We start from the raw sequence: 144,179 nt of genomic DNA, 5'->3' as shown, positions 1-144,179 counted from the left end.
ACACAACATTCTCAGAAGCCTCAACTCGTGACCAATCCAGCCTTGAACTGGCTGAACCGGCTGGTCATCACTCTCTGTACCCAAAGTAGCAAATGTTTCACTGTTCCCATTGTTCAGTTGAAAGTTGTATCAGTTTCATATCAACCAACGTCTGTACTGATGCATGTATGGGTCATTCAGAATGACTACGTAATCTTCAGACAGAGTAGTTAGCCGTGTCTAATCAAGTTGTTCAGGTAATGTAATGTATCTACACCAGAGCTGTAGGAGTTGTCCAGCTATGCTGCTACAGTCTTTATGATGCGCCACCACCAGACCAGACACACTCTCCCCACACATTCCTAAACCAGAAACTCTGATTGTAATTGTCCTACTCTGAGGCCACTGTAGCCTGGTTGAGGCATTAAAGTCTTAGTGACTAGAAACATGGTAAAAGGACAGACAATACTGTATAGTCCACAAGTGGTAACAATTTCATTTCATTCAATAATCCGGTTTACGTTAATACAGCGTTTTAAAGGCCTTATACCCAATCATTCCAATCCTAGCTGTGCTGAAGACATTGTACTGGATACACACAGACTGTGTGTCTGGGGCTGGTGTTTGTAGGGTTATGGAAGAGTGGAAGGACAGGAATGCTGTTTTTGATTCTGTTAGACCCCATTGCAGCACTGCAGAGATCCTAAAATGGTTGAGGATTGTGAATGGTGTAAGTGGGTGGTGACGGAGTGGGTGAGTACACAACAGATAGAGAACAGGCTGAGTATCTCTCTCTGTGTATATCTCCCTCGTTCCCTCTCCCTCCCTTGCTCTCTCTCTCTCCCTCTCTCTCTCCCTCTCTCTCGCCCCCTCTCGCCCTCTCGCCCTCGCCCTTTCTCTCCCTCTCTCCCTCCCCCTCTCCTTCTCCATCTCTCTCTCTCCCTCCCCATATCCCTCTCTCTCTCTCTCTCTCTCTCTCTCTCTCTCTCTCTCTCTCTCTCTCTCTCTCTCTCTCTCTCTCTCTCTCTCTCTCTCTCTCTCTCTCTCTCACATACTGTAATTCATCCTCCAGTATTTATCTACATGTGTGTGCCACACACTGGTACACTCCCTCCTCCTTCCTACATCACATCATCAGACATAATCTCAGTTCCTAGTCTTCATTCATCCCGCCTGAGGTGAGAGGGCGAGGAGAACTGGGTCTGATGTATGTCCATGGGCCTGACATACAGACACCGTCTCCAAACGTTCTGCTTCACACTGATTAGGCTACACAGTGTGAGGGACGACCTTGGATCAACTGCACTTCAAGGATAAAGATCTGTATATGGCTGAAAGCTACACACTCCTCTATGATGAACCATCACTCTACTCTACTCACCCTCCCTAATGGTACATTCACATATAGAAATGACTAGTAGTCTAAGGATTAAAAGCCACCCGTGTTAAGTTTGTTTAAATTATTCTACCTTATCAACAAGTGCAAAGCTTCTATTTATTTTTCCTTATATTTTTGTACTTCCTTAGTAACCTGATTAATATGTCTTCATTGCACCGCTGTCATGTTCCAGCTTAGTTAAACGACTGTGGGTTGACTCTACTCTTGTGGTATGGCAGATAGCACCCCTCTTATCACATACAGAGATTCACATAACATTCATGGGAGTTAGATGATCAAGACAGACTATGGTCTCTAATGCCACCATATTCCCTAGATACAGATGTAGGATCTTATTAATGTGAGCCCGTTTGCTACTCCAGGAAGAGAATCGTGAGCAACAGTTAATTATTATGTGGATTATAATTCATGGACATTTTTGTAGGGGTTGATACATTTTCACAAGGGAAAATGAAGTCTGAAATTTTAAAGTGGAAATTACCATCCTTGAATACACTGAGAGGAGAGGAGAGGAGAGGAGAGGAGAGGAGAGGAGAGGAGAGGAGAGGAGAGGAGAGGAGAGGAGAGGAGAGGAGAGGAGAGGAGAGGAGAGGAGAGGAGAGGAGAGGAGGAGAGGAGAGGGGTAGAAGAGAGGAGGGGGAGAGGAGGAGAGGAGAAGAGAGGAGAGGAGAGGAGAGGAGAGGAGAGGAGAGGAGAGGAGAGGAGAGGAGAGGAGAGGAGAGGAGAGGAGAGGAGAGGAGAGGAGAGGAGAGGAGGAGAGGGGTAGAAGAGAGGTGGAGGAGAGGAGGAGAGGAGAAGAGTGGAAGAGGAGGGGGAAAGGAGAGGAGAAGAGGAGGAGAGGAGAGATAGGGGCATATTAACCAACTATCATTCATTAGGGGTGAAAACTGATCTAAGATCAGCGTTTAGTGGTAGCTTTATTGTACTGCACTTCTGTCAGATGTTGAATAAAATACTTGCGTGATACCATAACCAGTAAATAAGCACTAACCCTTGTATAGTACAACATGGACAGAATAAGTCTATTTAGACCTGCTAATTACACCTGGATGTAAACTGAACGTGCAAATTTTCAGGAGGCATGGTGTTGTGTACTCTGACCAGCATGGATTATTAAGGGATCATCACCTAGTTGGAACTGTGGGGTTAGACTGTGAGAAACTCCCATTGGGTGTTTGTACAGGACAGGTAGGATGGACACAAAGCCATAATCCTAATCCAGACACATCTATGAAGGTTCTGTATAAAATACATGGTCTCTCTGGACTCCAGCATCCAGACACAACCAAGCAGTATGTCAGATGTTGAATAAAATACTAAAACGTAAGTATTCCAGTCTAGGGAGTCTCCACTACTGCATCTAAAGACTCTTCCCTCCAAAGAGTCTCCTCTCCACTGCCAAGAAAGATGAGCTACTTTAGTACTCTCGCCTTAGTTCTTCCTAGGCCTCTCCGTGGGGATGATGAGGATGGATGATCCTTAGTTCTTCCTAGGCCTCTCCGTGGGGATGATGAGGATGGTATGATCCTTAGTTCTTCCTAGGCCTCTCCGTGGGGATGATGAGGATGGGATGATCCTTAGTTCTTCCTAGGCCTCTCCGTGGGGATGACGAGGATGGGATGATCCTTAGTTCTTCCTAGGCCTCTCCGTGGGGATGACGAGGATGGGATGATCCTTAGTTCTTCCTAGGCCTCTCCGTGGGGATGACGAGGATGGGATGATCCTTAGTTCTTCCTAGGCCTCTCCTTGGGGATGACGAGGATGGGATGATCCTTAGTTCTTCCTAGGCCTCTCCGTGGGGATGACGAGGATGGGATGATCCTTAGTTCTTCCTAGGCCTCTCCGTGGGGATGACGAGGATGGGATGATCCTTAGTCCTTAGTTCTTCCTAGGCCTCTCCGTGGTGATGATGAGGATGGGATGATCCTTAGTTCTTCCTAGGCCTCTCCGTGGGGATGACAAGGATGGGATGATCCTTAGTTCTTCCTAGGCCTCTCCGTGGGGATGATGAGGATGGAATGATCCTTAGTTCTTCCTAGGCCTCTCCGTGGGGATGACGAGGATGGGATGATCCTTAGTTCTTCCTAGGCCTCTCTGTGGGGATGACGAGGATGAGATGATCCTTAGTTCTTCCTAGGCCTCTCCGTGGGGATGACGAGGATGGGATGATCCTTAGTTCTTCCTAGGCCTCTCCGTGGGGATGACGAGGATGGGATGATCCTTAGTTCTTCCTAGGCCTCTCCGTGGGGATGACGAGGATGGGATGATCCTTAGTTCTTCCTAGGCCTCTCCGTGGGGATGACGAGGATGGGATGATCCTTAGTTCTTCCTAGGCCTCTCCGTGGGGATGATGAGGATGGGATGATCCTTAGTTCTTCCTAGGCCTCTCCGTGAGGATTACGAGGATGGGATGATCCTTAGTTCTTCCTAGGCCTCTCCGTGGGGATGACGAGGATGGGATGATCCTTAGTTCTTCCTAGGCCTCTCCGTGGGGATGACGAGGATGGGATGATCCTTAGTTCTTCCTAGGCCTCTCCGTGGGGATGACGAGGATGGGATGATCCTTAGTTCTTCCTAGGCCTCTCCGTGGGGATGACGAGGATGGGATGATCCTTAGTTCTTCCTAGGCCTCTCCGTGGGGATGACGAGGATGGGTTGATCCTTAGTTCTTCCTAGGCCTCTCCGTGGGGATGACGAGGATGGGATCAGAGATATGAGTATTAATGCACATCTGATGGGGTTTGTTCAAGTAACAGGGTTGACTAGGGGGTGGTAGTGTGTGTGTGTGGGAGAGTTCATCTTCATGACAGAGTGTGTGTTTGGTACAAAGCACAGACTGTGGTGCTCTGTCTGATGACTGCACACACAGACATAGATCAGGGTATTTGTGTGGGCTGTCCAGGCTCCCACATGCCAGCTCTACACTCTCTGTCTGTATCCCAAATCCCACTAATTTTGACCAGGGTCCATACTGTATGTCTCTGGTCAAACGTAGTGCACTAAGTAGGGAATAGGTGGTCATTTGGGACGCAACCTGTCTCTTACACACACACTCTCTTGTCTGGAAGAGGGGATCACCGCAGAGGAGTGAAATCACAGGGAGAGATAAACTGACTTGACTGAGTTTGCCCTGAAATGTTCACCTTGAAAACAGGAGGCGGAGAGAAAGCTGTGTGAGAACAGTTTGTTTTCATAAGACTCCATGAGCAGAAAATTAACATTTTGTTGAGATATATTATATGGACTTAAATTCAGTTTGAATTATATTTAGATTTGAGTCATTTAGCAACGTTTACCAGAGTAACTTACAATACATCTTAATGTGGTAAGGTTGTTTTAAAGGTGTAGTTGAACTAAAATTATCACATTTTCCCACTAGACTATAAAGTGATTGTTCCCTTGTGACAACCCCCTTAGAGAGTACTGGGCGGTCTATGTTCTCTTGTGGTAGTGAGGGAAGCTTTTTTTATTGTTAAGTAGCACACTGCAAACTGCTCGCACACACACACACACTGTGACGAGGGGCAAACCGCTCGCACACACACACACACTGTGACGAGGGGCAAACCGCTCGCACACACACACACACACTGTGACGAGGGGCAAACCGCTCGCACACACACACACTGTGACGAGGGGCAAACCGGTGACGGGGCAAACCGCTCGCACACACACACTGTGACGAGGGGCAAACCTGCTCGCACACACACACTGTGACGAGGGGCAAACCGCTCACACACACACACACTGTGACGAGGGGCAAACCACACACACACACACACACACACACACACACACACACACACACACACACACACACACACACACACACACACACACACACACACACACACACACACACACACACACACACACACACACACACACACACACACACACACAGTGTGACAAGGGGCAAACCGCTCACACACACACACTGTGACGAGGGCCAAACTGTTCGCGCTCACACACACACACACACACACACACACACACACACACACACACACACACACACACACACACACACACACACACACACACACACACACACACACACACACACACACACACACACACACGCACACACGCACACGCACACACACACACACTTGAATAACATTTGGGCTGTATCATGGCACATAGGTTATGAAGTGTTTGCTGTCATTACGATGTCCACTAAGAGGACAACTTTGCAACAGATGCCAAGACTGTTGACTTATGCTTTAATGTATCTAGCCTATCTAAATAAGTTGATTCAAGAATTATAGAAATGTATTTCTTGTCATGGATCAAGATCCCTACAGTCCTCTGCCAGATAGCCAGCTTGCATCCATCTCAATCCCAAGCAAGCCTAGCAACAAGCAACAAGCCTAGCAACAAGCAACAAGCCCTAACAGCAAAAGGACCTAGTCACACAAGGAACAGTCCTAAACACAGCAACAAGTGTTTTCTTCTTTTAGTTCCCACCGTGTCTCCATGGTCCACTTCCAGACAAACTGTATTTGCTACCACCAGCCAGAATAGAAGGCCTGGCTATCCTCAGAGGGTCAAGGAGGGCTTGGTACCCAGCCAACAGTGCACTGAGCTGGGCCGGGAAGGAAGGAGCATTGGGGGTGCTTGGATGATCTATGATCCATACCCCCGTGGTTGTATTGAGTCATGGCAGACAGACAGACAGGCAGACAGACAGGCAGACAGACAGACAAGTTATGGCATTTTAGTATATAGCTTTCTGGTGGGATAGATAGGTAGAGATTGATAGATAGGTAGAGATTGATAGATAGGTAGAGATTGATAGGTAGGTAGAGATTGATAGATAGGTAGAGATTGATAGATAGGTAGAGATTGATAGATAGGTAGAGATTGATAGATAGGTAGAGATTGATAGGTAGGTAGAGATTGATAGATAGGTAGAGATTGATAGGTAGGTAGAGATTGATAGATAGGTAGAGATTGATAGATAGGTAGAGATTGATAGATAGGTAGAGATTGATAGATAGGTAGAGATTGATAGATGGGTAGAGATTGATAGATAGGTAGAGATTGATAGATAGGTGGAGATTGACAGGATAATTTCATCTTTGTTGGGTTTCCTAAAGCGTTATCTATAGGACAAGTATTGGTCAAAATGTATGCTTCTCTCTAGACAGAATAGCTTTGGCAGAAAAGCAGTAATTTTTTTTGGAAGGCCGACACACGCAAACTTGATAATTGTTTGGTAGAACGATTCACCACTAAATAAGAAGCATATATTTCTGATTCATGTACGACCTTTGCACACACTGATTTCTCCTACACATCTGGCACAAATTACAACCTCTCTGTGGGGTTACGAGGATCTTCACTTGTCCATCAGCGTCTGCTTTAGCTGTGTGCAGGATGAGGTCAGGGATGTAGTGAAGCCATGGATTGCAACAGGTATTCTAGGAATCCATTAAATGATGTGTTTCTATATTATGGGATCACAGAGGGCTATATTGTTTATGAAAACAGGGATTTTCGTAAAGAGTAATTATGTTTAATATAACGTTAAAGCTTAGCTGGATATGCAATCCGGTGCATGGCTACAAAGCTCTTGTTGGCATCCGAACGGTATGTATAGGTCAGACAGGATCGTGGAGGCAGTGTATTAACAGAGTTTATGGGTCATGCACCATGTACAATCCCCCTCTGATATATGATACAGTCATACTGGGACTGGGACGTGTGTGTGTGTGTGTGTGTGTGTGTGTGTGTGTGTGTGTGTGTGTGTGTGTGTGTGTGTGTGTGTGTGTGTGTGTGTGTGTGTGTGTGTGTGTGTGTGTGTGTGTGTGTGTGTGTGTGTGTGTGTGTGTGTGTGTGTGTGTGTGTGTGCGTGTTACACTGGGACCTGTTATACATGACATATGACCATGTGCCATGTGTATGGATTCAGTAGGATGGAACGGCGATGACAGCAGGCATCATTAAATCATTCACATAAAATGTGTCCTGACTGCCTGGGTTTTCAGTGGTCCTTGGTGGCTCCCGTTCTGCTATGGGTGAGAATAGTGTGGTGGGAGGGGTTTAACTGGTCATGTCCGCTGGTCTCATTGGCTTCTATTTGTAAATGATCATAGAAATAAAAGGAAATGTGTTGGCAACATACAGAAACTGTACAATATGTTTAGAAGATTTGATCTTTAAAATGTTCTGCTGTAGGTCCACTAAGGCGTTGCTCACCAGACAGTCAGCGTGCTGCATCATAATACATCATGTATATACAGTATAACAGAATATATTGGCACCTATTCATCCAAAGTAGGCAGATGCTGCATGAAGTGTGTGATGATGTATACCAGGATGAAGAGGGATTCTAGAACCTACAGATGACCGGATAAACAACATTTATCAGTTCACTACCGACATGAAAAAGAGTAGTGAGTACTCAGTGCCCTATGGTTAAGAAGTATCCTGGGTATTAGTACTCAGGCAGTGCCCTATGGTTAAGAAGTATCCTGGGTATTAGTACTCAGGCAGTGCCCTATGGTTAAGAAGTATCCTGGGTATTAGTACTCAGGCAGTGCCCTATGGTTAAGAAGTATCCTGGGTATTAGTACTCAGGCAATGCCCTATGGTTAAGAAGTATCCTGGGTATTAGTACTCAGGCAGTGCCCTATGGTTAAGAAGTATCCTGGGTATTAGTACTCAGGCAGTGCCCTATGGTTAAGAAGTATCCTGGGTATTAGTACTCAGGCAGTGCCCTATGGTTAAGAAGTATCCTGGGTATTAGTACTCAGGCAGTGCCCTATGGTTAAGAAGTATCCTGGGTATTAGTACTCAGGCAGTGCCCTATGGTTAAGAAGTATCCTGGGTATTAGTACTCAGGCAGTGCCCTATGGTTAAGAAGTATCCTGGGTATTAGTACTCAGGCAGTGCCCTATGGTTAAGAAGTATCCTGGGTATTAGTACTCAGGCAGTGCCCTATGGTTAAGAAGTATCCTGGGTATTAGAACTGGCACGTGCAATAAATCAATAGTCGGGCCTTGCCATTGAACCGCATCAGAATAAATGTACCGCGTCAGAACAATAATTCCCTACCAGCTTTTCAGTAAACATAGACTGCAGGGTGAGAGTGGGAGGAGGGGTGAGGGCATGGGGTGCGGAGGGGGTAGGAGGAAGGGTGTGCTCAATGGGGAGGGGAGGGTGAGGAGGAGTGAGGCAGACGGGTGAGGGGTGAGGGGTAAGGGAGGGGAATTCATTCATTAATGACGACATTAAACTCCACAGTCCACCACGCCAACACTGGAACTATCTGGCACTGTCTCTGACAGAAACTCTGCTTATTTACTCTACAAAGTACATCAAGAGGAATAAGGTTTACACAAATAATTACCCAAGACACTTTCCCTCCTCATAAAATATCATTCCTGCACCACTTGCCCAAATAAACTGCATTAAGAGCAACCACATGTAGCCACTTCACTATGGTGTGAGGGGAAAGCTTGGCGTAGACCAGGTCACAAAATGGCAGCTCATGTCCATATGACTGAGCGGTGGTGCATTAAGTGGCGTTCGTGCTTGTAAGACATGTTAGCACATTAAAAGATGTTCATATTTGAACCCAATTGTAAATGGAGTTAGAAAAGACTCTCCTTCCCACGGTGGTTCTTGAAAGGAGCATAGTTTATGAATACCAAGTGCTTCTCAAATAAACCTTTCCATCCAGTGCCACACACATACCCTCAGATCAAAACCGCTAGACTCCAGTATAGGCTACGCTAGAATACAATATCAAACGGTGGAAGTAGGTAAATAAACACATTTAAGAGGCCAGTGTCATGCTGCATTTCCTTATCAGTCAATCTGCCTCCATATTGCTGTTTTTGCTTATAATATACCCTTAAGAGCTGTAACATATACAGTGTAGTGTGTTGTGTTATTACTGTAATATATACAGTGTAGTGTGTCGTGTTATTACTGTAATATATACAGTATAGTGTGTTGTGTTATTACTGTAACATATAGAGTATAGTGTGTTGTGTTATTACTGTAATATATACAGTGTAGTGTGTTATTACTGTAATATATACAGTGTAGTGTGTCGTGTTATTACTGTAACATATACAGTATAGTGTGTTGTGTTATTACTGTAACATATACAGTATAGTGTGTTGTGTTATTACTGTAATATATACAGTATAGTGTGCTGTGTTATTACTGTAACATATACAGTATAGTGTGTTATGTTATTACTGTAAAATATACAGTATAGTGTGTTGTGTTATTACTGTAAAATATACAGTATAGTGTGTTGTGTAATTACTGTAACATATACAGTATAGTGTGTTGTGTTATTACTGTAATATCTACAGTGTAGTGTGTTATTACTGTAACATATACAGGTTACAACTGTCACTCAACTCAGCAGCATGTCCTCCATGTAGACATAACGTGCTTTACAACTGGCTTGAGGAACAACTTTCCCCAAACAGCAGATCTAGGATAAGATGACCTGTTCCTCAACCCTATCCATACCTATAAGGTGGAAAAGAAACATCTAATCCTGGACCAGCATTTAGGGTACAACTTCTAACAACTTCTAACTCCTACAGTGGTTTCATGACAGAAACCCATGTCAATACTCACCTGTAGTGGATTATAAAGTCCAATCTATCCCTCTTTCAAATTCCAAATGGTCCTACAATAAGATATCACAGCCGAGGAGGATGTAGGAAATTATTATTATTGTTTTCACATCCACATTATTTAATTTCCGTTATTGAATATTTACCATGTCATTATTCTGTTTGTGTTTCAGGCAAATTCACCCAATCACACTCAGCACTTATCTAGTGGGCTATGGTTTACAGTAGCCAGTTTGGAGTTTGGTTTCTGTCCAACTGGTCTCGGTCAGGACAGTCAAATAAGCAGCAGTGAGAGTTCACAAGGAAACTATTTCTCCCACGTTCCATTGGCTCATTGCGGAGAGAGGAGCAAGGCACTGATTTCCCATGAGGTGAACAGACCCCCCTATGTCTAGAGAACTGTCCCTCTACACACCCAAGTCCAGTGGGTTCTTTCTCTCTCTCCTCTTCTATCTCTCTCTCTGTGTATCTCTATCCTTCTCCTCTCTTCCCCCTCCTATTTCTGTCTGTATAACTCTTTCTCTCAACCTTTCTCCCTCTCTCTCCTTCCTTCCATCCAGTGGGGTAAAGTCCTTAAATAAAACTACTTTAAAGTACTACTTAAGTAGTATTTTGGGGTATCTGTACTTTACTTTACTATTTATATTTTTGCCAGCTTTTACCTTTACTTCACTATATTCCTAAAGAACATAATATAATTTTTACTCCATACATTTTCCCTGACACCCAGCAAAATGATCCAATTCACACACTTATCAAGAGAACATCTCTGGTCATCCCCACTGTCTCTTATCTGGCAGACTCACTCAACACAAATGCTTTATTTGTAAATTATGTCTGAGTGTTGGAGTGTGCCCCAGGCTATCCATCAATAAAAACATTACAAAATAAATTGTGCCGTCTGGTTTGCTTAATATAAGGAATTTGAAATGGTTTATACTTTAACTTTTGGTACTTAAGTACATTTTAGCAATTACATTCACCTGAGTATATTTAAAACCAAATACTTCTACACTTTTACTCAAGTTGTATTTTACTGGGTACAGTATGTTTACTTTTACTCAAGCTGTATTTTACTGGGTACAGTATGTTTACTTTTACTCAAGTTGTATTTTACTGGGTACAGTATGTTTACTTTTACTCAAGTTGTATTTTACTGGGTACAGTATGTTTACTTTTACTCAAGTATGACAATTGAGTACTTTTTCCACCATTGCTTCCATCCCCCCATGGCTTTAACCAGGATCGTAGCCAGATTCACCACAATTAACTTGTTGGTGGGATGATATGACAATGAAGACAGCCTCAGGAGAACAAGATGAAAAAGTGGAAAGATGTTTACTGAACTTCTACTGGGACAATCTATTAATACACGTCTGGCACGGCATTGAGCGGCCGGGGACTGTGACATTGTCAAGAATGTCCAAAACAGTACTGAAGATGAGCATGGAAATATACGATATCAACAACTATGATGGGATTATTCTAGAAGTGTCAGGGGAGATTGAGATGTTTTCCTATTCACAGATATGGATATTGGACAGTAGGCCTTATGTAGATTTGATATATCCACAAGGGCCCAATGATGACCTATGAACTATAGACATACATATACTAGAAAGTGACAAACCCCAAATAAAATGGTCATAGATCGATGGGAGATGGCATGGTTGAAAGACTCGTTTTTGAATGAATACCGAGGATCCTAATAATGACCTCTATATCCAGGTTGTAGCCATGGTTTCACAATATGGGCTACGCACAGAGAGCAGACAGAGACAAAGAGAGCATTGTATTCCTCTACCAACTCTTCATGCTTAATTTCACACTGGATCGCTACTGCAGATAGCCAGGCTATTACGCAATGTGTTTCAATACAATACAGTGTGTGCTCCCCAAATGGGACCCTATTCCCTATAAAGTGCACTACTTTTGACAAGGGCTCTGGTCAAAAGTAGTGCACTAGTTAGGATAGGGGCCATTTGGGACACAGACAGTGTGTTCCTTGTTTGACAGGATGTGATGAAAAGAAGCTGATACGTGATGTATTGAATTCTGGACTTTTTTCTTATAGAGGCCATATCACAACATATTGTATTATTGGGTTCGTTAACTGAAGCTCAACTGGCTGTGAAACCAATTATAGTGTCAGAACATGAACACAACATATCTTGTCTGTACTAAAGTGGGTGGCGGTGTGAGGGAAAAGTTGGTGCTGTTCAACCCAAGAGGCCTAAAGTACTGTAGCTCCCTGTTAATGTATTGGGGCACCACTCAGAACCTGCCATGAGTATTCAGACTGTTACCCATCCACCCTCCACCACTATCCCCCTCTCCCTCTCTCTCACTGTCCCTCAGAGATGGAGAGAATACTGACTCTCACTCCAAGACTGCTTCCAGCACTCTGGGACATGTTTCTCTCTCTCTCTGGGAATCTCTGACTCTCTCACTGTCCCTCAGAGATGGAGAGAGAATACTCCCTTCTCTCACAGTCCCTCAGAGATGGAGAGAATACTCCCTCTCTCTCACAGTCCCTCAGAGATGGAGAGAATACTCCCTCTCCCTCTCTCTCACAGTCCCTCCAGAGATGGAGAGAATACTCCCTCTCCCTCTCTCTCACTGTCCCTCAGAGATGGAGAGAATTCCCTCTCCCTCTCTCTCACTGTCCCTCAGAGATGGAGAGAATAGTCCCTCTCCCTCTCTCACTGTCCCTCAGAGATGGAGAGAATACTCCCTCTCTCACAGTCCCTCAGAGATGGAGAGAATACTCCCTCCCACTCTCTCACAGTCCTCAGAGATGGAGAGAATACTCCCTCTCCCTCTCTCTCACAGTCCCTCAGAGATGGAGAGAATACTCCCTCTCCCTCTCTCTCACTGTCCCTCAGAGATGGAGAGAGACATACTCCCTCTCTCACAGTCCCTCAGAGATGGAGAGAATCTCCCTCTCCCTCTCTCTCACTGTCCCTCAGAGATGGAGAGAATACTCCCTCTCTCTCACAGTCCCTCAGAGATGGAGAGAATACTCCCTCTCCCTCTCCCTCACTGTCCCTCAGAGATGGAGAGAATACTCCCTCTCTCTCACTGTCCCTCAGAGATGGAGAGAATACTCCCTCTCCCTCTCTCTCACAGTCCCTCAGAGATGGAGAGAATACTCCCTCTCTCACAGTCCCTCAGAGATGGAGAGAATACTCCCTCTCTCACAGTCCCTCAGAGATGGAGAGAATACTCCCTCTCTCACTGTCCCTCAGAGATGGAGAGAATACTCCCTCTCCCTCTCTCTCACAGTCCCTCAGAGATGGAGAGAATACTCCCTCTCTCACAGTCCCTCAGAGATGGAGAGAATACTCCCTCTCCCTCTCACTCACTGTCCCTCAGAGATGGAGAGAATACTCCCTCTCTCTCACAGTCCCTCAGAGATGGAGAGAATACTCCCTCTCTCTCACAGTCCCTCAGATATGGAGAGAATACTCCCTCTCCCTCTCTCTCACTGTTCCTCAGAGATGGAGAGAATACTCCCTCTCTCACACAGTCCCTCAGAGATGGAGAGAATACTCCCTCTCTCTCACTGTCCCTCAGAGATGGAGAGAATACTCCCTCCCTCTCTCTCACTGTCCCTCAGATAGATGGAGAGAATACTCCTCTCCCTCTCTCTCACTGTTCCTCAGAGATGGAGAGAATACTCCCTCTCCACAGTCCCTCAGAGATGGAGAGAATACTCCCTCTCTCAAAAGTCCCTCAGAGATGAGGAGAATACTCCTCTCCTGTCCCTCAGAGATGGAGAGAATACTCTCACAGTCCCTCAGAGATGGAGAGAATACTCCCTCTCTCACAGTCCCTCAGAGATGGAGAGAATACTCCCTCTCCCTCTCTCTCACAGTCCCTCAGAGATGGAGAGAATACTCCCTCTCCACTGCCTGTCCCTCAGAGATGGAGAGAATACTCCTCTCTCTCACAGTCCCTCAGAGATGGAGAGAATACTCCCTCTCTCTCACTGTCCCTCAGAGATGGAGAGAATACTCCCTAACTCTCACTCACTGTCCCTCAGAGATGGAGAGAATCATACTCCCTCTCTCTCTTTACTGTCCCTCAGAGATGGAGAGAATACTCCACTTTCTCACTGTCCTCAGAGATGGAGAGAATACTCCCTCTCCCTCTCTCTCACTGTCCCTCAGAGATGGAGAGAATACTCCTCTCCCTCTCTCACTGTCCTCAGAGATGGAGAGAATACTCCCTCTCCCTCTCTCTCACACTGTCCCTCAGAGATGGAGAGAATACTCCCTCTCCCTCTCTCTCACTGTCCCTCAGAGATGGAGAGAATACTCCCTCTCTTATGTACATGTCACTGTCCCTCAGAGATGGAGAGAATACTCCCTCTCCCTCTCTCTTGTTGGTCTCACTGTCCTTCAGAGATGGAGAGAATACTCCTCTCCCTCTCTCTCACAGTCCCTCAGAGATGGAGAGAATGACTCCCTCTCCTCTCTCTCTCACTGTCCCTCAGAGATGGAGAGAATACTTCTCTCACTGTCCCTCAGAGATGGAGAGAATACTCCCTCTCCTCTCTCTCACTGCTTGTCAGTCCCTCAGAGATGGAGAGAATACTCCTTCCTCTCTCTCACTGTCCCTCAGAGATGGAGAGAATACTCCTGTTCACAGTCCCTCAGAGATGGAGAGAATAATCCCTGTCTCTCACTGTCCCTCAGAGATGGAGAGAATACTCCCTCTCCCTCTCACTGTCCCTCAGAGATGGAGAGAATACTCCCTCTCCCTCTCTCTCACTGTCCCTCAGAGATGGAGAGAATACTCCCTCTCTCTCACTGTCCCTCAGAGATGGAGAGAATACTCCCTCTCCTCTCTCTCTCACTGTCCCTCAGAGATGGAGAGAATACTCCCTCTCTCACTGTCCCTCAGAGATGGAGAGAATACTCCCTCTCCCTCTCACTGTCCCTCAGAGATGGAGAGAATACTCCCTCTCCCTCTCTCTCACTGTCCCTCAGAGATGGAGAGAATACTCCCTCTCTCTCACTGTCCCTCAGAGATGGAGAGAATACTCCCTCTCTCTCACTGTCCCTCAGAGATGGAGAGAATAATCCCTCTCCCTCTCTCTCACTGTCCCTCAGAGATGGAGAGAATACTCCCTCTCCCTCTCTCTCACTGTCCCTCAGAGATGGAGAGAATACTCCCTCTCCCTCTCTCTCACTGTCCCTCAGAGATGGAGAGAATACTCCCTCTCCTCTCTCTCACAGTCCCTCAGAGATGGAGAGAATACTCCCTCTCCCTCTCTCTCACTGTCCCTCAGAGATGGAGAGAATACTCCCTCTCCCTCTCTCACAGTCCCTCAGAGATGGAGAGAATACTCCCTCTCCTCTCTCTCACTGTCCCTCAGAGATGGAGAGAATACTCCCTCTCTCTCACTGTCCCTCAGAGATGGAGAGAATACCCTCTCCCTCTCTCTCACTGTCCCTCAGAGATGGAGAGAATACTCCTCTCTCTCACTGTCCCTCAGAGATGGAGAGAATACTCCTCTCTCTCTCTCACTGTCCCTCAGAGATGGAGAGAATACTCCCTCTCTCACAGTCCCTCAGAGATGGAGAGAATACTCCCTCTCTCTCACAGTCCCTCAGAGATGGAGAGAATACTCCCTCTCTCTCACAGTCCCTCAGAGATGGAGAGAATACTCCCTCTCCCTCTCTCTCACTGTCCCTCAGAGATGGAGAGAATACTCCCTCTCCCTCTCTCTCACTGTCCCTCAGAGATGGAGAGAATACTCCCTCTCCCTCTCTCTCACTGTCCCTCAGAGATGGAGAGAATACTCCCTCTCTCACAGTCCCTCAGAGATGGAGAGAATACTCCCTCTCCCTCTCTCTCACTGTCCCTCAGAGATGGAGAGAATACTCCCTCTCCCTCTCTCTCACAGTCCCTCAGAGATGGAGAGAATACTCCCTCCCTCTCTCTCACTGTCCCTCAGAGATGGAGAGAATACTCCCTCTCTCACAGTCCCTCAGAGATGGAGAGAATACTCCCTCTCCCTCTCTCTCACTGTCCCTCAGAGATGGAGAGAATACTCCCTCTCTCTCACAGTCCCTCAGAGATGGAGAGAATACTCCTCTCCCTCTCTCACTGTCCCTCAGAGATGGAGAGAATACTCCCTCTCTCTCTCTGTCCCTCAGAGATGGAGAGAATACTCCCTCTCCTCTCACAGTCCCTCAGAGATGGAGAGAATACTCCCTCTCCCTCTCACAGTCCCTCAGAGATGGAGAGAATACTCCCTCTCTCACAGTCCCTCAGAGATGGAGAGAATACTCCCTCTCTCACTGTCCCTCAGAGATGGAGAGAATACTCCCTCTCCCTCTCTCTCACAGTCCCTCAGAGATGGAGAGAATACTCCCTTCTCTCACACAGTCCCTCAGAGATGGAGAGAATACTCCCTCACTGTCCCTCAGAGATGGAGAGAATACTCCCTCTCTCTCACTGTCCCTCAGAGATGGAGAGAATACTCCCTCTCCTCTCTCTCACTGTCCCTCAGAGATGGAGAGAATACTCCCTCTCCCTCTCTCTCACTGTCCTCAGAGATGGAGAGAATACTCCCCTCTCTCTCACAGTCCCTCAGAGATGGAGAGAATACTCCCTCTCCCTCTCTCTGTCCCTCAGAGATGGAGAGAATACTCCCTCTCCCTCTCTCTCACTGTCCCTCAGAGATGGAGAGAATACTCCCTCTCCCTCTCTCTCTCACTGTCCTTCAGAGATGGAGAGAATACTCCCTCTCCGTCTCTCTCACTGTCCCTCAGAGATGGAGAGAATACTCCCTCTCTCTCACTGTCCCTCAGAGATGGAGAGAATACTCCCTCTCTCACAGTCCCTCAGAGATGGAGAGAATACTCCCTCTCTCACTGTCCCTCAGAGATGGAGAGAATACTCCCTCTCTCTCACAGTCCCTCAGAGATGGAGAGAATAATCCCTCTCCACAGTCCCTCAGAGATGGAGAGAATAATCACTGTCCCTCAGAGATGGAGAGAATACTCCCTCTCCCTCTCTCTCACAGTCCCTCAGAGATGGAGAGAATACTCCCTCTCTCTCACTGTCCCTCAGAGATGGAGAGAATACTCCTCTCTCTCACAGTCCCTCAGAGATGGAGAGAATACTCCCTCTCTCTCACTGTCCCTCAGAGATGGAGAGAATACTCCCTCTCTCACAGTCCCTCAGAGATGGAGAGAATACTCCCTCTCCCTCTCTCTCTGTCCCTCAGAGATGGAGAGAATACTCCCTCTCCTCTCTCTCACTGTCCCTCAGAGATGGAGAGAATACTCCCTCTCCCTCTCTCTCACTGTCCCTCAGAGATGGAGAGAATACTCCTCTCTCCCTCTCTCACTGTCCCTCAGAGATGGAGAGAATACTCCCTCTCTCTCACTGTCCCTCAGAGATGGAGAGAATACTCCCTTCTCTCTCTCACTGTCCCTCAGAGATGGAGAGAATACTCCCTCTCTCTCACTGTCCCTCAGAGATGGAGAGAATACTCCTCTCTCTCACTGTCCCTCAGAGATGGAGAGAATACTCCCTCTCTCTCTCACTGTCCCTCAGAGATGGAGAGAATACTCCCTCTCCCTCTCTCTCACTGTCCCTCAGAGATGGAGAGAATACTCCCTCTCCCTCTCTCTCACTGTCCCTCAGAGATGGAGAGAATACTCCCTCTCCCTCTCTCTCACAGTCCCTCAGAGATGGAGAGAATACTCCCTCTCTCTCACTGTCCCTCAGAGATGGAGAGAATACTCCCTCTCCCTCTCTCTCACAGTCCCTCAGAGATGGAGAGAATACTCCCTCTCTCTCACTGTCCCTCAGAGATGGAGAGAATACTCCCTCTCCCTCTCTCTCACAGTCCCTCAGAGATGGAGAGAATACTCCCTCTCTCTCACTGTCCCTCAGAGATGGAGAGAATACTCCCTCTCTCACAGTCCCTCAGAGATGGAGAGAATAATCCCTCTCTCTCACTGTCCCTCAGAGATGGAGAGAATACTCCCTCTCTCTCACTGTCCCTCAGAGATGGAGAGAATACTCCCTCTCTCTCACTGTCCCTCAGAGATGGAGAGAATACTCCCTCTCTCACAGTCCCTCAGAGATGGAGAGAATACTCCCTCTCCCTCTCTCTCACTGTCCCTCAGAGATGGAGAGAATACTCCCTCTCCCTCTCTCTCACTGTCCCTCAGAGATGGAGAGAATACTCCCTCTCCCTCTCTCTCACTGTCCCTCAGAGATGGAGAGAATACTCCCTCTCCCTCTCTCTCACTGTCCCTCAGAGATGGAGAGAATACTCCCTCTCTCTCACTGTCCCTCAGAGATGGAGAGAATACTCCTTCTCTCTCACAGTCCCTCAGAGATGGAGAGAATACTCCCTCTCTCTCACTGTCCCTCAGAGATGGAGAGAATACTCCCTCTCTCTCTCTCTCACTGTCCCTCAGAGATGGAGAGAATACTCCCTCTCTCTCTCTCACTGTCCCTCAGAGATGGAGAGAATACTCCCTCTCTCTCACTGTCCCTCAGAGATGGAGAGAATACTCCCTCTCCCTCTCTCTCACAGTCCCTCAGAGATGGAGAGAATACTCCCTCTCTCTCACTGTCCCTCAGAGATGGAGAGAATACTCCCTCTCCCTCTCACTGTCCCTCAGAGATGGAGAGAATACTCCCTCTCCCTCTCTCACTGTCCCTCAGAGATGGAGAGAATACTCCCTCTCCCTCTCTCTCACAGTCCCTCAGAGATGGAGAGAATACTCCCTCTCCTCTCTCTCACTGTCCCTCAGAGATGGAGAGAATACTCCCTCTCCCTCTCTCACTGTCCCTCAGAGATGGAGAGAATACTCCCTCTCCCTCTCTCTCACAGTCCCTCAGAGATGGAGAGAATACTCCCTCTCCCTCTCTCACAGTCCCTCAGAGATGGAGAGAATACTCCCTCTCCTCTCTCTCACTGTCCCTCAGAGATGGAGAGAATACTCCCTCTCCCTCTCTCTCACTGTCCCTCAGAGATGGAGAGAATACTCCCTCCCTCTCTCTCACTGTCCCTCAGAGATGGAGAGAATACTCCCTCTCCTCTCTCTCACTGTCCCTCAGAGATGGAGAGAATACTCCCTCTCCCTCTCTCTCACTGTCCCTCAGAGATGGAGAGAATACTCCCTCTCCCTCTCTCTCACTGTCCCTCAGAGATGGAGAGAATACTCCCTCTCCCTCTCTCACTGTCCCTCAGAGATGGAGAGAATACTCCCTCTCTCTCACTGTCCCTCAGAGATGGAGAGAATACTCCCTCTCCTCTCTCTCTCACTGTCCTTCAGAGATGGAGAGAATACTCCCTCTCCCTCTCTCTCACTGTCCCTCAGAGATGGAGAGAATACTCCCTCTCCTCTCTCTCACAGTCCCTCAGAGATGGAGAGAATACTCCCTCTCCTCTCTCACTGTCCCTCAGAGATGGAGAGAATACTCCCTCTCCCTCTCTCTCACTGTCCCTCAGAGATGGAGAGAATACTCCCTCTCTCTCACTGTCCCTCAGAGATGGAGAGAATACTCCCTCTCTCACAGTCCCTCAGAGATGGAGAGAATAATCCCTCTCTCTCACAGTCCCTCAGAGATGGAGAGAATACTCCCTCTCTCTCTCTCACTGTCCCTCAGAGATGGAGAGAATACTCCCTCTCCCTCTCTCACTGTCCCTCAGAGATGGAGAGAATACTCCCTCTCCCTCTCTCACTGTCCCTCAGAGATGGAGAGAATACTCCCTCTCCTCTCTCTCACTGTCCCTCAGAGATGGAGAGAATACTCCCTCTCCCTCTCTCTCACTGTCCCTCAGAGATGGAGAGAATACTCCCTCCCTCTCTCTCACTGTCCCTCAGAGATGGAGAGAATACTCCCTCTCCCTCTCTCTCACTGTCCTTCAGAGATGGAGAGAATACTCCCTCTCCCTCTCTCTCACAGTCCCTCAGAGATGGAGAGAATACTCCCTCTCCCTCTCTCTCACAGTCCCTCAGAGATGGAGAGAATACTCCCTCTCTCTCACTGTCCCTCAGAGATGGAGAGAATACTCCCTCTCCTCTCTCTCTCTTCTGTCCCTCAGAGATGGAGAGAATACTCCCTCTCTCTCACTCACTCCCTCAGAGATGGAGAGAATACTCCCTCTCTCTCACTGTCCCTCAGAGATGGAGAGAATACTCCCTCTCTCTCTCACTGTCCCTCAGAGATGGAGAGAATACTCCCTCTCCCTCTCTCTCACTGTCCCTCAGAGATGGAGAGAATACTCCCTCTCCCTCTCTCTCACTGTCCCTCAGAGATGGAGAGAATACTCCCTCTCCCTCTCTCTCACTGTCCCTCAGAGATGGAGAGAATACTCCCTCTCCCTCTCTCTCACTGTCCTCAGAGATGGAGAGAATACTCCCTCTCCCTCTCTCTCACTGTCCCTCAGAGATGGAGAGAATACTCCCTCTCCCTCTCTCTCACTGTCCCTCAGAGATGGAGAGAATACTCCCTCTCCCTCTCTCTCACTGTCCCTCAGAGATGGAGAGAATACTCCCTCTCCCTCTCTCACAGTCCCTCAGAGATGGAGAGAATACTCCCTCTCTCTCTGTCCCCCTCAGAGATGGAGAGAATACTCCCTCTCTCTCTCACTGTCCCTCAGAGATGGAGAGAATAATCCCTCCCTCTCTCTCACTGTCCCTCAGAGATGGAGAGAATACTCCCTCTCTCTCACTGTCCCTCAGAGATGGAGAGAATACTCCCTCTCTCTCACTGTCCCTCAGAGATGGAGAGAATAATCCCTCTCCCTCTCTCTCACTGTCCCTCAGAGATGGAGAGAATACTCCCTCTCCCTCTCTCTCACTGTCCCTCAGAGATGGAGAGAATACTCCCTCTCTCTCACTGTCCCTCAGAGATGGAGAGAATACTCCCTCTCCCTCTCTCTCACTGTCCCTCAGAGATGGAGAGAATACTCCCTCTCCCTCTCTCTCACTGTCCCTCAGAGATGGAGAGAATACTCCCTCTCCCTCTCTCTCACTGTCCCTCAGAGATGGAGAGAATACTCCCTCTCCCTCTCTCTCACTGTCCCTCAGAGATGAGGAGAATAATCCCTCTCTCTCACTGTTCCTCAAAGATGGAGAGAATACTCCTTCTCTCACTCAGTCCCTCAGAGATGGAGAGAATACTCCCTCTCTCTCTCTCACTGTCCCTCAGAGATGGAGAGAATACTCCCTCTCCCTCTCTCACTGTCCCTCAGAGATGGAGAGAATACTCCCTCTCCCTCTCTCTCACTGTCCCTCAGAGATGGAGAGAATACTCCCTCTCCCTCTCTCACTGTCCTCAGAGATGGAGAGAATACTCCCTCTCCCTCTCTCTCACTGTCCCTCAGAGATGGAGAGAATACTCCCTCTCCCTCTCTCTCACTGTCCCTCAGAGATGGAGAGAATACTCCCTCTCCCTCTCTCTCACTGTCCCTCAGAGATGGAGAGAATACTCCCTCTCCCTCTCTCTCACTGTCCCTCAGAGATGGAGAGAATACTCCCTCTCCCTCTCTCTCACTGTCCCTCAGAGATGGAGAGAATACTCCCTCTCCCTCTCTCTCACTGTCCCTCAGAGATGGAGAGAATAATCCCTCTCCCTCTCTCTCACTGTCCCTCAGAGATGGAGAGAATACTCCCTCTCCCTCTCACTGTCCCTCAGAGATGGAGAGAATACTCCCTCTCCCTCTCTCTCACTGTCCCTCAGAGATGGAGAGAATACTCCCTCTCCCTCTCTCTCACTGTCCCTCAGAGATGGAGAGAATACTCCCTCTCCTCACTCTCACTGTCCCTCAGAGATGGAGAGAATACTCCCTCTCCCTCTCTCTCACTGTCCCTCAGAGATGGAGAGAATACTCCCTCTCCCTCTCTCTCACTGTCCCTCAGAGATGGAGAGAATACTCCCTCTCCCTCTCTCTCACTGTCCCTCAGAGATGGAGAGAATACTCCCTCTCTCTCACTGTCCCTCAGAGATGGAGAGAATACTCCCTCTCTCTCACTGTCCCTCAGAGATGGAGAGAATACTCCCTCTCTCTCTCTCTCTCACTGTCCCTCAGAGATGGAGAGAATACTCCCTCTCCCTCTCTCTCACTGTCCCTCAGAGATGGAGAGAATACTCCCTCTCCCTCTCTCTCACTGTCCCTCAGAGATGGAGAGAATACTCCCTCTCCCTCTCTCTCACTGTCCCTCAGAGATGGAGAGAATACTCCCTCTCCCTCTCTCTCACTGTCCCTCAGAGATGGAGAGAATACTCCCTCTCCCTCTCTCTCACTGTCCCTCAGAGATGGAGAGAATAATCCCTCTCCCTCTCTCTCACTGTCCCTCAGAGATGGAGAGAATACTCCCTCTCCCTCTCTCTCACTGTCCCTCAGAGATGGAGAGAATACTCCCTCTCCCTCTCTCTCACTGTCCCTCAGAGATGGAGAGAATACTCCCTCTCCCTCTCTCTCACTGTCCCTCAGAGATGGAGAGAATAATCCCTCTCCCTCTCTCTCACTGTCCCTCAGAGATGGAGAGAATACTCCCTCTCCCTCTCTCTCACTGTCCCTCAGAGATGGAGAGAATACTCCCTCTCTCTCACTGTCCCTCAGAGATGGAGAGAATACTCCCTCTCCCTCTCTCTCACTGTCCCTCAGAGATGGAGAGAATACTCCCTCTCTCTCACTGTCCCTCAGAGATGGAGAGAATACTCCCTCTCTCTCACTGTCCCTCAGAGATGGAGAGAATACTCCCTCTCTCTCACTGTCCCTCAGAGATGGAGAGAATAATCCCTCTCTCTCACTGTCCCTCAGAGATGGAGAGAATACTCCCTCTCTCTCACTGTCCCTCAGAGATGGAGAGAATACTCCCTCTCTCTCACTGTCCCTCAGAGATGGAGAGAATACTCCCTCTCCCTCTCTCTCACTGTCCCTCAGAGATGGAGAGAATACTCCCTCTCCCTCTCTCTCACTGTCCCTCAGAGATGGAGAGAATACTCCCTCTCCCTCTCTCTCACTGTCCCTCAGAGATGGAGAGAATACTCCCTCTCTCTCACTGTCCCTCAGAGATGGAGAGAATACTCCCTCTCCCTCTCTCTCACTGTCCCTCAGAGATGGAGAGAATACTCCCTCTCCCTCTCTCTCACTGTCCCTCAGAGATGGAGAGAATACTCCCTCTCCCTCTCTCTCACTGTCCCTCAGAGATGGAGAGAATACTCCCTCTCCTCTCTCTCACTGTCCCTCAGAGATGGAGAGAATACTCCCTCTCCCTCTCTCACTGTCCCTCAGAGATGGAGAGAATACTCCCTCTCTCTCTCTGTCCCTCAGAGATGGAGAGAATACTCCCTCTCTCTCACTGTCCCTCAGAGATGGAGAGAATAATCCCTCTCCCTCTCTCTCACTGTCCCTCAGAGATGGAGAGAATACTCCCTCTCCTCTCTCTCACTGTCCCTCAGAGATGGAGAGAATACTCCCTCTCCCTCTCTCTCACTGTCCCTCAGAGATGGAGAGAATACTCCCTCTCCTCTCTCTCACTGTCCCTCAGAGATGGAGAGAATACTCCCTCTCCCTCTCTCTCACTGTCCCTCAGAGATGGAGAGAATACTCCCTCTCCCTCTCTCTCACTGTCCCTCAGAGATGGAGAGAATACTCCCTCTCCCTCTCTCTCACTGTCCCTCAGAGATGGAGAGAATACTCCCTCTCCCTCTCTCTCACTGTCCCTCAGAGATGGAGAGAATACTCCCTCTCCCTCTCTCTCACTGTCCCTCAGAGATGGAGAGAATACTCCCTCTCCCTCTCTCACTGTCCCTCAGAGATGGAGAGAATACTCCCTCTCCCTCTCACTGTCCCTCAGAGATGGAGAGAATACTCCCTCTCCTCTCACTGTCCCTCAGAGATGGAGAGAATACTCCCTCTCCTCTCTCTCACTGTCCTCAGAGATGGAGAGAATACTCCCTCTCCCTCTCTCTCACTGTCCCTCAGAGATGGAGAGAATACTCCCTCTCCCTCTCTCTCACTGTCCCTCAGAGATGGAGAGAATAATCCCTCTCCCTCTCTCTCACTGTCCCTCAGAGATGGAGAGAATACTCCCTCTCCCTCTCTCTCACTGTCCCTCAGAGATGGAGAGAATACTCCCTCTCCCTCTCTCTCACTGTCCCTCAGAGATGGAGAGAATACTCCCTCTCCCTCTCTCTCACTGTCCCTCAGAGATGGAGAGAATACTCCCTCTCCCTCTCTCTCACTGTCCCTCAGAGATGGAGAGAATACTCCCTCTCCCTCTCTCTCACTGTCCCTCAGAGATGGAGAGAATACTCCCTCTCCCTCTCTCTCACTGTCCCTCAGAGATGGAGAGAATACTCCCTCTCCCTCTCTCTCACTGTCCCTCAGAGATGGAGAGAATACTCCCTCTCCCTCTCTCTCACTGTCCCTCAGAGATGGAGAGAATACTCCTCCCTCTCTCTCACTGTCCCTCAGAGATGGAGAGAATACTCCCTCTCCCTCTCTCTCACTGTCCCTCAGAGATGGAGAGAATACTCCCTCTCCCTCTCTCTCACTGTCCCTCAGAGATGGAGAGAATACTCCCTCTCCCTCTCTCTCACTGTCCCTCAGAGATGGAGAGAATACTCCCTCTCCCTCTCTCTCACTGTCCCTCAGAGATGGAGAGAATACTCCCTCTCCCTCTCTCTCACTGTCCCTCAGAGATGGAGAGAATACTCCCTCTCTCTCTCTCTCACTGTCCCTCAGAGATGGAGAGAATACTCCCTCTCTCTCTCTCTCTCACTGTCCCTCAGAGATGGAGAGAATAATCCCTCTCCCTCTCTCTCACTGTCCCTCAGAGATGGAGAGAATACTCCCTCTCCCTCTCTCTCACTGTCCCTCAGAGATGGAGAGAATACTCCCTCTCCCTCTCTCTCACTGTCCCTCAGAGATGGAGAGAATACTCCCTCTCCTCTCTCTCACTGTCCCTCAGAGATGGAGAGAATACTCCCTCTCCCTCTCTCTCACTGTCCCTCAGAGATGGAGAGAATACTCCCTCTCCCTCTCTCTCACTGTCCCTCAGAGATGGAGAGAATACTCCCTCTCCCTCTCTCTCACTGTCCCTCAGAGATGGAGAGAATACTCCCTCTCCCTCTCTCTCACTGTCCCTCAGAGATGGAGAGAATACTCCCTCTCCCTCTCTCTCACTGTCCCTCAGAGATGGAGAGAATACTCCCTCTCCCTCTCTCTCACTGTCCCTCAGAGATGGAGAGAATACTCCCTCTCCCTCTCTCTCACTGTCCCTCAGAGATGGAGAGAATACTCCCTCTCCCTCTCTCACTGTCCCTCAGAGATGGAGAGAATACTCCCTCTCCCTCTCTCTCACTGTCCCTCAGAGATGGAGAGAATACTCCCTCTCCCTCTCTCTCACTGTCCCTCAGAGATGGAGAGAATACTCCCTCTCCCTCTCTCTCACTGTCCCTCAGAGATGGAGAGAATACTCCCTCTCCCTCTCTCTCACTGTCCCTCAGAGATGGAGAGAATACTCCCTCTCCCTCTCTCTCACTGTCCCTCAGAGATGGAGAGAATACTCCCTCTCCCTCTCTCTCACTGTCCCTCAGAGATGGAGAGAATACTCCCTCTCCCTCTCTCTCACTGTCCCTCAGAGATGGAGAGAATACTCCCTCTCCCTCTCTCTCACTGTCCCTCAGAGATGGAGAGAATACTCCCTCTCCCTCTCTCTCACTGTCCCTCAGAGATGGAGAGAATACTCCCTCTCCCTCTCTCTCACTGTCCCTCAGAGATGGAGAGAATAATCCCTCTCCTCTCTCTCTGTCCCTCAGAGATGGAGAGAATAATCCCTCTCCCTCTCTCTCACTGTCCCTCAGAGATGGAGAGAATACTCCCTCTCCCTCTCTCTCACTGTCCCTCAGAGATGGAGAGAATACTCCCTCTCCCTCTCACTGTCCCTCAGAGATGGAGAGAATACTCCCTCTCTCTCTCTCACTGTCCCTCAGAGATGGAGAGAATACTCCCTCTCCCTCTCTCTCACTGTCCCTCAGAGATGGAGAGAATACTCCCTCTCCCTCTCTCTCACTGTCCCTCAGAGATGGAGAGAATACTCCCTCTCCCTCTCTCTCACTGTCCCTCAGAGATGGAGAGAATACTCCCTCTCCCTCTCTCTCACTGTCCCTCAGAGATGGAGAGAATACTCCCTCTCCCTCTCTCTCACTGTCCCTCAGAGATGGAGAGAATACTCCCTCTCCTCTCTCACTGTCCCTCAGAGATGGAGAGAATACTCCCTCTCCCTCTCTCTCACTGTCCCTCAGAGATGGAGAGAATACTCCCTCTCCCTCTCTCTCACTGTCCCTCAGAGATGGAGAGAATAATCCCTCTCCCTCTCTCTCACTGTCCCTCAGAGATGGAGAGAATACTCCCTCTCTCTCACTGTCCCTCAGAGATGGAGAGAATCCCTCTCTCTCTCACTGTCCCTCAGAGATGGAGAGAATAATCCCTCTCCTCTCTCTCACTGTCCCTCAGAGATGGAGAGAATACTCCCTCTCCCTCTCTCTCACTGTCCCTCAGAGATGGAGAGAATACTCCCTCTCCCTCTCTCACTGTCCCTCAGAGATGGAGAGAATACTCCCTCTCCCTCTCTCTCACTGTCCCTCAGAGATGGAGAGAATACTCCCTCTCCCTCTCTCTCACTGTCCCTCAGAGATGGAGAGAATAATCCCTCTCCCTCTCTCACTGTCCCTCAGAGATGGAGAGAATACTCCCTCTCCCTCTCTCTCACTGTCCCTCAGAGATGGAGAGAATACTCCCTCTCCCTCTCTCTCACTGTCCCTCAGAGATGGAGAGAATACTCCCTCTCCCTCTCTCTCACTGTCCCTCAGAGATGGAGAGAATACTCCCTCTCCCTCTCTCTCACTGTCCCTCAGAGATGGAGAGAATACTCCCTCTCCCTCTCTCTCACTGTCCCTCAGAGATGGAGAGAATACTCCCTCTCCCTCTCTCTCACTGTCCCTCAGAGATGGAGAGAATACTCCCTCTCCCTCTCTCTCACTGTCCCTCAGAGATGGAGAGAATACTCCCTCTCCCTCTCTCTCACTGTCCCTCAGAGATGGAGAGAATACTCCCTCTCTCTCTCTCACTGTCCCTCAGAGATGGAGAGAATACTCCCTCTCCCTCTCTCTCACTGTCCCTCAGAGATGGAGAGAATACTCCCTCTCCCTCTCTCACTGTCCCTCAGAGATGGAGAGAATAATCCCTCTCTCTCTCTCACTGTCCCTCAGAGATGGAGAGAATACTCCCTCTCCCTCTCTCTCACTGTCCCTCAGAGATGGAGAGAATACTCCCTCTCCCTCTCTCTCACTGTCCCTCAGAGATGGAGAGAATACTCCCTCTCTCTCACTGTCCCTCAGAGATGGAGAGAATACTCCCTCTCTCTCACTGTCCCTCAGAGATGGAGAGAATACTCCCTCTCCTCTCTCTCACTGTCCCTCAGAGATGGAGAGAATACTCCCTCTCCCTCTCTCTCACTGTCCCTCAGAGATGGAGAGAATACTCCCTCTCCCTCTCTCTCACTGTCCCTCAGAGATGGAGAGAATACTCCCTCTCCCTCTCTCTCACTGTCCCTCAGAGATGGAGAGAATACTCCCTCTCCCTCTCTCTCACTGTCCCTCAGAGATGGAGAGAATACTCCCTCTCCCTCTCACTGTCCCTCAGAGATGGAGAGAATACCCTCTCCCTCTCTCTCACTGTCCCTCAGAGATGGAGAGAATACTCCCTCTCCCTCTCTCTCACTGTCCCTCAGAGATGGAGAGAATACTCCCTCTCCCTCTCTCTCACTGTCCCTCAGAGATGGAGAGAATACTCCCTCTCTCTCTCTCTCACTGTCCCTCAGAGATGGAGAGAATACTCCCTCTCCCTCTCTCTCACTGTCCCTCAGAGATGGAGAGAATACTCCCTCTCTCTCTCTCTCTCACTGTCCCTCAGAGATGGAGAGAATACTCCCTCTCCCTCTCTCTCACTGTCCCTCAGAGATGGAGAGGATACTAATAACATGCAAACTAGGGGTGTATGGAGAGATGGGAGGGGGTAAGAGGGGTACAACAACTAAAAAGGGTGCAGAACAAAGGCTGGGGGGCGCCAAAAGAGGGGCGCCAAGTTTCCACGACAACAGAACAGAGCCAAGAATAGTTGGGGGGGTCACATGGTGTTGAGGGCTTTTAAATCAGCGAGTAGAGCTTGAAGCCTGGGATCAGTCCATGTGGTGGATGCCAATAGCAACAATATGAGTGGGATTGGGACCCACAACCACAGTAGTGTGACGGTGATGGCGTTTGATATGAACAGGACCGCGGCTCTCACCACGGTCGACCAGGATATGAACGCAGCAGTACATGGTAGGTAAGGTCAACTATAGGGCTGCTTTTTGGTACCTATAAACATATTGTAAGAAGGCTTACTGTTGAATCTAGCCTCCTCATTTGTAAGTTGAATTGGGAGTGTTGTTAGTTGAGTGGGACTTTGTGTCTTGAATACGTTTCAGTGTTTGTCTTGAAATGAAGGTGAACCTTAGTCTTCACTTGTTTTCCCCTCTTCTTAGAATATGGTCACCATAGTCACTTGTTCCTGTCCTTCTTCTTCCAGAGTTCAACGTGTTCAACATCATCCTAATGTCTCTAGCCTTGTGTGTTCTCACCATCACTGGCCTGTTCTGCAGCATATCCTGTCACAACCGCAGACGGTAAGACTTGATGTACTACAATACCCATAATGCTTTGTACTACATATGAATCTTTGCAAAGATTGTATATTATATTGACAAGATATTGGATATGTCCTCAAATAAGGAAGGCAGGCCGGAGGAGGTGAGATCAGGTGGAACCATTCTAGCCAATGAGAGGGAAGATAATCGCGTAAACAGGCCATAGAGTTAGATAGAGCACTCATCTTTGTATCTGGGGTATTGTAGCATCTGTTAGAGAGCATTGGCAGCGCCATTGAGGCTAACTCTATTTAAAAGTCTTCATCATTGATTGATTGTTCCTAACTCATAGGAATCCCCACTCAGTTGACTACTTTAAAATGGTGGAGGCCCTCAATGGCAAGGCCCATTCTAAAACAGGTTATATCCAAGATGAGAGTTCTATCTATCTCTATGACGAAAGGCACATCTCCGATATAAAGTCGGTTTTTGGGCAAGTTGCAGAAATTCCACGTGCCCACTTACAGTGGGGCAAAAAAGTATTTAGTCAGCCACCAATTGTGCAAGTTTTCCCACTTAAAAAGATGAGAGGCCTGTAATTGTTTATCATAGGTACACTTCAACTATGACAGACAAAATTAGAAAAAAATCCAGAAAATCACATTGTAGGATTTTTAATGAATTTATTTGCAAATTATGGTGGAAAATAAGTATTTGGTCACCTACAAACAAGCAAGATTTCTGGCTCCCACAGACCGGCTCCTCTGTCCTCCACTCGTTACCTGTATTAATGGCACCTTTCTGAACTTGTTATCCATATAAAAGACACCTGTCCACAACCTCAAACAGTCACACTCCAAACTCCACTATGGGCAAGACCAAAGAGCTGTCAAAGGACACCAGAAACAAAATTGTAGATCTGCACCAGGCTGGGAAGACTGAATCTGCAATACGTAAGCAGCTTGGTTTGAAGAAATCAACTGTGGGAGCAATTATTAGGGAATGGAAGACATACAAGACCATTGATAATCTCCCTCGATCTGGGGCTCCACGCAAGATCTCACCCGTGGGGTCAAAATGATCACAAGAACGGTGAGCAAAAATCCCAGAACCACACGGGGGGACCTAGTGAATGACCTGCAGAGAGCTGGGACCAAAGTAACAAAGCCTACCATCAGTAACACACTACACCGCCAGGGACTCAAATCCTGCAGTGCCAGACGTGTCCCCCTGCTTAAGCCAGTACATGTCCAGGCCCGTCTGAAGTTTGCTAGAGAGCATTTGGATGATCCAGAAGAAGATTGGGAGAATGTCATATGGTCAGATAAAACCAAAATAGAACTTTTTGGAAAAAAATCAACTCGTCGTGCTTGGAGGACAAAGAATGCCGAGTTGCATCCAAAGAACACCATACCTACTGTGAAGCATGGGGGTGGAAACATCATGCTTTGGGGCTGTTTTTCTGCAAAGGGACCAGGATGACTTATCCGTGTAAAGGAAAGAATGAATGGGGCCATATATCGTGAGATTTTGAGTGAAAACCTCCTTCCATCAGCAAGGGCATTGAAGATGAAATGTGTCTGGTTCTTTCAGCATGACAATGATCCCAAACACACCGCCCGGGCAATGAAGGAGTTGCTTCGTAAGAAGCATTTCAAGGTCCTGGAGTGGCCTAGCCAGACTCCAGATCTCAACCCCATAGAAAATCATTGGAGGGAGTTGAAAGTCTGTGTTGCCCAGCAACAGCCCCAAAACATCACTGCTCTAGAGGAGATCTGCATGGAGGAATGGGCCAAAATACCAGCAACAGTGTGTGAAATCCTTGTGAAAAATTACAGAAAACGTTTGACCTCTGTCATTGCCAACAAAGGGTATATAACAAAGTATTGAGATAAACTTTTGTCATTGACCAAGTACTTATTTTCCACCATAATTTGCAAATAAATTAATAAAAATCCTACAATGTGATTTTCTGGATTTTTTTCTCTCTCATTGTGTCTGTCATAGTTGAAGTGTACCTATGATGAAAATTACAGGCCTCTCTCATCTTTTTAAGTGGGAGAACTTGCACAATTGGTGGCTTACTAAATACTTTTTCCCCCCACTGTATATCAGTGCATTCATAACAAACATTACGAAACGTCAATTCGATCAAATAAGCCTCAAATAGCAAATTAGCAATTACATTCTTTTATTGACAAATTCAACACTCCCTCGTTGACCTCCATAAAAAAATATATTCTTCTAAATAAATTATTTTCGTGGACAGATTTTGGGTGGAGTAAAACCTCTCGCTTTGCATCTCCTGAAACAGTCACAGGAGGTAAGGCTTGTTGTACTACAGTACCCATAATTCCCTATAATTCATATATCTAAGTAAAGAGGCTCTACAGCATCTCCTGTCACGGTCGCAGGAGGTCATCTGTCTCTGGGTCATGTTTATATCTCTGGCTTACAATTACATTTACATTTAAGTCATTTAGCAGACGCTCTTATCCAGAGCGACTTACAAATTGGTTACCTCTCTGAGTCATGTTGGGATCCTCAGCTAAAGTCACCTTAGTAATGACTCTCACTCATTAGCCTACATTGGAGCAAACAAAATATTTGGTAATTGAATATGATGCTTAAATTACATTGAACCTTTGAAGGTTGTTTTGGTGACAAACCTAGAAGTGTAGCCCAGAGGAGGCTGGTGGAAGGAGCTATAGGAGGCCAGTTCAATGTAGAGGCTGGAATGGAATTAATGGAACGGAGTCAAAACATGTCATTTCCCTGTTTGATGCGTTTAATACCTTTCCATTTATTCCATTCCAGCCATTACATTACAATGAGCCCGGCTTCCTCTGGCGTAGCCTTTTCCTCACTGTACGACTCCACATTTAACACAGTAGAACAGTGACACTCCATGGACATATGATGAAACTGAATGGTCTTTTACTGCAAAAGTTTTTACCATGTTGGTTTACCATGTTGGTGTGCACACAAAATAATGGACATTTTAATGCATTGGTTTAAAATGACCAGAAAGAACACATAGAAAGTCCCACAGTTCCCTGAAAGAGCATTATATCTTTTCCCACCTCCAGGCTGTCGAAGAGGGCCCATATGTATGAGAGTGCTGTGCTCCGTGACGTACCAGTCAACCCGGTGGACATCAGAGCTGTCAAGAGATCCGCCAGTTTCAGAAACCCTCTCTCATTCTTCAGAAAACAGGAAGCATCTAAGGACAACTCCAGAATCTACTACATCTACAGTAACCCTCTACCCATAGGGCTGGAGGAAGAGGACAATATCCAGAATATCACCCCTGGTGGATCGAAGGAGCAAGAAGAGCTAACCTTTCAGGACTACGCCAATGATCCCAATAGTGGTATCATCCTGGACCCGCCCAACTTCTACATGCAGCTCTAGAGCAAGGTGGCATGTTCCACTTCATGGGGGTGTTTGATTTTTTTGTCCTATTCAAGTTTGTATTTTGGGAAAAACATTGTCTAAAGTGGATGAACTTTGATGAAGTTATTTGGAAGTTGTGAACGATCCTTTTTCCACACTTGGATGTTTATTGAATCGCCATAAAACAGTTCAGACATGGATGGTGATGATGCTTTAGAAAAGAGGCATAGCGTGAAATACACAGAGACCAGAACCATAGATAGTAGCTTCTCAGAGAAAATATCAAAACAAAAGGTTATCATCACTGCTGAGATGAGCGATCAAAATTGTACTCCTGGGCAATACAATTGAATTAAATAAGGGTCAGTCACAGAATAGCCTTCAGGCGATTGGCTGGGTTTCCCTGATCAGCCAATCCATGGCCTCCTTGCGGCCCTGCCTCTCCAGCTCTGCTCCAATCGTCTCCCGGCACTGCCTGTGGTACTCGTTCACCCAATCACGCTGCAGGAAGAGAGAAGAGAGTCACACACAGAGTGATAACATACAAAATGGCAGAACTATTACTAATCGATTTCCCGGTTTCAAAGGGCACCCGTGGATATTTCCTGAAGACCTCCTTATACATGATCTTTGTCTCCTATGGCAAAGCTGATTTGAAACTGAAAGATTGTTTTATTTCTGGTCTACTACGTGTCACTTAATTCCACCAAACAATACAGTATTTCTACATAAGTTTCAAGGGCTGTTTAAATTTTAGAGCTGCATAATGATGACTTTTTAAAATGAGAAATAAATGAGTGCTTTATTTTAGTATAAATAAATGAGTGCTTTATTTTAGTATAAATAAATGAGTGCTTTATTTTAGTGTAAATAAATGAGTTCTTTATTTTAGTGTAAATAAATGGATGACACCTCCTAAAGAAAGTGAAGTGTGTTTGGTAAAATATGAATTCCAAAGAATGGGGACCAAGACTGACCTCTTTCTGGGTGAGAAGATCTGTGTTTACCATCTTGGCTTGGATGGGGACCAGAGTGAGAGGCTCAAACGTCAAACTGCCCTTGTTCCTGTAGTTGTACTGAGCACACAGACACAAAGGTCACATGGTCTTCACTAGCCTTCACACTTCATTTTACACGTAGTCAGTCAATCTGTCTCCATAAACATCAATACTCATTCTTCACTCTATACACACTTCACTTCATTTCATACTTATTCAGTCAATCTCTTACCTTGGGTTTTGCTGGCACCACCAGAACAACGTTTTCAATTCGAATGCCAAACAAACCGTCCTCATAGTACCCAGGTTCTGAGGAAAGGAAGGAGACACGTTCAGGTATGTGTGAGAGAGAAACAAATAGAGACGGAAAGAAACAGAGAGAGAAATAGTTCAATTGTCTGTGTGTTTGTGTATGCATGCATAATAGTTAGTAAGTGTGTGTGTGTATGCGTTCCTGCATGTCTGTGTGTCAGCATGCATGTACGTGAGTCTGTGTACGTCCATATGTGTGTGAGTGTACCCACCATCGCTGACAATCATGCCTGCCTCCAGGGGCTCGTCGGCGAAGGTCTTGTAGGAGATCCCACAGGGTCCCTCGTGGACATTGAGGAAACATCCCACCCCGTGGCCCGTACCATGAAGGTAGTCCAGCCCAGACTCCCACAGCGCCTGGCGGGCAAACGAGTCCAGCAGGTGGCCTAAGGGTGGAGGGGGAGGAGGGGGGAGTGGAGGTTTACATTTCACATATTAGTCATTTAAAAACAAACACTGGCAACATTGAGTACTCCACAAACAACAAGGTCTCACCTTTGGTTCCGTTGGGGAAAATGGCAGCGCTGACAGCTATATGTCCCTTCAGAACATAGGTGAAGGTTTCCTGAGATACAGAGAGAAAACCTATAGGTCACTGAACATACCACTGGGACTTTCCTTCTGTCATATGCTGTAGCAGGTCATGAGAGGAGAGGCATATGGATAATTGTTACCTTCTCATAAGCAGAGGGGGACCCAAAGTGCATGGTGCGGGTGACGTCTGTTGTTCCATCACTAGAAAACACCAGAATTTATGAGAACAATAGGTTTTATTTGTAACGTGTTTTTCTTATGTGTCACATTATTATGTATTACATGTAGCATTATGTGCAGCATTATTACATGTAGGATTATGTGCAGCATTATTACATGTAGGATTATGTGCAGCATTATTACATGTAGCATTATGTGCAGCATTATTACATGTAGGATTATGTGCAGCATTATTACATGTAGGATTATGTGCAGCATTATTACATGTAGGATTATGTGCAGCATTATTACATGTAGCATTATGTGCAGCATTATTACATGTAGGATTATGTGCAGCATTATTACATGTAGGATTATGTGCAGCATTATTACATGTAGGATTATGTGTAGCATTATTACATATAGGATTATGTGTAGCATTATTACATGTAGCATTATGTGCAGCATTATTACATGTAGCATTATGTAGCATTATCACATGTAGGATTATGTGCAGCATTATTACATGTAGCGATTATGTGCAGCATTATTCACATGTAGCATTATGTGCAGCATTATTATGTGTAGCATTATTACATGTAGGATTATGTGCAGCATTATCATATGTTAGGATTATGTGCAGCATTATCACATGTAGCATTGTGTAGCATTATGTGCAGCATTATTACATGTAGGATTATGTGCAGCATTATCACATGTAGGACTATGTGCAGCATTATCACATGTAGGATTATTTGCAGCATTATCACATGTAGGAGTATGTGCAGCATTATCACATGTAGGAGTATGTGCAGCATTATCACATGTAGGATTATGTGCAGCATTATCACATGTAGGATTATTGCTTATCATATACTGGGCTCCAGAGTCGAGGAGGTAGATTTCGTTTAGAGAGAGAGTTCTGTTGGTTTCAGGAAGGGGTCTATAGGACAACAAAAATAAGTACATAAATACAAAATAAGTTATCAAAAACATGATTATAGACAACTCTACATTAATTACAGTGTAATAAAGTTCTACAATAAACAAAGGAACCTGTAATGAATGATTGCTCCGTTTGGTCCAACACTGGAAATGGATGGGAAGCTGAGTCCGACAAAGTCTTTCTGTTGGCTGAAACCACATAAAATACATTAATATTTATGTGTGTATGTAAGCAATAAGGACTGAGGGGATGTGGTATATGGCTAATATACCACGGCTGTGGGCTGTTCTTAGGCACGCATCGCAGAGTTGAAGGAGGTACATACAGTTCCTAATTGTTTCAATAGAGGGAGTTAAAATGCTAAATATCCCTCTCATGCAAAAGCCTCTGACTCACTGGGAATATCCCAGTTACATACTCCTCGTGTCCGCTCTACTCTCTCCTCGTCTCCTTCTCAAAACCTATTGGATGAGAAAGCCTGAGAGATCCCTCCCCCAGTGTATGACCTTCTCCTCCAATTGCCAGTGTAGTGACTGCAGGGAACCTAGACAATTTTGAGAAAGAGATGAGAGAGCTGTAGTGCAATTGTCCTATTCTTTGAGCTTCAGAAATGATTTTGACTGCCCAGTGATAGTGACTGCAGGGAACCGAGACAATCTGAATCTAAAGATCCAGTGTAGTGACTGCAGGGAACCGAGACAATCTGAATCTAAAGATCCAGTGTAGTGACTGCAGGGAACCGAGACAATCTGAATCTAAAGATCCAGTGTAGTGACTGCAGGGAACCGAGACAATCTCAATCTAAAGATCCAGTGTAGTGACTGCAGGGAACCGAGACAATCTCTAAAGATCTAAAGATCTCAGTGTGTAGTGACTGCAGGGAACCAATCTGAATCTAAAGATCCAGTGTAGTGACTGCAGGGAACCTAGACAATCTGAATCTAAAGATCAGTGTAGTGACTGCAGGGAACCGAGACAATCTCTGCAGGGAACCGAGACAATCTGAAAAAGATCCAGTGTAGTGACTGCAGGGAACCGAGACAATCTCAATCTAAAGATCCAGTGTAGTGACTGCAGGGAACCGAGACAATCTGCAATCTAAAGATCCAGTGTAGTGACTGCAGGGAACCGAGACAATCTGAATCTAAAGACAATCTGCAATCTAAAAAGATCCAGTGTAGTGACTGCAGGAACCTAGACAATCTGAATCTAAAGACCAGTGTAGTCTGCAATCTGAAAGATCCAAAGGAACCGACACCTAGACAATCTGAATCTAAAGATCCAGTGTAGTGACTGCAGGGAACCGAGACAATCTCAATCTAAAGATCCAGTGTAGTGACTGCAGGGAACCGAGACAATCTCAATCTAAAGATCCAGGATCATCAGTGAAGTTGGAGAGCAAACATCAGAGACGTTGTTGTCACATAGCTTCATTATTTTATGGTTGAAGTGAAAAGTAGAACCCCACCTGCGTAACTCCTCGGCCTTATCTGCTGCGGATATCTCAGTCACTGTGCCTTTTGGAATCTAGAAAACCACAACCACACAGTACATGACACGCAGTCATTGCAACACTCACAGCCAAAAGGTCTGCAATCATAAAAGTGTAATACTACTTTCAGCTACAAAACTACTGGAAATTACATTTAAAAAAGTACATATAAAGTACCTCTTTTTCCAACCAAGCGAAGAGCTCACAAAGGGCGACAGCATCCTTGATCTGTGGTTAAAGGAGAAAAAGTCCAACAGGATCAATGGCTGGTTGATGATACAATTATGGTGATTTGATGATGTGTAAAATCAAAGTAAATAATTGTAAGGGTCAAAAGGTTAAAGGTAACTCACATGGGCCATTTTCATCCCTTGAATCTCAGTGGCGTTCTTGACAGCTTTGGCGAGGCAGAGAGGAGTGTAGGGGATAGGAGACCGGTGGGCCTGTGGGACAAAACAGAACAACAAAGCAATGAATTAGTAGGTACCTGATGCTACACATATCATTTGACTAAATAGGCCTACATGTAAACTCAGCAAAGAAAGAAACGTCCCTTTTTCAGGACCCTGTCTTTCAAAGATAATTCGTAAAAATCCAAATAACTTCACAGGTCTTCATTGTAAAGGGTTTAAACACAGTTTCCCATGCTTGTTCAATGAACCATAAACAATTAATGAACATGAACCTGTGGAATGGTCATTAAGACAATAAGGTCACAGTTATGAAAACTTAGGACACTAAAAAGGCCTTTCTACTGACTCTGAAAAACACCAAAAGAAAGATGCCCAGGGTCCCTGCTCATCTGCATGAACGTGCCTTAGGCATGCTGCAAGGAGGCATGAGGACTGCAGATGTGGCCAGGGCAATACATTGCAATGTCCGTACTGTGAGACGCCTAAGACAGACAGGGAGACAGGACGGACAGCTGATCGTGTAAACAACAGCTGCACAGGATCGGTACATCCGAACATCACGCCTGCGGGACAGGTACAGGATGGCAACAACACCTGCCCGAATTACACCAGGAAAATACAATCCCTTCATCAGTGCTCAGACTGTCCACAATAGGCTGAGAGAGGCTGGACTGAGGGCTTATAGGCCTGTTGTAAAGGCAGGTCCTCACCAGACACCACCAGCAACAATGTCGCCTATGGGCACAAACCTACCATCGCTGGACCAGACAGGACTGGCAAAAGTGCTCTTCACTGACGAGTCGTGGTTTTGTCTCACCAGGGGTGGTGGTCGGATTCGCGTTTATAGTCGAAGGAATGAGCGTTACACCGAGGCCTGTACTCTGGAGCGCTGATCGATTTGTAGGTGGAGGGTCCGTCATGGTCTGAGGCGGTGTGTCACAGCATCATCGGACTGAGCTTGTTGTCATTGCAGGCAATCTCAACGCTGTGCGTTACAGGGAAGACATCCTCCTCCCTCATGTGTTACCCTTCCTGCAGACTCATCCTGACATGACCCTCCAGCATGACAATGCCACCAGCCATACTGCTCGTTCTGTGCGTGATTTCCTGCAAGACAGGAATGTCAGTGTTCTGCCATGGCCAGCGAAGAGCCCGGATCTCAATCCCATTGAGCACGTCTGGGACCTGTTGGATCGGAGGGTGGGGTCTAGGGCCATTCCCCCTAGAAATGTCCAGGAACTTGCAGGTGCCTTGGTGGAAGAGTGGGGTAACATCTCACAGCAAGAACTGGCAAATCTGGTGCAGTCCATGAGGAGATACACTGCAGTACTTAATGCAGCTGGTGGCCACACCAGATACTGACTGTTACTTTTGATTTTGACCCCCCCTTTGTTCATGGACACATTATTCCATTTCTGTTAGTCACATGTCTGTGGAACTTGTTCAGTTTATGTCTCAGTTGTTGAATCTTATGTTCACACAAATATATACACGTTAAGTTTGCTGAAAATAAACGCAGTTGACAGTGAGAGGACGTTTCTATTTTTGCTGAGTTTATTAACAAAAGTACTTTACATTGTTTGGGGGTAACTCATCCCCATCCCACTCATTCTACCAATGTGACACAGCCATGCACAGTGGTCATTTTGTGCCTGACTACACAGTCGCACTCTCTCACCTTGGGAATAACCTGCATGAGCACCCACTACAGCCATTTTGTGTCAGGAATTACACAGTCGCACTCTCTCACCTTGGGGATGACCTGCGTGAGGGCGCAGCTGGCTTTGTCGCTGATCCACACCTTCTCCTTGGGCCCCAGGGAGGCACACACAGCCTGCAGCTCTGTGAACACAGACTCATAGGGGGCAGTCTGGATGCTAAGCTCCACCTTGGAGGGCGTGTCCAGCTGAAGGTGCTCCCTCACCGTCGGCACGGCCAGACGTTTGATGTCCACGAAAAGCCTAGGTGGGGTCAGAGGTCAGATTCATGACCTACTTCTCATGGGAGATCAAAGTATGCTGTGAATTCTATACTGTGTCAGAGAAAGGACAGTCGGGAAAGAAAGTAAGTAAAGTGTTTTTATTTTATTTTAGATTAATTAAGGTGCTTTTAGGATTTAGGTGCTTTTACCTGATTGTGTTCATTCCAACGATGGCGTACGCAAAGAAAACAGGGTTGTACTCGATGTCAGAGCCACGGAGGTTGAACAGCCCTGGGAAGAGTAACACAGTTAAAACACACTACCACTTTACACCTGTTTGGTGGGAACGATTTTTCCTGTTCTCCTTCAAAAAATTCAGTAATGTATGTAAGCATTTCATTGTAAGGTCTACTACACCTGTTGTATTCGGCACATGTGACAAATAAAATTTGATTTGGATTTTTATGTAGTGGTTTGAATCTTGTAAACAGCTATTTAACAATGTGTCTTCTGCTGAAAATAAATGAGCTAGCACTGTGTTATTATTAATATGATCCTAATCATTATTATTATTATTATTAATAATTGTATTATGATGTATTATTATGATGATGAGGTTACCCTCCTCACCCTCTAGGGAAGAAGCCCAGACAAACCCCCTCATTTAGTCACATTAGTCCAAAAGTGACTGGATGACTGCAATCAACATCAACATTGTCCTCCCTAATTAACAAACACTCTGGCCAGCCAATCAGCTCTGAGAGCTCTATAGGCTTGTTAGGGCCAGCTAACGAGGTGCTCAGACAGGCATCTACAGGGACACCCGTACAGCCTCAGGGTTCTTGGATCGTGATCAGAGGGTGTCGTGTCTACCTCACAGGGTTATGCAACCTAACTGTTTGGTGAGGTCATTCAATAATGTCCTGTAGGTCTACTGGTTGGGCAGATGTTTGTTCCAGCCCAGCACTAACACACCTGATTCAACCCATCAACTACTCTTCAATCAAGACATTTGATTAGGCTGTCATTGTAAATAATAATTTGCTCTTAACTGACTTGCCTAGTTAAATAAAAATGTGTTGAATCAGGTGTGCTAGTGCTGGGTTGGAACGAAAGCCTGTGCACCCTGTACCTCGACATGACCAGGGTTAGTGAGTTGGTGATATTTTATATGGTAATTCCAACGACTGTTTAGGGTGAATTATATAGGACACATTTCTCTGTGCTGTGTTATAGTAACTATATAAGTATGAAGGGAATCATACATGCAATCTCATCCAGCGCCGTGGCAACGAACCAAGAGATCTTCCTCTCGGCCATCTTGGATCTCAGAGCGGTCATCTTGTCCTGCCAGGTCAGACCTGGAACAGAGGAGGACCTGGATTAACTGTGAACCATTGATAAGGAAGATGTATCAACAACATTGTACACACATGAACAGCTACTACCTTTCAACCAATCACAGGATAGGATACATAACACCTCTAGAACGTTGAATAGGTCAATAATGGCTCCAAGCGGTACTACCGACCCGTGAACCCCAGGCCCAGGGTGAGGAGCTGAGTGGAGGGTCTGGTTGGACGGTCCATCCAGATGGCATCTATCAGGTTGTCTTGAACAGCCACCAGGGAGTGGCCTGCACTGGCCAGGGCCTTAGACATGTTCTTCCACTGGTCTGGATGGAACAACAGACAGGTCATGTAACCATAGTCAGCACCAAAATGGTAGATACTTAGCACTGGAAGTATAGTACACAACATGTGCTACATCATTATCACTGTGTTACTGTGTACGACGTAAGAGATGTGGAACTCTACGGACCAGCAGCAATGATCCAGGGGTCCACTCCTACTGTCGAGTTCTCAGGCAGCACACTGATCAGCCAGTCTTCCTGGCTAAGTGTCTCCTTCAGACCTGGTGACAGGAATCACCCGCAATGAGCCAAAAAATACTGACACATCTCACAACAGAGTCGACGGTCCCGTGTGTAGGATGTCTTATCAAGAGAAGCATCGGACAATCTATGCTACAGTGGTTAAGGGCATTTCTTTTAAAGTTTTAACGTTAGATGCAGAAGAAACCAACTTCCACTTATACTAGCTTCAACTAGGTGTCTTCAGATGCCATATCCATTCAAGAACTAAGAGTGTTGTTGTTGTTGTTTACCCATCTTCATGAGGGTCCAGTTGTTGTCCATCTGCTGGCTGGCCTGGAGGAAGTACCGTCCGTCTGTCCACAGGGCCGCATGCTTCTCTGTTACTATGGCCGTGCCTGGAGACATGTCATCAATCAATCAAGGCTACATATCTGTTCTCTGTTACTATGGCCGTGCCTGGAGACGTGTCATCAATCAATCAAGGCTACATATCTGTTCTCTGTTACTATGGCCGTGCCTGGAGACATGTCATCAATCAATCAAGGCTACATATCTGTTCTCTGTTACTATGGCCGTGCCTGGAGACATGTCATCAATCAATCAAGGCTACATATCTGTTCTCTGTTACTATGGCCGTGCCTGGAGACATGTCATCAATCAATCAAGACTACATATCTGTTCTCTGTTACTATGGCCGTGCCTGGAGACATGTCATCAATAGCTGATTCTTATCATGTCTTTCGTTGTCACTATGCTACTGTTCAAAGGTTGTCAAGCAAGGCTCAGAACTGTCCTGTTTCTATGGCCTGATTTCATTTTATTACAACGTGTCCAATCTCTGACCCTAATTCAATACAAGCAAATGTCTGTCTATATTATTTACAGATGCCCTGTTCTTTCTTAGGGCGTATAAGTTCACTGTTATAACAAGGTGTGCATTTATGGGAAATGACAATACAACTTTCCTGGTATTGTATGAAGTGTTGATTTCATCTGGTCTGACATGACCAAGGCTAAGATAAGTTTGTCTTTGTGTATTCACTGGTGTTCTCGCCATATCAGCCTCCTTTATAACAAGGGAACTAGATCCTGACACAAGTACACACACACACAATACCTGCGGATTCATTGAAGCCACAGATGAATTCACGTCTGCAGTCACATGGTGCGATGTATTCACTCTGTAACGAAAAGAGAGAGAGATCAGATCCAGCAGTAATCAGGTATATTTTATTATCAACGGTCCCTCTACCAGTTATTATAACATGTCTGTCTATTTATTTACAGATGCCCTGTTCCCCTCTTCACATCACGACTCAAGACCAGAGAGAGAGAGGGTGTAAGGGAGGGATGAGGTTTAGAGAGAGAGAGAGAGAAAGAGTGAAAGATGTGGAGATGGAGTTCACATTGTCCATTTCTAGAGGTCAGGCAGACTTATACTCACTATTGTTTAGTATTTCTAAATGAATAATTCTGTGTGTGTGTGTGTGTTCTTGCATGCGTGCGAGTGTTGTTTTCAGTACCTGGTGTGACGTCTCCAGAGGGGACAATGTAGGCCTGGATGGGCTCAGCGATGTACTTTGTGTTCCTCATGGCTGTTCCGTAGCTGCCAGCAGCTCCACTGTGATCTTGGGAGACATGGATCGTCTGACACAGAGATACACAGGCGGTAAAGCCATAACAGACGAACTGAACAGGCAGCCCAGATGAATGGGACTCTGGAGGGATCCACAGTCACAGTATGCTCCTGCCTCCTCTCCAGTAGGTTAGAAAGTCACAGATGCTCCTGCCTCCCCTCTCGAGCAGGTTATTAGTTACAGTACAGTATGGTCCCTCTCGAGCAGTTATTATAACATCTTAATTTTTCCCCTCTTCACATCACGACTCCAGAGAGAGAGGGTTAGTTAGTTAGTCACAGTATGCTCCTGCCTCCCCTCTCGAGAGGTTAGTTAGTTACAGTCAAAGATGCTCCTGATGGAGTAGGTTACCCTAGTTAGAAAGTCACATTGTCCATTACTTAGTTAGTTACAGTCAGACTTATACCCTCTCGAGTTTAGTTTTACAGTCAATATGCTCCTGCCTCCCCTCTCGAGTGGTTAGTTAGTTACAGTCACCGTATGTCCTGTCCCCTCTCAGTACCTGGTTAGTTAGTTACAGTCACAATGTATGCCCTGCCTCCCCTCTCGAGTAGGTTTCCTTAGTTACAGTCACAGTATGCTCCTGCCTCCCCTTGGGAGACATGGTTAGTTAGTTACAGTACAGTCACAGTATGCTCCTGCCTCCCTCTCAGGCAGCCAGTCACAGTATGGGACTCGAGTAGGTTAGTTAGTTACGGAGGGATCCACAGTCACAGTATGCTCCTGCCTCCCCTCTCGAGTAGGTTAGTTAGTTACAGTCACAGTATGCAGTCTCGGGTAGGTTAGTTAGTTACAGTCACAGTATGCTCCTGCCTCCCCTCTCGAGTAGGTTAGTTAGTTTCAGTCACAGTTACAGTATGCTCCTGCCTCCCCTCTCAAGTAGGTTAGTTAGTTTCAGTCACAGTTACAGTATGCTCCTGCCTCCCCTCTCGAGTAGGTTAGTTAGTTTCAGTCACAGTTATGTCACTATGCTCCTGCCTCCCCTCTCGAGTAGGTTAGTTAGTTACAGTCACAGTCACAGTATGCTCCTGCCTCCCCTCTCGAGTAGGTTAGTTAGTTTCAGTCACAGTTACAGTATGCTCCTGCCTCCCTCCCCTCTCGTAGGTTAGTTAGTTACAGTCAGTAGGTTAGTTAGTTACAGTCACAGTATGCTCCTGCCTCCCCTCTCGAGTAGGTTAGTTAGTTTCAGTCACAGTTACAGTATGCTCCTGCCTCCCCTCTCGAGTAGGTTAGTTAGTTTCAGTCACAGTTACAGTATGCTCCTGCCTCCCCTCTCGAGTAGGTTAGTTAGTTTCAGTCACAGTCACAGTATGCTCCTGCCTCCCCTCTCGAGTAGGTTAGTTAGTTTCAGTCACAGTTACAGTATGCTCCTGCCTCCCCTCTCGAGTAGGTTAGTTAGTTTCAGTCACAGTTACAGTATGCTCCTGCCTCCTCCCCTCTCGAGTAGGTTAGTTAGTTTCAGTCACAGTCACAGTATGCTCCTGCCTCCCCTCTCGAGTAGGTTAGTTAGTTTCAGTCACAGTTACAGTATGCTCCTGCCTCCACTCTCAAGTAGGTTAGTTAGTTTCAGTCACAGTTACAGTATGCTCCTGCCTCCCCTCTCGAGTAGGTTAGTTCATCTGTCTCAGTCACAGTTTTACCTCCACAGATACAGGGGTTTAAACCACGATAGAGTAACTGAACAGGCACACCATGGCTGAAGATGCTCCCTCAGAACTAGGCTACACACAGCAGTGTAATACAACTGGAATGACCCTGGTTTATATCGACTCTACCATTGGAACATGCTTTTGTGACACAGTTGAATTCCGTGGGGCACCGGGCCAGAAGGTGCCTGTTTCGTTACCTTGGTGCCAGAAGTGGACCATGTATAGCCTAAACTAGAATCGACATCCTACAAAATGATAAGGAATAATAACATAAACGCTTCGTTTAACATACCGGACAAACTAAACATATATGTTATTTATTATTGTGAACTCAAACTATTAAAAATGCAATTACCTGAGCCCATGTTGTCTTCAGCCGTCTATGAGATATCTGACAAATAGCCTGTTAACGTGGGGCTCAAAGTCTTAGTCTGCACCTGGATCTTTAACCTTGCTGACTCAGACAAACTCAGGGTTAAATATTAACAGATTATGATTATTATCTTTGCTGCAATTGCAAACAATTCAATTACCCTTAGGCCTGAATGCTGCCTTTATACAGTATACTTTGATCATGCATCAAGGTCTAACAAACCCATCTACAAAAAGGCATTTCGTGAGATCGTGATTTTGAAAGATTTGACATACTGTAAGGTGTATAATGGATAATATCAGTGGTTTCATTTCAGGTCGTTAAAGGAATAAAATCATCCCATATTATAGATGGTGTAGTTTTATTCATCGATGCCAGAATGGGCGTCATCCAATCGCCTCAACAAAGCCACCGCCGAACTCACGGATTGGCTGAAACCTACATGCGATGTTGTTTACCATTTGAGAACAATTATTTGGGAAGTTCGCTGGCAACAAGTAGTGGGAAACTGGTGAGCTAATTAAATTGCTAATGGAATGATTCCAACTGGCATAACTGTGTTAAATCAATGCAGTTATTTTGTCGCAGTTGGGATAGGTGTGGCATTTCATCAGGTTACTGTGGGGGATATTCAATGGAAAAGTTACTTTGAGCAAAATAATACGAATTTCTTAGCCAATATTGTATATATTTCATTAGAGTATGAGTCACACGTTGTTCATAGCTGTAGTAGTTAACACATTATACATATATTTTCTACAAAACAAATATTCGTGGGCTTTGCCTATCTTGCTAGCTAGACAACATTAATGTGGCTACGCGAGTAGCATGTAGCACGCGAGCGTCTTCCACATTACAACCACACGATATTCTCTATTCATTGCTTTCTTGCATCGGGCAACTGAACCCCCGATAGAAAGTTTGTTAACACCATGCCAGTTTAATAAGATAACGTTAAATTGTACATTTACCTTAGAAATGCAATTCTGTCGTTTAAAACACTATTTTATGCAGCTATGCCTTGTGTTAGTTTACAAAACAATAGGCTGCCATTGAATCCTTGACGTTTCTGGTCACGTGACACGAGCTTCTTCCAATAACCACACGGAGATGAGACTCCTCCTCCTTTAATTCAAAATACAGCGGCTCAAGTAAACAACAACATGTATGAACCCGTATGTAGCCTACGTCCCTGCATAGGAGCAAAATGCCTATAGAAATTTCACGTTTTCAATAATTCGTATTTATCCAAATATATGTTTTCATCATCACATATGATTTTTATGGTTACTCAATAAAAACATATATGCAAGACTTCGAAATTCACCTTAAATGGGAATGTGGCAGTTTAATACATTAATGCATGAGAAAACAATGCATACATACAATGGGACACATTTGCAAACATTTACAGCATCTCTTTCCTTCAAATTGTATTTTTGATACAGTAATTGGACAGGGAAGGGCAATGAACAATTGTTGCTCTATTACGTTTGCTTTGATGTTCTGGATATTGGGCTGAAACAGTAAACTCAGTCATATTTACCCAAATGTGGAATATTTACAATATAGTACAGGAAGTTGGCATCTAAAGTATATATATTTTTTATATCTAGGATTTAAAAAACAGATAAACAAAAAAATGCTTGCTTCAAGAGCAAATTCAAACCCACACCATTCAGACCAATGACAAAAAGATCATCAAAATATAGACTTCATTGCAGTTTAGAAAATAGGAATATTTGACAGTTCCAGTGTTGATTCAAAGTGAGGGTTAGGGCTATGCCCAAATGGCACCCTATTCCCTATATAGTGCACTACTTTTGACCAAAGCCCAAGTCTTTGCTTGGTAAAGCCCCGCCTTATCTTAGCTCACAGGTCACCATAGCAGCACCCACCTGTAGCATGCGCTCCAGCAGGTATATTTCACTGGTCACCAACAAAGTCAATTCCACCTTTGGCCGCCTTTCCTTCCAGTTCTCTGCTGCCAATAACTGGAATGAATTTTAAAAATTACTGAAGCTGGAGACTCATATCTCCCTCACTAACTTTATGCATCAGCTGTCAGAGCAGCCTACAGATCACTGCACCTGTACATAGCCCATCTGTAAATAGCCCATCCAACTACCTCATCCCCATATTGTTATTTTTTTTTTTTTTTGCTCCTTTGCACCCCAGTATCTCTACTTGCACATTCATTTTCTGCACATCTATCACTCCAGTTTGCCTGCTAAATTGTAATTACTTCGCCACTACAGCCTATTTATTGCCTTACCTCCCTAATCTTACCTCATTTGCACACAATGTATATCGATTTGTTCTATTGTGTTATTGACTGTACGTTTGTTTATTCCATGCGTAACTCTGTTTAGTTGCTTGTGTCGCACTGCCTTGCTTTAACTTGGCCAGGTCGCAATTGTAAATGAGAGCTTGTTCTCAACTGGCTTACCTGGTTAAATAAAAGTGAAATATACATATATATATTTTTTTTGAAGTCCTCTGGTCAGAAGTAGTGCACTATATGGGGAATAGGGTGTCATTTGGGATACAAACCTAGATCTACAGTATAAACTACTGCTGGATCAGAGAGTGTAGGAAGTAGGCTGCAGCTATCGTCAACATCACCAGATATCTCCCAGGCTCCAGCAGTTGTCCAGAACTTCCTGTTTAAATTAACATTGAGATGAAAGATTGTATTACATGAATACGTCTACACAGTAAGGTTTATTTGTATGTTTCTGTTCAGTTATACACTATCACACCTACTGTATTGAGTGTGTGTGGGTGGGTGTGTGTGTGTGTGTGGGTGGGTGTGTGTGGGTGGGTGTGTGAGTCAATGGTGTACTTACTTGAGCAACCTTCTGTCTGCTTGAAGATGCCCATCTTCTCACTGTCTTTGATAGAGTTCATCTTGTCCGTACTCACCTCCCCTGGAAGTCAACAGGGTTATTGGTTATTAAAAGTCACAGTAGTATGTAGCATTGAGTTACCACAGTATTATTACAATGTTATTGCCACTTTATTCTGCCCTGTAATGTCTTCACCAGGCTTCCCTAAACTAAGAATATTGTGTAAAGATTGTTTTGGAGTCTGTGAAAGCTTGGATGGTATATCACACATTCTCTGCCAGAAAGTTGGTTGGCCCTCTTTGATGTCACATAGGTTGATACATTGCTATGTTTTCATTTATGAAGCGCTTTTACAAAAAGTTCCACTGTTCCTAACATCATGACTAAACTGTAGTCATACTAGCTACCACACCCGTTCTCAGGGATGACTAACTCTGTAAATTCCTGTGGGCTCTCAGAGTTAGGTAAATCAGCTTTAGTTTTCTTGAACATTATTTGTGGAACAATCTTCAAAATGTTAAATGTGAAGTTCTGGTGCCTCTATGTCCATTCAGAAAGATGATTGAGGACCTTATTACTGATGAATGTGATGTTCTGGTGCCTCTATGTCCATTCAGAAAGCTGATTGAGGACCTTATTACTGATGAATGTCTTTGTTTTTTTATGACCATGTTTTTCTTTATGCTTGCATTTGGTATTTATATTTTCATGTGTGTATTTTCTGTCATTTATTGTCTCAGTATGACTCAATAAATACATCTACAGCCTAGTCTGAGTACCCAGATCAAGGAAAAACAATGTTTTTTTCATTAAGATAGTTATCATTCACAACTCTGTATGTCTTCATCGGGCAGCCCTAGACTGAGAACGTCCCACTGTGTTCTTCTGATGTCATAAAGGCCATCCTGTCTGTGCTATACTGTGGTACCACTTCTCCATACACTGCTCTCCTCTGTCCTACTGGGACAGACAACTTGGAGGGGGACACAGGCTGCATCCCAAAGGGCACCCTATTCCCTACTTAGTGCACTACTTTTGACCAGGATGCATAGGACTTTGGTCAAAAGTAGTACACTATAGAGAATAGCCAGACACTTAACTCCTGCATCAGGTTACCCAGCAGTTTTTCTAGGTTTTGTAAGGCTTTTGAATGGGCAGAATTATTCATTGTCTGGACAGACACAGAGGCCTGAGCAGCTAGCTACTTAGTGCACTACTTTTGATCAGGGACATTAGGGTTCTGTTAAAAGTAGTGCACTATGTAGGGAATAGGGTGCCTTTGGAACGCAACTATATCTGAGTAGCTCTCACACAAGGGCTGAGAAAACAACAAAGCTTAATGGAGGGAAGAATCAACACCTAGCATAGCATCTACACAGACTCCCACGATTTGACAGTTCATTGAAAACGACACACAAAAACCCTGGTAATTGCTCTGTAGCATGAGGAGGAGTTGTTTTTCTCCATTATACAAGGCTTAATCTGTGTCCTTCAAACCATCTGTGAGCAGCCTACTAGAGGTCGACCGATTAATCGGAATGGCCGATTAATTAGGGCCGATTTCAAGTTTTCATAACAATCGGAAATCTGTATTTTTGGACACCGATTTGGCCACTTTTTTTATTATTATTTTTTTTACACCTTTATTTAATCTTTATTTAATCTTTATTTAACTAGGCAAATCAGTTAAGAACACATTCTTATTTTCAATGACTGCCTAGGAATGGTGGGTTAATTGCCTCGTTCAGGGGCAGAACGACAGATTTTCACTTTGTCAGCTCAAGGGAATTCAATCTTGCAACCTTACAGTTAACTAGTCCAACTGTAACGAGTCTCCTCTTCGTCTGAGGAAGAGTAGTCAAGATCGGACCAAAATACAGTGTGGCACGTGTCCATGTTAATATTTATTTTAACTCAGAACACTAAGACTAAATAACAAAAATAGACCAACACGAAAGAGTTCTGTCTGGTGCAGACAGAGACAGAAAACAACTACCCACATGCACACCTCCAACTCAATCATCAAGTTTGCAGACGGCACAACAGTAGTAGGCTTGATTACCAACAGCCTATATGGAGGAGATGCCGGCACTCGGAGTGTGGTGTCAGGAAAACAACCTCTCACCCAACGTCAACAAAACAAAGGAGATGATCTTGCACTTCAGGTGGCTGAAGAAATTTGGCTTGTCACCAAAAACCCTCACAAACCTTTACAGATGCACAATTGAGAGCATCCTGTTGGGCTGTATCACTGCCTGGTACGGCAACTGCTCCGCCCACAATCACCGCAGGGCTCTCCAGAGGGTAGTGAGGTCTGCACAACGCATCACCAGGGGCAAACTACATGCCCTCCAGGACACCTACAGCACCCGATGTAACAGGAAGGCCAAAAAGATCATCAACCACCCGAGCCACTGCCAGTTCACCCCGCTACCATCCAGAAGGCGAGGTCAGTACAGGTGCATCAAAGTTGGGACCGAGAGACTAAACAATAGCTTCTATTTCAAGGCCATCAGACTGTTAAACAGCCATCACTAACCTCAGAAAGGCTGCTGCCTACATACAGACTTGAAATAATTTGCCACTTTAATAAATGGATCATTAGTCACTTTAATAATGCCACTTTAATAATGTTTACATATCTTGCATTACTCATCTCATATGTATACACTGTATTTTATACCATCAATTGCATCTTGCCTATGCTGCTCAGTCGTTGCTCATCCAAAAATGTATATATGTATATATTCTATTCAATTCCTTTACTTATATTTGTGTGTATTAGGTAGTTGTTGTGGAATGTTAAGATTACTTGTTAGATATTGCCGCACTGTCGGAACTAGAAGCACAAGCATTTCGCTACACTCGCAATAACATCTGCATGTGACCAATAACAATTGATTTGATTTGACCTTTCCAATATAACGTTAGACTGGTGATTGACCTACGCTGTATTGTCACTGTTAGTATTTGACTTGAACTGACGTTTACCTTAAAATGAGGGACAACAATGTGCAGTAGCTGTCATTCTTACTCAAATTGCTGTCATCGCTTCAACACCTCTGCAGTGAACCTGTCCTGAAACCACTTCTGAATATGGGTGACTAGCTTCTCACTACTTTCAATGACTCACTGAGGAAGATACTTTATTGTTTTTCTGAAGACGCTGTAGGCTCTTAGACTATAAGCTCTAGGGGGATCTCCCTCACAAGTGCTTAAAGATCCAATGACTCACTGAGGAAGATACTTTATTGTTTTTCTGAAGACGCTGTAGGCTCTTAGACTATAAGCTCTAGGGGATCTCCCTCACAAGTGCTTAAAGATCCAATGACTCACTGAGGAAGATACTTTATTGTTTTTCTGAAGACGCTGTAGGCTCTTAGACTATAAGCTCTAGGGGATCTCCCTCACAAGTGCTTAAAGATCCAATGACTCACTGAGGAAGATACTTTATTGTTTTTCTGAAGACGCTGTAGGCTCTTAGACTATAAGCTCTAGGGGATCTCCCTCACAAGTGCTTAAAGATCCAATGACTCACTGAGGAAGATACTTTATTGTTTTTCTGAAGACGCTGTAGGCTCTTAGACTATAAGCTCTAGGGGATCTCCCTCACAAGTGCTTAGAGATCCAATGACTCACTGAGGAAGATACTTTATTGTTTTTCTGAAGACGCTGTAGGCTCTTAGACTATAAGCTCTAGGGGATCTCCCTCACAAGTGCTTAGAGATCCAATGACTCACTGAGGAAGATACTTTATTGTTTTTCTGAAGACGCTGTAGGCTCTTAGACTATAAGCTCTAGGGGATCTCCCTCACAAGTGCTTAAAGATCCAATGACTCACTGAGGAAGATACTTTATTGTTTTTCTGAAGACGCTGTAGGCTCTTAGACTATAAGCTCTAGGGGATCTCCCTCACAAGCGCTTAGAGATCCAATGCAGCCGTTTTATCTCAATATCAAATCATTTCTGGGTAACAATTAAGTACCTTGCTGTGATTTAAAATGGTCAAAAATAGCAAAGAGCAATTTCTCAAGCTAGAATTTTGCTAGGACTGTCTGGGAGTGGTCTGAGTGAGGAGCTGAAAACTGAAAATGAGCTGTTATTGGCAGAAAGATTTGGAACTCTCTTTCTTATTGGTTGAAGATATCCCTCTAGTGGTGTGGGGGCTGTGCTTTGGCAAACCCACTTTGGGGTTATATCCTTCCTGTTTGGCCCTGTCCGGGGGTGTCCTCGGATGGGGCCACAGTGTCTCCTAACCCCTCCTGTCTCAGCCTCCAGTATTTATGCTGCAGTAGTTTGTGTCGGGGGGCTAGGGTCAGTTTGTTATATCTGGAGTACTTCCCTTGTCCTATTCGGTGTCCTGTGTGAATCTAAGTGTGCGTTCTCTAATTCTCTCCTTCTTTCTTTCTCTCTCTCGGAGGACCTGAGCCCTAGGACCATGCCCCAGGACTACCTGACATGATGACTCCTTGCTGGTCCCAGTCCACCTGGCCATGCTGCTGCTCCAGTTTCAACTGACCTGAGCCCTAGGACCATGCCCCAGGACTACCTGACATGATGACTCCTTGCTGTCCCCAGTCCACCTGGCCATGCTGCTGCTCCAGTTTCAACTGTTCTGCCTTACTATTATTCGACCATGCTGGTCATTTATGAACATTTGAACATCTTGGCCATGTTCTGTTATAATCTCCACCCGGCACAGCCAGAAGAGGACTGGCCACCCCACATAGCCTGGTTCCTCTCTAGGTTTCTTCCTAGGTTTTGGCCTTTCTAGGGAGTTTTTCCTAGCCACCGTGCTTCTACACCTGCATTGCTTGCTGTTTGGGGTTTTAGGCTGGGTTTCTGTACAGCACTTTGAGATATCAGCTGATGTACGAAGGGCTATATAAATAAAATTTGATTTGATTTTGATTTGGTCTATTAACTCATTTACCACCTGGTGATATCACCAGGCAGGCTAAAGCGCCATCCCACTAAAACAGGCAAGAATTTCAGGCTGTCTTTTCAAACAGCTCTTACATTAAAAGAGCATTATCATAATTATATTTTAACCTCATGGTGAGGAAAAATCTATATTGTAAAACACAGGAATATCACTTTTCGACTGCACTGGGACTTTACACTTTATTGTTATTGTTAAAACAATTCCCCCACATGCATTGTCAGATGTTATAGGCTGATCTGATTCATCAGCACAACCCATCCACTTCCTTTTTACACCTTACATGTCACCACTCCCTGTTCAGTTTTAGGGTCAGGAGAGGGGACTTGGTATATTATCATGGGTACAGACAATAATGAATTCTGTCATGTTTTGACTTTGCCATAATTATCAGTGTTTGTGCTGGAACATTTGTCTGTGTCTTATTTGGAAAGAATGTAACTTTTGAACAATATAGAAATTCAAAGGGAACACGCTTTCAGTCAGATTTTGATAAATGAATATTGGGCATCATTGCGCTGAACCAAAGACGAACAATATACTTCTGTATGTCATCAGCTGTACCAGAGATAAGGAAGCTGATAATTGCATGGGCACAGACAAGAATTACCAATGTAATGTTTTAAATGTGTCTTAAGTGCCACTGCCTCTGTAATTCCGAGACGTAAAATGTTTCTTATTTTTTTCTTCTTTGATCAGAGAATATTGTGAATCACTGTGCTTTACCCATTCACATACAGCACTCTATTACTGGCTGTACCTGAGACAAGGAAGCTGACTTTCTGGCACGGTCCGTCCACTGTGGCCAGAGGAGACCCTGGAAGGATGGTGACCCTGGACATGTTCACCTCTAGGACCTCTGCCACCCTATTGCGGAAGTCATATCTGGAGAGAAAAATGAACAATAGACTATTTATTTTGTTTTAAAAATGTGTTGGGAAGATATACAATTTGACAACATACATACATACATACATACATACATACATACATACATACATACATACATACATACATACATACATACATACATACATACATACATACATACATACATACATACATACATACATACATACATACATACATACATACATACATACATACAGTGCCTTGCGAAAATATTCGGCCCCCTTGAACTTTGCGACCTTTTGCCACCTTTCAGGCTTCAAACATAAAGATATAAAACTGTATTTTTTTGTGAAGAATCAACAACAAGTGGGACACAATCATGAAGTGGAACGACATTTATTGGATATTTCAAACTTTTTTAACAAATCAAAAACTGAAAAATTGGGCGTGCAAAATATTTTGGCACTGTATACAGTGGGGCAAAAAAAGTATTTAGTCAGCCACCAATTGTGCAAGTTCTCCCACTTAAAAAGATGAGAGGCCTGTAATTTTCATCATAGGTACACTTCAACTATGACAAGACAAAATCCTAAATCACATTGTAGGATTTTAAATGAATTAATTTGCAAATTATGGTGGAAAATAAGTATTTGGTCACCAACAAACAAGCAAGATTTCTGGCTCTCACAGACGTTTACATTTACATTTAAGTCATTTAGCAGACGCTCTTATCCAGAGCGACTTACAAATTGGTGCATTCACCTTATGACATCCAGACCTGTAACTTCTTCTTTAAGAGGCTCATCTGTCCTCCACTCGTTACCTGTATTAATGGCAACTGTTTGAACTTGTTATCAGTATAAAAAGACACCTGTCCACAACCTCAAACAGTCACACTGCAAACTCCACTATGGCCAAGACCAAAGAGCTATCAAAGAACACCAGAAACAAAATTGTAGACTTGCATCAGGCTGGGAAGACTGAATCTGCAATAGGTAAGCAGCTTAGTTTGAAGAAATCAACTGTGGGAGCAATTATTAGGAAATGGAAGATACACAAGACCACTGATAATCTCCCCCGATCTGGGGCTCCATGTAAGATCTCACCCCGTGGGGTCAAAATGATCACAAGAACGGTGAGCAAAAATCCCAGAACCACACGGGGGGACCTAGTGAATGACCTGCAGAGAGCTGGGACCAAAGTAACAAAGCCTACCATCAGCAACACACTACGCCGCCAGGGACTCAAATCCTGCAGTGCCAGACGTGTCCCCCCGCTTAAGCCAGTACATGTCCAGGTCCATCTGAAGTTTGCTAGAGAGCATTTGGATGATCCAGAAGAAGATTGGGAGAATGTCATATGGTCAGATGAAACCAAAATAGACCTTTTGGTAAAAACTCAACTCGTCGTGTTTGGAGGACAAAGAATGCTGAGTTGCATCCAAAGAACACCATACCTACTGTGATGCATGGGGGTGGAAACAACATGCTTTGGGGCTGTTTCTCTGCAAAGGGACCAGGACGACTGATCCGTGTAAAGGAAAGAATGAATGGGGCCATGTATCGTGAGATTTTGAGTGAAAACCTCCTTCCATCAGCAAGGGCATTGAAGATTAAACATGGCTGGGTCTTTCAGCATGACAATGATCCCAAACACACTGCCTGGGCAACAAAGGAGTGGCTTCGTAAGAAGCATTTCAAGGTCCTGGAGTGGCCTAGCCAGTCTCCAGATCTCAACCCCATAGAAACTCTTTGGAGGGAGTTGAAAGTCCATGTTGCCCAGCAACAGCCCCAAAACATCACTGCTCTAGAGGAGATCTGCATGGAGGAATGGGCCAAAATACCAGCAACACTGTGTGAAAACCTTGTGAAGACTTACAGAAATCCTACAATGTGATTTTCTGGATTTTTTCTCTCATTTTGTCTGTCATAGTTGAAGTGTACCTATGATGAAAATTACAGGCCTCTCTCATCTTTTTAAGTCGGAGAACTTGCACAATTGGTGGCTGACTAAATACTTTTTTGCCCCACTGTACGTACATACATACATACATACATACATACACAGAGGCTGCATAATAATGGAACGGAGCAAATGGAATGCCATCAAACACCTGGAAACCATGTGTTTTATGTATATGGTACCATTCCACTGATTCTGCTCCAGTCATTATCACGAACCCGTTCTTCCCAATTAAGGTGCAACCAACATCCTGTCATATATACAGAGCATTCAGAAAGTATTCAGACCCTGTACTTTTTTCACATTTTGTTACGTTAATCTCACTCTAAAATTTATTTAAAAAAAAAATTTCCTCATCAATCTACACACAATACCCCATAATGACAAAGCGAAAACATGTTTTTAGAAATGTTTGCTAATTTATTAAAAATTAAAAACGGAAATACCTTATTTACATAAGTATTCAGACCATTTGCTATGAGACTCGAAATTGAGCTCGGGTGCATCCTGTTTCCATTGATCATCTTTGAGATGTTTCTACAACTTGATTGGAGTCCACCTGTGGTAAATTCAATTGATTGGACATGATTAGGAAAGGCACACACCTGTCTATATAAGGTCCCACGGTTGACAGTGCATGTCAGAGCAAAAACCAAGCCATGAGGTCGAAGGAATTGTCCATAGAGCTCTGAGACAGGATTGTGTTAAGGCACAAATCTGGGGAAGGGTACCAAAACATTTCTGTAGCATTGAAGGTCCCCAAGAACACAGTCGCCTCCATCATTCTTAAATGGAAGAAGTTTGGAACCACCAAGACTCTTCCTACAGCTGGCCGCCTGACCAAACTGAGCAATCGGGGGAGAAGGGCCTTGGTCAGGGAGGTAACCAAGAATCCGATGGTCACTCTGACAGAGTTCCTCTGTGGATGGAGATGGGAGAACCTTCCAGAAGGACAACCATCTCTGCAGCACTCTGCCAATCAGGCCTTTACTGTAGAGTTGCCAGACGGAAGCCACTCCTCAGTAAAAGGCACATGACAACCCATCTGTGTGATATTGAGTATACAAAACATTAAGAACAGTATGCTGGCCAATGTTGATTCCATTGTTTTCCACAGCTGTGTCAAGTTGGCTGGATATCCTTTGGGTGGTGGACCATTCTTGATACACACGAGAAACTGTTGAGCGTGAAAAATCCAGCAGCGTTGCAGTTCTTGACTCAAACCAATATGCCTGGCACCTACAATCATACCCTGTTCAAAGGCATCTAAATATGTTGTTTTGCTCATCCATCCTCTGAATGAAACACACGATCCATGTGTCAAATGTCTCAACGCATAAAAATCCTTCTTTAACCTGTCTCCTCCCCTTCATCTACACTGATTGAAGTGGATTTAACAAGTGGCATCATTAAGGGATTCAGCTGCAGCTTTCACCTGGATTCACCTGGTCAGTTTGTCATGGTAAGAGAAGGTGTTCCTAATGTTTTGTGCACTGAACATATATATATATATATATACAGTGCCTTGCGAAAGTATTCGGCCCCCTTGATCTTTGCGACCTTTTGCCACATTTCAGGCTTCAAACATAAAGATATAAAACTGTATTTTTTTGTGAAGAATCAACAACAAGTGGGACACAATCATGAAGTGGAACGACATTTATTGGATATTTCAAACTTTTTTAACAAATCAAAAACTGAAAAATTGGGCATGCAAAATTATTCTGCCCCCTTAAGTGAATACTTTGTAGCACCACCTTTTGCTGCGATTACAGCTGTAAGTCGCTTGGGGTATGTCTCTATCAGTTTTGCACATCGAGAGACTGAAAATCTTTCCCATTCCTCCTTGCAAAACAGCTCGAGCTCAGTGAGTTTGGATGGAGAGCATTTGTGAACAGCAGTTTTCAGTTCTTTCCACAGATTCTCGATTGGATTCAGGTCTGGACTTTGACTTGGCAATTCTAACACCCGGATATGTTTATTTTTGAACCATTCCATTGTAGATTTTGCTTTATGTTTTGGATCATTGTCTTGTTGGAAGACAAATCTCCGTCCCAGTCTCAGGTCTTTTGCAGACTCCATCAGGTTTTCTTCCAGAATGGTCCTGTATTTGGCTCCATCCATCTTCCCATCAATTTTAACCATCTTCCCTGTCCCTGCTGAAGAAAAGCAGGCCCAAACCATGATGCTGCCACCACCATGTTTGACAGTGGGGATGGTGTGTTCAGGGTGATGAGCTGTGTTGCTTTTACGCCAAACATAACATTTTGCATTGTTGCCAAAAAGTTCAATTTTGGTTTCATCTGACCAGAGCACCTTCTTCCACATGTTTGGTGTGTCTCCCAGGTGGCTTGTGGCAAACTTTAAACGACACTTTTTATGGATATCTTTAAGAAATGGCTTTCTTCTTGCCACTCTTCCATAAAGGCCAGATTTGTGCAATATACGACTGATTGTTGTCCTAGGGACAGAGTCTCCCACCTCAGCTGTAGATCTCTGCAGTTCATCCAGAGTGATCATGGGCCTCTTGGCTGCATCTCTGATCAGTCTTCTGCTTGTATGAGCTGAAAGTTTACATTTACATTTAAGTCATTTAGCAGACGCTCTTATCCAGAGCAACTTACAAATTTAGAGGGACGGCCAGGTCTTGGTAGACTTGCAGTGGTCTGATACTCCTTCCATTTCAATATTATCGCTTGCACAGTGCTCCTTGGGATGTTTAAACCTTGGGAAATCTTTTGTATCCAAATCCGGCTTTAAACTTCTTCACAACAGTATCTCGGACCTGCCTGGTGTGTTCCTTGTTCTTCATGATGCTCTCTGCGCTTTTAACGGACCTCTGAGACTATCACAGTGCAGGTGCATTTTACGGAGACTTGATTACACACAGGTGGATTGAATTTATCATCATTAGTCATTTAGGTCAACATTGGATCATTCAGAGAACCTCACTGAACTTCTGGAGAAAGTTTGCTGCACTGAAAGTAAAGGGGCTGAATAATTTTGCACGCCCAATTTTTCAGTTTTTGATTTGTTAAAAAAGTTTGAAATATCCAATTAATGTCGTTCCACTTCATGATTGTGTCCCACTTGTTGTTGATTATTCACAAAAAAATACAGTTTTATATCTTTATGTTTGAAGCCTGAAATGTGGCAAAAGGTCGCAAAGTTCAAGGGGGCCGAATACTTTCGCAAGGCACTGTATATATATTCATGATGATGTACTGTCATCCCATAATTCAGGATTAGTGATTATTCAGGTGTGGCACGTGTGGTGGCTGGCTGAGGACGTGGTGAGAATACACTCTTTGAAAAAAAGGTGCTATCTAGAACCTAAAAGGGTTCTTCGGCTGTCCCCATAGGAGAACACTTTATAGAACCCTTTTCTATGTAGAACCCTTTCCACAGAGCAAGATAATACTGGTGTTTCCTTGATGGTTGAAATATTCCCCATAAATGTAAGTGCCAGGTACTCAAATATTAAAAACAAGTAGTCTAATTACATATAACATTCACTTCCTCATTCCCTCTCCAGTTCCACGGTTTAATACCCGCTCGGTCTCACATATTGGCTCCCAACATGAACGCCTGTAGGTCTTAGCTTGATGGGCTAACACAGTCTTGAGTTCACAGGCGGTTTAATACCCAATCACACCCACCTGCTGAAAGACATGACGTTGGGAAAGGTCTGCTCTGCCCAGGGGGATTCTGGAAGAATGATGGCACACGCCAAGACATCGCTGCCTCTCCTCAGGACCAGGGACCTGTGGACCACTACAACAACAACATCAACAACAGCACCAAAGTCAGAAATATACTTTTTATATTATCACCTAAATGACTTTGTTGTTTCACACATGACATATCCACTAATAGTGAAGGTGGTTGCCATTTTTCTCACGAAACTTGATTCTCTTGGGAAATAATGTGATGCAACAATTTTGGATTGCAGTTCGGTGAGCGTGCAAATGACAACACATCAATATTATGTTTCATGTGCTTCCTAAAGGAGTCTAGATTTCTGAACAGACAATGTGTGTGTGTTACCTGTGTACTCCCCTGACATGTGTATGCTGGTGTCTGAGTACAGCCTTCTGTATTCTGTCTGGTCCAGCTTACAGTGCTGTGTGTGTGTGTGTCTCTGTGTGTGTGTGTGTACATGCTTGTGTGTTACCTGTGTACTCCCCTGACATGTGTATGCTGGTGTCTGAGTACAGCCATCTGTATTCTGTCTGGTCCAGCTTACAGTGCTATGTGTGTATGTGTCTCTGTGTGTGTGTGTCTCTGTGTGTGTGTGTGCGTACATGCTTGTGTGTTACCTGTGTAGTCCCCAGCCAGTTGTATGCTGGTGTCGGTGTAAAGCTGTCTGTGTGTCAGGCTGACTGTCCCCTGTCTGGTCGTCAGATCTCCCACCTCACAACTCAGAGCATTGTCACGGGAACAACTGGAGTTCTGAGAGAGAACAGAACAGAGCAGAGGACGGAACCAACCATAGAAATATAATTACTAGAAGGGAAGTCCCCATTCATGTCAATAGGGCTGGGTCAGAGGTTCCATGACTGTTCTACGCATTCTAATACTATTGAAACCAATTCCAACAAACACTTCCACTTCTGGTTATGAGAACAATGTGAAGTATATGGTTGTGGTTGTGGTGTAGTTTCAAGTTTTAATGTCACACGCATAAGTACAGTGAAATGCCTGTCTTACAAACTCAAAACCCAACAACTGTGACATTGTCAAAGACAAAAGATTCGATTGAATATCAAACACAGTTCCGTTGGATTCCATAAGACTTGCTGATCAAGTGGAACTTTAAAGTTGGAATAAAGCAGAGATCAGCGCTACATAGTGGGGGGAATTCTCCTATGATGGCGATGTGCTGGGCCCTAATTCATAAAGTGTCTCAGAGTAGGAATGCTGATCTATCCTAGACACTTCATTAAGAAGGGCCATGATGTATTGTGAGTGAAAATGAGAGAATAAACTCACCCCAGCTTCCATGTTGAAGGGGTTAAATGTGTCCCAAACACCGGGACACTGGTTGTGGTTCAACTCAGAGCCTTTACCAGTGATTGTCCAGGGAACCTCTGTTACCTGGTTACAGTGGGGAAAACAGGATTTATCTGATGTTTTATCATTCTTCTTATACAGCTCCCCTTTTCTAATAGACCCTATTGTGTTTCTACATCTCCATTGTGTTTCTACATCTGCATTGTGTTTCTCCATTGTGTTTCGTTGTGTTTCTACATCTGCATTGTGTTTCTACATCTGCATTGTGTTTCTACATCTGCATTGTGTTTCTACATCTGCATTGTGTTTCTACATCTCCATTGTGTTTCTACATCTGCATTGTGTTTCTACATCTGCATTGTGTTTCTACATCTGTATTGTGTTTCTGCATTGTGTTTCTACATCTGCATTGTGGTTCTACATCTCCATTGTGTTTCTACATCTGCATTGTGTTTCTACATCTGTGGTTTCTACATCTCCATTGTGTTTCTACATCTGTATTGTGTTTCTACATCTGCATTGTGGTTCTACATCTGCATTGTGTTTCTACATCTGCATTGTGTTTCTACGTCTGCATTGTGTTTCTACATCTGCATTGTGTTTCTACATCTGCATTGTGTTTCTACATCTGCATTGTGGTTCTACGTCTGCATTGTGGTTCTACATCTGCATTGTGGTTCTACATCTGTATTGTGTTTCTACATCTGCATTGTGGTTCTACGTCTGCATTGTGGTTCTACGTCTGCATTGTGGTTCTACGTCTGCATTGCTTGCTCTTTGGGGTTGTAGGCAGGGTTTCTGTAAAAGCACTGTGTCAACGGCTGATGTAAAACCGGCTTTATAAATACATTTGATTGATTGACAGTAGGCTAGATAACAGCCACTATGTGACAGAAGTTATTTGTTGCCACAAAAAGAGGATATTTTTCCAGGCTCCTGTTTTTAATTGAACCTACCTGTGATAAGGTTAGGAATTAGATAACAATGACAATGTGACCGTTTTTTGTTGTTGTATCTATTAAAAGAGATTGAACAGATGCAAGAGGTTCATGCATGCTTACATCTAGCACCTGTGACGCTCGCACGTCCACCTCCAGAGTGATGTCACTGTAGCTGCCATCCAGAAAAGTCTGCTGGGACTGAAGACAGTAGAGGATACTGTTAGACTAGCTACTGAGTCAATGGGACTGAAGACAGTAGAGGATACTGTTAGACTAGCTACTGAGTCAATGGGACTGAAGACAGTAGAGGATACTGTTAGACTAGCTACTGAGTCAGTGGGACTGAAGACAGTAGAGGATACTGTTAGACTAGCTACTGAGTCAGTGGGACTGAAGACAGTAGAGGATACTGTTAGACTAGCTACTGAGTCAATGGGACTGAAGACAGTAGAGGATACTGTTAGACTAGCTACTGAGTCAATGGGACTGAAGACAGTAGAGGATACTGTTAGACTAGCTACTGAGTCAATGGGACTGAAGACAGTAGAGGATACTGTTAGACTAGCTACTGAGTCAATGGGACTGAAGACAGTAGAGGATACTGTTAGACTAGCTACTGAGTCAATGGGACTGAAGACAGTAGAGGATACTGTTAGACTAGCTACTGAGTCAATGGGACTGAAGACAGTAGAGGATACTGTTAGACTAGCTACTGAGTCAATGGGACTGAAGACAGTAGAGGATACTGTTAGACTAGCTACTGAGTCAATGGGACTGAAGACAGTAGAGGATACTGTTAGACTAGCTACTGAGTCAATGGGACTGAAGACAGTAGAGGATACTGTTAGACTAGCTACTGAGTCAGTGGGACTGAAGACAGTAGAGGATACTGTTAGACTAGCTACTGAGTCAATGGGACTGAAGACAGTAGAGGATACTGTTAGACTAGCTACTGGGGACTGAAGACAGTAGAGGATACTGTTAGACTAGCTACTGAGTCAATGGGACTGAAGACAGTAGAGGATACTGTTAGACTAGCTACTGAGTCAATGGGACTGAAGACAGTAGAGGATACTGTTAGACTAGCTACTGAGTCAGTGGGACTGAAGACAGTAGAGGATACTGTTAGACTAGCTACTGAGTCAATGGGACTGAAGACAGTAGAGGATACTGTTAGACTAGCTACTGAGTCAATGGGACTGAAGACAGTAGAGGATACTGTTAGACTAGCTACTGAGTCAATGGGACTGAAGACAGTAGAGGATACTGTTAGACTAGCTACTGAGTCAATGGGACTGAAGACAGTAGAGGATACTGTTAGACTAGCTACTGAGTCAATGGGACTGAAGACAGTAGAGGATACTGTTAGACTAGCTACTGAGTCAATGGGACTGAAGACAGTAGAGGATACTGTTAGACTAGCTACTGAGTCAATGGGACTGAAGACAGTAGAGGATACTGTTAGACTAGCTACTGAGTCAATGGGACTGAAGACAGTAGAGGATACTGTTAGACTAGCTACTGAGTCAATGGGACTGAAGACAGTAGAGGATACTGTTAGACTAGCTACTGAGTCAATGGGACTGAAGACAGTAGAGGATACTGTTAGACTAGCTACTGAGTCAATGGGACTGAAGACAGTAGAGGATACTGTTAGACTAGCTACTGAGTCAATGGGACTGAAGACAGTAGAGGATACTGTTAGACTAGCTACTGAGTCAATGGGACTGAAGACAGTAGAGGATACTGTTAGACTAGCTACTGAGTCAGTGGGACTGAAGACAGTAGAGGATACTGTTAGACTAGCTACTGAGTCAATGGGACTGAAGACAGTAGAGGATACTGTTAGACTAGCTACTGAGTCAATGGGACTGAAGACAGTAGAGGATACTGTTAGACTAGCTACTGAGTCAATGGGACTGAAGACAGTAGAGGATACTGTTAGACTAGCTACTGAGTCAATGGGACTGAAGACAGTAGAGGATACTGTTAGACTAGCTACTGAGTCAATGGGACTGAAGACAGTAGAGGATACTGTTAGACTAGCTACTGAGTCAATGGGACTGAAGACAGTAGAGGATACTGTTAGACTAGCTACTGAGTCAATGGGACTGAAGACAGTAGAGGATACTGTTAGACTAGCTACTGAGTCAATGGGACTGAAGACAGTAGAGGATACTGTTAGACTAGCTACTGAGTCAATGGGACTGAAGACAGTAGAGGATACTGTTAGACTAGCTACTGAGTCAATGGGACTGAAGATAGTAGAGGATACTGTTAGACTAGCTACTGAGTCAATGTAATTTAACCAGGTGTTTTAAGGTTATGCAATCTTACGTCACTGGGAACATGAACACCTGCTGTCCTGTCAGCAAAGCTATATTAGCACTTGTTTTATGAGACGCTCCTACCAGGTGTTCTGAACTGTCTGTAAAGAGCATGTAAATCCTGCATATGATAGACCATAATATTTGAAAGGATATTTGATGGGTTCTCTAAGCATCCTAAACAGAGATAGAGATACACTGTGGAGGACACAGGTCTGTACAGGAGCCTGACAAATACAGCTGTTCTCCTGAGTGCTTTAGACTGGGGACTGCCTGGGGTTGCCGGGGCTGCCGGGAGGCTGGGGGCTGACTCTACAGGCCAATACTACATGGCTGTGTTTACACAGGGAGCCCAATTCTGATATTTTTCCACAAATTGGTCTTTTTACCAATTTGATTGTTCAAAAGACCAATTAATGAGAAAAAAATAAACACAGCCATAGACACACATAGACAAACACAAACACTCACAGATATACACACACAGATCCAGACACATGCCCTGCCGTCACACACAGGACTCAGTAATGAATTCACTGTCTGGCGCAGCAGAAAATACAGTGTCATGTTTTTGTGGCAGCTTTGTAATGATTTGCCAGCTACTCTCCTGGGACGTATCATAACCGGGATAACATCCACCCCTGCAGATGTGTGTTCTTGTATTCCTCATGGTCTGAATTAGTCTAAATCGGTTTCCCCTGTAGGCAATAATGAAGTCTTTTTTGTTGTTGTATATATTTGGCAATTATTGCTTTATTGGATTTTTTCAGAAATAGCATTAGACCGGATTCAAACCAGTGAAGTACTTTTGTGCCATCTGAATATTGTTGAGAGCAAAGGTGAGATCCAGGTCTTACCAGTGTGACTGTCCCCGTCACCGTGCTTTTGAAGACAGCCTTGGCAAACACCCAGTGTCCATCTGTTGCATTCTCAGCTAAGACGTCAGCACACCGCATCCTGGAGTTCACAAACAGACCAACTATGAACTCATTAAAGAAAGCAATTGTTGTGAACGACTCAGAAATGAAACATTGAGGGGACGCAAGCCTGATTCAGACGTGTTATAAACTGTTATGCTGATTCAGAAGACTGTCCACATACCCCCTTTACAAGTCAACACCACAACTAGAGATGAGGATGCAGTATTCCAGACATCCTACCCTGTAAAGGCCTGTTTGGCTTCTTGTTGTGCCAAAGAAGCTTCGTTCAAGGTAATAATGTGAGCTGTCCCATGTCCTGTATAGCCAAGTGTGGCTCATTTGGTAGAGCATGGTGCTTACAACGCCAGGGTTGTGGGTTCAATTCCCGTGGGTGAACAGTATGAAAATGTATGAACATGCAAATACAGTAAGTTGCTCTCAATAAGATCATCTGCTAAATGACTCAAATGTCTGTGTGTCCTAGAGTGTTTGGCCAGTAACCGAAAGGTTTATCTGGTTTCCCTGAGCTGACAAGGTACAAATCTGTTGTTCTGCCCCTGAACAAGGCTGTTAACCCACTGTTCCCCGGTAGGGTGTCATTCTAAGTAAGAATTTCTTCTTAACTGACTTGCCTAGTGAAATAAAGGTTACATTTAAAAAATAAATAAAAGTGAATATATAAGTGAATATCTCCCTTTTACATGAGTACAGTGTTTGATTTGAGTCAGAAATGATTCTGCGTGAACCGACTGGTACGATAATGTAAAACATTCTAATTTTGTCAGAAGTTCCGTTCATGAATGTCAAGGTATCACAAATGTGACCCAAAGAGGAACCAAGTCTACAGCCGTCTTAAATGAATCACACACCACCTGTTACAATCTTTCCCCTTGTGTATTTTTGGTTTGGCTGTTTATAGCACTTCTGGAGGGAACTGTGGCTATACAGACCCATGACAAAGGACACATTCTCTCTCTGTCTCTGTCTCTCTCTCACACACACACACAAAATCCCCACACTCACCTGGATCCGTTAGTGTAGTGAACCACCAATGACCTCCCCACTATACTGTTCGGCCCTGTCATCGGCATATTCCCGTCCAAATACTGAGTCTGTGTCTGGTTCTGATCCGTCAGCATCCCGAACTTCCCACTGATGTCCCCGGTCTCATACTCATCCACAGTCCCTGACCCCGGGGCAGGAGAAGTAGACACATTCCAGGAGAAGGGGTTGAAGTGGTCCATGACGTTGTTGTCCGAGCAGGGCTCTCCTGTAATATTAATAATAATATGCTTTATTTGATAAAAGCCTTTCACAAAATGAGGGGAAAGGATTGATACTTTGCGTTTTTTAAAAATTAAGATTTTATCAAGTCATCCGTTCATATTACAAAAGAGTTACAACTTTGAAATTAATTAACAGATATACACACAAAGGCTGAACAAACAGTCAGAACACTAGAGGACTTTCACAACACTCAAGGACATCTGGCTCCCATTGTAAAGTACATGAAATAGTACCTGTGGTACTGATAGGCAGCATGTGGACGTGGTAGCCCCCAGCCCTGGAGCTGAGTCCAGCCAGGGAGACGTCCATCATGGTTGGGCCCTGAGGGAAAGCCTGGGAGAACCGGATTTGGCCCCTAGAGACCCCTGGTCCATGCCAGGGGCCCAAGACCGCCGCGGGCATCCGGACCTCCGTGAGGTTAGCACAGGCTATCCTGGGGGTGGCACCCTCCGCACTGTGGATCACCACCGATCGACCAATCATGGAGCCCGACCTGGCGGGAAGTGACAACCAGGAAGTGGTATCCGTGAAGAAGTGTTTGGCCGACGCCCCACCCACTCGGGTCCCCAGGTGGAGGGTGCTGTGCTTTTTGGAGAGGTCCCCACCTCACAGGAAAAGGGGCTGGAGGGGCCACAGTGGAGGGCGTAGCTCAAATCCTTTGTGTCCACGTTGAAGGGGTTCCAGTGGTCCCCGTGGTCCCACACCTCCCCTTGTCCGTGTCTGTCTCCGAGCTGATAGGATACATGTGGATGTGCCAGTGGTGGTTACGTGTAGCGGTCTCAGAGGGTCTCCCATAGGACAGATCCATGAAGACTGTGACATCAGACAACGGGTTGCTCTTGAGTTGGACGAACTGGACCATGCCCACCACAGGATGACGGAATGTAGCCCTGGCTACATGCACCTCTCCTGGGTAGCTTATGTAGGTGCACAGGAACCTAGTTCCATCCGGACGGTGGATTACCACAGACCGACCCACTATGCTGTTCTGTCCGAACAGAGGGAGGTTGAAGTCTGTGAAAACTGCTTCCATCACAGCTTTACCCTCTAGTGACCCATGCCTGGCGCTGAGGTCCCCTACTTCATACCGGTCATGGGTCGACCCAGGTCCAGAGGGGTAGGTGGGATCTTTAGTGTCCATCCCAAACGGGTTCCAATGGCCTCCAACGTTGTCGTTGGAGCAGGTCGTCGGCGGCGGTGACCTCATAGGAGGTGTGGGGAAGTGGTGGATGTGATAGGGTCCGACCCGGCTCCCCAGATTGGTCAGATTCACTCTCAGTTTTGTGACTTCGAACGGCGAGTCCTGCCTAAAGAGGAAGTAACCCTTGACCCCTCTCATGTTCACCAGGGCGCTCACCTCCTTCCTATTCATTTGTCTGATCTCAGCGCACATATAACTCGAAGACCCCAGTTTGAGGAGAGCAAAGCGGGTGTTGGAGCTGAAGCTAGCAAGGTCCAAACGAGACTTGACGGGTGTAAGAGGGCTGCCTACTTTCAGTTCCCCAAGCTGGGTGAGAGATGAAGGTTCCAGACTATCCAGAAGAGCCTTACAGTCTCTAGCAGAACTCTGCGACGTCAAGATGGTGATGTTGGTTGCCGTAGCACCGACCTGACCAATCGTTGCCAAGTTTGCGAGGACCCTGGCGTGGGTCTGTCCGACGTTCTGCCTGATGTAAATGTCGCCGGCGACCGAGCTGAAGAACCTGGCCTGCCACGTCTGAACTGTGGTTTGACCGCTTATGACTGTACAAGCTTTAGTGCCGTTGCACGTCTCCAAGGTCAACGAAAGGTCTTCCAGATTTGACCTCTGCTTAAATAGACCGGACATATTAACAGTGGTGTTGGATGAGAATGGATCAAAGGTGAACTTGAAGATGCTCGCTCCTACGTTGGCTTCAAGGCAAGGCTGAGCAAAATGGCCGAACATCACAGGGAACACACTCAGGGAAAAGTTGAGCGACGAATCACAGGTTCCGGTACCGGTGACGTTTATGGTCGCCGTCTGATTAGTGGAGTCAAACCGCACCCATCCCGTGACTCCCCCCATGTTTAGGTTGGCCTGAAACTGGATGCAGGAACTGAAACCTGAAAAACACAGCCAAACAGACAGAGAGACATACAGACAGACAAACGTGGAAGTAAATAAGTGCACAAGGAGGTACGTCCCTGTTGTGTTACATATGAATTGTTTTGGAGTGTTCACATGCTTTGCCATTATGGACGTAATAACTGACAGGTGTAGTAATTGATATTGATCTTTCTCATTTCTCAAGGAAGTTCTTAAAGGTCCACTGCAGCCATTTTTATCTAAATATTATTTCTGGGTCACAAATAAGTACCTTAATGTGATCGTTCTCAATTAAAATGGTCGAAAAGAAACCAAAATATCTTCTTGGTAAAGGGCCATTTCTCAAGGTAGAATTTCGCTAGGACTGGTCTCAGTTGGGAGGGGGAAACTGAAAACTAGCTGTTATTGGCAGAGACGTTTGGAACTCTCTTTTTTATTGGTCTATTAACTAATTACCAGGCAGGCCAAAGCTCCATCCCACCAAAACAGGCTGAAATTTCTGACGGTCTTTTCAAACAGCTCTTACACTAAAAGGTCATTATTATAATCTTCACAATTTCACAGTATTATTTCAACCACTATGAGGGCCATAGTGTGGAAATATATATAAAACACAGGAATTCATGTTTTTGCCTGCACTAGGCCTTTTAGGATAATCTTAAAGTGGTTTATGATATTTCTTCAAGCTTAAGCATTGACGACTATACAGTAGCAGTGGTTAAACTGACATATTTTCCAAGGCATGTAGAAAGGGTTTCCCCCACTATTACAGTCACTTCATCATTACTGTAATGTCAATAGCTAGTATATTTTTATCATTACTGTAATGTCAATAGCTAGTATATTTTTATCACTATTGTAATGTCAATAGCGAGTATATTTTCAACATTACTGTAATGTCAATAGCTAGTATATATTTTTTATCATTACTGTAATGTCAATAGCTAGTATATTTTCATCATTACTGTAATGTCAATAGCTAGTATATTTTTATCATCACTGTAATGTCAATAGCTAGTATATTTTCATCATCACTGTAAGGTCAATAGTGGTGGAACAAGTACCCAATTGTCATACTTGAGTAAAAGTAAAGATACACTAATAGAAAATGACTCAAGTGACCCAGTAAAATCCTACTTGAGTAAATATCTAAAAGTATTTCGTTTTAAATATACTTAAGTATCAAAAGTAAATGTAATTGCTAAAATATACTTAAGTATCAAAAGTATAAATCATTTAAAATTCCTTATATTATCCAAACCAGACGGCACCATTTTCTTGTTTTTTTTATTTACGGATAGCCAGGGGCACAATTCAACGCTCAGAAATCATTTACAAACAAATCATTTACACGACTTCCGCCAAAGTCAGTCCCTCTCCTTGTTCGGCCGGCGTTCGGCGGTCGACGTCGCCGGCTTTCTAGCCATTGCCGATCCACTTTCATTTTCCATTTGTTTTGTCTTTGTTTTACACACCTGGTTCCAAATGACATGTTCATTATTTAACCCTCTGTTTTCCACATAATTTTTGTGCGTGATTGTTTTATTGTATGTTCGGTCCGTTGTTTTGTGGGCTTGGTATGTACGACTTGTTATTTGATATTTTGAGTAAAGTTACAAGTGTTACTCATCTCTGCTGTCATGCGCCTGACTCCTATGCACCAGCTACACACAGAACATTACAGCATGTGTGTTTAGTGAGTCCACCAGATCAGAAGCAGTAGGGATGAGTGTGTGAATTAGACAATTTTTCTGTCCTGCTAAGCATTGAAAATGTAATAGTCTTTAAGAATATAGTGAAGTAAAAGTAAAGGTTGTCAAAAATATAAATTGTAAAGTACAGATACCCAAATCAACTACTTAAGTAGTACTTTAAAGTAGTTTTACTTAAGTACTTTACACCACTGAATGTCAATAATGTAACGACGTTCTGTCTGTTGTATGAAGAGAGTCAGACCGAAATGCAGCGTGTAGGTTACTCATGACTTTAATGAAGATAAATGCGGTACATGAAATAACTGTATAAGAAAACAACAAACGGAACGTGAACTAATTACAGCCTATCTGGTGACTAACACAGACACAGGTACAAACACCCACAAAATACAACGCGAACTCAGGCTGCCTAAATACGGTTCCCAATCAGAGACAACGATAAGCAGCTGACTCCAAGTGAGAATCGCCTCAGGCAGCCAAGCCTAACTAGACACACCCCAATATCATACACAATCCCAATTACTACAAACCCCAACACGAAAACACAACATATAAACCCATGTCACACCCTGGCTTACCCAAACATATACCAAAAACACAAAATATAATGACCAGGGCGTGACAAATAATTAGTACATTTCATCATCACTGTAATTGTAAAAGCTAGTATATTTAACGTGAGACGATGACAGATAGCTGCAGCGAATTAGTAATATTAACTAATCAACATGCATGTAGTAGCCTATAAAACAGATACGCATACCAGTTAATATACCTTCATATTCTAGCCGAATGATAGCCTATGTCTCAGGACTGTTATGAATGTAAGGTATGCAGTAAACATCCATATTAGGATATCTGGAGGAAGTAAACAAAGCACCTATGAACGTGAGCTATTGGACTCTACCTCTCACTTAACCGATATGCCCCCTTACCAGGAGTATACTGCTCACCTGATCTAAGCTAGTGACACACATTGAAATTACACTGGTCTCATGTAACACATGAATGGATTTCATACAAGAGCTCAACTCAGCCATAGAGAATAGGCTACTGGCGCCAAAGACTGCTGCGTGAGCCAAGCCATGTATTAAGGATGAATGAAATGGCTATCACCCTTGCTACCCATTGGGCCGATAACATTGTCTGAAACTATAGTGCACTACTTTTGACTAAAGCCCTATGTAGGGAATAGGGTGCTATTTGGGAAGCAGACATTGTCTCTCAGCGCATGTAATTCTACCAATTAGCCTGGGTAGCCCTGAGAAATGCTACAGTATCAAATGACATTCATAGCTGCTACGGGTGGAGTGTATGTATCTAAGGGTGAAAAGGTAATAACAGAGTAATATGTAAATATACACCACAGGTGTGTTCTGAACCTGTGACCATGCAGAAGACAACTCCATTGGAACATCACTGTGATTTTTAACAGCAAGTTTGAAAGATTAGTTTGATACTTGTTTGATACTTGATAGTTTGATTAGATTTTTGATACTTGAAAGATTATTTTGTTACTTGATAGATTAGTTTGATACTTGATGGATTCGTTTGATACTTGATAGATTAGTTTGATACTTGATGGATTAGTTTGATACTTGGTAGATTAGTTTGATACTTGAAAGATTATTTTGTTACTTGATAGATTAGTTTGATACTTGATGGATTCGTTTGATACTTGATAGATTAGTTTGATACTTGATGGATTCGTTTGATTGATTGAATAAAACAAAGTATTCAGAAAGAAACTGTATTGATCATAATCTCTTTTTAGGGACAGTTAATAGGATAGTTAACAATCAATTATTAACTAAGCAAGTGGATTTCAAGGTGTAAATGTTATGTGACCTTTTTCCACACCCTCTACAGTAAATCACGTAAACAGCACTTCGTATACAAAAGAACTGCAAACTAACCAGGCTTAAGTATTGCAAAAGTATTTCAAAAACCATTTGACGTACTTACCCAGAAAAGCCAACAGCACGACAACTGGAACAAGGCACATATTGGCAAATGTGTGTATTGTACTAATGTATGAAAACATGCAAAAAATAAAACCAATTCAAAATGTACATGTAAAATCAGATCAGAAGTGGATAATAAAACGTTGAGTGTGTGGAAGAGAGATCAGAGTGTGTGTCTGTGTGCGAGCGAGTGTGTGTGTGTGTGTTTGGTCTCAGAAGGAACAACCGTGTGTGTGTGTGAGAGATGTGTGTGCAGCCTCCCTCTCTGTGCCTCTCTCTCTCTGCCAGCATCAACCCCTGCTGTTTAAGCAGCTGATTGGTCCAGCCAACACCACTGTATCTATTCTATGGAGCATAGGAGGGGCTGGCTGGCTGGTTGGTTGGGTGATTGACTGGCTGTTTAGTGACTGCCTTAATGACTGGCTGTTTAGCTGACTGGTTGGCTTAATGACTGATTGGTGGCTGGATAGCTGACTGGCTGGTTAGTTGAATAACTGGTTTGGCTGACTGGTTGGATAGCTGAATGACTGACTGACTGGCTGGTTAGCTGACTGACTGACTGGCTGGTTGGCTGACTGATGAATGACTGACTGACTGGCTGGTTAGCTGAATGACTGACTTACTGACTGGCTGGCTGCTGGATAGCTGAATGACTGACTGACTGGCTGGTTATCTGAATGACTGACTTACTGACTGGCCGGCTGGCTGGTTGGCTGACTGACTGGCTGGCAGAATGACTGACTGCGTGACTTGACAGTTTGTCTGTCGGACTGGATGACTGGTTGGTTGGCTGACCGACTGGCTGGGGGGGGAACTCCCCCTGATCTAATCTCTATGGTCAAACTATGAGGCTATAGCTTTGTGAACACACACTGTTGCCTGTAAATATGATGAACAATAACGCATGTGGATACATGCACACTCACAAAGTACATAGACACACACAGAATTACCCGTACACATACACACAAACTCAAAGTCACAGCTGACACAACGCCTATACAGGCTGATGACCACACAGCCACACAGTACATAGAATTACACATTAATATTTACACACAAGTACAAATACACAATGGTTATGTGGACAGGAAACCCATATTAGGGATTTCCTGAGCCCAAGTCCACACACACACACACACACACACACACACACACACACACACACACACACACACACACACACACACACACACACACACACACACACACACACACACACACACACACACACACACACACACACACACACACACACATTCAGACACACACAGAAAAAATACATGAACAAGTTAATGAACAAGTGATTGAGAGATTAAATACATGAATGATCAGAAGAGATATGGAATGAGTAGAAAAGGAGGAGAGACTTTTAGTTGGGGGCTGTTCTTTATTCAGTTTGAAATATTGTGTTGTTATTTATATATTATTTTTAGTTTATGATTAGAGTTTTTAACCCATAGGATAACCCTTTTTGCTTCTATGTTAGAACCCTGTTGGGTTCCGTGTAGAACCTTCTGTAGAAAGGGTTCTACGTGGAACTCAAAAGGGTTCTACCTGCAACCAAAAAGAGTTCTTCAAAAGGGTCCTCCTGAGGTTTTAGAAAGCACCTTGTTTCTAAGAGTGTAGGATCTCTTCATTGATGGTATTTTAAAGTACGTTTTAAGTTGAACTTTTACTCTATGAACCATTTCACCTTGAGGGGGAAAGAAATATCCTGTACTGTAGTAAGCCAGAACTGTACTATTCAAAAACAGTGTATTGGTAGTCCTATAGGGATGTGAGTTAAGGGCGCAAAAATATCTTACATATCTACATTTATGGTGCTTGAGTATTTTATGCCGGTCTGGAATCTTGAATGAAACTCAGTTGTGTTGTTCCGGATGCTATATCATCAGTGCATGTTATTTTACTTAAGGTTCTTAATTGGTTTAATTGATTGGGGATTTCAGCATCTGGTCAGAAAACCAGTGTGTGGATCAGAAAACCAGTCATGTCACGACTTCCGCCGAGGTTGGCTCTCCTGCCCGTTCAGGCTGTGCTCGGCGGTCGTCGTCACCGTCCTATTAGCCACTACCGATCCCTTTTCGGTTATCTGTTGGTTTTGTCTGATTGTTTTCACCTGTGTGTTAGTTAATTAGTATCTGTATATAATGTAGGTTGTCCTGCCCTTGTTTTGTGCGGGATTGTTTGTTTTTGTCATTTTGTTTCGGCTGTCGGTGTTTTTGTGTTTTATTTCTCCGGTTTGTCTGTTATTTCCTGTTTTGGATATTTTCACCCTGTTTGTATTTTGGGTTGTCCGTGTTTATTTTTGTTCACCGGAGAATAAACCTCTATTTCACTATTTGCTCTCTGCGCCTGATTCCACCCACCTTGACTAGTCGTGACAAGTCAAGTATCTGGTGTGACTCATGCAGCGCAACACATCTCCTTCGCATAGAGTTGATTGTGGCCTGTGGATTGTTGTCCCACTCCTCTTCAATGGCTGCGCAAAGTTGTTGGATATTGGCAGGAACTGGAACACGCTTTCGTACACGTTGATCCAGAGCATTCCAAACATGCTTAATGGGTGACATGTCTGGTGAGTATGCAGACCACGGAAGAACTGGGACATTTTCAGGTTCCAGGAATTGTATACAGATGCTTGCGACATGGGGCAGTGCATTATCATGCTGAAACATGAGGTGAATGGCACGACAATGCAATTGCAATTGAGAAAATGCAATTGTGTTCATTGTCTGTAGCTTATGCCTGCCTATACCATGACCCCACTGCCCCCATGGGCCACTCTGTTCACAACTTTAGCATCAGCCAACCTTTCACACACACGATGCCATACATGCTGTCTGCCATCTGCCCGGTACAATTGAAACCGAGATTAATTCGCAAAGAGCACACTTTTCCAGCGTGCCAGTGGCCATCGAAGGTGAGCATTTGCCCACTAACGGCGGTTGCAATGCTGAACTGCAGTCAAGTCAAGACCCTGGTGAGGACAACGAGCACATAGATGAGCTTTCCTGAGACGGTTTCTGACAGTTTGTGCAGAAATTATTTCGGTTGTGCAAACCTACAGTTTCATCAGCTGTGTGGGTGGCTGGTCTCAGATGATTCCGCAGGTGAAAAAGCCAGATGTAGAGGTCCTGGGATGGCGTGGTTAAGGTGGTCTGTGATTGTGAGGCAGGTTGGACGTACTGCCAAGTTCTCTAAAATGGTAGAGAAATTAACATTAAATTCTCTGGCAACAGCTCTGGGTGGACGTTCCTGCAGTCAGCACGCCAAACATCTGTGGAATTGTGTTGTGTGACAAAACTGCACATTTTAAAGTGGCCTTTTATTGTCCCTGGCACAATGTGCACCTGTGTAATGATCATGCTGTTTAAACAGGTTCTTGATACGCCACACCTGTCAGGTGGATGGATTATCTTGGCTAAGGACAAATGCTGACTAACAGGAATGTAAACACGTGTACACAACATTTTAGAGAAATAAGCTTTGTGTGCATTTGGAAAATGTCTGGGATTTTTCTTTTTTTCAGCTCATGAAACATGGGACCAACACTTTACATGTTGCGTTTATACTTTTGTTCAGTATGTGACATTAGTAGGAGTTGGAAAATTATTTAATCTGAGGTTTAGCCAGCCAAGAGAGATTATCTTTATAGCATTCACTGTGGAAGCTCTTGCCTAACATGGACAGTTGGAAAAAGAGTCAGGCGCTAGGCTCTAAGGATGCCCCCTAAACTGTACATCCTTATCACTTGGGCTGCTCACCACGCAGCATCTGAGGAAAACACGACACGACAGGGCGATACACAAACACAGCACGGTGAATAGATAACATCCCCAAGCTGAGTCCAACCTACCTTATGAGGTTCATCAACCTTTTTCAGTCCCGCTTGAACTGAGACAAGGAATCATCCACTGTTCTTGGGATAGGCAGATTTGATTGAGTATTAGTTTAAGGGCGGAGTGGGATTGTAGTTTAAACAATCATCACAGTCACTACACTCCGGAATGTTACTATGTTACTGTTGTTCTATGTCCCCACACACTACACAGTCCGGAATGTTACTACGTTACTATAGTTCTATGTCCCCACACACGACACTCCGGAATGTTACTATGTTAATATAGTTCTATGTCCCCACACACGACACTCCGGAATGTTACTATGTTACTATAGTTCTATGTCCCCACACACGACACTCCGGAATGTTACTATGTTACTATAGTTCTATGTCCCCACACACACACGACACTCCGGAATGTTACTATGTTACTATAGTTCTATGTCCCCACACACACGACACTCCGGAATGTTCCCACGACAGAAGTAAGAGTGACGTGGAGTAACGAGGATAGGAGCGCAGTTCTTTTAGAAGATCAAAAGCTACTATGTTACTATAGTTCTATGTCCCCACACACGACACTCCGGAATGTTGCTACGTTACTATAGTTCAGCTGGCCGGTGTGTTTACGGACATATTCAATCAATTCCTATACCAGTCTGCTGTTCCCACATGCTTCAAGAGGGCCACCATTGTTCCTGTTCCCAAGAAAGCTAAGGTAACTGAGCTAAACGACTACCGCCCCGTAGCACTCACTTCCGTCATCATGAAGTGCTTTGAGAGACTAGTCAAGGACCATATCACCTCCATCCTACCTGACACCCTAGACCCACTCCAATTTGCTTACCGCCCAAATAGGTCCACAGACGATGCAATCTCAACCACACTGCACACTGCCCTAACCCATCTGGACAAGAGGAATACCTATGTGAGAATGCTGTTCATCGACTACAGCTCGGCATTCAACACCATAGTACCCTCCAAGCTCGTTATCAAGCTCGAGACCCTGGATCTCGACCCCGCCCTGTGCAACTGGGTACTGGAGCCAGAGGGAGATGGTTGCCATTCCTCCTACCTGTCGTTCTATGTGGCGAGAGCAATCAAAGAGTCCACATCTGAAAACCTGGGAGAGAATCACTTCCGCTCACCTTGGCATAAGGAAGCCAGGGCCCTAGAAGCCTCCCTACCAAAACTGAACGGTCAAAAACCCGAATCATCTCCTCTTTAAAAGTTCTGGAACTTGGAGCAATCTGACGGGCCACCCCCAGATGGTGAGGGTAGGCAACAACATCTCCTCCCCGCTGATCCTCAACACTGGGGCCCCACAAGGGTGCGTTCTGAGCTCTCTCCTGTACTCCCTGTTCACCCACGACTGCGTGGCCACGCACGCCTCCAACTCAATCATCAAGTTTGCGGATGACACAACATTGGTAGGCTTGATTACCAACAACGATGAGACGGCCTACAGGGAGGAGGTGAGGGCCCTCGGAGTGTGGTATCAGGAAAATAACCTCACTTCAGGAAACAGCAGAGGGAACACCCCCCTATCCACATCGATGGAACAGTAATGGAGAGGGTAGCAAGTTTTAAGTTCCTCGGCATACACATCACAGACAAACTGAATTGGTCCACTCACGCAGACAGCATCGTGAAGAAGGTGCAGCAGCGCCTCTTCAACCTCAGGAGGCTGAAGAAATCCGGCTTGTCACCAAAAGCACTCACAAACTTCTACAGATGCAACATACAGATGCAACATAGAGCATCCTGGCGGGCTGTATCACCACCTGGTACGGCAACTGCTCCGCCCTCAACCGTAAGGCTCTCCAGAGGGTAGTGAGGTCTGCACAATGCATCACCGGGGGCAAACTACCTGCCCTCCAGGACACCTACACCACCCGATGTTACAGGAAGGCCATAAAGATCATCAAGGACATCAACCACCCGAGCCACTGCCTGTTCACCCCGCTATCATCCAGAAGGCGAGGTCAGTACAGGTGCATCAAAGCTGGGACCGAGAGACTGAAAAACAGCTTCTATCTCAAGGCCATCAGACTGTTAAACAGCCACCACTAACATTGAGTGGCTGCTGCCAACACACTGACACTGACACTGACTCAACTCCAGCCACTTTAATATTGGGAATTGATGGGAAATGTAAATATATCACTAGCCACTTTAAACAATGCTACCTTATATAATGTTACTTACCCTACATTATTCATCTCATATGCATACGCATATACTGTACTCTATATCATCGACCGCATCCTTATGTAATACATGTATCACTAGCCACTTTAACTATGCCACTTTGTTTACAATGTAAACAAACTTTACATACTCATCTCATATGTATATACTGTACTCGATACCATCTACTGTATCTTGCCTATGCTGCTCTGTACCATCACTCATTCATATATCCTTATGTACATATTCTTTATCCCCTTACACTGTGTATAAGACAGTAGTTTTGGAATTGTTAGTTAGATTACTTGTTGGTTATCACTGCATTGTCGGAACTAGAAGCACAAGCATTTCGCTAACCTCACATTAACATCTGCTAACCATGTGTATGTGACAAATAAAATTTGATTTGATTTGATTTGTTCTATGTCCCCACACACTACACTCCGGAATGTTACTATGTTACTATAGTTCTATGTCCCCACACACACACGACACTCCGGAATGTTACTATGTTACTATAGTTCTATGTCCCCACACACTACACTCTGGAATGTTACTATGTTACTGTTGTTCTATAGTTCTATGTCCCCACACACTACACTCCGGAAGGTTACTATGTTACTGTTGTTCTATAGTTCTATGTCTCCACACACTACACTCTGGAATGTTACTATGTTACTGTAGTTCTATAGTTCTATGTCCCCACACACTACACTCCGGAATGTTACTACGTTACTGTAGTTCTATAGTTCTATGTCCCCACACACTACACTCCGGAATGTTACTACGTTACTGTAGTTCTATAGTTCTATGTCCCCACACACTACACTCTGGAATGTTACTATGTTACTGTTGTTCTATAGTTCTATGTCCCCACACACTACACTCTGGAATGTTACTATGTTACTGTTGTTCTATAGTTCTATGTCCCCACACACTACACTCCGGAATGTTACTACGTTACTGTAGTTCTATAGTTCTATGTCTCCACACACTACACTCCGGAATGTTACTATGTTACTGTAGTTCTATAGTTCTATGTCCCCACACACTATGTGTTTGTGGTGATAGCAGAATCAGCGTGTACTGTAGATGCATAAATATAGATACTGCATAGATGACAGCAGATACAAGGAGCATTGATGACAATGTTATTAGCTCTACGCCCCAGACACAATGTGGCTGTTCTGATGATATCATAAAGAGTGTGGATTAATTGCTGCGTAGATATAGATACTGTACATAGAATAGATGACAGCATGGATCTACATCGCTTTTTCTATCCAGGGAGAACCGTAACTTCCACTGATGCCATTGGGAGAAGTGGATTTAGGTGGAAACATTTGACTTAGGTGGAAGCTATGTGGGCCAGCCGCTATGTGGGCCAGATATTTGGTGTTGATACCAGGCTGCTCGTTAGGGCACACACCTGTCACCAGAGTTACGCGCATAATGACACTTTGCGTTTAATGACGCACATTTAACCCATGTGTCTCTGTGTGGCCATACCCTTAATCTGACCGGCAAATCATAGATGCATAAAGAATAGATTCATTAGAAATAGATAGCCTAGATGAGAACAATTTTCTATTCGTGAGTGAACGTCTATGGGTGTGGACTGGTATTGAACGGAAGGAGTACCCGTGTATCCATTGGGTTGGGTTGGATTCTCAGGAACATGAATCTGACTACCAGGGTAATCTGACTGTAGTTTAATTAAGGCGATGTATCACTACATCATGTGATGTGTCCCAAATTGAGACACAACCATGAGGTCAAGGTTGAGCCGTGCAAGTTTACATTTACATTTACATTTAAGTCATTTAGATAAGGAATAGCACCAGAAATGAAGACGCAAATGAAAGATATTTAAACACGTTTGATCTGATACACCAACACATTTTTCATTGCTCACTGACACAAACAGTTAACATGGACATATTTAGACTCATCCCTTTGTCCATATACTTCATTCTCCTGTTCACCATCATGGTCAGCTCCCCTCGTGACGGGGTTGAGCAGAATAGGCTATTCCCTCCTAGCTAGAAATAGCTGTCGTAAAAAGGACCATCAGATCAGAGTGTTGTTTTTGGTAGGTAACTCGCGCGCACACACACACACACACACACACACACACACACACACACACACACACACACACACACACACACACACACACACACACACACACACACACACACACACACACACACACACACACACACACACACACACACACACACACACACACACACACACACACTCCAGTGTGAGTTATTTATAGGTCATTTACACATTTCAGAGGGCCCTCAAGGTGGTGAAGGTACTTCACTGGTCCTATTTTGGCCCTTGATTGTAGTGGAAGGTCAACTTGTGATGGGGATGCACACTGTTCCATGGTAAGGGGAGGAACGTATAGGCACACACAGGGTGTGTCCCAATACTATCTCCTTTCTCCTGATGTGTGAGCCTCACCACTTATTTACAGTAGGTCTACATTGTGCCTGTTTTCAACGCTTTTTGCATCAACATTTTTATTGAACCAAATCAAAAGTGTTGGGGCGCTGCCCCACCTAATTGGAAAATGCTGTGGAAAATGCCTGCTCACCACACGTTTATCGCTGTTATGACGCTGATGATTTGTCACTATGTACGGTTTGTTAACGTTCCTCCCGTTGTGATGAGAGTAGGCATTCAGCGCCATCTAACGGTCGTGTTGGGGATAACAGTTGTTGACAACTGTAGCATTGTTACCCTCACCCTTTTCCTAACCTTTAACCTCATTCTCCTAACCTGCTACGTTAATTCGTCTTATTATAATAATGGGGGGGGGCTTATATTTTTCCTTTAACAAGTGTATGATGGAAGTGTGTTTATTGCGTATTCCAACTCCACCTGAGATACCTGCTGCAAGAAGTGGGGTCACGACGAGGGTCACCATTGTCCATCACCCCTGGAGCAATTGGTTTATTTCATTTATGAGTTATACAAATTAATTTGCTTCTTTATGTAAAAACAAATGTTTATTTTCTCTAACTCTGTTTTTCCACTTCCTGTTTATTAACAGCGTGCTGTGCAAGTGAATGGATTAGTTTCATCTTTGATTAAAGGGGCAATATACAAATCAAACAATAACAAAGCGGTTGCCCCTGATTTGGTAGCTGAGGGATGTGGCTGGAGAAATGGAACCACTTTCAAATTCAAAGACAGAGCTCTGGACGCAAGTATTAGATCAAAATTACAATTTTAACTGTGTTTTGAATGTTTAAAAGTCTACAAGCGTATGCAGCAATCGCAGATTGCCCCTTTGATTAAGGGTACAAAGGGCGAGATGAGTTCTGCTCCTTACAATTGTATCTTTAGCTCTGAGTTTAACAGTATTAGCACACCTTCTAAAGATGTTTTCCAGTAACAAAAACACATTTAGTCAAGGCTTCTATTATAGTGTGCTGTGTATCGTCTCCAGGAGCGCTCATGGCGGTTGTACAAAAATCAGGTTATGAAATAGAACAATTCAATATTGAAAAAAGTAATAGGCTGGATAACTTCCATAACTTGGTTTTAAGACAAATGACCAACGTTCTTGTTCTTGTCATTTGTGAAGAAATCTGGCATATACAAAATCAGGCCTACCATTTCTTTTGCTTCCATTTTATTCTAGTAAACCTACAGTTAAACTCAAAGCTATACATAGCCTACACCAGGGTATCCCCAACGTGGTCCTGGAGCCCCCCCTAGCACCACACAGCTGATTCAAATCACCAACTCATCATAAAACGTTGACGATTTGAATCAGCTGTGTAGCGTTAGGGACCGATGTTTGGGAAACCCTGGCCCACACCACCAGTGTTAAACGGGCCTACCATACCTGGTCGGTATGTCGTCTACCATAGAAACCCTACAATCATAAACACATCTTGCATGAATTGAGCTGCATACAGAATTGCAATCTTTCCGAGCAGCTGTAGGCTGTGTTATTCCACCAGACCTCCTTTTTTATGAGTTATATAAAATAGTAAAAGCACTGGCACATCTGAGTTGTGTTGTTGCAGGTGCTTGGGAATAATTATCTGATATCTAATATCTTAGAAGAAGAAAAAAGACCCGCACACTGAGCGAGCAGGCCGTCAAGCACTGACGAAGCCTTTAGGCATCCAGGTTGAAAAGTAAACTAAAGTGATATCATACGAGCAAGAGCAGTGTGCGGGGGCTTTCTTTTCTCCTCATTCTATAAGCACAAGTACACTCACCTTGGTCATGTTTAGACATCTAGTTTGTATGTACTACCTGCTACAAATCTGATTTATATTCAGACGGTCTGCTTCACTTCTGAGTAGCCTCAGCACTTCTACGGCACAGTGAGAATGGCCACCAGGTGGCCTTAGTGTAACATGGAAACAGCTGGAGAGGCTCCATCACCAGCAGCATCTTCTGTGCAGGTGATACGTCTGTTCAGGACAAGTCGTGTAAGGAAATTTAGGTTTTTCTGACGTTTTTGAGGAACATACAGTTGAGTGTTGCTAAAGATGGAATATAAGAATTTGTCAACTGACCCCAATCGGACAGACTTGACCCGCCCTACATTTTGTATAAAGTTATAATCCATAATATTTTAAAGTAACTTGTGGTGTTGACATTTAGTCAAAAAAAAAAAAAATCTAACAGATGCATAATTTTATATGGCTGTAGGATGCAAGCTTTGACGTCTATAATGATACATTTTCGGAATGGTCTCGTTTGCAGGAATGCGCTACAGTGTAGCAGACAGAGGAGGTTAAATGCCATGCAGGTTGCACGGAGCCGGTAGAGCACAATAGGTAGTAGGGAACTGCTGCAGGATCATTCAAATTGCGACTGTGGTGAGTAGCCTACATATATCTATGGTATGCATGTCTATTCGTACGTATAGGACATAGAGTTGAGTTTTGCATGGGATAAACTAGTGAAATGATATAGGCCTATGCAGAACGCATGTGGGCGTTGTTTCTTCGTGTCCACTTGACTAGACTACTTACTGAACGCCATAGCAGGCTCCGATTACAGTCAGGTCAATGGGAAGCACAGTCCTAATCCCCTAGTCAGAACAACTGACCTATGTCATAATACTCTGCCATGGTCATTTTAATACATGTTTTATTCACGTTTTTGTGAATTAGATATAGGCCTAGTCGTATGATTCATGGTCCATCTATTCAGATTGTGATAAAGACTGGACCGTTTGCCATTTTGTTTTGCCGTGAGTAAATGTATAGCGTAACTATTTACAGTAGGTCTATAACTTATAATGACACAAGTTATTGGTTTGCTGGATGAGGTTTGCCAAATTTATGCACATTCACGTAAAGCAGAGGAAAGTCAGAACCGACTTCCTGCCAAATTGTGACTCTGTGGTTCCGCATTGATATATTTTAAATCTCTACACCATCTGGCTTGGTTTAGAATAAGTGTTAGGATCAGTTTAGGCATATCACTTTAGTTTGTCGTCAGTGAAGGAGGCGTTCTCTTCGTGTGGTCAATTGCTTTAATTCAAAACGCTTGAATCAAAGATCAGAGCACTTTGAGGAGTGGCGTGCTGTGGTCCTGAATGAAATTAATTTATTCTCAATTTATCCAGCTTCCACGAGTTTCAGGTAAATGCACTTTAAAATGTTAACTCGGTTATGTAATTTAATAGTCGTAGCATATTCGTTTACATCTAGTAAGAATGTTAACCTGTGTGTGTGATTTTGATGAACGTTCACCGCGCGTCAGACAGTAACAGCCTATTATCTGGCAAACCGTGGTGGCAGGCGGTGGCACGCATTCGAAGTTGCCTCTGCAACGTGGTGCAGCAATGTAAATTGTATCCTCCGTCAATGAGTGTGTATGATACTGTAATGTGTTTTTTAAACGTCTTCACGTGGTGGTGGGTACAATATGTAATCATGGCAACCAGACAATCAATGTAGGTTTGCCTACTGTAGTTCGACTAGGGAAAGTAAAATAAGTGCTACTCTTTTCAAAAATGCTAAATATGTTGACGTGTTATTGCATTAAACTACCCTTTGTTTGCGGAAAGCGTGAAAGTTGTATGGTATGCATGCAAAAACTCTCGTGGTGAAGAGGAGAATATTGGTGATTTCAAGACAACTGGGAACTAGCAAAAGAACCAGGTCAGATCATGACGTCAGTGATCTTCGGGTCGGAAAGGCTCTAGAAACATGCCCGAGTTTCCGACTTGGAATTCTGAGTTGGGCGACTGTTAAATGTTTTTTTTGAGCTCGTTTGTTTTCCGAGTTCCCAGTTGTCTTGAACGCACTGAAGTCGGAAGTCCAGAATTTCCAAGTTCCCAGTTTTCAACGCGGCATGTGGTGCGAGACAGTGTGATGATCAGGGCTTTGCCCCTACATTGATTTTGTAGTATTGAAAAGGCTCAATTTAATTATATCATATAGCATTCATTCTTCCATGTCACAGTTGTCTGAGTTCCCTTGATTATCTTCCAGACAGAAAATAATGGTCTGCAGTTTCCCCTCTGTCTTCATATCTCTCTGTATCTCCAACTAAGAGTCTGGCTGGGAGATAAAACCCTTTGATATCCGCTGACACTATACAGTCCCAGTACTTTATCAAAGTGGTGCAAATCACTGTCACTCTCTACGTGGAATGTAAATGTCTTGGTGTAATGGTATGTAATTACACTCTAACTACACTGGTAACTAATTTGAAACACAATCCAGACAGTGAGCTACTACAGTATCAAAAAGGAACCCATATGCAGACCACACACACACCCCAGTAGTATGACTAGACAAGATAAATATGTGTTTAATCATAGATTGTTGCAGAGTTGGTTTTAACCTATAGTATGGTGTTCAGTGCTGAATCACTCATATCTTCCAGACCCCTTGAAGGCCTTGTGGTTTCACACCTCTCCCCCATGTAGTCTACTATGTCTGGATAGATCAAAGACACAAGGGATACAGGTACACACACACACACACCTCCCTGACTATCCAGATCACCTCAGCACTCATATTTCTCAACTTATAATCACCCTCTAAGGATCTCCATTTCAACACCAGGACCAGAGAGCAGACTCCCCGGAGTTAAAAGGTCCAGCCAAGATAAATATGATAATCGGTTCTGAAAAGGGTGTAACTCTGAATCTGAGATGCTTGATTTTTCACCACAGTCGTTTTGGTGTGTTCTGTTCAGTAGATGGACCTGAAATCCAAATCCAGACTAGGCCTTCACCCTGTCCAAAGGAACAGTATACTGCTAGTGCGTTCTTGCTTTTGGCACGGTAGTGTCACTTCCTCTATCACTCCAACCTGATGATCTCTCTGCTCTCTCACTCTTTCTCTCGCTCTTTCTCTCCCACCTCTCTCTCTCCTTGCCTCTGTTTGTTTATTTTCCAAATGAATGGCTTTACAGTCACCCCAAGGCACTAGCTGGCCAGCCAATACTAAGGTCTGAGTAGGCAGGAAGTACAGTGTCCACCATGGTCCATTTGACCTAGTGACGCGTAGAGGAATAAGGCCTATTAACCATTTTGACTTTTGCAGGCGACTCCCAACAACACAACTTCAGTGACGGCTAAGTGGCTACAATCAGTGCAGGACACTGTTTGTAGTGCCAGATGTCGGTCCCACTAGTACACTAAGCCTTGTTCAACTGTTAGCAGCATTGTGTTGTATGAAGTCACACCTGAAATACGTCTGTGTACTGAGGAAGGCTTGAAGGAGTTAGTGTTTGTTTTGGTGAATACGTAGCTTCTCGATAGGCTCAACTCTATATAAAAGAGCAGCTAGGGCTTGTTGTAACATGCACAATCAACGTGGTGTGTGTGTTCCAGCCCGTGAGTGAGTGCATGTGTGTGGAACTATGCCTGTAAATGTGTGTTTGGTGGATGGGTGTGTGTGTGTGGAACTATGCCTGTAAATGTGTGTTTGGTGGTGGATGGGTGTGTGTGTGTGGAACTATGCCTGTAAATGTGTGTTTGGTGGTGGATGGGTGTGTGTGTGTGGAACTATGCCTGTAAATGTGTGTTTGGTGGTGGATGGGTGTGTGTGTGTGGAACTATGCCTGTAAATGTGTGTTTGGTGGTGGATGGGTGTGTGTGTGTGAACTATGCCTGTAAATGTGTGTTTGGTGGTGGATGGGTGTGTGTGTGTGGAACTATGCCTGTAAATGTGTGTTTGGTGGTGGATGGGTGTGTGTGTGTGGAACTATGCCTGTAAATGTGTGTTTGGTGGTGGATGGGTGTGTGTGTGTGTGTGTGTGTGTGTGTGTGTGGGCATGTGACTTTTACTTGTTTTTGGTGTGTTCGTTCAGGCTTGCCTCTGTATGTGTGTGTATCTGGTTTGGGAGAGCGAGCGGGAGCATTAAACCATTTAGAAGCATCAACTCCTTTTATTTGAACCCGACCAAAAGACAAACATGACATCACCGTTACATCACTTCTTCTCTCAGAGGCTGATCAAAAACATGTGGCTTTCTCTCTCTCTATATATCCTATCTCTCTATATCTCTTTCTCTCTATATATATCTTTTTCTCTCTCTAATATATCTTATCTCTCTATATATCTCGTTCTCTCTATATATCTTTTCCCCTCTCTAATATATATATATATATATCTTTCTCTCTCTTCATCTGTAATACATTTGACTGTTTTCTATATATCCGTGTAGTAGTTGGTTCTGGGTCGGGTCTGAATGAAGATGCTCCTATGGACGTGTTCAGAACCCCGTCTCAGTGTCTCTAAGCTTGTTTGTAATGCCCAGGAAACCAGATGAACGCCATTTAGAAATGACTTATGTCAAAGTAATGTGAGAACAATTACACATTGTTTACATTTTAAAATCTCTGTATACGATATTCTCAGCATAGATAAATGGATCTTACTGTCTGGCTGTGTGGGATGAATGTTTGTAGCTTTGTTGGGTAACCAAACTCAGTGTTCCCAGTTGTCCTGGTGGGCTGGGTTATAATAACCTCATTATACATATGTGGGTGATGTGATGTGCTGAATGGAGTCGTGGTTCCGGCTCTTGGACTTCAGCTGAGTTTTGTTCTGCCAGGGGAAGTGTGTGTGTGTGTGTGCGTGTGTGCGTCTGCGTTCCAGACTAGAGTTGAGATTCCTGAGCGGTGAAAAGGCGTTTGCATAGATATTGGAGTTCCTTCGCCATAGTTACGGGGTCAAGCAAGCCACGACCATGGGAAGAGAGGAGTGCCAAGTTTGGGCAAAATGAACGGGCTGTGATCTCCATGCCAGACGTCTCTCATTAAAATGATTCAAGATCTGGTCTTTGAGCTTCACAAATCCTTAGTTGCTTCCCAAATGGCACCCAATTCCCTATTGGCCCTGGTCAAAAGTAGTGCACTAGTATCTACCCCCTACACTGTCTGTACCCTCGTTCATCTACCCCCTACGCTGTCTGTACTAGAGGTCGACCGAACAATCGTAGTGACCGATTAATTAGGGCCGATTTCAAGTTCTCATAACAACCGGTAATCGTTTTTTATATTTTACACCTGTATTTAACTAGGCAAGGCAGTTAAGAACATATTCTTATTTTCAATGACAACCCACCGTTCCTAGGCTAACTACCTTGTTCAGGGGCAGAACAACAGATTTTTACCTTGTCAGCTCAAGGATTCGTTTTTGCAACCTTCCGATTACTAGTCCAACACTCTAACCACCTGCCTTACATTGCACTCCATGGAGGAGCCTGCATGGCAGGCTGACTACCTGTTACGCGAGGGCAGCAAGAAGCCAAGGTAAGTTGCTAGCTAGCATTAAACATATCTTATAAAAAACAATCAATCTTAACATAATCACTAGTTAACTACACATGGTTGAAAAAATGAAAGTTTGTGGCCTGTGATCATTTTTTGCACAGCCACAATCACACTCCCAAGGTCAGAGCCCCAGCTCTATGGTGCTGCCTACTGAACTCAATGGTATGCGCTCCTTGCTGTCCCATTCCCTTGTATTAAATACACTAGTCCATTCACTAGGCCTACATAGTGCTCTATGGACCCTGGTCCAACGTAGTGCAGTACTGCACTACATGGGGAATAGGGTGCATTAGTGACTCAAGCCCACCCTCCAGCCTGTGGAGTGGTATTCAGATAGGCCCCAGCATCATGGACCCACATCACTCTGACGTGTTCCTGCGAATATCCAGAAACTTCGCACAGCCATTGAAGAGGAGTGGGACAACAACCACAGGCCACAATCAGACTGATCGACTCTGTGTGAAGGAGATGTGTTGCGCTGCATGAGGCAAATGGTGGTCACACCAGATACTGACTGGTTTTCTGATCCCACGTCTCTACCATTGTTTTGAAGGTATCTGTGACCAACAAATCCATAGATTATGGGTTAATGAATTCCTCTTAATTGACTGATTTTCTTACATGAACTGTAACTCAGAGAATGGCTGTCGTTTTAGTTTCCTAACTAGAGGTCGACCGATTATGATTTTTCAATGCCGATACTGAACGCAAGAAGTGACACAATTTCAGGCACTGCATTGATTATATGCAACGAAGGACAAGCTAGATAAACTGGTAATATCATCAACCATGTGTAGTTTGATTGTTTTTTGTAAGATAAGTTCAATGCTAGCTAGCTTCTTACCATGGCTCCTTGCTGCTTGCACTCGTGTAACAGGTGGTCAGCCTGCCACGCAGCCTCCTCATGGATTGCAATATAATCGGCGTCCAAAAATTCTGATTACCAATTGTTATGAAAACTTGAAATCGGCCCTCAACCTTAACTCCTAACCAATTGTGCTATTGTGTGTTTTTTTGCGTTATTTGTAACTTATTTTGTAAATAATGTTTCTGCCGCCGTCTCTCATGACCGAAAAGAGATTCTAGAAATCAGGACAGCGATTACTCACCTCCTGTTTTTCTTTAACGAGTCAGAGGAGAAGGATTTACTCCAGACACCCGACAAGGCCCACATCCCCGTCATTCACAGGAGAAAGAGACTGAGATATCGAGGACGAAGGTCGGGGTGCCTCGTAAGGATCCGGCGGCAAGTGGTAATTTGCCTTTACCATCGATCCTATTAGCCAACGTACAATCATTGGATAATAAAATAGACCAACTACAAGCACGTATATCTGTCCAACGGGACATTAAAAACTGTAATATCATATGTTTCACCGAGTTGTGGCTGAACGACGACATGAATAACATACAGCTGGTGGGTTATACACTGTATCAGCAGGATAGAACCGTAGCCTCTGGTAAAACAAGGGGTGTCGGTCTATGTATATTTGTAAACAGCTGGTGCACAATATCTAAGGAAGTCTCAAGATTTGACTCTACCTCAGCTGAGCATCTCATAATAAGCTGTAGACCACACTATTTATCAAGAGTTTTCATCTATATTCTAATAGCTGTCTATTTACCATCACAAACAGATGCAGCCATAAGCAAAAAGGAAAACTCTCATCCAGAGGCCACGCTCCTAGTGGCCGGGGACTTTAATACAGGGAAAAAATAAATCAGTTTTACCTAATTTCTACCAGCATGTTAAATAAACCAGAGGGGAAAAAACTGTAGACCACCTTTACTGCACACAAAGAGACCCATACAAAGCTCTCCCTCGCCCTCCATTTGGCAAATCTGACAATAATTCTATCCTGATTCCCGCTTACAAGCAAAAACTAAAGCATCCTGACTCGTTGCATCACTGCCTGGTGCGGCAACTGTTTGGCCTCCAACCGCAAGGCACTACAGAGGGTAGTGCGTACAGCCCAGTACATCGCCGGAGCCAAGCTTCCTGTCATCCAGGACTGTGTCAGAGGAAGGCCTTAAAATTGTCAAAAGACCCCAGCCACCCTAGTCATAGACTGTTCACTCTGCTACCGCATGGCAAGCCATACCTGAGCACCAAGTCTAGGTCCAAAAGGCACCTCAACAGCTTCTACCCCCAATCCATATGACTCCTGAACAGCTAATCAAATGGCTACCCAGACTATTTGCATTGCCCCCCCCCCCTTTACGCTGCTGCTATTCTCTGTTTATAATCTATGCATAGTCACTTTAACTCTACCTACATGTACATATTACCTCGACTAACCGGTACCCCCTGTATATAGCCTCCACATTGACTCTGTACCGGTACACCCTGTATATAGCCTCCACATTGACTCTGTACCGGTACACCCTGTATATAGCCTCCACATTGACTCTGTACCGGTACACCCTGTATATAGCCTCCACATTGACTCTGTACCGGTACACCCTGTATATAGCCTCCACATTGACTCTGTACCGGTACACCCTGTATATAGCCTCCACATTGACTCTGTACCGGTACACCCTGTATATAGCCTCCACATTGACTCTGTACCGGTACACCCTGTATATAGCCTCCACATTGACTCTGTACCGGTACACCCTGTATATAGCCTCCACATTGACTCTGTACCGGTACACCCTGTATATAGCCTCCACATTGACTCTGTACCGGTACACCCTGTATATAGCCTCCACATTGACTCTGTACCGGTACACCCTGTATATAGCCTCCACATTGACTCTGTACCGGTACACCCTGTATATAGCCTCCACATTGACTCTGTACCGGTACCCCCTGTATATAGCCTCCACATTGACTCTGTACCGGTACACCCTGTATATAGCCTCCACATTGACTCTGTACCGGTACCCCCCTGTATATAGCCTCACTATTATTATTTTCTGCTGCTCTTTAAATATTTGTTACTTTTATTTCTTTTTTTTTTTACTTAACCAACAATGCAGTTAAGAAAAATATGTGTTAAGGACTTATAAGTAAGCATTTTACATGTTGTATTCGGTGCATGTGACAAATATAATTTGATTTAATTTGAAATTGTTACATGTTGTGTTTTATATTGTTGTTCAGTATTAGATGACTGGAAAGTCAGAACATGTAGTAGTAGGTATGTAAATCAGTGGGATTTGTGGAAGTTTTCTTTGTGGTAGGGGTTTGGTTAGGTTGTCTTGGGGTTAGGTAATTGGTATCTGGCTGGCTTTAGGATAGTAGAGAGGGAGTGTGGTTTGGGGTCAGAGCGAGTCGACTTCTTCTGATGGAAAGAGAGTCAGAGATCCACGTTCTATTATCATTAGGCCTTGTTTTCCTTGGCTCGTTGCTGACACATCACATTGTCCAACATAATCTAGTAGCGTATTGCTATAGCTTCAATCATAGCTGTCCTGTAGAGATTGATGGCTTCCTTCAGGGGAGTGTGGGGGGGGGGGTGTATATTGTGTCGACAAAATCACAATATTATTTTTGCGCTTGTTTTCCTTAATAATAATAATAATATATGCCATTTAGCAGACACTTTTATCCAAAGCGACTTACAGTCATGTGTGCATACATTCTACGTATGGGTGGTCCCGGGGATCGAACCCACTACCCTGGCGTTACAAGCGCCATGCTCTACCAACTGAGCTACAGAAGGATTTTTGAATAGTGAGACGGTTTGTTTTCAGCCCTTATATTTCCACGACTGATCAACTAGTTTTCTCAAGTTGCAAACATATAGTGAGCATCCCAACGCAATAAAATCACAGTAACGAATCACAATACACAGAATCACAATATATTTCTTTTCGGCACTTAAGTATCGTGACAATATCGTATCGTGAGGTCCCTGGCAAACCCCAGCCCTAGTGTACATATGTACGTGCAATCGGTGGTGTGTGTGTTCGTACGTGAGTTTGTGTTCATATGTGAGTTTGTGTGTGTGTGTGTGTGTGTGTGTGTGTCCCTCCACAGGCACAGGAAACATGCATTATCATCTCTGTTACCAAACGTTTATATTTACCACATCAGCTGCTGTTCTACCAGACACACCCAGACTATAGTTCCTGTTTGTGGGGTAAACCATCAGCAACATCCTCTGGTCACATCACACACCCAGTGACAAATCACTACTGGCAGGATTCACCACAAAATATTGCATTGTGTGTGTGTGTGTGTTCTGCTGTCACTTTTCTTCTAGTGTCCAAATTATGCCCGAGACAATTTATTCCATGGAGAAAAGGAAAACACGAAGCAGACGAAACACTTTGTTCCTTCAAAAGTAAATACATGTGACTCTGGATGACATGGCGATGTTTGTTTTCAACAGTAGGACTGTTTTTATCCTAAAGTAGTTCAATCTGTTTCCTTGCTACGATACTAACGAGTATCGCGATACCGGTATCGTCCCGGCCCTAATACGAATGGATGATACGCTTACCAACTGTACTGTTGTTATAGCTAGACATCATGTCATGATTTAGTAAGTCAGGCTCTGTTCTGGTCAGGTCCATTGTGTGGGTTGAGGGTTCAGAAGGAAGAAGACTGTCGGCCCTCGTGATAGGTCATATTTAAAGCAACGTGATCATAGGTCAGATGGCTGTATAGAGGGGAGGGTGACAGTGTGGCGTTGACTACGTAAGTACCGTACTGTACTCACTGTTCTGTATGGCGACATGAGATCCCTGAACAACATGGGCCCATCAGTGTTAATCCAAGGATCGTCTATTGCTTCCACAGCCTGAATTCTAATAGAATGTGTCTGTGTGTGCGTGTGTCTATGACGTGTGTGTGTGTGTGTGTGTGTGTGTGTGTGTGTTTTCACCTCATTGTGTTGTAATAGTAGACCCAGACCCCCACAGTTCAGGTTCTCTCTCTTTCCTGCTAACATGAGGCAGCCTAACTGTTCACTGCTATATTCTAAACACACCTAGACTCACTTCCATTGTCCTTACACTGTTTATATACATCACCATTGTGTTCTATGGCAGTTTAATGCATGTAGGTCAGTGTTACTGTATTTAAAGTGAGGCTATGTTTGGCCTAATATGGAGTCTGTAGGCCCCTAGGGCCTATATCCAGGGCAGATTAGTGAACCCACTAAGTACTGTAGAATCTCCATTGAAGTCCCTAGAGGTCTAGGTGTAGAGGTATCTGGTACTGTAGTTCTAGATGGATATCTTTGGACTTTGTTGTTGTTTTGTGGTGTGCTTGTTTTGAACCAAGCCAATGATGCGTTTCATTGGTGACACATCTTGCATTCTGCTCTGTTCCCCCGAGGGCATGGCAGCCCTTTGTGTGTCACTGAGTCGTCTCTGTGTGTGTCGGCGCAGATGAGTGCATGTCATCTCTTCTGATGTAAAATGGGGACACCGATTGTGACAATCCATCTGTCTCTATCACTCCATGTCCTGTTCAGTGTCCATGTCCAATCACTGTAATCGCCCCTGAACCCTGCCGAGACAACATGGGACAGGCCGTTCGAATTAGATAGCAGGAGCACCCTGAGTTGTGTGTTTGTGTCAGTTGATGGTTGCTATGGAGGGTTCTTGCGTAATATCCTGTTGGTAACACGTTTGTTGTGTTCCTTTCTTTCCTGTTGGTGATGGACTGATGGGGACACTCCTACTTTTAACTTTATTTAGTGGTTTGTTTGTCGTCGTGACGGAGCAGCAAACAGGCTTCTGTCTAACAGAAAGTCGGGTGCCAACTTGTCTCCTTTATCTTATCACCACGTGTCTGGATTGTAATGGACGACCTCTTTCTCACAGAGAAACAGAGCTTTGACGTGTTCGTTCCTAGTGGGATTGTAACAACACTGGTGGAAGAGGATATTTCAATCAATGGTGTGTTTGCACAGCATCTCGTCCAGTAGGACCAGGGTATTCACATCTTACCACAGGAGGTTGGTGGCACCTTAACTGGGGAGGACGGGCTCATGGTAACGACTGGAGAGCAATAGGTGGAATGGCATCACACACTTTTTCCTTGTGTTTGATGTCATTCGCTCCATTCCAGCCATTATTATGAGCCGTCCTCCCCTCAGCAGCCTCCACTGGATCTGACCCTACGAGGTGCGGAGCCTGCCGGGTTTCTGTTCTACCTGATCATTCATTGACCCACCTGGTGTCCCATGTCTAAATCAGTCCCTGAGGTCAAATCAGTCCCTGATCAGGGGAATCACCCGCCTGGTGTCCCAGGTCTAAATCAGTCCCTGATCAGAGGGGAATCACCCGCCTGGTGTCCCAGGTCTAAATCAGTCCCTGACCAGAGGGGAATCACCCGCCTGGTGTCCCAGTGTCCCAGGTCTAAATCAGTCCCTGACCAGTCCCCCGCCTGGTGTCCCAGGTCTAAATCAGTCCCTGACCAGAGGGGAATCACCCGCCTGGTGTCCCAGGTCTAAATCAGTCCCTGACCAGAGGGGAATCACCCGCCTGGTGTCCCAGGTCTAAATCAGTCCCTGACCAGAGGGGAATCACCCGCCTGGTGTCCCAGGTCTAAATCAGTCCCTGACCAGAGGGGAATCACCCGCCTGGTGTCCCAGGTCTAAATCAGTCCCTGACCAGAGGGGAATCACCCGCCTGGTGTCCCAGGTCTAAATCAGTCCCTGACCAGAGGGGAATCACCCGCCTGGTGTCCCAGGTCTAAATCAGTCCCTGACCAGAGGGGAATCACCCGCCTGGTGTCCCAGGTCTAAATCAGTCCCTGACCAGAGGGGAATCACCCGCCTGGTGTCCCAGGTCTAAATCAGTCCCTGACCAGAGGGGAATCACCCGCCTGGTGTCCCAGGTCTAAATCAGTCCCTGACCAGAGGGGAATCACCCGCCTGGTGTCCCAGGTCTAAATCAGTCCCTGACCAGAGGGGAATCACCCGCCTGGTGTCCCAGGTCTAAATCAGGCTAAATCAGCTGTATCCTCCAGTATACAGCTAAATATATCTACTGTCTCCTCCTCCTCCAGTATACAGCTAAATATATCTACTGTCTCCTCCTCCTCCAGTATACAGCTAAATATATCTACTGTCTCCTCCTCCTCCAGTATACAGCTAAATATATCTACTGTCTCCTCCTCCTCCTCCTCCAGTATACAGCTAAACATATCTACCGTCTCCTCCTCCAGTATACAGCTAAATATATCTACTGTCTCCTCCTCCTCCAGTATACAGCTAAATATATCTACTGTCTCCTCCTCCACCAGTATACAGCTAAACATATCTACTGTCTCCTCCTCCTCCACCAGTATACAGCTAAACATATCTACTGTCTCCTCCTCCAGTATACAGCTAAATATATCTACTGTCTCCTCCTCCTCCAGTATACAGCTAAATATATCTACTGTCTCCTCCTCCTCCAGTATACAGCTAAATATATCTACTGTCTCCTCCTCCAGTATACAGCTAAACATATCTACTGTCTCCTCCTCCAGTATACAGCTAAACATATCTACTGTCTCCTCCTCCTCCTCCTCAGTATACAGCTAAACATATCTACTGTCTCCTCCTCCTCCTCCTCAGTATACAGCTAAACATATCTACTGTCTCCTCCTCCTCCTCCTCAGTATACAGCTAAACATATCTACTGTCTCCCCCTCCTCAGTATACAGCTAAACATATCTACTGTCTCCCCCTCCTCAGTATACAGCTAAACATATCTACTGTCTCCTCCTCCTCCTCAGTATACAGCTGCACAGATCCACATGATGGTTCTATCTCATGGCTTCGCACCAGATAACAAGTCAACAGATGATAACAGATGTGTGGTCCTGTGTAGCTCAGTTGGTAGAGCATGGCGCTTGTAACGCCAGGGTAGTGGGTTCGATCCCCGGGACCACCCATTCGTAGAATGTATGCACACATGACTGTAAGTCGCTTTGGATAAAAGCGTCTGCTAAATGGCATATATTATTATATTATTATTATTATTATTATATTATTATATTATTATTATTATTATATTATTATTATTATTATATTATAACAGTTTAACAGGGATGCTGTTTGAGCATCAGAGTTTTGCTTCAAACAAAGTCTCTTGTGCAGTAAACGGCGTTATTGGACTATCATGTACTTTATGGATTGAGGAGTGCTTGTTGGGAGGGGGTGTGTGTTTTAGACTGTCTGGGGGGAAGGGGTTAGGTGAGTAAGCTATGGCTCGGGTGGGACTGTACCCTTACGGTTGCCGTGCATGTGAAGCTCTGTAAAGTGACAGTTTGGCTCAGTGAAGTGAACTGTTCTCTGGAATAGATTTAGAGATGAGGGACATCACTTGAGGCGGAGTTAGGGAGGAGGAGTTAGGGAGGAAGGGTTATGTGATTCATATTTACAGTAAGAGAGGGGGAAGGAGGGGTTAGGAGTTAGGGAGGAAGTGTAGGACAGAAGAGTTTAAGGGCAACTGAAGGGTGGAGAGTTTGCATGTGTGTTTGTGCAGTGGTGTGTCCATATGCAGCTGTGTTTATCCTCCCTCAGTAATGTTGACCTATGTTTGAGGGGGGGGGGGTTCAACACTTCTCTATAGAGCCTAATGTACAGGGGTTCAACGCCAACACTATTCTCTATAGAGCCTAATGTACGGGGGCGGGGGTTCAACGCCAACACTATTCTCTATAGAGCCTAATGTACGGGGGGTTCAACGCCAACACTATTCTCTATAGAGCCTAATGTACGGGGGGGTTCAACACCAACACTATTCTCTATAGAGCCTAATGTACAGGGGGGTTCAACACCAACACTATTCTCTATAGAGCCTAATGTACAGGGGGGGGGGTTCAACACCAACACTATTCTCTATAGAGCCTAATGTACAGGGGGTTCAACACCAACACTATTCTCTATAGAGCCTAATGTACAGGGGGTTCAACACCAACACTATTCTCTATAGAGCCTAATGTACAGGGGGTTCAACGCCAACACTATTTTCTATAGAGCCTAATGTACAGGGGGTTCAACGCCAACACTATTCTCTATAGAGCCTAATGTACAGGGGGTTCAACGCCAACACTATTCTCTATAGAGCCTAATGTACAGGGGGTTCAACGCCAACACTATTCTCTATAGAGCCTAATGTACAGGGGGTTCAACGCCAACACTATTCTCTATAGAGCCTAATGTACAGGGGGTTCAACACCAACATTATTCTCTATAGAGCCTAATGTACGGGGGGGTTCAACACCAACACTATTCTCTATAGAGCCTAATGTACGGGGGGTTCAACACCAACACTATTCTCTATAGAGCCTAATGTACAGGGGGGTTCAACACCAACACTATTCTCTATAGAGCCTAATGTACAGGGGGTTCAACGCCAACACTATTCTCTATAGAGCCTAATGTACGGGGGGTTCAACACTATTCTCTATAGAGCCTAATGTACAGGGGGTTCAACGCCAACACTATTCTCTATAGAGCCTAATGTACAGGGGGTTCAACACCAACACTATTCTCTATAGAGCCTAATGTACAGGGGGTTCTCTATAGAGCCTAATCAACACCAACACTATTCTCTATAGAGCCTAATGTACGGGGGGTTCAACACCAACACTATTCTCTATAGAGCCTAATGTACAGGGGGTTCAACGCCAACACTATTCTCTATAGAGCCTAATGTACGGGGGGTTCAACACCAACACTATTCTCTATAGAGCCTAATGTACAGGGGGTTCAACGCCAACACTATTCTCTATAGAGCCTAATGTACGGGGGGTTCAACACCAACACTATTCTCTATAGAGCCTAATGTACAGGGGGTTCAACGCCAACACTATTCTCTATAGAGCCTAATGTACGGGGGGTTCAACACCAACACTATTCTCTATAGAGCCTAATGTACAGGGGGTTCAACGCCAACACTATTCTCTATAGAGCCTAATGTACAGGGGGGGTGGTTCAACGCCAACACTATTCTCTATAGAGCCTAATGTATGGGGGGGTTCAACACCAACACTATTCTCTATAGAGCCTAATGTACAGGGGGTGGTTCAACGCCAACACTATTCTCTATAGAGCCTAATGTATGGGGGGGTTCAACACCAACACTATTCTCTATAGAGCCTAATGTACAGGGGGTTCAACGCCAACACTATTCTCTATAGAGCCTAATGTACGGGGGGTTCAACGCCAACACTATTCTCTATAGAGCCTAATGTACAGGGGGGGTTCAACACCAACACTATTCTCTATAGAGCCTAATGTACAGGGGGTTCAACACCAACACTATTCTCTATAGAGCCTAATGTACGGGGGGGGTTCAACACCAACACTATTCTCTATAGAGCCTAATGTACAGGGGGTTCAACACCAACACTATTCTCTATAGAGCCTAATGTACGGGGGGTTCAACACCAACACTATTCTCTATAGAGCCTAATGTACAGGGGGTTCAACACCAACACTATTCTCTATAGAGCCTAATGTACGGGGGGTTCAACACCAACACTATTCTCTATAGAGCCTAATGTACAGGGGGGGGTTCAACGCCAACACTATTCTCTATAGAGCCTAATGTACGGGGGGTTCAACACCAACACTATTCTCTATAGAGCCTAATGTACAGGGGGTTCAACGCCAACACTATTCTCTATAGAGCCTAATGTACGGGGGGTTCAACACCAACACTATTCTCTATAGAGCCTAATGTACAGGGGGTTCAACACCAACACTATTCTCTATAGAGCCTAATGTACAGGGGGGTTCAACGCCAACACTATTCTCTATAGAGCCTAATGTACAGGGGGTTCAACACCAACACTATTCTCTATAGAGCCTAATGTACAGGGGGTTCAACGCCAACACTATTCTCTATAGAGCCTAATGTACAGGGGGTTCAACACCAACACTATTCTCTATAGAGCCTAATGTACAGGGGGTTCAACACCAACACTATTCTCTATAGAGCCTAATGTACAGGGGGTTCAACGCCAACACTATTCTCTATAGAGCCTAATGTACGGGGGGTTCAACACTATTCTCTATAGAGCCTAATGTACGGGGGGGGGGTTAAACACCAACACTATTCTCTATAGAGCCTAATGTACAGGGGGTTCAACGCCAACACTATTCTCTATAGAGCCTAATGTACGGGGGGTTCAACACCAACACTATTCTCTATAGAGCCTAATGTACAGGGGGTTCAACGCCAACACTATTCTCTATAGAGCCTAATGTACAGGGGGTTCAACACCAACACTATTCTCTATAGAGCCTAATGTACAGGGGGTTCAACACCAACACTATTCTCTATAGAGCCTAATGTACAGGGGGTTCAACGCCAACACTATTCTCTATAGAGCCTAATGTACGGGGGGGTTCAACACTATTCTCTATAGAGCCTAATGTACGGGGGGTTCAACACCAACACTATTCTCTATAGAGCCTAATGTACAGGGGGGTTCAACGCCAACACTATTCTCTATAGAGCCTAATGTACGGGGGGTTCAACACCAACACTATTCTCTATAGAGCCTAATGTACAGGGGGTTCAACGCCAACACTATTCTCTATAGAGCCTAATGTACAGGGGGTTTCAACGCCAACACTATTCTCTATAGAGCCTAATGTATGGGGGGGTTCAACACCAACACTATTCTCTATAGAGCCTAATGTACAGGGGGTGGTTCAACACCAACACTATTCTCTATAGAGCCTAATGTATGGGGGTTCAACACCAACACTATTCTCTATAGAGCCTAATGTATGGGGGGGTTCAACACCAACACTATTCTCTATAGAGCCTAATGTACAGGGGGTTCAACGCCAACACTATTCTCTATAGAGCCTAATGTACGGGGGGTTCAACACCAACACTATTCTCTATAGAGCCTAATGTACAGGGGGTTCAACGCCAACACTATTCTCTATAGAGCCTAATGTACGGGGGGTTCAACGCCAACACTATTCTCTATAGAGCCTAATGTACAGGGGGGTTCAACGCCAACACTATTCTCTATAGAGCCTAATGTACGGGGGGTTCAACACCAACACTATTCTCTATAGAGCCTAATGTACAGGGGGTTCAACGCCAACACTATTCTCTATAGAGCCTAATGTATGGGGGGTTCAACACCAACACTATTCTCTATAGAGCCTAATGTACAGGGGGGTTCAACGCCAACACTATTCTCTATAGAGCCTAATGTACAGGGGGTTCAACGCCAACACTATTCTCTATAGAGCCTAATGTACAGGGGGTTCAACGCCAACACTATTCTCTATAGAGCCTAATGTACAGGGGGTTCAACGCCAACACTATTCTCTATAGAGCCTAATGTACGGGGGGTTCAACGCCAACACTATTCTCTATAGAGCCTAATGTACAGGGGGTTCAACACCAACACTATTCTCTATAGAGCCTAATGTACAGGGGGGTTCAACACCAACACTATTCTCTATAGAGCCTAATGTACGGGGGGTTCAACACCAACACTATTCTCTATAGAGCCTAATGTACAGGGGGGTTCAACACCAACACTATTCTCTATAGAGCCTAATGTACGGGGGGTTCAACACCAACACTATTCTCTATAGAGCCTAATGTACAGGGGGTTCAACACCAACACTATTCTCTATAGAGCCTAATGTACAGGGGGGTTCAACACCAACACTATTCTCTATAGAGCCTAATGTACAGGGGGTTCAACGCCAACACTATTCTCTATAGAGCCTAATGTACGGGGGGTTCAACACACTATTCTCTATAGAGCCTAATGTACAGGGGGTTCAACACCAACACTATTCTCTATAGAGCCTAATGTACAGGGGGTTCAACGCCAACACTATTCTCTATAGAGCCTAATGTACAGGGGGTTCAGCACCAACACTATTCTCTATAGAGCCTAATGTACAGGGGGTTCAGCACCCAACACTATTCTCTATAGAGCCTAATGTACAGGGGGTTCAACACCAACACTATTCTCTATAGAGCCTAATGTACGGGGGTTCAACACCAACACTATTCTCTATAGAGCCTAATGTACAGGGGGGGTTCAACACCAACACTATTCTCTATAGAGCCTAATGTACAGGGGGTTCAACGCCAACACTATTCTCTATAGAGCCTAATGTACGGGGGGTTCAACACTATTCTCTATAGAGCCTAATGTACAGGGGGTTCAACGCCAACACTATTCTCTATAGAGCCTAATGTACAGGGGGGTTCAACACCAACACTATTCTCTATAGAGCCTAATGTACAGGGGGTTCAACACCAACACTATTCTCTATAGAGCCTAATGTACAGGGGGTTCAGCACCCAACACTATTCTCTATAGAGCCTAATGTACAGGGGGTTCAACACCAACACTATTCTCTATAGAGCCTAATGTACAGGGGGTTCAACGCCAACACTATTCTCTATAGAGCCTAATGTACAGGGGGTTCAACACCAACACTATTCTCTATAGAGCCTAATGTACAGGGGGTTCAACGCCAACACTATTCTCTATAGAGCCTAATGTACAGGGGGTTCAACACCAACACTATTCTCTATAGAGCCATGTACAGGGGGTTCAACGCCAACACTATTCTCTATAGAGCCTAATGTACAGGGGGTTCAACGCCAACACTATTCTCTATAGAGCCTAATGTACGGGGGGGGTTCAACACCAACACTATTCTCTATAGAGCCTAATGTACAGGGGGTTCAACACCAACACTATTCTCTATAGAGCCTAATGTACGGGGGGTTCAACACCAACACTATTCTCTATAGAGCCTAATGTACAGGGGGGTTCAACACCAACACTATTCTCTATAGAGCCTAATGTACAGGGGGTTCAACACCAACACTATTCTCTATAGAGCCTAATGTACAGGGGGGTTCAACACCAACACTATTCTCTATAGAGCCTAATGTACGGGGGGTTCAACACCAACACTATTCTCTATAGAGCCTAATGTACAGGGGGGTTCAACACCAACACTATTCTCTATAGAGCCTAATGTACAGGGGGTTCAACACCAACACTATTCTCTATAGAGCCTAATGTACAGGGGGTTCAACGCCAACACTATTCTCTATAGAGCCTAATGTACAGGGGGTTCAACACCAACACTATTCTCTATAGAGCCTAATGTACAGGGGGTTCAACGCCAACACTATTCTCTATAGAGCCTAATGTACAGGGGGTTCAACACCAACACTATTCTCTATAGAGCCTAATGTACAGGGGGTTCAACACCAACACTATTCTCTATAGAGCCTAATGTACAGGGGGGTTCAACACCAACACTATTCTCTATAGAGCCTAATGTACAGGGGGGTTCAACGCCAACACTATTCTCTATAGAGCCTAATGTACAGGGGGGTTCAACGCCAACACTATTCTCTATAGAGCCTAATGTACAGGGGGGTTCAACGCCAACACTATTCTCTATAGAGCCTAATGTACAGGGGGTTCAACACCAACACTATTCTCTATAGAGCCTAATGTACGGGGGGTTCAACACCAACACTATTCTCTATAGAGCCTAATGTACAGGGGGTTCAACACCAACACTATTCTCTATAGAGCCTAATGTACGGGGGGTTCAACACCAACACTATTCTCTATAGAGCCTAATGTACAGGGGGGTTCAACACCAACACTATTCTCTATAGAGCCTAATGTACAGGGGGGTTCAACACCAACACTATTCTCTATAGAGCCTAATGTACAGGGGGTTCAACGCCAACACTATTCTCTATAGAGCCTAATGTACGGGGGGTTCAACACTATTCTCTATAGAGCCTAATGTACAGGGGGTTCAACGCCAACACTATTCTCTATAGAGCCTAATGTACAGGGGGTTCAACGCCAACACTATTCTCTATAGAGCCTAATGTACAGGGGGGTTCAACACCAACACTATTCTCTATAGAGCCTAATGTACAGGGGGGTTCAGCACCCAACACTATTCTCTATAGAGCCTAATGTACAGGGGGTTCAGCACCATCAACACTATTCTCTATAGAGCCTAATGTACAGGGGGGTTCAGCACCAACACTATTCTCTATAGAGCCTAATGTACAGGGGGGTTCAACACCATCTACACTATTCTCTATAGAGCCTAATGTACAGGAGGGTTCAGCAACATCAACACTATTCTCTATAGAGCCTAATGTACAGGGGGGTTCAGCACCATCAACACTATTCTCTATAGAGCCTAATGTACAGGGGGGTTCAGCACCATCAACACTTCTCTATAGAGCCTAATGTACAGGGGGTTCAGCACCATCAACACTATTCTCTATAGAGCCTAATGTACAGGGGGTTCAACACCCAACACTATTCTCTATAGAGCCTAATGTACAGGGGGTTCAACACCAACACTATTCTCTATAGAGCCTAATGTACAGGGGGGTTCAGCACCATCAACACTATTCTCTATAGAGCCTAATGTACAGGGGGGTTCAGCACCATCAACACTATTCTCTATAGAGCCTAATGTACAGGGGGGTTCAACACCAACACTATTCTCTATAGAGCCTAATGTACAGGGGGGTTCAGCACCATCAACACTATTCTCTATAGAGCCTAATGTACAGGGGGGTTCAGCACCATCAACACTATTCTCTATAGAGCCTAATGTACAGGGGGTTCAACACCAACACTATTCTCTATAGAGCCTAATGTACAGGGGGGTTCAACGCCAACACTATTCTCTATAGAGCCTAATGTACAGGGGGGTTCAACACCAACACTATTCTCTATAGAGCCTAATGTACAGGGGGGTTCAACGCCAACACTATTCTCTATAGAGCCTAATGTACGGGGGGTTCAACACCAACACTATTCTCTATAGAGCCTAATGTACAGGGGGTTCAACACCAACACTATTCTCTATAGAGCCTAATGTACAGGGGGGTTCAACACCAACACTATTCTCTATAGAGCCTAATGTACAGGGGGTTCAACACCAACACTATTCTCTATAGAGCCTAATGTACAGGGGGTTCAACGCCAACACTATTCTCTATAGAGCCTAATGTACGGGGGGGTTCAACACCAACACTATTCTCTATAGAGCCTAATGTACAGGGGGTTCAACGCCAACACTATTCTCTATAGAGCCTAATGTACGGGGGGTTCAACACTATTCTCTATAGAGCCTAATGTACGGGGGGTTCAACACCAACACTATTCTCTATAGAGCCTAATGTACAGGGGGTTCAACGCCAACACTATTCTCTATAGAGCCTAATGTACAGGGGGTTCAACACCAACACTATTCTCTATAGAGCCTAATGTACAGGGGGTTCAACGCCAACACTATTCTCTATAGAGCCTAATGTACAGGGGGTGGTTCAACGCCAACACTATTCTCTATAGAGCCTAATGTATGGGGGGGTTCAACACCAACACTATTCTCTATAGAGCCTAATGTACAGGGGGTGGTTCAACGCCAACACTATTCTCTATAGAGCCTAATGTATGGGGGGGTTCAACACCAACACTATTCTCTATAGAGCCTAATGTACAGGGGGTTCAACGCCAACACTATTCATTATAGAGCCTAATGTACGGGGGGTTCAACACCAACACTATTCTCTATAGAGCCTAATGTACAGGGGGGTTCAACGCCAACACTATTCTCTATAGAGCCTAATGTACGGGGGGGTTCAACGCCAACACTATTCTCTATAGAGCCTAATGTACAGGGGGTTCAACACCAACACTATTCTCTATAGAGCCTAATGTACAGGGGGTTCAACACCAACACTATTCTCTATAGAGCCTAATGTACAGGGGGGTTCAACACCAACACTATTCTCTATAGAGCCTAATGTACAGGGGGTTCAACACCAACACTATTCTCTATAGAGCCTAATGTACGGGGGGTTCAACACCAACACTATTCTCTATAGAGCCTAATGTACAGGGGGTTCAACACCAACACTATTCTCTATAGAGCCTAATGTACGGGGGGGTTCAACACCAACACTATTCTCTATAGAGCCTAATGTACAGGGGGGTTCAACGCCAACACTATTCTCTATAGAGCCTAATGTACGGGGGGGGGTTCAACACTATTCTCTATAGAGCCTAATGTACAGGGGGTTCAACGCCAACACTATTCTCTATAGAGCCTAATGTATGGGGGGGGTTCAACACCAACACTATTCTCTATAGAGCCTAATGTACAGGGGGTTCAACGCCAACACTATTCTCTATAGAGCCTAATGTACAGGGGGTTCAACGCCAACACTATTCTCTATAGAGCCTAATGTACAGGGGGGTTCAACGCCAACACTATTCTCTATAGAGCCTAATGTACAGGGGGTTCAACACCAACACTATTCTCTATAGAGCCTAATGTACAGGGGGGTTCAACACCAACACTATTCTCTATAGAGCCTAATGTACAGGGGGTTCAACACCAACACTATTCTCTATAGAGCCTAATGTACAGGGGGGTTCAACGCCAACACTATTCTCTATAGAGCCTAATGTACAGGGGGTTCAACACCAACACTATTCTCTATAGAGCCTAATGTACAGGGGGTTCAACACCAACACTATTCTCTATAGAGCCTAATGTACAGGGGGTTCAACACCAACACTATTCTCTATAGAGCCTAATGTCTATAGAGCCTAATGGGGGGTTCAACACCAACACTATTCTCTATAGAGCCTAATGTACAGGGGGTTCAACACCAACACTATTCTCTATAGAGCCTAATGTACAGGGGGGTTCAACACCAACACTATTCTCTATAGAGCCTAATGTACAGGGGGTTCAACACCAACACTATTCTCTATAGAGCCTAATGTACAGGGGGTTCAACACCAACACTATTCTCTATAGAGCCTAATGTACAGGGGGGGTTCAACACCAACACTATTCTCTATAGAGCCTAATGTACAGGGGGGTTCAGCACCCAACACTATTCTCTATAGAGCCTAATGTACAGGGGGGTTCAGCACCCAACACTATTCTCTATAGAGCCTAATGTACAGGGGGGTCCAGCACCATCAACACTATTCTCTATAGAGCCTAATGTACAGGGGGGTTCAGCACCAACACTATTCTCTATAGAGCCTAATGTACAGGGGGGTTCAGCACCATCAACACTATTCTCTATAGAGCCTAATGTACAGGGGGGTTCAGCACCATCAACACTATTCTCTATAGAGCCTAATGTACAGGGGGGTTCAACACCAACAACACTATTCTCTATAGAGCCTAATGTACAGGGGGGTTCAGCACCATCAACACCATTCTCTATAGAGCCTAATGTACAGGGGGGTTCAGCACCATCAACACTATTCTCTATAGAGCCTAATGTACAGGGGGGTTCAGCACCATCAACACTATTCTCTATAGAGCCTAATGTACAGGGGGGTTCAACACCAACAACACTATTCTCTATAGAGCCTAATGTACAGGGGGGTTCAGCACCATCAACACTATTCTCTATAGAGCCTAATGTACAGGGGGGTTCAACACCATCAACACTATTCTCTATAGAGCCTAATGTACAGGGGGGTCCAGCACCATCAACACTTCTCTATAGAGCCTAATGTACAGGGGGGTTCAACACCATCAACACTATTCTCTATAGAGCCTAATGTACAGGGGGGTCCAGCACCATCAACACTTCTCTATAGAGCCTAATGTACAGGGGGGTTCAACACCATCTACACTATTCTCTATAGAGCCTAATGTACAGGGGGGTTCAACACCATCAACACTATTCTCTATAGAGCCTAATGTACAGGGGGGTCCAGCACCATCAACACTTCTCTATAGAGCCTAATGTACAGGGGGGTTCAGCACCATCAACACTATTCTCTATAGAGCCTAATGTACAGGGGGGTTCAGCACCATCAACACTATTCTCTATAGAGCCTAATGTACAGGGGGGTTCAGCACCATCAACACTTCTCTATAGAGCCTAATGTACAGGGGGGTTCAGCACCATCAACACTTCTCTATAGAGCCTAATGTACAGGGGGGTTCAGCACCATCAACACTTCTCTATAGAGCCTAATGTACAGGGGGGTTCAGCACCATCAACACTATTCTCTATAGAGCCTAATGTACAGGGGGGTTCAGCACCATCAACACTATTCTCTATAGAGCCTAATGTACAGGGGGGTTCAGCACCATCAACACTTCTCTATAGAGCCTAATGTACAGGGGGGTTCAGCACCATCAACACTATTCTCTATAGAGCCTAATGTACAGGGGGGTTCAGCACCATCAACACTATTCTCTATAGAGCCTAATGTACAGGGGGGTTCAGCACCATCTACACTATTCTCTATAGAGCCTAATGTACAGGGGGGTCCAGCACCATCAACACTATTCTCTATAGAGCCTAATGTACAGGGGGGTTCAGCACCATCAACACTATTCTCTATAGAGCCTAATGTACATGGGGGTCCAGCACCATCAACACTTCTCTATAGAGCCTAATGTACAGGGGGGTTCAACACCATCAACACTATTCTCTATAGAGCCTAATGTACAGGGTGGTCCAGCACCATCAACACTTCTCTATAGAGCCTAATGTACAGGAGGGTTCAGCACCATCAACAGTATAGAGGTTGTGGACCTCCAAGATTACCTGCACGGGTGTCAATTAGACAAATACTGCATTGTCAGTTGTTTTGAAAGAACTACAGCACTGTTCAGTGTCAGTCCTGGTCCTCTTACCATCACAGGAAGCTCTAGGAGCTCTTACTGTAAAATGGAGCTCTAGGAGAGCGTACTGTAAACATGGACCTATAGGAGAGCTTACTGTAAACATGGACCTATAGGAGAGCTTACTGTAAACATGGACCTATAGGAGCTCTTACTGTAACCATGGATCTCTAGGAGCTCTTACTGTAAACATGGCGCTGTAGGAGCTCTTACTGTAAACATGGAGCTCTAGGAGCTCTTACTGTAAACATGGAGCTCTTACTGTAAACATGGAGCTCTAGGAGCTCTTACTGTAAACAGAGCTCATATAGGAGCCCTATAGACACTATCATATAATTATCCAAAGCGACTTAGTCATGCATGCATACATTTTACGTAGGGGTCGTCCTGGGAATCTAACCCACTGGCCTGGCATTGCAAGTACCAACTGAGCTTACAGAGGACGTCTCACTACCTGCGGAGTCTCTCACCTGTTGTAGTGGTTAGATGGAGAGAGGGTCAATCTGATTGTCTATTTGGGTATAATGGTGATGTGTGATGATGCTGGGAGTCTGACACGCAGGAAAACACACGTTGTTGCCCCCATAAAGCTGTGTCAACAGTAAGCAGATTAAAGGGCTTTTAGTGTGGACTGCAGCACAGACACAAAGAATCGCACCTCCGCCCAAAACTGCTGCTATCAGGAAAAAACTTTTATTGGCTAGTTGTGGCTCTCGGGCCATGATGCCAAGCCTCTGCAGTCAAGCTAGCTTCCTGCTCTCTCTCTCTCGACCTCTGCCATGCATTTGAATTGTGCCAAATACAAGTCAATATCAGCTATTGGTTTGAAATTGAATTTTAGACATTTGAGACACAGCACAATTTTAGTCATCAATTTTACTTTCAGGGTTGTCTAGGGTTGTTTCCAAATGGCACACTATATAGTGCACTACCTTTGACCACAGCCATGGGAATAGGGTACAATTTGAGACCCTCCAGTATAGCGTAGTCTTGGTGTTCTATAATGAAAGGGCTTGCATGTGATTATTGACTTTGATAAATGGGCTGATTTTACTAGCTGTCAATCATCTTAGTGACGTCTGTTGCTGTTCCAGTGACGTCCCCTCCCCCACCTGCTCCTGAGACGAGGCATCTCGTGTGATCTTGGACATGCTGTGTTATAGCACACATCTTCCTGGAAAATATGGTTGATTCCGGTAGTTTGGTTCATTTGCTTTCAGACTAGACCACCTGTTTTAGTTTTTGATTGGGGTCAGGTGTCTACAGATACTGAGCACAGCCTTGGTCGTTGGTTTCTGCTGGTCAAAGGGATTAGACTTGGAGAGCAAAATACATCTAATTTCACCTCTACTTTAAAGTTGCATTTGACCTAAAAACAGAGGAAAGGACCTTATATCTCTACAGGGCTGGATGGAAGTGAAGGGTTTAGTATCCTACCAGCCGTGGGAGGTCAACCTCCTCCACCCTAGTCTGTCTTTTTCTCTCTCTCTCTCTCTCTTTCTGTCTCTCTCTTTCTGTCTCTCTCTTTCTGTCTCTCTCTCTCTGTCTCTCTCTCTCTTTCTGTCTCTCTCTCTTTCTGTCGCTCTGTCGCTCTCTGTCTCTCTTGGTCTCTCAATTCAATTCAAGGGCTTTATTGGCATGGGAAACATGTGTTAACATTGCCAAAGCAAGTGAGGTAGACAACATACAAAGTGAATATATAAAGTGAAAAACAACAAACATTAACAGTAAACATTACACATACAGAAGTTTCAAAACAGTAAAGACATTACAAATGTCATATTATATATAGTGTTTTAACTATGTACAGATGGTTAAAGGACACAAGATAAAATAAATAAGCATAAATATGGGTTGTATTTACAATGGTGTTTGTTCTTCACTGGTTGCCCTTTTCTCGTGGCAACAGGTCACAAATCTTGCCGCTGTGATGGCACACTGGAATTTCACCCAGTAGATATGGGAGTTTTTCAAAATTGGATATGTTTTCGAATTCTTTGGATCTGTGTAATCTGAGGGAAATATGTCTCTCCAATATGGTCATACATTGGGCAGGAGGTTAGGAAGTGCAGCTCAGTTTCCACTTGATTTTGTGGGCAGTGAGCACATAGCCTGTCTTCTCTTGAGAGCCATGTCTGCCTACGGCGGCCTTTCTCAATAGCAAGGCTATGCTCACTGAGTCTGTACATAGTCAAAGCTTTCCTTAATTTTGGGTCAGTCACAGTGGTCAGGTATTCTGCCGCTGTGTACTCTCTGTGTAGGGCCAAATAGCATTCTAGTTTGCTCTGTTGTTTTGTTAATTCTTTCCAATGTGTTAAGTAATTATCTTTTTGTTTTCTCATGATTTGGTTGGGTCTAATTGTGCTGTTGTCCTGGGGCTCTGCATGGTGTGTTTGTGAACAGAGCCCCAGGACCAGCTTGCTTAGGGGACTCTTCTCCAGGTTCATCTCTCTGTAGGTGATGGCTTTGTTATGGAAGGTTTGTGAATCGCTTCCTTTTAGGTGGTTGTAGAATTTACGGTTCTTTTCTGGATTTTGATAATTAGTGGGTATCGGCCTAATTCTGCTCTGCATGCATTATTTGGTGTTTTACGTTGTACACGGAGGATATTTTTGCAGAATTCTGCGTGCAGAGTCTCAATTTGGTGTTTGTCCCATTTTGTGATGTCTTGGTTGGTGAGTGGACCCCAGACCTCACAACCATAAAGGGCAATGGGCTCTATGACTGATTCAAGTATTTTTAGCCAAATCCTAATTGGTATGTTGAAATTTGTTTCTTATGATGGCATAGAATGCCTTTCTTGCCTTGTCTCTCAGATTTGTGGAAGTTACCTGTGGCGCTGATGTTTAGGCCAAGGTATGTATAGTTTTTTGTGTGCTCTAGGGCAACAGTGTCTAGATGGAATTTGTATTTGTGGTCCTGGTGACTGGACCTTTTTTGGAACACCATTATTTTGGTCTTACTGAGATTTACTGTCAGGGCCCAGAATCTGTGCATAAGATCTAGGTGCTGCTGTAGGACCTCCTTGGTTGTTGACAGAAGCACCAGATCATCAGCATACATTTGACTTCGGATTCTAGCAGGGGAGGCCGGGTGCTGCAGACTTTTCTAGTACCCGCGCCAATTCATTGATATATATGTTGAAGAGGGTGGGGCTTAAGCTGCATCCCTGTCTAACCCCACGACCCTGTGTGAAGAAATGTGTGTGTTTTTTGCCAATTTTAACCGCACACTTGTTGTTTTTGTACATGGATTTTATAATGTCGTATGTTTTACCCCCAACACCACTTTCCATCAGTTTGTATAGCAGACCCTCATGCCAGATTGAGTCAAAGGCTTTTTTTGAAATCAACAAAGCATGAGAAGACTTTGCCTTTGTTTTGGTTTGTTTGGTTGTCAATTAGGGTGTGCAGGGTGAATACATGGTCTGTTGTACGGTAATTTGGTAAAAATTTGACATTTGCTCAGTACATTGTTTTCATTGAGGAAATGTACGAGCCTGCTGTTAATAATAATGCAGAGGATTTTCCCAAGGTTACTGTTGACACATTCCACGGTAGTTATTGGGATCAAATTTGTCTCCACTTTTGTGGATTGGGGTGATCAGTCCTTGGTTCCAAATATTGGGGAAGATGCCAGAGCTAAGTATGATGTTAAAGAGTTTTAGTATAGCCAATTGTAATTTGTTGTCTGTATATTTGATCATTTCATTGAGGATACCATCAACACCACAGGCCTTTTTCTCTCTCCCGGTGAATAGTCTTCTTTAACAATTTGATCTGATTCATGAATTGTCATATAATATATTGGATGATGGTGATAATGACATTATGTAATGACAAAGAGAACTGTATTCATTCACAAAGGCAAGTCTCTTCCCTGAACCAATGCTGGTCTTTTTCCCCCACCAACGGTGTCATTAGAGAGAATCCACCATTGGTGGGGAGAAAAGCTTGGTGCCAGCACCTCTCTGAGCCCGGCTGACAATATCACACTAATGATCGCATGTTATTGCGTAACTGTGACGATGCAAAAAATGAAGCAGGTCATGTCCTCATTGGGTTTTTTAATTAAAAAGTGTGTGTGTGAGTGCTTGTGTCACAACCTGATGTTCTGTCCTGTGATCTCGAAGCTGCTCATCGGGAAGACCTTTGTTTTGGGTTGTGAAACTGGGCCGTAGGATCATTAAACATTTAGCCTGCTCAACACAACTTGATGGGCTTATATAAGTGTGCTGGTTCCTCATGTTCACTCCCTGGGCAAGGCTGGCACCAAGCACTAAGGAAACACCGCTAAGCCTACTTCCTAGGACTTTCCAAAGAGCTGGGACCAATTCTCTTATGTTTAGCCATTGTGCAATATTACAATGTGTTTTGATTAGGGGTGAAACGGTTCACAAAACTCACGGCTCGGTACGATACGGTACAGTGGTGTCACGGCTCGGTACGATACGGTACGGTGGTGTCACGGCTCGGTACGATACGGTACGGTGGTGTCACGGCTCGGTACGATACGGTACGGTGGTGTCACGGCTCGGTACGATACGGTACGGTGGTGTCACGGCTCGGTACGATACGGTACGGTGGTGTCGGGTGCGACGGTGGTGGTGTCACGGCTCGGCGATACGACGGTGGTGTCACGGCTCGGTACGATACGGTACGGTGGTGTCACGGCTCGGTACGATACGGTACGGTGGTGTCACGGCTCGGTACGATACGGTGGTGTCACGGCTCGGTACGATACGGTACGGTGGTGTCACGGTACGGTTTCGATACATCAACAAAATAAATGCCTGAGAAATATGTGATTTTGTGTTTAGATTTCCCATTATAATAGTAACATGGGTAGCTTGAATTCTCAGAAGCATATGGAAAGGAAAAAAAACAGCAGTGCCTGCCTTGTAACATGAAATAAAATAATCATTTAAAACAGAACTTCAACAAGAGTGTGTCCAGAAGCATATATCAACATTAAGTCACATAGCAGTTGAACAAAATAGGACCACTTGAGACGGGTTACTTGAAAACAATATTTGATTTTTGGGGGGATTTTCACGTTTTCTTTAAGATGAGTCTATCCACATTATCTGCAGTGAGCACAGATCGGCTTGCTGTGACAATGCCAGCCTCTGTGGAGAATACCCTCTCGCTAGGGACAGAGGTCCCAGACACAGCCAGCCTCTGTGGAGAATACCCTCTCGCTAGGGACAGAGGTCCCAGACACAGCCAGCCGCTGTGGAGAATACCCCCTCGCTAGGGACAGAGGTCCCAGACACAGCCAGCCTCTGTGGAGAATACCCTCTCGCTAGGGACAGAGGTCCCAGACACAGCCAGCCGCTGTGGAGAATACCCCCTCGCTAGGGACAGAGGTCCCAGACACAGCCAGCCGCTGTGGAGAATACCCTCTCGCTAGGGACAGAGGTCCCAGACACAGCCAGCCGCTGTGGAGAATACCCTCTTGCTAGGGACAGAGGTCCCAGACACAGCCAGCCGCTGTGGAGAATACCCTCTCGCTAGGGACAGAGGTCCCAGACACAGCCAGCCGCTGTGGAGAATACCCTCTTGCTAGGGACAGAGGTCCCAGACACAGCCAGCCGCTGTGGAGAATACCCTCTTGCTAGGGACAGGGGTCCCAGACACAGCCAGCCTCTGTGGAGAATACCCTCTCGCTAGGGACAGGGGTCCCAGACACAGCCGGCCTCTGTGGAGAATACCCTCTCGCTAGGGACAGAGGTCCCAGACACAGCCAACCGCTGTGGAGAATACCCTCTCGCTAGGGACAGAGGTCCCAGACACAGCCAGCCGCTGTGGAGAATACCCTCTCGCTAGGGACAGGGGTCCCAGACACAGCCAGCCTCTGTGGAGAATACCCTCTCGCTAGGGACAGAGGTCCCAGACACAGCAAGCCGCTGTGGAGAATACCCTCTCGCTAGGGACAGAGGTCCCAGACACAGCCAGCCTCTGTGGAGAATACCCTCTCGCTAGGGACAGAGGTCCCAGACACAGCCAGCCTCTGTGGAGAATACCCCCTCGCTAGGGACAGAGGTCCCAGACACAGCCAGCCTCTGTGGAGAATACCTTCTCGCTAGGGACAGAGGTCCCAGACACAGCCAGCCGCTGTGGAGAATACCCTCTCGCTAGGGACAGGGGTCCCAGACACAGCCAGCCTCTGTGGAGAATACCCTCTCGCTAGGGACAGAGGTCCCAGACACAGCCAGCCTCTGTGGAGAATACCCTCTCGCTAGGGACAGAGGTCCCAGACACAGCCAGCCTCTGTGGAGAATACCCTCTCGCTAGGGACAGAGGTCCCAGACACAGCCAGCCTCTGTGGAGAATACCCTCTCGCTAGGGACAGAGGTCCCAGACACAGCCAGCCTCTGTGGAGAATACCCTCTCGCTAGGGACAGAGGTCCCAGACACAGCCAGCCTCTGTGGAGAATACCCTCTCGCTAGGGACAGAGGTCCCAGACACAGCCAGCCTCTGTGGAGAATACCCTCTCGCTAGGGACAGAGGTCCCAGACACAGCCAGCCTCTGTGGAGAATACCCTCTCGCTAGGGACAGAGGTCCCAGACACAGCCAGCCTCTGTGGAGAATACCCTCTCGCTAGGGACAGAGGTCCCAGACACAGCCAGCCTCTGTGGAGAATACCCTCTCGCTAGGGACAGAGGTCCCAGACACAGCCAGCCTCTGTGGAGAATACCCTCTCGCTAGGGACAGAGGTCCCAGACACAGCCAGCCTCTGTGGAGAATACCCTCTCGCTAGGGACAGAGGTCCCAGACACAGCCAGCCTCTGTGGAGAATACCCTCTCGCTAGGGACAGAGGTCCCAGCTCTGTTCTCGCTAGAATGAAATAACTAATGAGCGGAGCTGCATACAGCTAATAATAATAATAATAATAATAATAATAATAATAATAATAATAATAATATATGCCATTTAGCAGACGCTTTTATCCAAAACGACTTACAGTCATACGAGACTAAACTTATTTGTTTTTAAATTTAAAGACAACTTTATTACTGTGGATATTTTTCATTGGTTTATGCAATAATATATATTTTTTTACAATTACATATATCTTCCTAGCTATAATCTATGATTAATGTATTGTTCGCAGTTCGTTACAGGAGTCGTGCACCGTGGGACGAACGGTTAAATATGAATCCACGTACCGTTTCACCCCTAGTTTTGATGCTTTCGCCATCGAATCTGTAGTTAGAATCGGTAGATGCTCATTGCTCAAGTAGAGCTACGACAACACTCTACGACTACGCTCTACGACTACTAATGACAACCCTTATGCTAGTATGTGTATGAGTCTCTATTTCCCTTAGCAACAATCCTCTAACCATGACATTGATTCTCTACTAATGATAGGTTGTACTCTACTCTGGTGTTGACACAGCTGGTGTTTGTTCAGAGGACAGAGATGGCTATCACGGGCAGGTCAAGCTACCCCAGCCACCGCCCTGTGTGTATGTGTGTGTGTGTGTGTGTGGGCCACACCTGGGTGTGTTATTTAAATAATTTTTGTTTTCTGTATATTTGAGTATATCCAAATACACAGCCCAAAACATGTAGTTTTACTTCAGTATTTTAATGGTCATTTGTAAAAACAAAAAATATATAGTCGGCCAAATTGTATTTGAAAGTATTTCCATATACCTAGGATAAATGCATGGGAGTGTATTTGAGTATTTTCAAATACTTTCCAAGTGTATACAAACACATTCCAATATTCAACTATTTGTTTTTTCCAAAGAAAGTTATCTGTATAGTTATTTTTCAAATGTATTGAAAAATAACTGAAATACCTGAAATAATATTTGAATTGGTGTGGTAGGGGCACCTGGTTCCACACCCTGTACACTGGGCCATTGGCCACCAGCTATAGTGGAAATCACTACCTGCTGAGTGTTATGATGAAGAACATGTCAAAACACAGACACACACATGCGCGCACACTCCCCATAGCTCTGAGGCTCTGACATCGTTGACCCAGGGGTGTCCATGGGGTCTAGCTGCACTTGGTTCCCCATCAGAGTTCATAACGTGCAGACAGAGAGCATGAGAAGAGAGGGGACACTCCTCACCCTAAGAACTTGGGAAGTGAAAAGATGTTTACACTTTGATAGCATTCCTCTACAACTCCCCTTCCAATCACTGCTGTATGAGAGGTTACACACCCTGTACACTGGGCCCTGACCACCAGCTAAATGAGAGGTTACACACCCTGTACACTGGGACCCTGACCACCAGCTAAATGAGAGGTTACACACCCTGTACACTGGGTCCCTGGCCACCAGCTAAATGAGAGGTTACACACACTGGGCCCCTGACCACCAGCTAAATGAGAGGTTACACACCCTGTTGTCTGGGCCCCTGACAACCAGCTAAATGAGAGGTTACACACACTGGGCCCCTGACAACCAGCTAAATGAGAGGTTACACACACTGGGCCCCTGACCACCAGCGAAATGAGAGGTTACACACACTGGGCCCCTGACCACCAGCGAAATGAGAGGTTACACACACTGGGCCCCTGGCCACCAGCTAAATGAGAGGTTGTGCTGTGATATAGAATGGGATTATTGTGTCTGTTTGCTTTATACCCGTCCTTCATGATGATGTAGGACGTTGCTGTTTGAGTCAACGATGTGTATGTGAAGGATGTCGTTACGATGACTTTGATGTGTAATGACTGCATTCCAAGCCTCTTTTGAAAGATCAGAAGGCTAGGTGGCTGTTTTACAAGAGGCCCACCTTTTCATTTAATATTTTCATATCTAAACTGTGTTTTTACCTGAGGCCTCTGAATGAGTCCCAAATGCACCCTATGCACTTCTTTTGACCAGGGCCTATAGTGGTCTGGTCAGAAATAGTGCACTATAACAGAGAATAGGGTGTCACTTGAGACTCATTCTGTCTATCTATGCAGACCAGGCCTCAGAATCATGTATTGTAATAGCAAAGTTGTGTTTTAAACCAAATAGATATGTCTCTCTGTGTCTAATTATTAAGTCTGCTGTTTTTAAAGTGCTTTGCTCCAGACACTTTAAAAAAGCTTTCAGGTTGATGAGAGATTGTTAAGTCGGTAAGACAGAAGATGAATAAGTCTCTGTTTTGTGTTTTCTCCAGGTGAGGAAACGGTGTTAGCGATTTGACCGGACGAGGAAGTCATCTCTCCAGAGAGGTGAGATATATATTTATTTACATGAACGTCACTCTTCCACTGACTTATTGTGTCGCAGCACCAGAGGATTGTATCAACAACCCCAGTTCATGTATCACATTCAGTGTAGACTTGTTACGTGTTTTAATGAAAAGACATGGCTGTTGTCTCAAGTGAGTCATGTGCAGTAGGCTCAGCATTGTTCTGCATGGACATCTTTCTCCACCGTGAGTCATGTGCAGTAGGCTCAGCATTGTTCTGCATGGACATCTTTCTCCACCGTGAGTCATGTGCAGTAGGCTCAGCATTGTTCTGCATGGACATCTTTCTCCACCGTGAGTCATGTGCAGTAGGCTCAGCATTGTTCTGCATGGACATCTTTCTCCACCGTGAGTCATGTGCAGTAGGCTCAGCATTGTTCTGCATGGACATCTTTCTCCACCGTGAGTCATGTGCAGTAGGCTCAGCATTGTTCTGCATGGACATCTTTCTCCACCGTGAGTCATGTGCAGTAGGCTCAGCATTGTTCTGCATGGACATCTTTCTCCACCGTGAGTCATGTGCAGTAGGCTCAGCATTGTTCTGCATGGACATCTTTCTCCACCGTGAGTCATGTGCAGTAGGCTCAGCATTGTTCTGCATGGACATCTTTCTCCACCGTGAGTCATGTGCAGTAGGCTCAGCATTGTTCTGCATGGACATCTTTCTCCACCGTGAGTCATGTGCAGTAGGCTCAGCATTGTTCTGCATGGACATCTTTCTCCACCGTGAGTCATGTGCAGTAGGCTCAGCATTGTTCTGCATGGACATATTTCTCCACCGTGCGTCATGTGCAGTAGGCTCAGCATTGTTCTGCATGGACATCTTTCTCCACCGTGAGTCATGTGCAGTAGGCTCAGCATTGTTCTGCATGGACATCTTTCTCCACCGTGAGTCATGTGCAGTAGGCTCAGCATTGTTCTGCACGGACATCTTTCTCCACCGTGAGTCATGTGCAGTAGGCTCAGCATTGTTCTGCATGGACATCTTTCTTCACCGTGCGTCATGTGCAGTAGGCTCAGCATTGTTCTGCATGGACATCTTTCTCCACCGTGAGTCATGTGCAGTAGGCTCAGCATTGTTCTGCATGGACATCTTTCTCCACCGTGCGTCATGTGCAGTAGGCTCAGCATTGTTCTGCATGGACATCTTTCTCCACCGTGAGTCATGTGCAGTAGGCTCAGCATTGTTCTGCATGGACATCTTTCTCCACCGTGAGTCATGTGCAGTAGGCTCAGCATTGTTCTGCATGGACATCTTTCTCCACCGTGAGTCATGTGCAGTAGGCTCAGCATTGTTCTGCATGGACATCTTTCTCCACCGTGAGTCATGTGCAGTAGGCTCAGCATTGTTCTGCATGGACATCTTTCTCCACCGTGCCACAGACACAGTTCTCAAACATAAACAGACACTCTGGGTTGACACTTTCTTATTTTGGAAATGCTGAACTAACAAATGATATGGCTTTGATTTGTCTGTTGATGGTCACTCTGCCTGTCTGGCGAGACGTTTTACTGTGGTTACACACACACACACACACACACACACACACACACACACACACACACACACACACACACACACACACACACACACACACACACACACACACCACAAGATGTTTTACTGCTTTTGGAAGTTGTCCTACATGGGAAATAGTGACTGGTTTTGTCTCCCTAAAATGTTCAGTTTCCAGTCTGTCTCTCTCCTCTTCCTCCCTTGTTCCTCTCCTCCTCCGTCTGTGGTTGAAGAGGGCCTGACCATGCCTCTCCTATGTCATCTGATTTGTTTAACATTTCTTCATCTCCTCATCATTTTTCGCCGGCTCAGTCTGGTCTAGACGTTTTCCTTGACGTACCGACCTGTCGTGTTGGCCTGTCAACATTATCCAGGGAACGTGTCTGACACAATGAGACACGTCAGCAAGCAGTCAGCATTGTTTTCCCCTTGGCCTGGGTCTGGCCTGGGTCTGGCCTGGGCATATAGTGTCTGCCTGGGGCTTGGCAACCTGCCAGAGTAGGAACTGAATGAGCAAAGATGCTCTAAACCGACTAGACCGAGGAGGGGAGGGGGAGGAGGGAGGGGGGTGTTTTATGAGCTTTGTCAAGGTTGCTATCTGAGCTATCTCCGTTTTCACTGTAGTTTTATCTTTGAATCAACCAGTCTTTAACCTTTAACTAGGCAAGTCAATTGCTTTCTTATGGAATGAGACGGCTTGCATGTAGAGCTTTCACCATTTTAATTGTCCGTGGACATAGTCTGTCTGCTTGGTTTGTCGTCTGTCTGCGTGGTGCGTCGTCTGTCTGCGTGGTGCGTCGTCTGTCTGCGTGGTGCGTCGTCTGTCTGCGTGGTGCGTCGTCTGTCTGCGTGGTGCGTCGTCTGTCTGCGTGGTGCGTCGTCTGTCTGCGTGGTGCGTCGTCTGTCTGCGTGGTGCGTCGTCTGTCTGCGTGGTGCGTCGTCTGCTCTGCGCGGTGCGTCGTCCGTCTGCTCTGCGCGGTGCGTCGTCTGTCTGCGCGGTGCGTCATCCGTATTTAGGATTTGCAGTTAAGCGAGGCTGCTAATCTCTCTGGCTAAGCTCCTTATACTGCGTTTATACATTACACCACAATGGAAAGTGGATTTGAGTTTGTCACTTTTAAGCTAGTTAATAATTTCATAGTGCTTTTTCTGTCTTATCTTGCCTCTACCAATATCTGAAGAGACAAAAGTCTGAAAATGACGAATTCTTATTTGTGGGCTGGTTCTGTTTTCGTGTTAAAATACTTGTGTGATGATGCAAGTTAACAATGGTGTTGGAGTGAAATAGAGAATTGAGGCCAAATGTCTTTCTCTCCCCCTCCTCTCTATGCGTTTCCATGTGGTTAATTTATTCCATTCCTCCAAGGCAGTCTGATGTGACTAATGTCTAGGCCAGGGGCACACACACACACAGCACAGACAGACAGAGGACCAGGCATTCCAAGGGGTTGTGAGGGCGTCAGCCCAGAGAGGTACACCCATTACCCCTGAAAGGAGGACCGGAGGAGGGAAAAAAGGAGAGAACGAATAGAGAGAAAAAGCTGCATGACTCGTAAACCTTTAACAGGACCGGATGGATGGATGGGTGGATGTGAAGGGTTCAGTACCAACCATGCAAGGTCCAGTTGTTCCTCTCGTTCTCTCCCTCTGTCATTCACCCTGGTAAGAGCTATGCTAGCTGTACTAGACCAGTGTGTAGGACAGTAAAGAGACCTTGCTAGCTCCCTGGGCCACCATTTTAAACCTACACACACACATCACATGTTTGTTTTACTATCCTTGTGGGGACCAAAAATCATTTCTTCCCATTCAGAATCATATTCTCCAGAACCCTAAACTTAGCCTAAAATGGCCTGTTTTCTTGTGGGGCCCAACACATTTCCACACTTGTCTGAACTTTCCTTGTTTTATTATCCTTGTGAGAACTTATTGTCCCCACAAAGATAGTAATACCAAAAACACACACGCTCGCACAGAGCTCCCTGGGCTGCCATTTAAACCTCTTCTCCTCCCCAGACCCACGTGAAACACTCAGCTGTAAGTCTAACACGCTCCACACTGACTCCTGATCGGCAGGACTTCTCGCAGTAATGATGTCATGCACCTTGTTATTATGATGTAATCGTTATGACCGCTCCATCTGGTCATGTTTAAAGACCGCTCAGTGGTTACCCATGTGAGTCCCAAGTATATCAGTCTCTCACAATGTGCAGTGCCTTCAGAAAGTATTCAAATCCCTGAACTTATTCCATATTTTATGTTACAGCCTGAATTCAAAATGTATACAATTGAGCTTTTCTCACCCATCTACACACAATACTCCATAATGACAAAGGGAAAATATGTTTTTGGAAATGTTTGCAAATCTATTGAAAATGAAATTTAGAAATATATCCAATTTGCATAAGTATTCACACCCATGAGTCAATACTTTTTTTAGAATCCTCTTTGGCAGCGATTACAGCTGAGAGTCTTTCTGGGTAAGTCTAAGAGCTTTCCACTCCTGGATTGTGCAATATTTGCCTATTATTCTTTTCAAAATTCTTCAAACTCTGTCAAATTGGTTGTTGATCATTTCTAGACAACTATTTTCAGGTCTTGCCAGTGAACCAGATTTTCCTCTAGGATTTTGCATATGCTTAGCTCCAGTCAGTTTCTTTTTTTATCCTGAAAAACTCCCCAGTCCTTAACGATTACAAGAATACCCATAACATGATGCAGCCACCACTATGCTTGAAAATATGGTGAGTGGTACTCAGTAATGTGTTGTATTGGATTTCCTCCAATGTAACACTTTGGATTCAAGACAAAAAGTGAATTGCATTGCCACATTTTTTGCAGTATTACTTTAGCGCCTTGTTGCAAACATGATGCATGTTTTGTAATATTCTCTACAGGCTTTCTTCTTTTCACTCTGTCAATTAGGTTAGTATTGTAGAGTAACTACAATGTGGTTGATCCATCCCCAGTTTTCTCCTATCACAGACATTAGTCACCATTGACTGAAATCCCTGAGCAGTTTTCTTCCTCTCCGGCAACTGAGTTAGAAAGAACGTCTGTATCTATGTAGTGACTCTGCTCTTTTAAAAAAGAAACGTTTATTGTCTACCAATAGGTGCCTTTCTTTGGTCAAATATTTGTTTAAAGTTCATTGCTCCCGACTGAGGGACCTTACAATTATCTGTATGTGTGGGGTACAGGGATGAGGTAGTCATTAAACATAATGTTCAACACTATTATTGCACACAGCGTGAGTCCGTGCAACTTATTCTGCGATTTGTTTTAACATTTTATTCCTGAATTTATTTAGGCTTTGCCATAACAAAGAGACATTTCAGCTTTTTAATTTTGTAATGAATTTATAACAGTTTTGATCAACACAATTCCACTTTGACATTAAGTTTTTTTTTTAGGCCAGAGACAAATAAATCTTAATTTAATCCATTTTAAATGAAGTCAAAGGATGTGAATACTTAGAAGGCATGTGGTGTTGGTAGTTGGTAGTGCTGCTATGGTGTTGGTAGTTGGTAGTGCTGCTATGGTGTTGGTAGTTGGTAGTGCTGCTATGGTGTTGGTAGTTGGTAGTGCTGCTATGGTGTTGGTAGTTGGTAGTGCTGCTATGGTGCTGGTAGTGCTGCTATGGTGTTGGTAGTTGGTAGTGCTGCTATGGTGTTGGTAGTTGGTAGTGCTGCTATGGTGTTGGTAGTTGGTAGTGCTGCTATGGTGTTGGTAGTTGGTAGTGCTGCTATGGTGTTGGTAGTGCTGCTATGGTGTTGGTAGTGCTGCTATGGTGTTGGTAGTGCTGCTATGGTGTTGGTAGTGCTGCTATGGTGTTGGTAGTGCTGCTATGGTGTTGGTAGTGCTGCTATGGTGTTGGTAGTGCTGCTATGGTGTTGGTAGTGCTGCTATGGTGTTGGTAGTGCTGCTAGTGGCTATGGTGTTGGTAGTGCTGCTATGGTGTTGGTAGTGCTGCTATGGTGTTGGTAGTGCTGCTATGGTGTTGGTAGTTGGTAGTGCTGCTATGGTGTTGGTAGTTGGTAGTGCTGCTATGGTGTTGGTAGTTGGTAGTGCTGCTATGGTGTTGGTAGTTGGTAGTGCTGCTGTAGCTTGGCATCCTCTACTCCTCTGCTCTAATCATCTGGCTTTACCCAGTGTCTTATCTCTCTGTGGAGTAGAGCAAACACTCTCTCTCTCTGTCTCTCTGGCTCTCTGTCTCTCTGGCTCTCTGTCTCTCTGGCTCTCTCTGGAGCAAACTAATGGACAGATGCAAGCAGCCTGGATCCTCTCTACCGGTGTCGATTCCTCTAAAGGACAGATATGCAGTCTGGCTCTCTGCCCACACAACCTCTCCACTGATAGAACGTCTCCCTCACATGTGTCTTGGTTGGAGTTGAATTTAAGAGCCTGGTAAAAATCTGTACGTCCAGGAGGTCTTCATTTGTAGAAAATGTAAGAAGCATGTGGAGGGAGATTCTAGATGTGGCTTGGCCAAAGTGACTGTGTGTCTGTGTGAGTGAGACAGAGAGTTGCAGAAACCCAGTGGACGGGTGGTAGTCCATATGGATCTTGAGGCTTAGCCGAATAGAATGACGGGTTGAAATTGTGGTGATTTGAAAGGTATGTAAGTGATATCAGGTTTTTGAAAGTGAGTGTTGGGGGGGGTTGTTGTATGTTAGGGTGTCTGCAGACTGCCATTCTCTCACTCTCTCTATCTCTATCTCTAGTAGTGACCTCAGAGCCATAGAATGCTGAAAACACAGTAGAGTTAGTTTATCTGCTAAACACTGGCCTGAGAGCTGACAGGCTGGGCTTCACACACACACACACACACACACACACACACACACACACACACACACACACACACACACACACACACACACACACACACACACACACACACACACACACACACACACACACACACACACACACACACACACACACACACACACACACACACACACACACACACACAGGCCGGGGAAACGGCACTGGGCCGCTCCAGATTAATCAGTAGGGGTGTTTCCCTGACACATACCAGCTGTGCTGGTCTCCATGGGGACACACAGTGACTCATCGCTATTGGACCAGACTCACCGGACCTTGGCTGTGTGTGGCTGTATTGATTGGCAGTGTGTTTACAGCAGGGTATGATTTGTTTGTAGTGGTTTCAATTAAGGAAAGTTTAAGGAAGTTTTTTTGTTGCAGTGTATTGATGATGTTGAAGTGGCCATGACGTGGCTGTCAGTGACTTTTCAAGGTTATTTAGTACATGTATTGCGGGTGTGTGTGTGTGCATCATTTTGGGAGGGAGATGGGTGCGGTCAGTGTGTTGTTTTCAGTTTTGGCCCGCCAGCTCTGTTCTGTCTCCTATCATGCTTCTATCACACTGTATCTCCTGGGGCCTCTCTACAGCTGGCTGATGTGAGATCTCAGTCAACCAGGCTAGTGTTAGCAGTCAACCCTGACAAACCCAAGTGCCGTCTCAGTGCTTGGAGAAAGCATTTCGTATACATTGTTTGTCGGACGCACACACACGCAACAATGTATGCATACTCTGTCTCTCTCTTCACACACACATCCCCTCCAGCTCTGGCTGGTAGTCTGTGTGGTCTTTGTAGCGCCGAGTGGCCACAAACGACAGCATTGTCCTCAGGGAGGCTGAGAAACTTGGAGCGCAAACTCTCTCCTCAAGCAGTGTCAGGCCAGTCCACTGCTCCATTCAACTCAATGGGCTGTTTCAGCAAGAACTCCTCAAGGAGAGAGAGGAGAGATATGATTGGAGAAGAGGAGGAAGAGAGTTGAAGAGGAGATCATGTAGGAGGGAGTTGAGTAAGAGGAGAGGACGAAGATGGGAGGAGAGAGAGTTGAAGAGGGGAGAAAGAGAGAGCGTTGAAATATAATGAAGGGTAGAGGAGGTGAGGGGTTCAGGAAAGGTCAACTGCTACAGGCAGAATAGAATGAGAAGGAATGCTAGACTAGGTGATATAAGGTTGTTGTATGGTAGAATATTACTACAGGATAGCCTGCTGCCTGGCCTGCATGTTAGATTTTATAGTCAGTGTACAGGACATTGACTAAAGATGGGTATTAACTTTCTATTACACGGTAGTAAATTCATGTGTAGGATAGGAGAGGGAGTTTTGGGTGCATTCATGTTGAATAAGTACATCTATTAGCTGATCATCCCAGGCTAAGATATGATCTACTGCCACTTACTGATGGAGAGGAGTGGAGAAGCTCCTCTGGGTTTTACAAGTGGGAGGAGTGGAGAAGCTCCTCTGGCTTTTACAAGTGGGAGGAGTGGAGAAGCTCCTCTGGGTTTTACAAGTGGGAGGAGTGGAGAAGCTCCTCTGGCTTTTACAACTGGGAGGAGTGGAGAAGCTCCTGGGTTTTACAACTGGGAGGAGTGGAGAAGCTCCTCTGGCTTTTACAACTGGGAGGAGTGGAGAAGGTCCTCTGGGTTTTACAACTGGGAGGAGTGGAGAAGGTCCTCTGGGTTTTACAACTGGGAGGAGTGGAGAAGGTCCTCTGGGTTTTACAACTGGGAGGAGTGGAGAAGGTCCTCTGGGTTTTACAACTGGGAGGAGTGGAGAAGGTCCTCTGGGTTTTACAACTGGGAGGAGTGGAGAAGGTCCTCTGGGTTTTACAACTGGGAGGAGTGGAGAAGGTCCTCTGGGTTTTACAACTGGGAGGAGTGGAGAAGCTCCTCTGGGTTTTACAACTGGGAGGAGTGGAGAAGCTCCTCTGGGTTTTACAAGTGGGAGGAGTGGAGAAGGTCCTCTGGGTTTTACAAGTGGGAGGAGTGGAGAAGGTCCTCTGGGTTTTACAAGTGGGAGGAGTGGAGAAGAGTTGAGGGGTAAAGGTTTTAAAGGGCCACAAGTGACAGGTAAGTAGCGGTTAAGAGCGTTGGGCCAATAACCAAAAGGTCGCTCGTTCGAATCTCTGAGCCGACTAGGTGAAAAATCTGCTCACGAGCCCTTGAGCAAGGCACTTAACCCTAATTTCTCCTGTAAGTTGTGATAGAAAATTCAGTATTTACCTGGTTTATTTGATATTAATATCGATTCATATTTAACTAAGACATTTCTATCCTGCTAGTGTCTGTATTTTCATGGGCTCCACTCCAGTTCCCTGCAGCTAATCTGGGCGTATGGTCACCAGAGATGGCTTGAGCTGACAAGAGTTAAAGACTGCATTACATAGACAAGAATGTGTTTTACTAGAGATAGTCTAGGAGTAGAACAATCCCTCATTGTCTCTAAATCCTCCTTGCATATGAGAAACTAAGCCAGGGTGGGGTTAAGACGACAACCCACATGCAGATTTTTGTGCTTATTTTTGAACCATTATTTAACTAGGCAAGCCAGTTAAGAACAAATTCTTATTTACAATGACGGCCTACCGGGAACAGTGTGGTAACTGCCTTGTTCAGGGGCAGAACGACACATTTTTACCTTGTCAGCTCAGGGATTTGATCCAGCAACCTTTTGGTTACTGGCCCAACGCTCTAACCATGAGGCTCAGCAGTGTAGATGCGCCGCTATAGCCTTGGGTTCGATCCTGTGCCTCAACCGGCCATGACCAGGAGCCCCATAGGACGGTGCACAATTGGCCCAGCGCCATCTGAGGTAGGGAAGGGTTTGGCCAGTGGGTTTTCCTTGGTTCATCGTGCTCTAACGACTCTCATTGACTGGGCTGGGCACCTGCAAGCTGACTCCGGTCGTCAGTCGAACTGTGTTTTTCCGACATATTGGTGCGGCTGACATCCGGGTTAAGAGAGCAGTGTGACAAGAACTAGACAGCCAGGCGGGTCATGTTTCAGAGGACGCAGGACTCAACCTTCTCTCAAAAGCCCATTGAGTAGTAGAGCTGAGCCAACGGACCAAATTCAGGGAGAAAAAGGGTTTAAAAAATAAGGTTGTGGCCATACCACCCTTAACGTGCCTGTTCAGGGTCGGGCCTGGTTAGTACTGGGACGGGAGACCGTCTGGGAATACCAACTGCAGTAAGCAAAAAAGACAAGACTGAAAGTTACGGGATAGTTTCATGTAAAGGCCTTAGTAATTGTATATAAAAAAATTTAAACGCAGTACTATATTGAACAATATACTGTGCCAAATACTCAGGTATGTCCCATCTGCAAACTGTACAATGGTTGGTTTAGAGGAAACGTGTTGTTATTAACTGACTAATTCCATTTGCTAACAGGTATCATAGCAATCTAGGTACCAGTCACCGATAGGACCACAGCAAACAATCACCCACAATTATTATTATTAATAGCAAATCGTAACAAGATTTATAAAATTCTTCCATTGTGTTTTTGCATTTAATGTACTCAGATGTGCAAACTAAATTCCAAATGTCATGGAAAAATTGAAAAAACACTATCTAATATCCTCAGAAAATCTGGCAGTCTGTGTGGAAATATGTTGCAACAGCGTGTTGTTGAAGTCAGAGAATGTGAGTATATAACTAATGGAGTTTGGGAGTCTGGTGGTCCGTGTGCCTGGATCCCTGTGTTTGTATCCTAAACACTCTATTCAATACATAATGCCTATGTGCCCTGGTCAAAAGTAGTGCACTATATAGGGGATATGGTGCCATTTAGGATGCTGTGTCTCCAATGGAGGCTTTGCCGTTAATCCACATGGGCCGTCTCAACGCTGGATCATAACTGAGATGTTATTAGCTAGATGCTTTCAATGTGTCAGTGTGAAAATTAAGACGGTATTTTCTATGTCAGCAGCTTGATGTGGTAGTCTGTTTTCTCTATGATGATGATGATGGCTAGTGATCTATGTGTTTTTAATAATACACTGCTCAAAAAAATAAAGGGAACACTTAAACAACACAATGTAGGGTTAGGTCAATCAAGTCAAGTCAATCACACTTCTGTGAAATCAAACTGTCCACTTTGGAAGCAACACTGATTGACAATAAATTTCACATGCTGTTGTGCAAATGGAATAGACAACAGGTGGGAATGATAGGCAATTAGCAAGACACCCCCAATAAAGGAGTGGTTCTGCAGGTGGGGACTACAGACCACTTCTCAGTTCCTATGCTTCCTGGTTGATGTTTTGGTCACTTTTGAATGCTGGTGATTGCTTTCACTCTAGTGGTAGCATGAGACTGAGTCTACAAATGACTGAGTCTACAGCTCATCCAGGATGGAACATCAATGCGAGCTGTGGCAAGAAGGTTTGCTGTGTCTGTCAGCGTAGTGTCCAGAGCATGGAGGCACTACCAGGAGACAGGCCAGTACATCAGGAGACGTGGAGGAGGCCGTAGGAGGGCAACAACCCAGCAACCGGACCGCTACCTCCACCTTTGTGCAAGGAGGAGCAGGAGGAGCACTGCCAGAGCCCTGCAAAATGACCTCCAGCAGGCCACACATGTGCATGTGTCTGCTCAAACGGTCAGAAACAGACTCCATGAGGATGGTATGAGGGCCCAACTTCCACAGGTGGGGGTTGTGCTTACAGCCCAAAACCGTGCAGGACGTTTGGCATTTGCCAGAGAACACCAAGATTGGCAAGCAGGTTCACACTGAGCACATGTGACAGAGTCTGGAGACGCAGTGGAAAAGGTTCTGCTGCCTGCAAAATCCTCCAGCATGACCGGTTTGGCGGTGGGTCAGTCATGGTGTGGGGTGCCATTTCTTTGGGTGGCCGCACAGCCCTCTATGTGACTGCCATTAGGTACCGAGATGAGATCCTCAGACCCCTTGTGAGACCATATGCTGGTATGGTTGGCCCTGGGTTCCTCCTAATGCAAGACAATGGTAGACCTCATGTGGCTGGAGTATGTCAGCAGTTCCTGCAAGAGGAAGGCATTGATGCTAAGACTGGCCCACCCGTTCCCCAGACCTGAATCCAATTGAGCACATCTGGGACATCATGTCTCGCTCCATCCACCAACGCCACATTGCACCACAGACTGTCCAGGAGTTGGCATTAGTCCAGGTCTGGTAGGAGATCCCTCAGGAGACCATCCGCCACCTCATCAGGAGCATGCCCAGGCGTTGTAGGGAGGTCATACAGGCACGTGGAGGCCACACACAATACTGAGCCTCATTTTGACTTTTGACTCTTTTAAGGACATTACATCAAAGTTGGATCAGCCTGTAGTGTGGTTTTCCACTTTAATTTTGAGTTTGACTCCAAATCCAGACCTCCATGGGTTGATACATTTGATTTCCATTGATAATTTTTGTGTGATTTTATTGTCAGCACATTCAACTATGTAAAGAAAAAGTATTTAATAAGAATATTTCATTCATTCAGATCTAGGATGTGTTATTTTAGTGTTCCCTTTATTTTTTTGAGCAGTGTATATAATATATTGTAGTTTGCCTGTGGAGTGGCCGATCTAATGTTTTTTTAATTGTATGTTGTTTAGGTGTAATGGAACGAAATATCGACCATAACGAATTCAATTGAATGATCTATTCTGGTATTAATACATTGAATGATCTCTATCGGATACATCCACATATTATGACCTCTCACACACACCAAGGTTGATTTGAAGGCAGAGTCCTGTCACTATAGTCACTGAGGATGCTGTATAGGAGTGCTTCTTGACTCGCCACAGACACATTCTCATTAGCAGTAAGATCCCATCCACCTCGGTCACACAGTATTACAGTCAAGGAACGTGCCAACGGTCACAGAAGCCCCCGACATCCATAACTAGGGTCAGGGATGGCCCCTGGACATGACTGGACCTCTGTTACACCAGACCGAAACAAAGAGAGAAGCATGAATGACTAATCTAGTCTAATGCCTGAAGTCCTTTTTTTTGGTCATTAAGTTCACAGACCCTTTTCACATGACTGAGCCGAGCTGTACTCTGCTCACCTGGTTGCACATCCACCATCGTTTCTTTAGCTGTGCTGGAAAGGATCATATGAAAATAAATGATCAGAGCCAGTGGAGGACAGTTCAGGTCGGCACAATAGTGTTTAAAGCAGAGCTCTGTTCCTGGAGAGATACCCTCCTGTAGGTTTCCACTCCAACCCTGTTCCTGTAGAGATACCCTCCTGTAGGTTTCCACTCCAACCCTGTTCCTGGAGAGATACCCTCCTGTAGGGTTCCACTCCAACCCTGTTCCTGTAGAGATACCCTCCTGTAGGTTTCCACTCCAACCCTGTTCCTGGAGAGATACCCTCCTGTAGGTTTTCACTCCAACCCTGTTCCTGGAGAGATACCCTCCTGTAGGTTTTCACTCCAACCCTGTTCCTGGAGAGATACCCTCCTGTAGGTTTTCACTCCAACCCTGTTCCTGGAGAGATACCCTCCTGTAGGTTCCCACTCTAACCCTGTTCCTGGAGAGATACCCTCCTGTAGGTTCCCACTCCAACCCTGTTCCTGGAGAGATACCCTCCTGTAGGTTTTCACTCCAACCCTGTTCCTGGAGAGAAACCCTCCTGTAGGTTTTCACTCCAACCCTGTTCCTGGAGAGAAACCCTCCTGTAGGTTTTCACTCCAACCCTGTTCCTGGAGAGAAACCCTCCTGTAGGTTTTCACTCCAACCCTGTTCCTGGAGAGAAACCCTCCTGTAGGTTTTCACTCCAACCCTGTTCCTGGAGAGATACCCTGGTGATACTGATGTCATCCCCCCAGCCTCCACAATGGATTAGTCTACTTACACAGGCGTGAATCAGACAGGTGTCTCATGTGCCATAGAACATATATAGAACATATATATATTTGCGACTGCTTGACCCAAAAAATCTTGTTCTACCAACAGCCTGTCGACTAAATGTGGTCAGCCCTAAGATGCTTCAACAATACTCTGTGGTTGTTGGCTTGGAGTCACTTGTTCACTGAAACGGCTTGGAGTCACTTGTTCATCGTTTATAAGCTACGCGAGTACCCTTCCTCACTGAAGCGGCTTGGAGTCACTTGTTCAACGTTTATAAGCTATGTGAGTACGCTTCCTCACTGAAACAGAAAGCATCCAGAGAGTCATATGCCGCTCCACATCCCCCTCTTAATCTATATCTCTTCTATATGGTTGGATCTACACTCTTAGAGAAAAGGATTCCAAAAGGGTTCTTCTGCTGTCCCCATAGGAGAACCCTTTTTGGTTCCAGATAAAACCCTTTTTGGTTCAATGTAGATCCGTTTTGGGTTCCATTTAGTACACTTTGTGGAAAGGGGTTCTACATGGAACCCAAAATGGATCTACTTTTTTTGTTTGTTTACTGATTGGACATAAGCGGTCCGAAAAGAACACTTAGGCGACCCGCCCAACACTTATATATGCAGACAAACCCTGGACCTAGGGGTGAAGCGATACATCTCTGGACATGGATGGGAAATCTATAATGTTCTGTATAATGATGAAGAAATCATCATGTTGAACCAGGGATCTGATGGAGGGAGTTCTGAACACAGTACTAGATGTCCGTGGGAACTGTGTACAGTTGTGTGTTGAAGGAAATGGATATGATGCTAGATTTACTGCATGAATGGGTGGCGACTGACAATGTTGTTGCTATTAAAAGCAGTGCATTGTGTACATGTATTCACTGCTCAAACATTGAGGTTGAAACCCTTTTTTGTGTGTGTGTGTGTGTGTGTGTGTGTGTGTGTGTGTGTGTGTGTGTGTGTGTGTTAACATAACATCTCTATGTTCCTGACACACTATAATTCCTCATAGATGCTTATTACGTACAGTACAACCAGCGGGACAGTCTATACCAGAGAAGAAGAACTGGTTCTCTGTCCTCCATGATGGTCATACATGAATCACTCCCTCAACATCCCTTTACCTTCTAACTGTATAGTCACACCCCTTGACTATTTCCACATTTAGTTGTGTTACAACCTGAATTTAAAATGGATTAAATTGAGATTGTTTTGTCACTGGCCTACACACAATACCCCATCATGTCAAAGTGGAATTATGTTTCTTGAAATTTGTTCTAACTAAAAAAAATGAGGATCTGAAATGTCTTGAGTCAAGTATTCAACCCTTTTGTTATGACCTAAATAAGTTCAAGAGTAAAATGTGCTTAACAAGTCACATAATAAGTTGCATGGACTCACTCTGTGTGCAATAATAGTGTTTACCATTTTTTTAATGACTACCTCATCTCTGTGCCTCACACATAAAATCATCTGTATGGTCCCTCAGTCGAGCAGTCAATTTCAAACACCAATTCAAAAACAAAGTCCAGGGAGGATTTCCAATGCCTCGCGAGAAGGGCACCTAATGGTAGATGGGTAAAAATGAAAAAAGGAGACAGTGAATATCATGGAGCATGGTGAAGTTATTAATTCCACTTTGGATGGTGTATCAAAACACCCAGTCACTACAAAGATACAGGCATTCTTTCTAACTCAGTTGCCGGAGAGGAAGGACACCGCTCAGGGATTTCACCATGAGGCCAATGGTGACTTTAAAACAGTTAGAGTTGAATGATGTGATAGCAGAAAACTGAGGATGGATCAACAACACTGTAGTTACTCCACAATACTAACCTAATTGACAGAGTGAAAATAAGAAATCCTGTACAGAAACAAATATTTCAAAACATGAATCATGTTAGCAACAAGGCACGAAAGTAATTCTGCAAAATATTAGGCAAAGCAATTAACTTTTTGTCCTGAATAAAGTGTTGTTAAGTTTGGGACAAATCCAATGCAACACATTACTGAGTACCACTCCTCATATTTTCAAGCATAGTGGTGGCTGCATCATGTTATGGGTATGCTTGTAAATGTTAAGGACTGGGGAGATTATCAGGATAAAAATAAATGTAATGGAGCTAAGAACAGGCAAATTCCTAGAGGAAAATCTGGTTCAGTCTGCTTTCCACCAGGCACTGGGAGATAAATTCAGCAGGACAATAACCTAAAACACAAGACAAACTTTACACTGGAGTTGCTTACCAAAAAGATTGAATGTTCCTGAGTGTCGAAGTTAAAGTTTTGACTTAAATCTACATGAAAAACCTGAAAATGGCAATAGCAATGATCAGCAACCAATATGATGGAGCTTTTAGAATTTTGAAAATAATAATGGGCAAATGTTGCACAATCTAGGTATGGAAAGCTCTTAGACTTACCCAGAAAGACTCACAGCTGTAATCGCTGCTAAAGATGCTTCTACAAATTATTGACTCATGGGTGTAAATACTTATGTAAATTAGATTTCTGTATTTCATTTTCAATAAATTCTTCCATTTAGTGATGCTGGTATATTGTGTGTAGATGGGTGAGAAAATGAAGCCATTGAAATAGTTTTTATTCAGGCTGTAACATACAATGTGGAACCAGTCCAGTGGTATGAAGACTCTGGGAGGGTCTGTAACCCAGAGAATGGAGGGAGGCCTGACCATCTCCTCCACTCAAATGTACTAATGTTAGACCAAAACACCACGCAAGGGGGTGTAGTGGGCGAGAAGCGACGCTAAGTTATTTTGGGCAGGTATGCGGTGTCTGGTTAAGGGGATGGCTGAGGCGAGGCCAACCGTTGGAATGTGGCTGAGTCTCGTTTTAACAGAGAGCTTCGGGATAGACTGCACTAAGGAGACCTCGACACCACTCCAGAGTGGAAGATTTAACTATCTTACTCTCATGGTTGTGGTCAAATACACAAATAGATCTGGTATCAGGCTAACATTTTCATTGCATTAGGTCTCCCTTTTCTAAAGCAACTTTCAGTAGTTCCCAGCACAAAGTTTTCATGAGAATGACTGGTTTTGGCCTATGGAAGATTGATTCTCTAGTCCTGGCATTGTTTGACAAACACTAAGCAACTCAGAACACAAGTTACAGGATGGAGGGAATCTCTATACCACTGCTTGGCTGTGTGTGTGTGTGTGTGTGTGTGTGTGTGTGTGTGTGTGTGTGTGTGTGTGTGTGTGTGTGTGTGTGTGTGTGTGTGTGTGTGTGTGTGTGTGTGTGTGTGTGTGGATGTGTGTTTTTCCTTTCCTCCCTTAGCTTGAATAATTGATATGGAATTGATTTAAACTCATCTGATAAGTACTGCTTAGCTTGTTCAGCAGGACACTTGGCATTGGACGGTTAGTGGAAAAGTGGACACAACGTTTGTTTTACTTCCTATCATTATTGTCTGGTGTTTTCTCTCTACCTCAGTCAACACTGTTACCAAAGCGACGGACGGAGGGATGGATGCTGGAAGCGATTGAAAACATTTGAGACCACAGAAGAGGAAGATTGTTTATTCACTGTGATTTACTGTGGATCATCTTAAAGCCACAGTCCTGAGACTGTGTTTCACCCCAACGTAAAACAACCACCTTATATTTTGGGTCAGGATGGGCCAAGACCGTTGTTGGTCTACTAAGCTCACGAGGCTTGTATAAGTCAATCTTTCAGGATATTATATTTAAGAAAGAATCAATGAGTATATCATTAATTGAAATGACCATTGAACAGGCAGAGAAATCCCAGTGTCCCTTTTAACACACAAGCAGTATACACTACAATCGTCCTCTCTCACAGTGCACTGCACACGACGCACTGATAGGCTACAGACGTACGTAACTGTCTCAATGCTATGTGGACATTGTATGAAGGTTTAAATGTCAAACTGTTTCCTTTTCAATTCCCTTTGAATGGCCTTCTGGGAAATCTACAGTAGGCTTCTGGGAACTGCAGCGTGTGCGACCGGGCCTCATAAATACAAGTTAACGTGGAGACAGTAAGGAGGCCGTCACTCTGATGTGTGTTGTTATTTGATGTAGGCCTTACAAGGCCATTAAGCAGTTGCTACATCCATTTTTTGGGGACTTAAAAATGTATGATAGTGAGCTCCAAAAGTATTGTGAAAATTACAAATGTTTTGTGGTTTTGGATTTGAAATGATACAGTGAATATGAGGTTAAAGTGTAGACTGGCAGCGTTAATTTGAGGGTATTCTCATCCATATTGGGTAAACCGTCTAGAGATTACAGCACATTTTGTACATTGTTCCCCGTTTTAGGGGACCAAAAGTATTGGACAAATTCACCTGTGTATTAAAGTAGTAAAACAACATGTATTTGGTCCGATATTCATAGCATTCAATGACTACATCAAGATTGTGACACATCTGCTGTTTGTTTTGGTTGCGTTTCAGATGATTTTGTGCTCAATACAAATGAATGGTAAATAATGCATTGTGTCATTTTGGAGTCACTTTTATTGTAAATAAGAATATAACGTTTCTAAACACTTCTACATTAATGTGGATGTTACTGATTACAGATAATAATCCTGAATGAATCGTGAATAATGAATGAGAAAGTTAGAGGCATAAATATCATACCCCCCCCCAAAAAAAAAAAAAATGCTACCCTCCTGTGTTATTGTAATGGCGAGAGGTTGACATGTCTTTGGGGACTATCCGTAAACATGGTAGCATCCACATCAACGTAGACGTGTTTAGAGACATACCATCAGAACCCAAAATATAAGCTTGCTTTACTCAAAAGCTCGTAAACAAAGAAAATGTAAACAAACACTATATATCCTCAAAACATGGTCACACCTATGATGTTGATCTCATGGATGGTCAGTCCTTGCATCCATACCTCTGCCTATGAATTTGAGAAGGGTTACATTTCTCCAGCATCATCCCTCAGCTTTTTACAGAAATGGGGGCTGGGAATTTGCTTTGTAATTGTTTCTACTGCTGATTGCCGCTTTAAGGGCTTTATCAGAGTCCAAAAGGTGCACACATCCACACAGCACTGTTCTAGAATATTCAGTCGTTGGCTTTCATACTTTTCTGAATTCTCAGCGCTGCTCAAGCAATTTCTCCAGCTGTCAACGCATTCAAATGAATGTGTGGGTTTTTTTTTTGGGGGGGAGGGGTGTTTGAGCTGTGCGTCCCCCCGCGGACTGTTGTCTCGGAGCCGCATAGAACAGTGGCTCTGCGTCTGTGGACTCTGAATTACACTTTAGTGTTGTAGTAGTCCTCTGATCAGTCGGCCTAGATAATGAGAGTTTACTGGGCACGTCATGGTAGGAATACATTTTGAAAGTAGTATGATCGTCTATCAGCTCGTCCCCCATTCTCATGATGATGTCATGTCGTTCCCGTCGCCTCCCTTTGTCCCGCCGCGGTTAACAAATTCACCAGACTACAGCTGTTTGACAACACTAACCACAACTCACTCATCATTTCACTCTGCGTCAATCCACTTGTGATTTCTGGGCAAAGTGTCTTGTAATTGTGAAGACAAGCTCAATTTGTCTGGATTCTTCTCTCCCCTTTATGTCTCTGTTCTATTCACTGACATACTGTCCCTCAACTATTCTACAGGCAATTAACATGGCTAATAGCATTTCTTCTGTTAAAAATGACGAAGCGTTGACTATATTTAAACACCTTCATCCTCGAGGGAGAAGTGTTTGCAAGCTAATTCCTGAGGGTCCATGGCTTACTCATGCTCGGCCTAGAAGTGTCCCAAATGGCACCCTGTTCCCTATAGAGTGCACTACTTTTGACCAGAGCCCATAGCACTTTACAGGGAATTGGGTGCTGTTTCCGATGCAGAACACTACTTCAACTGCTTTAGTGTTTTGGGTCCTTCACTGGAACGTTCTTTTGTCAGGGGAAGATTCCTTCGCTCATGAGAATGCTACTCGAGCTACTTGAACCTCAGTCAAGGAGAGTAGTGAATGTTAATACGGGGAGGGACGGGGGTTTCGGGGAGGGTTAGAGGGACGGGGGTTTCGGGGAGGGTTAGAGGGATGGGGTAAGGGAGGGGTCCTCGATTGTCCGCGCTGTTGAAAGCAGCTGTGTGTCTTTTGTGCTCGGCCATTGCTTCATTGTTCAAACCTGCCAACCCAGAGGGAGGGAGAGAGGGAAAGAGAGCAAGGGAGAGAGGGAAAGAGAGCAAGGGAGAGAGGGAAAGAGAGCGAGAGAGAGAGAGAGAGAGAGAGAGAGAGAGAGAGAGAGAGAGAGAGAGAGAGAGAGAGAGAGAGAGAGAGAGAGAGAGTCCAACAAGTGAAAGTGTAAAAAAATAATGCCCTTCTCCCTGTCTACCACAATAATAAGACTATAAGAAGACATTTGAAAAAGGAGAGAGAACCCTGTGTGCTCTTGCCTTGAGAGAATTCAAATCTGTTGTCTCTCACCCCTCCCCTCTCCCCCTCCATTCAAAAGCCTTCCTTCTCCCTGCAAGCTGCATTCCCTCGTAGCCCTGAACAGAGAGCCTAAGTTGTGTTCTATTGTTTTCCCCTCTGGAAGAAGATAAGGGAAGGGCCTGGTTAGAAAGAAAAGGAGAGGAAACGGGAGAACGGACGAGTGCAGCCAATCATTGCAGCAACAGTTCCTCTCGTCTGCGCACTGCACACTCACTGTCACAATGGGAGAGGCGTGAGTTGGGGAGAAAGGGAGAGGCGTGAGTTGGGGAGAGAGGGAGAGGAAGGTGCGGAAGGAGTAGAGTAATAGTGGACTGCAGGGGGATATTCACTCTGAAGGGAAGGAAGGAAAGGATTTGTTGCTAATCTTTCCATCTGTCTGTCTCAGGTCAGTAGTACTGTACTATACTTATACATTGTGTGTGTGTGGGTCTCAGGTCAGTAGTACTGGACTATACTTATATATTGTGTGTGTGTCTCAGGTCAGTAGTACTGTACTATACTTATACATTGTGTGTGTGTCTCAGGTCAGTAGTACTGTACTATACTTATACATTGTGTGTGTCTCAGGTCAGTAGTACTGTACTATACTTATACATTGTGTGTGTGTGTGTGTGTGTGTGTGTGTGTGTGTGTGTGTGTGTGTGTGTGTGTGTGTGTGTGTGTGTGTGTGTGTGTGTGTGTGTGTGTGTGGTCAGTAGTACTGTACTATACTTATACATTGTGTGTGTGTGTGTGTGTGTGTCAGGTCAGTAGTACTGTACTATACTTATACATTGTGTGTGTCTCAGGTCAGTAGTACTGTACTATGTTATACATTGTGTGTGTCTCAGGTCAGTAGTACTGTACTATACTTATACATTGTGTGTGTCTCAGGTCAGTAGTACTGTACTATACTTATACATTGTGTGTGTCTCAGGTCAGTAGTACTGGACTATACTTATACATTGTGTGTGTCTCAGGTCAGTAGTACTGGACTATACTTATACATTGTGTGTGTCTCAGGTCAGTAGTACTGGACTATACTTATACATTGTGTGTGTCTCAGGTCAGTAGTACTGTACTATACTTATACATTGTGTGTGTATTCCTCTCTGGTTTCTGTGTGTGTATTCTCAGTCAGACAGGTGATAACAGCAGCTACAACACTAGTGTGTGCCAACAGGACTGTTCACAGCTCACTGCAGATAGTTTAGGGCCGTCACTAGTTACCACAGTCATAATGATAGCTAAACCCCGCCTATTTCTACAATTGATTTCCTTAAAATATGATTTTAAATCTAACATTAACCCTAACCTTAACCACACTGCTAACATTATGCCTAACCTTAACCTTAAATTAAGACCAAAAAGCTCATTTTTGTTTTCATGAATTTGTCCAATAATACAGTTGCTAAGCCAGATAGTGTAGGGATGGCTGCTAAGCCAGATAGTGTAGGGATGGTTGGAAAGCTTTGATCTGTGCAGTTCAATGAATCAGATGAAAGAGAGTTTCCTAGTAACCGTTTTGAGATGTGAAATCAGTCAGTGGTGTGTAGGTGCCTGTAAGATGACCCTCTTCTGGGGTATTGAGGATGACTGACCCTCTTCTGGGGTATTGAGGATGACTGACCCTCTTCTGGGGTATTGAGGATGACTGACCCTCTTCTGGGGTATTGAGGATGACTGACCCTCTTCTGGGGTATTGAGGATGACTGACCCTCTTCTGGGGTATTGAGGATGACTGACCCTCTTCTAGGGTACTGAGGATGACTGACCCTCTTCTGGGGTATTGAGGATGACTGATCCTCTTCTGGGGTACTGAGGATGACTGACCCTCTTCTGGGGTACTGAGGATGACTGACCCTCTTCTGGGGTATTGAGGATGACTGACCCTCTTCTGGGGTATTGAGGATGACTGACGTTCTTCTGGGGTATTGAGGATGACTGACGTTCTTCTGGGGTATTGAGGATGACTGACGTTCTTCTGGGGTATTGAGGATGACTGACGTTCTTCTGGGGTATTGAGGATGACTGACCCTTCTTCTGGGGTATTGAGGATGACTGACCCTCTTCTCGGGTATTGAGGATGACTGACCCTCTTCTCGGGTATTGAGGATGACTGACCCTCTTCTCGGGTATTGAGGATGACTGACCCTCTTCTCGGGTATTGAGGATGACTGACCCTCTTCTGGGGTATTGAGGATGACTGACCCTCTTCTGGGGTATTGAGGATGACTGACCCTCTTCTGGGGTATTGAGGATGACTGGCGTTCTTCTGGGGTATTGAGGATGACTGGCGTTCTTCTGGGGTATTGAGGATGACTGGCGTTCTTCTGGGGTATTGAGGATGACTGGCGTTCTTCTGGGGTATTGAGGATGACTGGCGTTCTTCTGGGGTATTGAGGATGACTGGCGTTCTTCTGGGGTATTGAGGATGACTGGCGTTCTTCTGGGGTATTGAGGATGACTGGCGTTCTTCTGGGGTATTGAGGATGACTGGCGTTCTTCTGGGGTATTGAGGATGACTGGCGTTCTTCTGGGGTATTGAGGATGACTGACTTGTCTGATGTTGTCCAAAGTATAAGAAGCTCATATAGAGGAATGCTTTGTATTCCCCCCTAAAGAGCAATTACCTTCACAAACACAGTGAAGAATAGACCTGGGAATGAGGTTGATGGGTCTGTTTTACAACAGGGGTGCCGCCCATCCTCAAGTGTCAACGTGCTTAGTGTGTGGGTGTGGGTGTGGCCTTGCGGGTAGCTTTGGAGTTTGTGTAAACATCTATGCCAGGTTGTTAACACCACACATCTATCTGACCTGCATGGCAGAGTTATGCACTAAAGTTAAATCGGCTTAAAAGGTCAAAGTACCAACAGTCTGTCCCAATACACTCACTTCAATCCCTTCCTAAGACACACACACACAGAGTCCAATGGCGGCGAGCTTTACACCACTCCAGCCGACGCTTGTCATTGTGCATGGTGATCTTATGCTTGTGTGTGGCTGCTCGGGCCATGGAAACCCAAAGAAACCGTTATTGTGCTGACGTTGCTTCCAGAGGCTGTTTGGGACTTGGTAGTGAGTGTTGCAACAGACAGACCATTTTTACATGCTTCAGCACTCTGTGGTCCCGTTCTGTGAGCTTGTGTGGTGTGCTCAATTTTATACACTGGTCAGCGACGGGTGTGGATTAAATAGCCGAATCCACTACTTTGAAGATGTGTCAAAATTTATTTTTTGGGGTTATTATGATGGAAAGTTATTTCGACTGATTGTAGATGCATGGTCACTTGTTTTGGTGGTAGTTTTATTTTTATTTTTTTATTTCACCTTTATTTAACCAGGTAGGCTAGTTGAGAACAAGTTCTCATTTGCAACTGCGACCTGGCCAAGATAAAGCAAAGCAGTGTGAACAGACAACACAGAGTTACACATGGAGTAATGAGGTAGATAACTGGAGAGTTGCTCTGTTGAATGATTTATTAACGTCATCATATCCTTATTAAGAGGAAGAGGTAGCACTCCGTGTCTGAGACGAGACAACATTGTGAGGCATGTCTAGATTTTGTTCATGGTCCAAGAGGATAGAAATCATTTGATTGTCAGTGTGACTGTGGTCTTTTGACAAGCCTATCAAGTCTGAGACCCCATATAACAGACAGGCTGCCAAGAGGAATCAGGTGTTCTTGTCAAGTACCTCGATGTCTTGTCTGAAATGACTGAGTTTGATTGATTTTGTTTCTCTGAGACACCCGCACTTCATGACAGTCCTCAGGGTAGAGCATACACACACACACACACACACACACACACACACACACACACACACACACACACACACACACACACACACACACACACACACACACACACACACACACACACACACACACACACACACACACACACACACACACACACACACACACACACACACACACACACACGTGTACACAGACATACACCGATCGCTGCCCTCCCTTCCCTCAACCCTGCACTCACCACTTGAATGACAGTGAAGGAGTATACCAGAATACAGTGACATGCAAAAGTATTCACCCCCTTTGGCATTTTTCCTATTTTGTTGCCTTACAACCTGGAATGAACAATTATTTTGTTGGGGGGTTTGTATCATTTGATTTACACAACATGCCTACCACTTTGAAGATTCTAGATATTTTTTCTAATGAAACGAGCAAGAAAAAAAGAAGAAAAAACAGAACTTGAGCGTCGTGCATAACTATTCCCCCCCCCCCCCCCTCAAGGCAAATCTGCTCCAGCTCCTTCAAGTTGGATGGGTTCCGCTGGTGTACAGCAAGTCATACCACAGATTCTCAATTGGATTGAGGTCTGGACTTTGACTAGGCCATTCCAAGACATTTAAATGTTTCCCCATAAACCACTTGAGTGTGTCTGTAGCTGTATGCTTAGGATCATTGTCCTGCTGGAAGGTGAACCTCCGTCCCAGTCTCAAATCTCTGAAAGACTGAAACAGGTTTCCCTCAAGAATTTTCCTATATTTAGCTCCATCCATCATTCCTTCAATTCTGACCAGTTTCCCAGTCCCTGCCAATGAAAAACATTGGATGGTGTTATCAGGGTGATGAGGTGTTGGGTTTGCGACAGACATAGCGTTAATCTTGATGGCCAAGAAGCTCAATTTTATTCTCATCTGACCAGAGTATGACCAGAGTACCTTCTTCCATATGTTTGGGGAGTCTCCCACATGCCTTTTGGTGAACACTTTAAGCAATGGCTTTTTTCTGGCCACTCTTCCGTAAAGCCCAGCTCTGTGAGGTGTACGGCTTAAAGTGGTCCTATGAACAGATACTCCAATCTCCGCTGTTGAGCTTTGCAGCTCCTTCAGGGTTATCTTTGGTCTCTTTGTTGTCTCTCTGATTAATACCCTCCTTGCCTGGTCTGTGAGTTTTGGTGGGCTACCCTCTCTTGGCAGGTTTGTTGTGGTGACATATTTAAAAAATAATAATAATAATAATGGATTTAATGGCGCTCTGTGGGATGTTCAAAGATTCTGATAATTGTTTATAACCCAACCCTGATCTGTACTTTTCCACTGTACTTTGTCCCTGACCTGTTTGGAGAGCTCTTCATGGTGCCGCTTGCTTAGTGGTGTTGCAGACTCTGGGACCTTTCAGAACAGGTGTGTGTATATACTGAGATCATATGACAGATCATGTAACACTTAGATTACACACAGGTGGACTTTATTTAACTAATTGTGTGACTTCTGAAGGTAATTGTTTGCACCAGATGTTATTTAGGGGCTTCATATCAGAGGGGGTGACTTCTGAAGGTAATTGTTTGCACCAGATGTTATTTAGGGGCTTCATATCAGAGGGGTGAAGACATACACACCACTTTTCCATTGGTTTTTTATTTATAAAAATAAAAAAATGAAACAAGTCATTTTTTTTTCATTTCACTTCACCAATTCGGACTATTTTGTGTCTGTCCATTACATGAAATCCAAATAAGAATCCATTTAAATGACAGGTTGTAATGCAACAAAATAGGAAAAACGCCAACGGAGATGAATACTTTTGCGAGGCGCTGGAACTAAGCCTGTTTCATCCCCTAGCAGAGGTAAGCAGCCACCAAACACCATCTCTCGGTACATTGCTTCCATCTATGTCAGTACAGTACAGGCAGTCTGTCCTTGACAAAGGCAGGTCTGAACGGATACTTCACATTTTAGTTACAGTTCAGGCTACATAGTACAGCTCTTATCAATAGCTAGTAATGGGCAGTTTGGGGATTTTGAGATCACAGTGGTGTTGTCAAGCAGGGTTTTGTCGACCCGGTGAAAGATGTGTGTTTGGGGTCATGAGAGGTCAAGTGAGTCAAGAGGACACCCCAGACTCTGTTTATAGGTGAGGTCAACATGTCCCTCGGTCATCAGCTCAATGCCAATGCTGCTATATATGAGAAGAGTCCCCTTAACAGCCCAACCAGGACGGTGCTGTGAAGTGATTCTGATGAACAGCTAGTGGATAAGAAGCATGTGTTGGATCTGAACCAAAGCTCTGTGAGGAAAAGCAATGCTGACCTTGGCCTGACCAGAACGGTCTTCAAAAGGGTTGGACAGAGTTCATTCTGGGACTTCCACCTGTGAGGCGGGGTGCGGTCGGTTGACTTGCGGTTAAGCTCACTCAGGAGTAGCCGGGGGTCAGAGGGAAAATTAACCTTGGTTTCCGCCCCTGCCAGGAGACTGTAACAAAAACAGCCAGTCCAGACCAGCCCGGCACACCCACTCCTGTGTGTAAATCTAACTGACATCTCACTGAGAGGAGAGGGAGCAAAACCCCTGTTGACTGCATCAGAACCAGACCTGGGTCCAACCAGTATGTACTCTATACTTTCAAATACTATGAGAATTTGCTTTAGCCTGACCTGGAGTGTCAAATGGGTGGGTTTTCAAATCAAATTGTATTTGTCACATGCGCCGAATACAACAGGTGTAGTAGACCTTACCGTGAAATGCTTACTGACAAGCCCTTAACCAACAATGCAGTTCAAGAAAGGGTTAATAAAATATTGACTAAATAAACTAAAGTAAAAAAAGAAAAGTAACCCGATAAAATAACATGGGGCTCTTCCATTGGTTCAAGTGTGCCAGGCAACCTCTATCAAAACCCTGACAAAGTACTTGAAAGTGAACAAATACCATTTAAACCCAGATCAGTGAAGGGCTTTCTGCCAAAGAGAAGCCGTTCCTCCTCCCATCTCAAGTTTCTGACATGGGAACAGTCCGAGATTCCCAGAAACATCTGTAAAAAGGGAACTACCTGTGAGTGGATCAGTCTACGACGTCAACAGAGGAGTATGTCTGGCATCAATGGAGGGGAAATAGAGGATTAGTTGACCAGTCTCAATGGGGACATCGGCTAGTTAATGTACGCGCTCACGAGCACACACACACCAGGGATATCAGAAACTAACTCCATTTACTGGCATCAAAACAAACATCACCATAGACACTCACAGCTTTATCATCAATCAAATGTATTCACATGTTCCTATACCCACATAACCTTCCACTGTATTCACATGTTCCTATACCCACATAACCTTCCACTGTATTCATATGTTCCTCTACCCACATAACCTTGCACCGTATTCATATGTTCCTCTACCCACATAACCTTCCACTGTATTCATAACATGTTCCTCTACCCACATAACCTTCCACTGTATTCATATGTTCCTCTACCCACATAACCTTCCACTGTATTCCTAACATGTTCCTCTACCCACATAACCTTCCACTGTATTCATATGTTCCTCTACCCACATAACCTTCCACTGTATTCATAACATGTTCCTCTACCCACATAACCTTCCACTGTATTCATAACATGTTCCTCTACCCACATAACCTTCCACTGTATTCATATGTTCCTCTACCCACATAACCTTCCACTGTATTCACATGTTCCTATACCCACATAACCTTCCACTGTATTCATATGTTCCTATACCCACATAACCTTCCACTGTATTCATATGTTCCTCTACCCACATAACCTTCCACTGTATTCATATGTTCCTCTACCCACAACCTTCCACTGTATTCACATGTTCCTATACCCACATAACCTTCCACTGTATTCATACCATGTTCCTCTACCCACATAACCTTCCACTGTATTCATAACATGTTCCTCTACCCACATAACCTTCCACTGTATTCATATGTTCCTATACCCACATAACCTTCCACTGTATTCATATGTTCCTCTACCCACATAACCTTCCACTGTATGCATATGTTCCTCTACCCACATAACCTTCCACTGTATTCATATGTTCCTCTACCCACATAACCTTCCACTGTATTCATAACATGTTCCTCTACCCACATAACCTTCCACTGTATTCATATGTTCCTCTACCCACATAACCTTCCACTGTATTCATAACATGTTCCTCTACCCACATAACCTTCCACTGTATTCATAACATGTTCCTCTACCCACATAACCTTCCACTGTATTCATAACATGTTCCTCTACCCACATAACCTTCCACTGTATTCATAACATGTTCCTCTACCCACATAACCTTCCACTGTATTCACATGTTCCTCTACCCACATAACCTTCCACTGTATTCATAACATGTTCCTCTACCCACATAACCTTCCACTGTATTCATAACATGTTCCTTTACCCACAACCTTCCACTGTATTCATATGTTCCTATACCCACATAACCTTCCACTGTATTCATAACATGTTCCTCTACCCACATAACCTTCCACTGTATTCATATGTTCCTCTACCCACATAACCTTCCACTGTATTCATATGTTCCTCTACCCACATAACCTTCCACTGTATTCACATGTTCCTCTACCCACATAACCTTCCACTGTATTCATATGTTCCTCTACCCACATAACCTTCCACTGTATTCATAACATGTTCCTCTACCCACATAACCTTCCACTGTATTCATAACATGTTCCTCTACCCACATAACCTTCCACTGTATTCATATGTTCCTATACCCACATAACCTTCCACTGTATTCATAACATGTTCCTATACCCACATAACCTTCCACTGTATTCATAACATGTTCCTATACCCACATAACCTTCCACTGTATTCATAACATGTTCCTCTACCCACATAACCTTCCACTGTATTCATA

General features: G+C 44.8%; 4 protein-coding genes and 1 long non-coding RNA gene across 6 annotated transcripts; 2 read left to right on the top strand and 3 right to left on the bottom strand.

The window, feature by feature from the left end:
- Window positions 1-28,174: 28,174 nt before the first annotated feature.
- si:dkey-246e1.3 lies at window positions 28,175-32,111 on the top strand. 2 transcript variants are annotated; one of them, XM_046331724.1, is made up of 3 exons: window positions 28,175-28,368; window positions 28,616-28,712; window positions 31,763-32,111. In XM_046331724.1, the coding sequence occupies exons 1-3, from the start codon at window positions 28,257-28,259 to the stop codon at window positions 32,085-32,087; spliced, it is 534 nt and encodes a 177-aa protein (XP_046187680.1). In that variant the 5' UTR covers window positions 28,175-28,256; the 3' UTR covers window positions 32,088-32,111. The 2 variants fall into 2 exon arrangements, with proteins under 2 accessions (XP_046187680.1, XP_046187681.1); XM_046331725.1 differs by having other exon boundaries at window positions 28,175-28,372.
- Window positions 32,112-32,216: 105 nt separating this feature from the next.
- LOC124016355 (xaa-Pro aminopeptidase 1-like) lies at window positions 32,217-41,161 on the bottom strand. The gene is made up of 17 exons (XM_046331915.1): window positions 41,011-41,161; window positions 40,666-40,758; window positions 40,376-40,519; window positions 40,110-40,205; window positions 39,054-39,135; window positions 38,674-38,884; window positions 36,864-36,953; window positions 36,688-36,738; window positions 36,487-36,545; window positions 35,129-35,206; window positions 34,944-35,015; window positions 34,054-34,114; window positions 33,875-33,944; window positions 33,592-33,765; window positions 33,300-33,376; window positions 33,047-33,145; window positions 32,217-32,570 (listed from the first exon to the last, which is right to left on the bottom strand). Exons 1-17 carry the CDS (start codon window positions 41,123-41,125, stop codon window positions 32,451-32,453), a joined length of 1,692 nt encoding a protein of 563 aa, XP_046187871.1. The 5' UTR covers window positions 41,126-41,161; the 3' UTR covers window positions 32,217-32,450.
- A 5,450-nt stretch (window positions 41,162-46,611) lies between these two features.
- On the bottom strand, window positions 46,612-66,069 carry LOC124016209. Its single transcript, XM_046331756.1, has 10 exons — window positions 65,706-66,069; window positions 65,209-65,455; window positions 64,123-64,222; window positions 61,059-61,136; window positions 59,977-60,081; window positions 59,304-59,436; window positions 58,644-58,758; window positions 52,931-53,055; window positions 47,229-47,309; window positions 46,612-47,042 (listed from the first exon to the last, which is right to left on the bottom strand). The coding sequence occupies exons 1-10, from the start codon at window positions 65,953-65,955 to the stop codon at window positions 46,951-46,953; spliced, it is 1,326 nt and encodes a 441-aa protein (XP_046187712.1). The 5' UTR covers window positions 65,956-66,069; the 3' UTR covers window positions 46,612-46,950.
- Window positions 66,070-66,121: 52 nt separating this feature from the next.
- LOC124016407 lies at window positions 66,122-71,459 on the bottom strand. Its single transcript, XM_046331965.1, has 2 exons — window positions 71,221-71,459; window positions 66,122-67,557 (listed from the first exon to the last, which is right to left on the bottom strand). Exons 1-2 carry the CDS (start codon window positions 71,297-71,299, stop codon window positions 66,122-66,124), a joined length of 1,515 nt encoding a protein of 504 aa, XP_046187921.1. The 5' UTR covers window positions 71,300-71,459.
- An 11,165-nt stretch (window positions 71,460-82,624) lies between these two features.
- On the top strand, window positions 82,625-141,993 carry LOC124015072. The gene is made up of 4 exons (XR_006835078.1): window positions 82,625-82,886; window positions 84,139-84,221; window positions 115,812-115,866; window positions 141,729-141,993. It is a non-coding gene; the product is annotated as an uncharacterized LOC124015072 (long non-coding RNA).
- Window positions 141,994-144,179: the final 2,186 nt, after the last annotated feature.

Source organism: Oncorhynchus gorbuscha, linkage group LG26 (genome assembly GCF_021184085.1).
Source record: "Oncorhynchus gorbuscha isolate QuinsamMale2020 ecotype Even-year linkage group LG26, OgorEven_v1.0, whole genome shotgun sequence".
NCBI lineage: Eukaryota > Metazoa > Chordata > Actinopteri > Salmoniformes > Salmonidae > Oncorhynchus > Oncorhynchus gorbuscha.
This window is presented reverse-complemented; position numbering and strand designations above follow the sequence as displayed.

Coding starts and splice junctions, on each gene's coding strand:
- si:dkey-246e1.3 (XM_046331724.1), top strand. CDS start 28,257: ATGAGTGGGATTGGGACCCACAACCACAGTAGTGTGACGGTGATGGCG. Junction 28,369..28,615: donor TATGAACGCAGCAGTACATG/GTAGGTAAGGTC, acceptor TTCTTCTTCCAG/AGTTCAACGTGTTCAACATC. Junction 28,713..31,762: donor TCCTGTCACAACCGCAGACG/GTAAGACTTGAT, acceptor TCCCACCTCCAG/GCTGTCGAAGAGGGCCCATA.
- LOC124016355 (XM_046331915.1), bottom strand. CDS start 41,125: ATGTCTCCAGGCACGGCCATAGTAACAGAGAAGCATGCGGCCCTGTGG. Junction 36,739..36,863: donor AAGGGATGAAAATGGCCCAT/GTGAGTTACCTT, acceptor CTTTAACCACAG/ATCAAGGATGCTGTCGCCCT. Junction 35,016..35,128: donor GGAGCAATCATTCATTACAG/GTTCCTTTGTTT, acceptor GTTGTCCTATAG/ACCCCTTCCTGAAACCAACA.
- LOC124016209 (XM_046331756.1), bottom strand. CDS start 65,955: ATGATTGGTCGATCGGTGGTGATCCACAGTGCGGAGGGTGCCACCCCC. Junction 65,456..65,705: donor GCTGCCTATCAGTACCACAG/GTACTATTTCAT, acceptor TTAATATTACAG/GAGAGCCCTGCTCGGACAAC. Junction 61,137..64,122: donor TGACGGGGACAGTCACACTG/GTAAGACCTGGA, acceptor TACTGTCTTCAG/TCCCAGCAGACTTTTCTGGA.
- LOC124016407 (XM_046331965.1), bottom strand. CDS start 71,299: ATGTTTTCATACATTAGTACAATACACACATTTGCCAATATGTGCCTT. Junction 67,558..71,220: donor CGTGCTGTTGGCTTTTCTGG/GTAAGTACGTCA, acceptor TGTGTTTTTCAG/GTTTCAGTTCCTGCATCCAG.